The 132,097-nt window shown below is 50.9% G+C and overlaps 3 protein-coding genes, 1 non-coding gene and 2 pseudogenes across 14 annotated transcripts in view; 4 read left to right on the forward strand and 2 right to left on the reverse strand.

Moving 5' to 3' along the window:
• IQSEC1 (IQ motif and Sec7 domain ArfGEF 1) overlaps positions 1-14,438 on the forward strand; it is a 395,060-nt gene extending 380,622 nt beyond the window's left edge. For 5 of the 9 annotated variants that reach the window (XM_030802084.1, XM_030802088.1, XM_030802086.1 and 2 more), the window contains 5 exons: positions 1-14; positions 2,285-2,446; positions 3,176-3,352; positions 8,885-8,934; positions 10,173-14,438. The exon at positions 1-14 is cut by the window's left edge and continues 86 nt beyond it. In XM_030802084.1, coding sequence (XP_030657944.1) covers positions 1-14; positions 2,285-2,446; positions 3,176-3,352; positions 8,885-8,934; positions 10,173-10,715 — 946 coding nt within the window. In that variant the 3' untranslated portion in view covers positions 10,716-14,438. Of the gene's footprint in view, positions 15-2,284; positions 2,447-3,175; positions 3,353-8,884; positions 8,935-9,582; positions 10,119-10,172 lie in introns of those variants that run through there. The other 4 variants (XM_030802089.1, XM_030802092.1, XM_030802090.1 and 1 more) reach the window with 3 other exon arrangements.
• Positions 14,439-54,901: 40,463 nt separating this feature from the next.
• Positions 54,902-69,201, reverse strand: LOC100582161 (annotated as a pseudogene).
• On the forward strand, positions 69,060-74,596 carry RPL32 (ribosomal protein L32). Its single transcript, XM_012502153.2, has 4 exons — positions 69,060-69,148; positions 70,405-70,505; positions 71,116-71,297; positions 74,407-74,596. The coding sequence occupies exons 2-4, from the start codon at positions 70,410-70,412 to the stop codon at positions 74,534-74,536; spliced, it is 408 nt and encodes a 135-aa protein (XP_012357607.1). The 5' UTR covers positions 69,060-69,148; positions 70,405-70,409; the 3' UTR covers positions 74,537-74,596.
• LOC115832201 lies at positions 70,185-70,323 on the forward strand. The gene has a single exon (XR_004027637.1). It is a non-coding gene; the product is annotated as a small nucleolar RNA SNORA7 (small nucleolar RNA).
• A 1,126-nt stretch (positions 74,597-75,722) lies between the features above and the next one.
• On the reverse strand, positions 75,723-112,609 carry CAND2 (cullin associated and neddylation dissociated 2 (putative)). 3 transcript variants are annotated; one of them, XM_030801997.1, is made up of 15 exons: positions 112,476-112,609; positions 105,002-105,145; positions 100,864-101,018; positions 99,987-100,110; positions 97,995-98,260; positions 95,417-95,522; positions 95,124-95,266; positions 93,083-93,375; positions 92,583-92,724; positions 90,711-92,213; positions 88,428-88,523; positions 85,455-85,624; positions 83,488-83,652; positions 78,896-79,003; positions 75,723-76,772 (listed from the first exon to the last, which is right to left on the reverse strand). In XM_030801997.1, the coding sequence occupies exons 1-15, from the start codon at positions 112,541-112,543 to the stop codon at positions 76,545-76,547; spliced, it is 3,711 nt and encodes a 1,236-aa protein (XP_030657857.1). In that variant the 5' UTR covers positions 112,544-112,609; the 3' UTR covers positions 75,723-76,544. The 3 variants fall into 3 exon arrangements, with proteins under 3 accessions (XP_030657857.1, XP_030657858.1, XP_030657859.1); XM_030801998.1 differs by lacking the exons at positions 105,002-105,145; positions 112,476-112,609 and adding an exon at positions 101,825-102,019; XM_030801999.1 differs by lacking the exons at positions 99,987-100,110; positions 100,864-101,018; positions 105,002-105,145; positions 112,476-112,609 and adding an exon at positions 98,640-99,933.
• A 1,534-nt stretch (positions 112,610-114,143) lies between these two features.
• LOC100584830 lies at positions 114,144-115,429 on the forward strand (annotated as a pseudogene).
• The last annotated feature ends 16,668 nt before the right edge of the window (positions 115,430-132,097 follow it).

Consider the following 132,097-nt stretch of genomic DNA (forward strand, 5'->3'; position numbering starts at 1 on the left):
CTTCGAGAACCAGTGTAAGTCTGCCCCCAGGGCCTGCCTGGAAGAGCGCACGTCCCAGCTTACGCTCTTTCTCGTGGCTGCTTCGAGGACAGAATCCCAGGGGGCTTCGACGCTCACCCCTGTTTTATCCCCAGAGAGCAGATTGCAGCTAGGAGCTCCGGTGAGCAGTAGGCACAGACCCTCAAGAGGCCCATCAGTCAGCTGAGCCTCATGTAATAACATTGGACAGACACTCAGTTTGCATTTACTGGTACTTCGTTTCTTGCAAGTGATAAGATTTTTAAATTTATGGCAGAAATACATTTATTTAAATGTTGATAGAAAAACATTAAGTCATATAGGTGATATGCAAACATGGCCCAGAACACAAGCGACAGCAACCCACAAGTGTCCGCGGAAGTGAAGAACTGAGCCCCTCAGCCTGGGTCAGATCCCAGCTCTGGCTCAACTGCTGTGTGGCCTGGCTGTGCAACCCCTCTGGCCTCTGTTGCCTGGGTTGTAGAGTAGTGCCTGCCACAGGGCCTCCATCATAGCTGCCGGAACACAGTGCTTTGCAAGGGTTAATTTTGATGCCCTGCTACAAGGCCCTGGGTGAGGCCTTGGGGCCTGGGAGTTTGGGAGGCTCACACCTGCAGCACCCCACTGGCTTCCATTTTACCTTGCTCCTTTCACTCTCCACAGCTTCTAGATCCCCCTCCTTTGTCCCTTCCCTGTTGGAGGCTGAGCCAGTCCTCCTGGGCTGGGGAGCAGGGGGCCACCTGGAGTGTCCTAGGGAAAGAAGCTGAGTGTCCCTGCTTGAGCAGTAGGGGGTCCCTTATCCTCGCAGAACTAGGTGTCACTGTCTGTCTAATCAGCCTTCCATCTGCAGGTTAAAACAGTGTCAGGGACCCGCAACTGGACCATCCAAAACCACAGGCCTTGCGCCTGGATCTGGGGCTCTCTGTCCCCTTCTGTCTTCAATGGGACCAGGGACAGCCCGGCAGGAGACCCTGCACTCCCTGTATGCCCTGCTCCCCACATGCCCAACAAGGGGCACGGCGTGCCTGCCCTGGCTGCCTCCCCACCTCCTGCCATTCCTGTCCCATCGCAGGCTGCAAGTCATGCCTTGCCTTGGTCCCAGGGGAAGCCAGTGCCATGCCCACATTGTCCTGACCAGCAGTAGCCTGCTCTCTGAGATGGTGGCATTGACCCCTGACCCCCAGGGCTGGGGTGGGAACTTACTGAGATCCTGGCAGCAAAGCTCCCAGCAGGGGGCCAGGACCACTGTGGACCATCAGGGCAGAGGCTGCACCTGGATCATGTCTACGGTCCCAGGGCTTGGCCTTAGATCCTGGGTGCCGGGTGCTGGCAAGAGCCAAGCCTGCAGCTTCTATAGGACATGCCGTCATTCCAGGGGTCTCAAATTGGTAGCCTGGGAGGCAGGCCCAGCTCAGTTATCTTTTATATGGTTTGCATATTTTTTAAAAAAATTGCTGAGCCAGTCTCTACATCAAAATGTAGATATTTTGGGCCTCTCTGAAAATCAGAAGGTTTGGTGTCACTAGGCACATGTTCCCACGTGGCAGTAATGGGCTGCATATACATACATGTGCACACATATGCACACAGGAGCACTCTGCAGCTGCCCGCAGGCCCACCTGGTCTGAGCCAAAGTAGGATTGGTGCTTGGTCCAAGAACCTTCAAACATCCAGTGGCTGATGCTCTGCCAGTGACTCCTGCTGCAGGAGCAGCACTGCCAGGAGACCAAAGCCTCCAAGACCCTGAGAGCCCGGAGGTGGCACCAGGCAGGTCTGGGCACAGGGTTCCTTGGCTGTGGAGTGCCCATAGTGCACCCCATGGGAGCTGTGGGCCACAGGCCATTCAGGAGAATGTGGCGCTCACTGCTGTCCAGAACTGAGATGACTAGAGAAGACCTTTCTCAGGATGCAACCTTTGTCCTCCTCCAGGACTCGGCACCTGGCAGAGTGCCCAAGGACCTGGAAGTCAGGGGCTTGGTCTCCACAACCTTAAAGTTAGGCAAGAATGGCGGCCCCAGCAGCCTCCCCTGAGCTTGGCCACTTTTGTCCGTGAGTCACATGTGGAGCAACACAGACCATCTTTCCCAAGTCGGGAGATGAGGTTGCTCTGCACCCCTGCAGCCTGCCACTGCGGAGGCTGGACTCCCGGCATTCATCCCAGGCTCACGCACAGCTCAGCCCTACCATTGTTTCCTGACCAGAGAGGAGGTTGCAGATAACACACTGAGACCTGTGGGCCTCCCTCCCCTCTCCTTCCCTTTTGCAGACTACCCCAATGGCATCCGGCTCACCTCGTCTGTCCCCGGAGCAGACATCAAAGTGTTAATAAACTTCAACGCCCCCAACCCTCAAGACCGGAAGAAATTCACCGATGACCTGCGGGAGTCCATTGCAGAAGTCCAAGAGATGGAGAAGCACAGGATAGAGTGTGAGTACCAGGCCTCATGGACAGAAGGCCAAGACTTGCCAGACACTGGCACTTGCCTCCCCATGTCAGGGCAGTGACTTCACCTGAGCCCACAGAGACAAGCTGTCTCCCAGTCTTTTCTGGCCTTCCCTATGGCCACGTGATGGGGCAGTCTGTGTTCCCAGGCTGCAGGAGGCACAGGGGGAGTCCAATCCAGGACCCGCCCTACCTGTTGCCTGTCATATGTCCAACAAAAGACCCTGGCTCTTTGGTCACCCCGTGCACAAGAGCCTGCAGAGTTCCCAGCTGGCCTCTGCACCTCGTCGTCTTCTGCATCAGGCTTAACCGACTGATGGGTCACACAGCCAAGGCCATCCCTGGCTCCAGGTCTACTCCTTGGAGGCACATGGGGCTCCCTACCACTGCCCCCTCTGTGGAAGACCCTGGCTAATCTTTGCTCATCTCCCAGACGCAGGCAAGTCTGTGCCTCCCTGTCTACCCCAGAGCCTGGAAGGTGACTGTCCTTCCTGCAGGTCACAAGGCCCTCTGGTCTCTGTAGCCTCCCTCCTGGGATCTCCTTTCTGCTCTTTTGTCCAGGGTGGCCATCATACCCTCTTTCCCAGAAACAACCCTTCCCCATTCCAGGCAGATGGTGGCTCAGGACAGTGCTAGCTCCAAGCAGAAGGCCCCGTCCCCCTCCCACTCTGGGCTGTGCTCCTCTCACCAGGACCCTCACCCTCTCTGTTCCAGCGGAGCTCGAGAAGCAGAAAGGCGTCGTGCGGCCCAGCATGTCCCAGTGCTCCAGCCTCAAAAAGGAGTCGGGCAACGGAACACTGAGCCGGGCCTGCCTGGACGACAGCTACGCCAGCGGTGAGGGCCTCAAGCGCAGTGCCCTCAGCAGCTCCCTGCGGGACCTCTCGGAAGCCGGTAAGAGCTTGGCCTAGAACCACCTTGCTAGCCCAGCGCATGCAAGACCGAGGCAGGGCGTCTGCATTCGGGGCATGCATCACGCGGGGCGGGGCCTGTGGCAAGGCCAGTGCGGCATTTCCCCTGACCTCCCGCAAAGCAGAGCAGCGTGTGACGCACAGAAAGGGCGCCCCAAAAAGATGCAGGGAAACAGGACCCAATCGTCAAAAAGAAAGGCATTGCATACGAATTAGCTGGGGAAGTCACCCCCATTTTCCCTTTCTTCTTCCAAGGGTTTTATTTACTTCTTTATTGATTTGGGAAGTCGCTCTAGCCCAAGTGAGCCAGCGGCTGTGTCCCATGCTCTCTGTGCGGCCGCGTCCCTGTGCTTCATGCTGATGAATGAACTTGTGCGGAACCCTCTAATCTGTCTGGCGCCCCCTTGCCCACTGTCCCTGGTCTTGCTTTCCCTGCGGGGCCTCCTCTCCTGGGAAACCCGGGCCTCGTCCAGCCCAGAGGCCATTGAGCAGCGGCCAGGGCTGGCTGCGGGGTCCGGGAAAGCCCTGGTGGGAACTGTGATGTTGTGGTTGTTTCTTTGTTTCTGTGTGTGTTTAATTTGCTGCCAGCTGTTTAACCCCCAAGCAAGCAGCACCCCTGAAACTGCCTACATGGGGGTGGGGCACCGGGAGCAGCAAGGCTCAGGGGCTTTTGCCAGCAGCCGTGGCCCAGGCTCTCCCTCATGGGGCAGGAGAGACAAGAGGCACGGGCTGACCGGTGGGTGCCGGCTCGTGCTGCTGCAGCCTGTGTTGCTGCTCAAGGAGCGTACGGGAGGGTATCATAGCCACCCTCGGCCGAACAGTCTGTCCACCAGTCAGTGAGCTTCTCCTGGGAGAGGCCCCGGGCACTGCCTGGGGCTGCAGTGGCCCAGCTTGTCCCACGCAGGTCTGCCCCAGGAGCCTGGTGTGCCTGTTTTGGGAAGACCCCCCTCCTGGGGTTGCCTGCCCCACCTGCCCCGCCTCAGGACTCCCTCCCGCACCTGCCCGTCAGCAGCCTTGCCTCCCCTCAGCTTAGTCCCTCTCAGGCCGTTTGGAGTCTGCCCTTTTTTTAAGTTGGATTTTTTCCTTTGTTTTCGTTTTGTCATTATTATTATTATTATTTGCCATAGTAAAAAAAATCAGAAATTCATTGCCAGTTGCCAGCATGAGGGTTGAACCCAGGGCTTCTCAACCTCGGCTTGATTGACATTTTGGGCCAAGTGACTCCTTGCAGGGGGACCATCCCGGGCTTGGCAAGATGTTTACTCGCATTCCTGGCCTCTACTACTGGTTGCCAGTAATATCTTCCCTGTCATGACAGTTACTGATGTCTCCAGAAATTGCCAGGTGTCCCCTGGGGGACGGAATCACCCCTGGTTGAGAACCACTGGTTTTCCCAGTGGCCTTGTGAAACACAGCTAAATGTCACTGGACTGCTTTGGGCCTCTGCAGGCTGTGGGCCAGAGCCTCCGTTTGAGTTTGTGCAGTGTGGCGGGTCCTGCCCTCTCCCTCCCCTTAGCCCCTCTCAGTCAGCAGTGGTTCTGCCAGAACCCTTGAGCCCCATTCACCCCAGGGCCCAGCGGTCAGGACCTCAGCTGTCCACCCTCTGCCAGAGCTTGGGGGTTGGACAGCCATGTGCTGGGCCCACGTTTGTGTGAGGGGTGGGCCCAGGGCCAGCTGCTTTCATGTAGTGTGATGATTGCTGTTGTCATTTGGGAATTCTGAGCTCAGAAGGACAATAGGGACTGAGACCCCGCCCTGGGCCTGCCATTGAAACAAAAGGAACAGATCTCAGGGACCCCCCTGTACCCAGAGAGGGTTGGGGGTGAAGTGAGGTGGGGTTGGAGTCCAGGCAGCTGCCGAGGCCCCAGGCTGGGGAGAGGCCACCTGTGATCTCCCATCGGGACAGGCGGGTGCTGGCAGCCTTGCTGGGGAGGGGCAGGGCTGGCAGCAGGAGAGGTCAGATGTGCTCTGGACCAGATGGGGCTTGCTGCAGGCTCCCCAGCAGCAGCATGGCCCCACCTCACTCACCACGGCCCTCACAGCACTGAGCCTGAAACACCACGATGAGCCTGTGGAAGAGGTGAGCCCACGGGACAGTGTCCCCTCCATGTTTGACACGTCACTGCTTCTGGAGCAGGAGACCCTGAGAGCACCTGTCCCAGGTCTGCACTCGACATCCATCCAAGGGAGGACATACCACAGATATGAAGCCAGGGGACTGATGAAGTGGCCGTAGATGGTGCCTGAAGGAACCCATCCTCAGGAGCCTGCAGAAGCCTCTGTCGTGCCAAGAGTTAGAGGGAAGGGGGCTGGCACCGGCCCCACTGCAGTGCATTGCCTGGTATCTCAGCCCTGGTCTTCCTTGGGCCAAGACTCCCCACCCGGTGCTCATTCCAGCGGCACAAGAGCCCTGGTGACCCAAGACCAAGGACCCAGCAAGGACTGTGGAAACAGGGATCAGCTGAGTGGTGATGGACACTGACCAGTGGCCCCCAGCGGCCCTCCTGCCCCTCCCTGGCCAAGCTGCCCAGCTCTGAGTCCTTACGGAGAGGAACTGCCTGCAGTAGTCTCCATGTCCTGTTACAGGGGAGCAGTGGCAGGCACTGGTGGTGGGTGGACAGAGCAGCGGCCCTGCCACGTGTGAAGCGGGCCAGGGCCCAGAGAGGGTGGTGCTTCCTCTTGCCCTGGCCACATCCCTCCCCACCATGTCAGGCCCAGCAGAGGACATGGTGCAGCATGCAGATGTCAGAATCAGACAGCCTGAGCGCATCCCCCACCTCCGCCTGCCCTCTCTAGCTGTCAGACCCTGTGGGCCCGTTTCCCCAGCTGCAGCGAGGGAGTCGATGCATGGAAAGCCTTTCAGGCATGCCTGGCTCAGGCAGCGCCGGCCGAGTGTGCGTAGCTATCATTTCTGTTGTGGTCATTGACACTGAGCAAGGCCACCAGCCCGGCCACAGCATTGTTGAGGGTCACAGGACGAGGATCCTGGGTGGGCAGGAGAGCACTGCCACATGATGCCCTGCCCTGACTCTGAGGAAGCTGAAAAGGTTGTGAAGATCCATCCTGGGAGCCCTTCAAGAAAAATGGTTCCAAGTCCCTCCAGGCTCTGCCCAGGGCTGGCTTGACCTGGTCAGCACGCGTGTGGTGTGAGCCACTATTCTGGCCTGCCTGACTTCATCAGCCTGTGAACCGGGGCAGCTGTGGGAGGCTGCGTACACATGGGATATCTGCACAGCTGGCTGTGGACAGTTATGGTTGTGGGTGTACCTGTGAGCACAGGGCTCTAGGACTCAGCACAGAGGGAGCCCTGGGGTCACCTTGCATCTCTTGCTGACCTGAGACATTGAGAAAGTAGATTGTAAGACACTCAGCGTCACTCCAAAACAGCCAGGTAAAGAACTCCTAAGTGTTCGCCCAAGTTGGGCAGGGTAAGGAGGGCCATGTTCAACTCCAGGTGGGGACACTGTGTGGACCCCCAACCCCAGCCTTCAGGCCTGACCCAGGTCCTGTCAGAAGCTATAGGCCAGCCAGAAGGAGTTGCCAGATACAGACAGGGGAGGCCATCTCCCCTCTGGCCCTGGTTTTTAGTCAGCCAGAGGAGTCCCAGGCGTTAGGGGTAGGCTAGAGAGCTGATTTGAAAACCCTAGAGACAGTGGCGCTCTGTCCCTCCACATTTCCACATGGTGCCACAATGTCCTGAGTGTCTGATGGCTGTGGCCACCCAAGAGGGCGGTGGAGGAGGGAGGCCGTGTCCTGGGAGGCTGGACTCTACTTTGCTCCATGTCCCTGGACCACTGTGTTGGGCAGGAAGGGAAGGAAGGTCAGCCCTTCTTCCCACACTGGCTGAAAAATGAGGAAATGTGAGCCTCCTCTTCCTTCTGGCTGGGAATTAGGGCCAAGGTCCTACTTGGCTGTCCTAGTCTTCAGCAACTGGTGTCAAGCCCTCTTTCCCTGATGTGCCGTGTGGCCCTTTCCCAGTAGTGGTCTCTGAGGGCCACATCACACAAGCCCGAGCCACCCAAAGCCGTTTGCTAACCCCAACTCCCACCTGGACATCTGGTTTGGGGTTAGCAGGCAAGGCAGAGGGACTGGACTCTCCTGAGTCTGTGCTGTGATGCCCAGGCCGAAGCCATGCCAAGGCACAGCCCAGCACACTCAGATGGCACAGGGAGGCTCAAAGCCCACAGCACTTCCTCCACCTGCCACTGGCTGGTGGCCTTAGGCTAGCTGGGAGGTGCAGTAGCTTTCCCAGAGGCTGGGGACGGGGCACAGTGGGGAGGCCCAGCAGTTGCTTCCTTCTTCCAGGCTCCTGGGCCCAACCCGGCCTAGGGTCCAGCTCTGAAGGCAGCGTGGCCAAGTTATCCAGCGTTAGAGGCGGCTGGGTGAGCAGGTCTGGGTGTGAACCCTGCTGCCTGTGAGAACTGGGCCTCAGCGTCCCCCTCTCTGATATGGACACAGTGGCGCCTATAGGGTTGACATGTCCAGCGTGGTGCTCAATACATAGTGATGCTGCCCAGATGGAAGCTTCTAGAATGCCAAGTGGGGAGGGCTGTTTCTCCCTCCCTGTTCCCATCCCCACTCCCAGAGAGCTGGCCAGTGCCCAGGCCCCTAAGGCTGGGCCCGTCATGCTCCAGGCTTGGTGTTCCTCAAAAATCCACGGAGAAGTCCTCAGGAGGGACTGTGGAGGCTGGTGGGGGGGCCAGGCTGGGCCCTAGGTGCCAAGAGGAAGACCCGGCCTTGCTCTAACGGACCCCGCACACTGAGTGCTTGCTGTGTGCCCTGCACTGGGGCGTGATGAAGATGCTGGCAGAGACCTCCTGGCTTAGGGAAGGCTTTGTGGCCCCTTTGGGGGGTGGTGCCAAGCAGAGGAATCCCAAGCTGGAAGGTGGTTTCTGGCAGCCCCCAACCGTCTCCTGCCCCTGGCCAGGGCACTGCACAAACTAAAACTGAGCTCCTGCAGGCAGCCGGGAGGAAGCGGGGATGTGAAGTTGTTTCCTTTTCACCCTCAGTGCTCGTCCTGCCAAGAAGGTGGGGGCATATATGTGTGTGTGTGGATATACACATATATATGGCAGTCACTGAAGGTGGGCATGCAGGACCTGCCATGCTGTTTGCGGCTATGTGGAAGCTGCCCTCACCCCTCCCCATTCACCCGAGTCAGGGGTGAACACACTAGTTGGGGGTGTCGGGCCCACCTGTACACATGCCTCAGCCCCAGGGTCCCTCTCAACAGACTCCTGGTCCAGGAGTATAAAATTGGGGCTGGTTTTAAAAAAAATTTTTTTTTTGCTTTTCGAAAACTTCATTTTTAAAATTCATTCCTGCACTGCTGCTGGCTTCCCCACTGAGCCCCTCCTCCGACCTCTCACACCTGGCTCCTGCGGGCAGGTGGGCTCAGCACCTGTGCCTGCTCCCAGCAGGGGTGCAGGCTCCGTGGCAGCAGCGTGGCGCCAGGCAGGCAGCGCCCCCAGCCTCATGTCCGCGTCTAACTTCTGGTATTGCATGTTCTGGGCAGGGAAGCGAGGGCGTCGCAGCAGTGCGGGATCGCTAGAGAGCAATGTGGAAGTAAGTAGGAAGCGCCTCTGTCCAGCTGGCTGTCCTGTGTTGCCTTCCCCAGTCCTCGGTTCATATCTGTTGTCCTGTTTTTTTTTTTTTTGTTTGGTTTTTTTTTTTTTTTGCTCTTCCTTCCCCTACTGCACAGACGCAGACATCCACTCCCCGCCCCTGCCTGCCTGGGACCCTGTGCATGTCAGCTTCTCCTCTGTGCCTAGAAACACCCATGCCTCCCACCGCTTGTTTTGGACTGAACAGTGGGGGTGGTTCTGGATTTTGTGTTTTGGTTTCTGCTTAATCCCATCACCTGTGGTCCTTGAGCATGGTTGACCATCCCCAGCTTCCAGCACCCCCCCACCCCCCAACCGGCCATCTGGCTCCCACTCATCCTCCACACTTGCTGTTGGATGTTTTTGCTGAACCCTTGACTTCCACGTCCGCCCATCCTCATCGCTTTCTTCTTGGAGTTTGATTGCTGTGTGTCTGCGGCAGGACACCATGGAATTGCTTAGCTTGTGGGAGGAGGAATGTCTTGAGAGAGATTCAGTGTGGATTTCATGTTTCACTCATCCTCCGGCCATCTCTGTATTACTGTTCACATCTCTACCTCAGCTTGCAGATCTTTTTCTGTTACCTTCTTTTTCCTTGTTTGGTTTGCAGTAGGCAGCTGCAGTGAAATGCCTAGGCAGCCCGTTCTCCCAGAGGACAAGATTTCTGAGCCCCACCTGTCCCTGTCACCACCTCTCCCGAGACCTCAGGACCCACATGGGCGGAGCACATGCCCTCAGCCCAGTTGAGCAGTCCCAGGAGAGCTGAGGGCCCTGTTTTCAGCAGGAGCAGGGCTCCTCCTCCAGGCACATCAGCCCCTCTGCACTCGCCACACACAGAGCACAGACACCCCAACCTAGGGGTTCCAATTTGAAACCTCAGGCTGCTACTGCCAGGGCCAAAGTGCTTGTCAAAACGAGACTGGAAGTCCTTCTGCTGCGGCAGTCAGAGAGGCGGGCCCCTCCCCTGCCCTCACTCCCCACTTTGGTCAAGGCCAGTAACCCCCAGCTGCCCTGCACTGTAGTGAGAGGAGGTGGGGCCCAGTCCAGCCTCACTCAGCCCCACCCTCTGGCCAGTGAGTTGAACTAAAGCTTAGCAGTCAGTGGGTGAATTTTTACATTAAAAAAAAAAAAAAAAAAAATCATTCTGACCTAAGTGCTTGAAGATCTTTTAATTTTGATTTCTATGAATTTCCTTTTTAGGGGTCCATCATTAGCAGTCCTCACATGCGCCGGAGAGCTACATCAACACGAGAGTGTCCATCTCGCCCACACCAGACTATGCCCAACTCATCTTCCCTCCTGGGCTCCTTATTCGGGAGCAAGAGAGGGAAGCCCCCTCCCCAGGCCCACCTGCCCTCAGCCCCAGCCCCCCCACCCCCCCACCCACCGGTGGTCCTGCCTCACCTGCAGCACTCTGTGGCTGGCCACCACCTGGGGCCCCCAGAGGGGCTGCCGCAGGCCCCCATGCACGGGCATCACACCCAGTACTGCCACATGCAGCAGAACCCTCCGCCGTACCACCACCACCACCACCACCACCCGCCCCAGCACATCCAGCACGCACACCAGTACCACCACGGCCCCCACGGGGGCCACTCAGCCTACGGGGCCCACGCCCATGGCCACCCGCCGCTGCCCTCGGCCCATGTGGGGCACACAGCGCACCACCATGGGCAGCCCCCTGCCCCACCGCCCCCCACCAGCAGCAAGGCCAAACCCAGCGGCATCAGCACAATTGTGTAGACAGCCTGGGCAGGGGTCCCAGGCTCCCTGAAACAGCTGCACACCACACAGGGCACGCCCGGGGGTCGCCAGCCACACACCAAACCCGGGGCACTTCTGTTGCCATCTCTCCCCGCTGCCCCTCACGGCCCAACCGGAGCCCCAGGAGCCCACAGGGCTGGTGTTGTGTGGAACAAAGGCCCAGATTTCATTTAGCGTTGGCACCCTGGGCTCCACTCACCTCAGTCTGAGGGATGGGTGGGCCTCAGACACCATCAGCCTTGAAACGGTGCCACCAGCCAAGTAGATGTTGAACTGCCTCCCCCACTTCAGCTCTCAGCTCCGTGTGCCCTAATTTACATGCATATGAAAACCCAACCTAGAAAACGAAGAAATGAGATACAAAAACAGACAAAACAAACCCCAAAACTTGCTGCATTATTGCTCTTTTACTGACAATGGGCAAAAAATTAAGTAGACCTGATATGGTTGATGAAAATACGTAAGTAAACTTTATATAATATAAATATATAAATATATAAATATATATATATATACTGTATAGGTAGTACTTGTGTGTGAAAGGCAGGCGTTTCAGTCCACAACATTAGCAATACCCACCTACAAGGAGCTCCACTTACCTAATAGGAAGACAGTACCTTAGCTGGGTGTGTGAGACAATAGACCAAACCCTAAATGCTAGGAACAAATTCAGATACTTCATATTTTCATACAAAGAAGTCCCTCTAGGACTGGCTAAAATCTTTACACAATCATTACTAACTGTGCCAAGTAACATAGCATCTAACTGTTTAAAAAGTCCAGTATTGCTTTGTATAAATCCTTATTTTATTAACAGAATACTATCATAAATAGTATTATAATGCTCTGTTATTTCAGGTAAGCAAATAGCTAAACTGCAGTACACTCTACAGTAGCAACTCAGGACAGCTGGTTACGAGCTGGTTGTCTTAGGACATTGGTTACACAGATTCTTAGACACTTTAATGGCTGCGATAACTGTGAATCTCCATGATCCATGTTTCTTTTATGCGCATATGATTTAATGCACACTCATTCAGAGTCCTCCAAGAGGGGCCCATACACGGCAGAAGTGTTCATCTCCAACATGAAAGTGACCAGCTCTCATCCTCGTCTCCCCAACACCATAACTTCCTCATCCCGCCTCCAACCCACACCAGGCTGAAGCCCTCAGAGAGTGTTTTCATCAGGAACCACTCTCGAACCTGAAGGTTGACTTTAGCGTTTAGCAACCCAGGGCAGTGTGTGTGTTTCCTGTTTTGTTTTCTGAGTGGTAGCAGTGATCATCGTAATTCCATGTAGCCATGTGCTAGCAGAACCCCTGTGTCATCACCGTGGCCCGTGTGATCCCAGCCGACGAGTGCCCGGCGGAGCCCCCGCTGCCTTCCCATGGTCCAGTGAGCTGCCAGGGCATCACATGACTCTCAGCTGTGCTCTTGTCGCTTCTGTGTTGTGGTGACACCATGCGCTCCCCGGGGCCAGACCTGCACGCGGCGGGTCTGTGCCTGAGTCACCCACGGGCCATACTTTGTAGTTTCAGCCTTTCGAGCCACTGCAGCCGTCAGTGCTGTGCTCCTAAGCCATGGGACCCGAGGACTGCCCCCCGGCGCCTGCCCAGGCGGAGGCCCTTTCAGAAAGGGCGAAGCTCACGCCTGACTCTGCGGGCCACGGGGCCGCGTGCTCAGTGGACAGCGTGGTGAGCCGTGGCCGGACAGCAGGAGGAGAGGGGAGCCCCCTCTGGCTGTGTGTCACCTTGGCTGGCTGGCTGGCCGGGGTTTTGCCTATTTCCCTCCTCACATCCCTCCCCTCGGTCATATCATTGAGATCACCGTACCAGCAAATCTGCAAACCAAGCACTTTGTTAATCTCCACAGAGAGCAATCTAGAGTTTAGCCTTTTTAAAAATAAGTGTGACTTTTACCTGCCCACCTGTGTCCTCCCATTGGCGTGGCATTTCTTTCTTTGGTGTCTGCTCAGAAAGAAACAGCATGGGAGCCTGTGATTGGGTCCAGGCTGGGCTGTCGGGGAAGCGCCCTGGTGTCCCCGACTCCTCAATTCTTGGGTCTTTTAAAAGCCAGGCTCCCCAAAGCACTGTCTCACAATTTTGAGGAGGAGGTTCTGACCTGGAAGCGTTAGACTGCTGCATGTCATCTGGCGTCAGCTGTGAGGCTGCGCTCTGCGTATTGTGCATTTGCAAAATGTATTGGTGTGACTGTAAACACATCGTTGAAGTAAAGCGATCACATATTGAGTATGTCAGCTTCTCTCACCCTCTTCTGTGCCGAGAGGAGAGTCTAACTGTAACTTTTAGGTTGTTCCAGAAAAGATTCAGGCTGTTTGGCACAGAATTGCTCTTTCTGAAGGGTAGCACTAATAGGAACAGACAGTGAACCCCAGGAGGGGCTTTCAGAAAACTCTCCCTCTCCATCGCCATCCTGCAATCTCCACCGCCTCGGGCACTGTCCTCGGTGTGTCCTGGAGCTGTGCTGGGCAGCAGGCCTGGGCCCACTGAGCCCCTCCCGGGGTTTCCAGCCGCACTCAAGTCTGTTCCTTCAGGCTAGTAAGGTTTCATCCTGTTTCATTTGCAAGCTTATCAAAAGTTTGTGGAAGATACATTGTTGGGTTCCAGAGGCTGGAGTCATGCTGCCCACACTTTGTTTGGGAAGCAAAAGCTCCCAGTGAGCTGGTGTCCCCGTGTCTTTCATGGGACTGTCCCCTTTAGATCCCCCACCTGTCACAGCCATAGCTTTGGGGTCCTGTCATCACATCCTGCGGGAGGGGAGGCAGGAGGAGGCCGAGAGCCCCAGGATGTCTGCCTGGTCCCTTCTCACTGTGAGGACGCCCTTGGCATACCTTTCTCAAGTCACACAAATTATTGCAGTTACATACAGAATTGCTGACAGGAACAGGAGATGCTGAGGGAAACAGCTGGCAATGTGACAAAAGTCTTTTCTGGGACAACAGTCAAATCATGTATTTGTATTTTTTTAAGTTTACCAATGAATTGTACAACAATGTAAAAATAAAGTTCATCCTAATGTGATGTGCACATCTTGCTTAAAAATGTCTTCAGCATCCAGTGCAGAGTGATCTTTCCCTCACACGCTGCATGCGGCAGGAGCCTCTTGTTTTTCTTAATGAGCTGAAAAGACAGCAGATGTTCACAGCTGATGCTGGATGTTGACTCAGCTCCACGGGAAGCTCTGTGCCCACAGGTAAGCACGCACAGTCTTACAGTTCTCCTTGTAAAATATCATCACCCTTCCTGCCTGAGAAACGAGTGCATTTGTATTTTATATAACAACAATAGTCAAGGCAGCATTGCAACACTGAGCAGGGTGAGGTGGGGGTGCCGAGCACAGGACAAGGGGGAGGAGGCCTGCCCTCCATTCAGACGCATCTGCGTTGCCCTTCTATGTGCAGTCACATTGAGATGGCAGACAGCATGCGTCTCCTCTTGGGAGATATCTTTTGCCTCCAAATTGTTTGAAGCAATTAGAATCAGGTCCTGAATCCCCAGACTGTTCAGAGACTTCAAGGGACACTTCCCTCACAAGAAGCCTGGCACCCCCACTGTGTACCTCTGGGAGGAAAGGAGTGCGTTCGTTTTCACCTGCATTCTGTTTGTCAGTGGTAACAGACTATCAATGTAAAACCATGGTTGTGATCATGTGGGGAAATCAAATAAATCCTTTGAAACTCTCGGATTCTCACTTTTTCTGAAAAGTCCAGAAGTTGCCCTGTTAGCCAGACCCAGATCTCCAACTGATGAGTTTCCGCGTTCCTTGTGATTCTGGGCACTCACTTTCCTTGAAGACATTGGACTGACTTGACTTTGAGGACACTGATACAAAATTTAAAATAAAGGGACACATCAAAACCAATAGAAGGTTTCAAAGGTATTTGTAATTTCTAGCAACTTTCAACAAGTGGTGGTCCTTTCATGAAGTTAGAGGGGATGAATTCTATTAAGCGTTGAGGTACACTGGTTATGACTTAGGGAAAAACAAAATACCCAGTGGCCCAGTCTCCAGTAAAGATGGATGATGACATGAGGTCAGAGCAGCCTGCGTTTCCATGGCTAATGTCATGTGCAAAGGCCAAGATGGTAAAGTCATTCTCCTGGAAGGAAGAGGCCTGTGAAGATGTAATTGGCTTCTACGATTTCTCCTTTCCTGGCCAAACATAATTCCTGAGAACACCACCTTAAAGTTTCACTGCATGGGATAAAATGAACTGGCAGATCTAACTAGTGGACAACAAAAAAAGTTAATTTTGGTGACTAAAATGAGCTCTGGCCCTCCCTCCGTACAGCACATTCTGATTGAAAGATGTTCTCACATGGGCCCCCCTCTTCCAGTCTCATTCATAGCCGCTACTGGCTCATCCAGACTAAACCAGGAAACCAGCCATTTCAGTGCACACACACAAGTGCCTTGCACAATGCCTATTTCTGCAACTGGAAGTCCATCCCTTTTACAGACCAGGGGCCCTTCAAGAGAAGCTGGGTACAAAAATTCCCTTAAATACCCGGTTCTGCCTCAGGGTTTGATTTTACGATGCAGATCTATAGCCCAGGAGCTCCTGGAGGTAGGTGAGCTAGGCCAGGGCTCCAAGGAGGTGATCTTCTGGGGATTGTGTTTGTCTCCCCCTGCCCTGAGATTGTGAGCTGCATGATCCGCCTCTGTGTGTCCAGTGACAGCCCCAAGACTGGGCTTGTCAGCATGCATCTAGCTGAAAATGAATGGATGGTTGGAAGAGGCAGGGGTTCAGGTCACACCACCAGCAGCAGCTGGTCTTTGAGGGTACCGATCATTGACATAATTAAAAAATATATGGAAACTGGTTTGCTCATCCCCCCCACTTCCCTTGACACTGAGAAGTCTGACTGGGAGACACCTGACTCAGACCTTGAGATCATAGTTCTTCCTCCTCCCTGGCTGCACATGACTTCTGGGCCACCGAATCCCAGGAACATGTTTAGCTTCACCTGACCCCACGGCAGCTGTGACTCTGTTCGTGCCTGCCTCGAAATGCTGGTTCCCGGGCACCTCTGGGCCATGTGCCCTTTCTGCTCTCTGGAGACTCCTTCACAGTCTCCTGTGCAGGCCAGTCCTCCTCCATGGAGCTCGTGTGTGGCTTAGGTCAAAGCCAAGCCCTCTTCCTCCCTTTCCCCTCTCCTGAGGCACCCTCACGCAAGCCCCACGGTTTCAGTCCACCTTCTCCATGCCCCTGGCTTCCACATGTTCTCTCCAGCCCAGACCTCTACTCTGGGCACCCATGTCCCCTTAGTGTTTCTGACAGCCCAGCCCTGCAAGCCCTCCATGACCATGTTCTTCATTGTATAGCCCCATTCAGCGGAGACCTGGTCCTCTCCTCTGTTCCCTGTGTTGGCAAATGACATTACCATTGACTTGTTTAAACCGGGACCTGGGGTTGCTTGTGACCTTCTCCCTGGTGTCCCGTCCATCTTTCCCTGAACTCTCTTGATTTGTGCCTCCTGCTTCTTCTGGAATCCATCTGAGTCTCTTCACGTTTCACCCCACTGCAGGCCCTCATGTCTCTCTCCTGGACTAGAGCTCCCTTCCTTGGCACTGGCCTTCCTGGGGGGACCCCTGTCTATTCCCCACAGGGGTCTTGCTCTGTTGCCAAAGCTGGAGTGTGGTGGTGCAATCACGACTCACTGCAGGCCTGACCTCCTGTGATCCTCCCACTTCAGCCTCCGGAGTAGCTGTGACTACAGGGGCGTACCACCATACCTGACTAGTGTTGTTTGTAGAGACGGGGGTCTCACTATGTTGCCCAGGCTGATCTCGAACTCCTGAGCTCAAGCCATCCTCCCACCTTGGCCTCCCAGAGTGCTGACATTACAGCCATGAGCCACTACACCCAGCTGCCTAGCCATGGAGTCATTTTTTTAAGGTGCTCCTGCTTAAAGCCCTATCGGTGATTTCCTGTTGCCCTTAGGAGGAAAGAAATCCCATCCTTCACGTGGCCCCTGCCTGCCCCTCAACAGTCACATTCCCCTCACATTCCAGCCATACCAGCCTTGACTGTTTTGTTACTGTTCATGCCTGTCCTTTGACAGTAAAGGTCAAAAAGTCAAGACAGTGTCTGTCTTTGTACACGCTGTAATTCCAACATGGAGAACAGTGGATTTCCTAAGTGAATGCCTTAGGGAGCACAGCAGGAAATGTGCTACAATGCATGAACACCATGTGGCGGCAACATGAGATCAGGGCCCAGGAACGTGGGCTGGGGCCCGCTGGCATATGCCTTGTTAAGTAAAAATTGGGGCAGTGGTCGGAGGCTTTTAAACATTGTGTTTTAACTTATGTCGAGTGTCTTTTAACATGTAGTAAATCTAGTGAGAATAGATTGATGAAAAACAGGAAAAAAAATGTCCCCACAATCTCACTACCTCAAATCACATATAATTGAGTATGTGGCCAACTGTTCTTCCATCGTCCCTCCATACATATTTCTCAGTCACCTAGTTTACATCTCTGAAGTGCTTCCCAAACAGTACTGTCAGTGTTGCTTGGTGCCCCACATGGAAAGTGTCATTGGTCACACACCTCTAGGGAACGATGCATTGCATGCAGTTCAATGCGTTTCTTTCTGCTGGACCTTTTAGAGCCTTTGGAAAAGATGGTGTGCATATATGAATAAATCCCTGAACGATAGCCTGTGCATTCTACAGAATACAGTTTAGTAACAGTGTGTGCGTAAATGCTATTCTTTTTCCCTTAATCCACTGTGATGAGGCAGTGGAAGACTCAACAATTTATAATGTCTGCATAACATTCCACCTTACAGATGTCCCATAAGGTGTTGCCATGCAGATAGTGTTGTGTTGGTGAACAAGGAACAAACGGAAAGAAATAATCGAGTTTCTGACAGAGTTGGTGATTCTGGCAAGGACTGGAGCCCGGAGAGGGGGACACCATGGTTCGACCACAGTGCTGAGTTCCTGAAATGACCATGGACCCTCTTTTGGTGCTGCTGGAGGCCAGGTGTCCCCTGAGATGCCTCTTAGCTCAGTGCATTCAGTTCAGTGCCCACTTTTCAAGAGACCCCATCTCACCGCTCAGCCCAGAACAGGCCTGTGATAAAGACCTGAGGGCTGCTGCTTGCAGGCATGGGGTGAAGGTCGCCCACCCTCATTTCTAACATGGAGCTTCAGGACTTTCAAGGCCCTCAGGGAAAGCTTTTCTTCCTTGTCTATTATTCCTAACCACACCCCACCCCCACCTCCACATTAAAGTGTTCCAATTAAATCTGACAGGTAGGACCTGAAGCACTTTGTCATTTTCTATGTAAACAGGGAAGAACACATTCTAAAATAAAAATACCAGAGGATAATACCTGAATTGGAATCTCTTCTCACATCCTCTGAGTACTTTTCAAAGAACAAGAAGGAGGGGCCAGATGCTGTGACTCACCCCTGTAATCCCAGCCTGGGCAACATAGTGAGACCTAACATCAAAACATTAACCAGGCATGGTGGTGCCTGCCTGTGTTCCCAGCTACTCTGGAGGCTGAGGTAGGAGGATTGCTTTAGCCGGTGAGGTCAAGGTTATGTGAGCCATGATCACCCCACTGCACTCTAGCCTGGGCCACAGAGCAAGACCATGTCTCCAAAACAAAGGAACAGAGTCACCTACAGCTGTCAGACCTACACTGTGGGAAAGAGCGAAAACCACAAAATTCACTTAAAGGTCAGTGGGAAAATAAACATTTTAGAGCAGCAGAGTTGACGTAGAATCACTTGCCGGTGGCGTGCAGGGGCAGGGGGTGCACAGTGGGAGAGGGTGGGAGTCCTGTGGAGGTGGGGGGGGCAGGGGGGGGTGCACAGGAGAGGGTGGGGAGTCCCTGTGGAGGTGGTGGGTGGGGTGCAGGGGTAGGGGGATGCACAGCAGGAGAGGGTGGGGAGTCCCTGTGGAGGTTGTGGGGGGTTCAGGGGTGGGGGGTGCACAGCGGGAGAGGTGGGGAGTCCCTGTGGAGGTTGTGGGGGGTGCAGGGGTGGGGGGGTGCACAGCGGGAAAGAGTGGGGAGTCCCTGTGGAGGTTGTGGGGGGTGCAGGGGTGGGGGGTGCACAGCGGGAAGAGTGGGGAGTCCCTGTGGAGGTTGTGGGGGGTGCAGGGGTTGGGGGTTGCACAGCGGGAGAGGGTGGGGAGTCCCTGTGGAGGTTGTGGGGGGGTGCAGGGGTGGGGGGTGCACAGCGGGAAAGAGTGGGGAGTCCCTGTGGAGGTTGTGGGGGTGCAGGAGTTGGGGTTGCACAGCGGGAGAGGGTGGGGAGTCCCTGTGGAGGTTGTGGGGTGCAGGGGGGGTGCACAGCGGAGAGGTGGGGAGTCCCTGTGGAGGCTGTGGGGGGGTGCACAGCGGAAGAGGGTGGGGAGTCCCTGTGGAGGTTGGGGGGGGGTGCAGGGGTGGGGGGGGTGCACAGCGGGAGAGGGTGGGGAGTCCCGGTGGAGGTTGTGGGGGGGGGTGCAGGGGTTGGGGGGTGCACAGCGGGAGAGGGCGGGGAGTCCCTGTGAAGGTTTTGGGGGGGGGTGTAGGGGTGGGGGAGGTGCACAGCGGGGAGAGGGTGGGGAGTCCCTGTGGAGGTGGTGGGTGGGGTGCAGGGGTGGGGGGTGCACAATGGCAGGGTGGAGAGTCCCTGTGGAAGTTGCAGGGGGGGTGTAGGGGTGGGGGGTGCACAGCGGGAGAGGGTGGCAAGTCCCTGTGGAGGTTGTGGTGGGGGTGCAGGGGCAGGGGAGGTTGCACGGCGGGAGGGGATTGAGGGAGTCCTCATGGAGGTTCTGGGTAGGGTGCAAGGGCAGGGGGGTGCACAGCTGGATGGGGTGGGGAGTGCCCATGGAGGTCCTGGGTGGGATGCAGGGGCAGAGGGGCATGTGCAGCTGGAGGAGGTGGGGGTCCCCTTGGAGGTCCTGGGTGGGGTGCAGGGGTGGGGGGATGCACAGCTGGAGGGGGTGGAAGGTCCCTGTGGAGGTCCTGGGGGTGCAGGGGTGGGGAGTGCACAGCGGAAAGGAGCGAGGGGGTCCCCATGGAGGTCCTGGGTGGTTGCCAGGGGCAGACGTTGGGGGCGGGTACACGGCTGGAGAAAATGGGGTAGTCCCTGTAGAGGTGCAATGCACGGAGCAGGAGGAGGGAGCTGCCCTGAGAGAAAGGCGACCTGCTAAGCAACAGCTACAGGAAGCACCTGGACAGGCCATCCGTCCAGAAGCCAGAAGCACTTCGGAAGGGTGTTTGGGAGCTTTGGTGATGAAGGGCAAGAAGGAAGCAGTTAAGAGGGGGGCCTCATCACAGAGATGCTGTCAAAGATTCACCAGGCCCACCTAAAAGTATCTTTTATTACGGGAACTGCAATTTACCTTAGCAGCGCAAGAGGGCACGATTGCACTACCAAACCCAGAAAAGCACCCGCATCTTTAAAAAACGGGAAGACAGCCGGGCGCGGTGGCTCACGCCTGTAATCCCAGCACTTTGGGAGGCCGAGGCGGGCGGATCACGAGGTCAGGAGATCGAGACCATCCTGGCTAACACAGTGAAACCCCATCTCTACTAAAAATACAAAAAATTAGCCGGGCGTGGTGGCGGGCGCCTGTAGTCCCAGCTACTCGGGAGGCTGAGGCAGAATGGCGTGAACCCCGGCAGGCGGAGCCTGCAGTGAGCCGAGATCGCGCCACTGCACTCTAGCCTGGGTGACAGACTCTGTCTCAAAAAAAAAAAAAAAAAACAAGGGAAGAGAAGGAAGAGAAAAGGAAAAGCAGTCAGCCTATCCACTGCTGCACTGTTAGCAGGTGAGAGTTGGGTGATTTTATTGCAGCTGACAGTGCTCAATAATCACACAAGGCCAGTTAGGAAAAGCGGGTACCATGGGCATTAGCAGAAGGCGCTATTACCAAGGCAGCCCTTGTGATGGCTCATTTTAGCAGTCAGCTTGACTAGGCTAAGGGATGTCCAGGGAGCAGGGAGAGCGTGACTTCCCGTGTTTCTGTGGGGGGGAGTCTGGAAGAGATGAGCACTTGACCCAGTGGACTGACTGAGGGCCACCCACGCCAGTGTGAGCAGGCCTGCTCCAATCTGCTGAGGCCCAAATGCAATCAACGGGCAGAAAGAGGGGAAATTTGTTCTCTGCTTGACCTGGGACATCCATCCACACCTTCTCCTGCCCTTGCGTATGAGAACTCCAGGTTCTTGGGCCTCTGGACCCCATGTCTTAAACCAGGAGCCCCCAGGTTCTCAGGCCTGTGGCCTGGGACTGAGAAGGACACCACTAGCTCTTCTGGTTCTTAGGCCTTTGGACTCGAACTGAATTGCACCATGGGCTCTCCGGGTTTCCAGCTTGCCGCTGGCATATCCTGGGGCTTCCTGGCCTCCAGAAGGGCATGAACAAATCAATTCCCACAATAAATCCCCTCATGAGTGTGTGAGTGTGTGTGTTTGTCCTATTTGTTCAGTTTTCTCTGGAGAACACTAATGCAGCTCCAGATCAAAAATAAAGCCTTCCTAAATACAGAAAAAAAAATAACCAAGCCGAAAAGGGAGAGTGGAACAGACCAGTCTTCAGAATGAAAGCCACATGAGGACGCCATACTCCACACAGTGAATTCACAACGGCAAACAACCTTCCAGAACAAACCAAAGACACCAGCTACATCAAAACGCAAGTGTGCTTAGCTCCCCTGCTAAGAGAAAGGTCTTTGAAGACCTTGTATCCATAAGCTACCGCCACCCTAGTTCTGTGTGGCAACCCCAAAGTGTGCAGGAAACAACCACTGATTTCTCAGCCCCCATCTGCAGATGCACGGGGTTCCCCTGGTCTAGAACTGGGTCAGTCTGAGCCGTAGGGGGTCTAGGACTGCTCCACGTATCCCTCATTCTCCTGACCCCATCGGTCGAGGCCTGTCCTGGTCATGGCAATAGGCTGGAGTGCAGGAGCATGAGCCTGGCCCCAAGCACATTGCACACCTTTGCTCACGCCAGGCGCACCACAACCCCACTGACCACTTTGCTCCATGCCCAGCCCAGCATCAGAGGGTGGAGAAGTGTTCCCTGCCATAAAGGGAGTCATAGCTAGGGTATAGACTAGAAATACATTCCATCTACCCCAGACCACAAAGCAAAACCCGCCAACTCTCTGCCAATACTCTAGAGGGACACCTAAGACAAAAATTCAGAAAGGCTAAAGGCTACCCATAAAGACGTGCATGGAGGGGTACAAGCTATGAAGCCCAATAAAGGGAGGAAGCAAGTTACAGTCTTGATGTGTGACAGGGTAGAAATCAGCCTTAAAAACAACGTGCAAGAGAAAGTGACTTGATAATGCTAGAAGCTGCAATTCCCAATGTAGACATGACAGGAGTATCTACGCGCCACATAAGACAACAGCAGTCTTCAAAAAACCAAAACTACAGGATAGGTAGGAAGAAATAAAAACACATTCGTAAAGGTTAACATTGCCACTCTGAATCCAAGACAGGTTAAGAGGCCAAAATGAAATTATCTAGAAGCCTTCAGTTTCTTATGGATATGATACCAAGCATGGCGCTGCAGTAACAGAGAAAACACCTTTCCAAGCTCCCTTGGAACGTTTATGGAAACTTGCCACATATTAAGGCACAAAGGAAACTTCAATAATTCCACAAGGCAGAGAGAATCTAAACATATTCTCTAATCACAGTACAGTAAAACTAGAAATTAATTAAAGACTCAAAAATTCCCTACTGGAAATGTTATTAACTGTATTAAATTACTCTTGGGTCAGAGGACAAATACAAACCACAACCATAGAATTTGTTCAAAATGGTAACACCCTGTATCAGAATCCATGATGCAATTAAAGCAATGACGCAAAGAAAATTACACCCAAAACGAAAAAGAAACATCAAATGCAAAATTAGGAAAAGATTAAAGTAAACAAAGGAGAAACAGTTGCAAAAATAACAAGCAAGGCTGGGTGTGGCAGCTAATGCCTGTAATCTCAGCACTTTGAGAGGCCGAGGCAGGCACATTGCTTTGAGACCAGGAGTTCGAGACCAGCTTGGCGAACATGGTGAAACGGCATGTCTGCTAAAACTACAAAAATTAGCCGGGTGTGGTGGCTCACACCTGTGATCCCAGCTACTTGGGAAGCTGAGGCAGGAGAATCGCTTGAACCTGGGAGGTGGAGGTTGCAGTGAGCTGAGATAGCGCCACTGCACTCCAGCCTGGGAGAGAGTGAGACTCCTCAAAAAAAAAACAAAAAAACAAAAAAAATCAGAACAAAGAAATAGTAGTAAATAGTAAAGCTTATGAACAAAAAGCTGGTCCTTGGAAAAGAAAAAAGAAAGTAGACAAACCTCTAGCTAACCAAATCACGGTGACAAGAAAACGAAACACCAAAAATGAGAAACCAACACAGGACTGAATATTGAAGTGGAAAACATTTTTAGAGTGATGATACTTTGAACGACTTTATGCAAATAAATTTGAAATGAATAATTAGCCAAAAATGACTCAAGAGGAAAAGAAATCTTAAATTCCCATGAGAGAAATAGAAAATGTAATTAACGGCTTAACTGGCCCATTTTGTTTCACAGGGAATTCTTCTGACCTTCACAACCAGATAATCTCACTGTTACATAAACTGATTCTGATCACAGCAAAGGAAGGAAAACTTTCCAATGCTTTTTCTTTTCTTTTCTTTTTTGAGACGGAGATTCGCTCGTCACCCAGGCTGGAGTGCAATTGTGCCATCTCAGCTCACTGCAACCTCCGCCTCCCGGGTTCAAGTGATTCTCCTGCCTCAGCCTCCCGAGTAGCTGGGATTACAGGCATGCGCCACCATGCCCAGCTAATTTTGTATTTTTAGTAGAGACGAGTTTTCTCCATGTTGGTCAGGCTGATCTCAAACTCGCAACCTCAGGTGATCTGCCCGCCTCGGCCTCCCAAAGTGCTGGGATTACAAAGGTGAGCCACTGTGCCTGCCTCCCAATGCTTTTTATGCAGTGATTTTGGCACTGTTTTCTAGACCTGATAAAAGTTACATAAATACAAAGCTGCATGTCACCAACAGAAAATTGTGAATCAAATAATATCAAACATCTAGTGGCATATTCCATATAAACTAATATACCTCATGACCAAATAGCACTTTACATCAGTAATGCAAGAACTATTCAATATTAGGAAATCCATCATCTTAACTAAAATGAGAAGAAAAACCACGTGATCATTTCCCTGGATGACAAAAGGCTTCAACAAAATCCAGAACGAATTCCTGGTATATAAAACACTTACATAAGTGGATTCTTTTTTGGGAATGATAGAGTATACCTGAGTTCAAAAGCCAGAATTTAACTGAATGGAGAAACAGTGAATGCATTCTGTGCAAATCAGGGAAAAGACATGGTAAGCATGTTCACTTCTCTGTGACACTGTGTTGAAGGGTTCAGCCAATGCAATCAGATGCAGTTAGAGGCATCTGAATCAGAAAGGAAGGGGTGAATTTTTTCTTCTTTTTTTTTTTTTTTTTTTTTTTTGAGACAGAGTCTTGCCCTCTCACCCAGGCTGGAGTTCAGTGGTACAGTCACAGCTCACTGCAGCTTCAACCTCCTGGGCTCAAGTGTTTCTCCCGCCTCAGTCACCCCAGTAGCTGGGACTGCAGATGTGCACCACCACTCCCGGCTAATTTTTTTTATTTTTAAATAAAAATAGAGATGAGGTCTCGCTATGTTGCCCAGGCTGGTCTCAAACTCCTGAGCTCAAGTGATCCTCCCACCTCAGCCTCCCAAAGTGCTAGGATTACAGGCATAAGCTACTGTGCCCCACCAAAGAGGCAAATTATTTCTATTTGCAGATGATATAACAGCATTTCTGGAAATCCCAAGAAATCAATGAAAAAGTTAAGCCACAATGAGGAAACTCAGCAAGATGATGGAAAAGCAAATTAATATATATGAATCAATAGACATTAATAAGTTTAAAAGAATAATAAACGGAAAAAAGAATGCATATACAAGATAAAATTTTTACAAAAGATACATAGGAGCTGGGCATGGCAATGCACACCATAATCCTAGCACTTTGGGAGGCTGAGGCAGGAGCATCACTTGAGTCTAGGAATTTGGGGCCAGCCTGGGCAACATAGGGAGACCTCATCTCTCCTAAAAATAAAAAAAAAATTAGCTGGGCATGGTGGCTCACGCCTGTAGTCCCAGCTACTTGGGACTTGCTGAGGCAAGAGGACAGCTCGAGGCCAGGAGGTTGAGACTGCAGTGAACCATGATTGCACCACTGCACTCCAGCCTGGGTGACAGAGAGACCACGTCTCAAAAAAAGGAAAAAGATAACTAGGAATAACTTCAAAAAATAATGACAAGTGAGGAAAAGATTAAAACGCTGCGAAAAATACCGAGTTTTAAGATAACACAATATAACATACAGATGTCAATACTTCTCAGTTTTTTAAAAAAATGGAGCTAGTCAAGATCATTTTAAATTCCTATTTTGACAAGGCAAGACTCCAGAAAAATCATTCTTTTTTGTGTGTGTTTTTAGCGTTAGTGGTACATCCAGACATCACTGCAGCACACTAGAAAGCTTCTGTCATTAAACCTGCAGTATTGGTATGTGCGGAATCAGACGAGCTGAACAGAATGGAAAATCCAGAAACAGACTCCATAAAATGGAAACTTAGGATGCAGTAAAGATGGCATGACAAATCACTGGAAAAAGGACAGACCCCTAAATAAAAGGGGTGTCAGTTATCTTTTGCTACAAAGCCAAACACCGCAAAACTTCCTGGCTTAGAACCACAGTAACAATTGTTTCTCATCAGACTCAGGGTTGCTTGGGCCATTCCTCTGGTCCCAAGACTCGGTCTCACTGGAGAAGGAGTGGAAGCAGCCCTTGGAATGGCGGAGAACGTGTCAGATGCCCCAGATGGCAGTTGCTGCAGCCAGCAGGCTGGGGCTGGCAGGCATGGGAGTGTGAGACAGGACTGGCAAGCAGGATGTCCCTCGGGTGCTGGCAGACAGGGCACTGCATGTGGGAAGTCACCCCCATGGAACCCTGCCTGCCCATGGCAGCTGCAGATGGGAAGAGAGCACTGCCCAGTGCAACCAGTAGGGATGCCCCTTCTGCCCACAGCACCCCCAGTGTCACCTCTGCTAACTGGCAGAGGAGAACATTGACAAAGTCCAATGCCATGATCACAGAGCAAGGCGGTGAGCAGTGGCTTTGGAGCTGAAAGACAAAAAGGCTCTAACCCAGCTACCATATGACACTCAGCTTCCACATGCACCTTCCACGCACATGTGAAATTCAGAACAAGCCAGCAACCTTGTGTTTCCACCTCCCAAGATACAGCCACACTTCAGACCACGAAGGGTTTTTCTCACCCCTTGCCCACAATGAGGCACAGTCCCTCAGTCACTGTGTACAGGGGGGGCTCTGAGTGACTCCTCAGATTCCATCACAGCACTGCTGAATATTCTGTCCCCTGAAGACTAAATTGTAACGTTACCTATCGACAGCTGTATAGAAAGTGAAAAATGGAAAGAAGGAAATAGCACAAACCAACTAACACGTGTGTAACCGGGAAAGGGAATAAAGCTACTGCAGCCCTCCCTTTGCTAATGGAGGGCACAGCTGTAGGTAATGTCTGTGGCTTCCTTCTTCCCAAACCCATTCCATTGTTCCCTGCCCTCATACAGACCTGAGCTGGTCAAGTTTCTTTTTTAAAATTGGTTTTATAGAGACAAAACTCTGTCACCCAGGCTGAAGTGCAGTGGCAAACTCATGGCTCACTGTAACCTTGAACTCCTGGGCTCAACTGATCCGCCCACCTTGGCCTCCTAAAGTGCTGGGATTACGGGCATGAAGCCACTGTGCCTGGCCTCAAGTTTCTCCTATGTGGGGTCTGACTCAAACCATCATTCCTAAGGACTCTGATTCTTCAACTGTCCTTTTTTGGTTACTAGAATTTCCCACGAGCCATTACCACTGGGTATGGAAATACCAGAGAAGCCCCCGGGTTCTTGTCCCCATTGTGTAACAAAGCCTTGGTGACTGGGATCAATCTCTCCAGCTTTTTGCCTCCCATTGCTTCAGTGGCCTGGGGAGCCCCACATGGCCAGGGGAAAGTCTCATCTTCCAATGCACTGGAACCATTGCCAGTTTCCCTCGTGGAAACTAAGACCTCCAAACAAGCAGAACTCAAAGTTTCTGGGGCAGAAAGCAAACATTCCGTGCAAGGGTTACTAGGTGTGAGCATGAGAGGAGCCCCTGCCACCTGCACCCCCAGCTACAGACCCCTGCTGGGGAGGAGACAGCACCACGTGGTGGTCTGTGGCTCACAGCATGCACCGCTCCCTGTAAGACAGAGCCCTGGCCTTCCAAGGCCGTGTCCCCAGGTGGCTGTGTGCTGCAGCTGCACTGACCCATTTCACCTCTACATTAGGCTGCTGCTGTCTGGTGATGGTAGATGGATAGGAAGACAAGTTAGAGTTTGGGTTTTTTTTCTCCTTGGGGGCTTAATTGTAGGTTTTGAACATGTAAAATACTTGTATGGCTCAAAAGTCAAAACCCCATGCAAAGGTATTTTCATCCCCTCCCCACTTCTTACCGCAACCCGCAGAGCTCTATGCTCATCATTTTTGTGAGTTCCCAGGTTCATCGTGCCCTGTTGCCGTTTGCAAAATTAAGGATGTTCAGACATCATCGCCTGGCTGTTCATACACAAAACAGCTCGCGCTGTGTGTGCTGCCCCACTTCCTGCCACTTCACTAATGGCCACCCATTACCCATTTGTTGACTGTCAGCTCCAAACCTCCCCGTCCTTCCCTCACTGTGTGAGGACAAGGCTGAACTCCGTGTCATTTGCCAGCTGGCCAGAGGTGCCCTTCAGCCCAGGTCTCTATGCCAACCAGGCTGAAATCCTTTTGAGCAAACACCAGCTCCGAGGTCAGGGTCTTTGGTGCCCCGGAGGTTCCGGAGAACTTGGAGGTGAGTGGCATCTGCATGCCTCAGGCCAGGCCGGAGTCAGGGGTGTCAGGAAGGTCCTGGAGGGAGAGGGAATGTGGCATGGATGTCCTGGGCCAGCTCTCTTTAAAATTTATTTTTACAATTAGAATTTTTAAATTGAAATACTCTTTTCTTTTTCCGTAGCACACTGCTGTCTCTCAGGCTGCGTGATTGTATTAATTGTTCCCACCTCTTCTGGTCTTCCCCAGCTACAAGTTAAGTTTGTGGGGGCAGCACTGAGAACCCAGAAAAGGTGCCAGCGAGCGTGTGGTGCGTGGCATGGCAGAATTCAGTGCAGAAGCATCTGCCACAGAGCAGGGAGGAAAGCCCTAATCCCTGCTGGGACAAGTCCCCTCTCTCCAGGCCTCACTTACCCCATGACTAAGCCGCGGGATGCGAGAGAACCAAGGAGTTCCTCGGTATTTCCTCCCGCTCCTCCTCCTGCCTTACTGCAGCCAGCGTGACCGCGTGCTTTCCCACAAAGGAAGGAAATGCTCAGCATGGCTGATGAGGGAGGAGGGCCGGCCCGCTGGCAGCTGCTGGAGACCAGCCATGAGCAGAGCTCGGGCTGCTGCCTTAAGAGAGCTGGTGCTTGGTGATACTTCATGTTGGTCTAGCTTTTTTTAAAGCAGCACTTGATTAGAATTGAATGAGCTTGAATTTAATTCTGACATTCATACCGATTTGCCCTTCCCTCAAAAAGCACCCTAAGTATAGACAGAGCTTCCTGACTCTGCAGACTACATGCCGTCCATGAGCAGTGCCCAGGTGTCATTCATTACCTGCCCGTGACGTGTTGTTGAGGTGTTGTGTCCAGAATTGGTGGGTTCTTGATCTCACTGGTTTCCAGAATGAAGCCGCGGACCCTCGTGGTGAGTGTTACAGTTCTTAAAGGCAGCGTGTCTGGAGTTTGTTCCTTCTGAGGTTTGGATGCCTTAGGAGTTTCTTTCTTCTGGTGGGTTCTTGGTCTCGCTGGCTCAGGAGTAAAGCTGCAGACGTTCGTGATGCGTGTTATAGCTCATGAAAACAGTGTGGACCCAAACAGTGAGCAGCAGCAAGATTTAAGTGCAAAAACACCAAAAGAATAACACACATCCACAGCCTGGAAGGCGACTCAAGCGGGTTGCCACTGCTGCTCGGGCAGCGTGCTTTTACTCTTATCTGGCCCCACCCACATCCTACTGATTGGTCCGTTTTACAGAGAGCCGATTGGTCTGTTTTACAGAGAGCTGATTGGTCCATTTTGACAGGGTGCTGATTGGTGCATTTACAAACCTTGAGCTAGCTACAGAGTGCCGATTGGTGCATTCACAATTCGTTAACTAGACATAAAGATTCTCCAAGTCCCCACCAGATTAACTAGATACAGAGTGCCAGTTGATGCATTCACAAACCCTGAGCTAGACACAGGGTGCTGATTGGTGTGTTTACAAACCTTGAGCTAGATACAGAGTGCTGATGGGTGTATTTACAATCCCTTAGCTAGGCATAAAGATTCTCCAAGTCCCCACCAGACTCAGGAGCCCAGCTGGCTTCACCCAGTGGATCTTGCACCGGGGCTGCAGGTGGAGGTGCCTGCCAGTCCCACGCCATGTGCCCGCACTCCTCAGCCCTTGGGCGGTCGATGGGACTGGGCACCATGGAGCAGGGAGCAGCGCTCGTCAGGGAGGCTCGGGCCACGCAGGAGCCCACGGCGGGGGGCGTGGAGGCTCAGGCATGGTGGGCTGCAGGTCCCAAGCCCTGCCCCGCGGGGAGGCAGCTAAGACTCGGCGAGAAATCAAGCACAGCAGCTGCTGGTCCAGGTGCTAAGCCGCTCACTGTCCGGGGCTTGCGGGCCAGCCAGCAGCTCTGAGTGCGGGGCCACCAAGCCCACGCCCACCCGGAACTCTAGCTGGCCCCCAAGCACCGTGCGCAGCCCCGGTTCCCGCCTGTGCCTCTCCCTCCATACCTCCCCGCAAGCCGAGGGAGCCGGCTCCGGCCTTGGCCAGCCCAGAAAGGGGCTCCCACAGTGCAGCGGTGGGCTGAAGGGCTCCTCGAGCGCGGGCAGAGTGGGCGCCAAGGCTGAGGAGGCGCCGAGAGCGAGCAAGGGCTGCAAGGGCTGTGAGCACGCTGTCACCCTCTCAGTGTGACCTGGGCAGGGGTCCCCACCTGTACTCCTTAAGGGAAGGGAAGCCCAGCATGTAAGGCTGAAGCAGGAGTGCTTCCAGAGATGGGCCACTCAGCGGTCCTTCTACTCTGCAGAATGTGCACCTCCAGCTCTGATGTCTCTCCCAGGTGAAATCCGGGTCCCCGGCCGTGCTGGCCTTGGTGAAGAAGTCTCTTGGCTGGCCCAGCTTCATCACACATACACGGTCGGCGTCTTGGAACCCGCGGCGGCAGCCGGGGGCCTCTGTCCACTACCCTGACCTCCTCCAGCCCCGAGACTAACCGAGCCTTTTACCTCTCTTTTCCCACCTGTTTCCTCTCTCATCTCACCTCCCAAATAAAACTGTTGAGATTTTGACTGGAATTTATTTTTTTCTTCAAGCCCACTGTTTTTTTCTCATCGATTGCAGTTTTGTTGAGGCTGTTGCATTAGTCTGCTCAGGCTGCCTTACCAAAACCCCACAGCCTGGGCGGCTCCAAAACAGACGTTTTGTTTCCTCACAGTTCCGTAGGCTGGAAGTCCGTGAGCAAGGTGCTGGCACAGTTGGTTTCTGGTGAGGGCGCTCTTCCGGGCTCTCAGACTGCTGTCTTCTCACTGTGTTCTCCCATGCGCTTTCCGCTGTGTGCACAGAGAAAGGACACATGAACAAGGTGTCTCTGGTGTCACCTCTTCTTTTCTTTTTTTTTTTTTTTTTTTTTGAGATGGAGTCTCACTCTGTTGCCCAGGCGGGAGTGCAGTGGCGCCATCTTGGCTCACTGCAACCTCCGCCCCCACGGTTCTAACAATTCTCCTACCTCAGCCTCCCGAGTAGCTGGGATTACAGACACCCACCACCACGCCCAGCTATTTTTGTATTTGTAGGAGAGACGGGGTTTCCCCATGTTGGCCAGGCTGGTCTCGAATTCTTGACCTCAGGTGATCCACCCACCTTGGCCTCCCAAAGTGTTGGGATTACAGGCGTGAACCACCGCACCCGCCCTGGTGTCACCTCTTCTTACAAGGCCCTCTCCTTATAAGGACACAAATTATCTCAGATCAGGGCCACACCTTGTAACATCACTTAACATTTCTGCCTTCCTTATTCCAAACACAGCCACCCGAAGGTTAGGGCTTCAGCACAGGAATTTTGGAGGAACATAAACATTCTGCCCATTATACTATTTTAGGTCTTGTTACAGTTCCTTCAGTAAGATGAATTGGTTTATTTTTTACAGACAGGGTCTTGCTCTGTCACTCAGGCTGATATGCAGTGGTGCAGTCATCACTCACTGCAGCCTCGAACTTCTGGGCTCAAGCAATTTTACCACGATAGCCTCTTAAGTAGCTGGGGCTACAGGCACACCCAGGCTATAATTGATTTATATAGAATCCTTTGCCTTTCATATTAAACATATTCCTAGGTACTGGTGGGAATGTAAAACATTGCTATTTATGACAGCTAAAAAGCAGGAACAACTCAAATGTCCATCCACTGATAAATGAATAAACAAAATGTAATTTATCCATGTATTAGAATATTATTCAGCTATAAGAAGGAATAAATTAGTGACACATGCTGCAACATAGGTGCTAGGTGAAGGAGGCCAGTTGCAAAAGACTGCATGTTGTATGATTCCATTTCAATGAAATGTCCAGGCTGGGTGCAGTGGCTGATGCCTAAAACTGCAGAACTTTGGGAGGCTGAGGCAGGAGGATCACTTGAAGCCAGGAGTTTGAGACCAGCTTGGGCAACATAGCAAGGCCCTGTCTCTATGAAAAGTTAAAAATTAGCTGGGCATGGTGGCGTGAGCCTATAGTCCCAGCTACTTGGGAGGATCCTGTGAGCCCAGGAGTTAGAGGCTACAGTGAGCTGTGATCACACCACTACACTCCAGCCTGGGCAACAAAGAGAATCTATCTCAAAAGAAAAAAGAAAACGTTATTCTTAGGGAAATAAGCCTGACACAGGACAAATATTTTATCACTCCACTCTTAGGAAGTACCTAGAATAGGAAAATTCATAGAGACAAAAATAGAACAGAGTGGGGTCAGGGGGAATGGAGAATTACTCTTTAAGAGGCACACAATTTCTGTTTGGGATGATGGAAAAGCTCTGGAAATAAATAGTGGTGATGTTTGCACAACATTGTGAATATATTTAATGATGATGAGATGGACACATAAAATGGTAAATTTTAGGCCGGGCGCAGTGGCTCAAGCCTGTAATCCCAGCACTTTGGGAGGCCGAGGCGGGCAGATCACAAGGTCAGGAGATCGAGACCATCCTGGCTAACACGGTGAAACCCCATCTCTACTAAAAATACAAAAAATTAGCCGGGCATGGTGGTGGGCGCCTGTAGTCCCAGCTGCTCAGGAGGCTGAGGCAGGAGAATGGCAAGAACCTGGGAGGCGGAGCTTACAGTGAGCTGAGATCACGCCACTGCACTCCAGCCTGGGCGACAGAGCAAGAATCCGTCTCAAAAAAAAAAAGGTAAATTTTATGTATGTTTGATACTTTTTTAATAAATAAAAAATAGGAAACTGCTGAGTGAAAAAAAGTAAAAAATCAATGAGTGCCTAACGCCCATGAACTTGAAAATGAGGCTTTGCCTCACAAAAACCCCAGCTACCTCTGCATCTGCCCCCTTCCCATGTGTCTCTGAGCCCCAAACTGGTGGCCCTTTTGCTGTCAGCCCTCCCAGTGGCCGCACTGGCCTTGGGGGCTCACCCAGCATAGGGGGCAAGAGGATAGAAACCCAGGGCTCCAGGCCGGGCACGGTGGCTCACACCTGTAATCTCAGCACTTTGGGAGGCTGAGGCAGGTGGATCACCTGAGGTCAGGGTTCGAGACCAGCCTGGCCAACATGACAAAACCCTGTCTCTACTAAAAATACAAAAATTACCCAGGCATGGTGGCACGCACCTATAATCCCACCTACTTAGGAGGCTGAGGCAGGAGAATTGCTTGAACCTGGGAGACGGAGGTTGCAGTGAGATGAGATCACGCCCCTGCAGTCCAGCTTGGGTGGGTGACAAAGCGAGACTCTGTCTCAAAAGAAAAAAAAAAAAAAGAAAAGAAACCCAGGGCTCCACCCAGGCTGAGAGCTCCTGAGTTCTGGTGCTGAGCCTCCTGAGTTTCTGGAACTTCAGGCTCTGAATCATGGTGGGGGCCAGAGATTTTTACTCAGTATGGGAGGACACGTGAGTTAGGACTCGTTTCTTGGCCCATAAGGCTGTGCAAGCATCCCCTGGCAACTCCAGCCAGCTTTGCTGCTGAAGGAAGCTGTAGACAGAGAGTGCAGAGAAGCCCCCCAGGCACCCTCTCTCCCCAGTGGAGCAGGGCCTGGAAAGTCAGTGGCCTTCCTTTCTTCACAACCTCAGTCGCTCTCACCCCTGTGGCCAGTGTGGAAACTGGGATGCTGGGAACCTTGCCCAGGCACCTTTGACCCCGCAAGTCCCTGGAGCTCTGCCGTGGGTAGGGCTGCAGGCCCCTGAGCTGCCCAGGCAATGCCTCCAGGAGTGCCAAGGCAGGAAACTCACTAGAGAGCTGGAGCTTTAAGAAAACTTCATGCCTAGGCCCCATCTTCAGCACCATGGATTTCCTTGGACTGGGAGAACCACTGGTGTGTTGAAGGCTTACCCAGTGATTTGAGTGTGTGGCCAGGATGGAGAAGCACCCACTTCTGGATGCTCTCAGTGGAGGCCTTTGACCCAGGGCTTCTGCAGAACCAGGCAAGAAGCAGTGGCTCCTCCACTACCCACAGCCCTGGACAATGACAGGCTGGGCAAGAGAGACACATATTGGTGGGCACAAAAGATCTGTTTCTGTTCCTGCTTGGGGTGTTTCTGTGTAGGAAAAGAAATCCCTTCTTTCTTCATCTGGAACAGGAATTAAAAGAAATTAAAGAATGTGTAAGCAGAAACTCAGTTGTATGTAAGAAAGCCCAATTCCCTCTGAGAAAGAGAAAGAGCTGGAGTCCTTTAAAATTAACTGCCTGTTTTTCTGTGGCTGTTGAGCCTTATCTCTCCTCCTTTCCCAGGCATTGTGAAGGCCCTGTTTCCCTGGCTGTGCAGCTGCAAAGTCACTAGACAGATAAACTCAAGTTGCAAAACACGTTTTCCTAGAAAAGAAATTATGTAATGCATGTTTCAATTGAATAACTGTCTTTGTTTCTCACTTCTGTAGTATTTCCCCTGCACAAATCTCCCCCAACCCACAAAATGCTTAAAAGTTAACTTGACTCTTCGTTTGGGGCTCAGTCCTTTGGATGTTAATCTGACTGGGCCAGTGCACCTAAGTAATTAATAAATATCCTCCTGAGCCCCATTGGTCTCTCTGATTCCTTAAAAATCCCGCAACACATCAAGGCCCAAAGCCAGCAGAACTGCTCTTCCACCTGGCCCTTCTAGTATGTTTGTGAATATGTTTCCTGGAGGAAGTTGTAATTCTACTATCCCCTCTGGAGGCAGGCAGGACTGGGGTCTGGAGGAGGCAGGGGCTCCCAGGAACATTGAGACCCCTGAGCCGCTGTGTCTACATGGGGTGCTGGGTTGTGGACAGAGGCAGGTTGCTAAGTTAGCACATAGACCAGTCAGAGGAGGCCCAAGAAGGAGTTGCAGCTGTTCTGGGCTGCGTTTGGGAACCTACGGCTGAGTGTGGCAGGCCTGTGGCAGTTGCCAGAAGCTGGCCCTGCAAGCCAGGGTGTGACCCTGCTGCTCTGTTATCTTGCTCTCTGGGTCCTGTGGTGCTAGGAGGAGACTTCTGGATGCTTCCTTCCAGGCCTGGGACAGAAAGTCAAGGGAAAAAGACCATGCCCTGGTGGCCAGCCTGCCAATGACAAGTAGCTCCAGTAGGGAGAGGCCTAGGGACCAGGGCTGGGTTCCAGGATCCGTTCGGCAAAGGATCTCTGGCCAGCCACTACCCTCAGAGAGCAGTTATGAAGGAAAACCAGGTCAAGAAGCTGACGCCTGCCCCACAGGAGCTCACGGACTCAGGGTCAGACAGCCCTGGCAATGGGGAGGGACCTCTGTGACACTCGGGGCTGCAGCCACAGACTGAGACTGTGTCCGTGGGGTGTGCAGTGGAGACTTAGCGTGGTCATGGGCAGCACAGGCGGGAAATTGCACTGGTCACAGGCAGCCTGCAGGCCAGCCCTGAGCTGCAGGTGGGTTTTGTTTTATGTTCTGCAGTTTTTCTTTTAATCTGAAGTTTTATGACTCCAGTGTTTAACACACACACACACACACACACACCCAAGATCATGTACAAAAATGCTGATTCCTGTGTCTCTTCAAAACGTCTTGCAGCCCCAGGCCTCCATTCTGCTTGCTGCAGCAGCTGGAACCACAGGTGCTCCCTGGCAGGGCCACAGTACCCTCCAGCACCAGCCCCTCACCTCATGCCTCTCAGGCAGATTTGAATCATCTGCCTGGCCAGGTAGGCCTGCAAGCCTATGGCCCCTGGGAAAGACATAATAAATGCTGTTGGCTTTTGATTTGCTTTTCTGTTTGCAGAAGGGGTTTTCTTGGGACAAAATTTGAGTGGAAAAGCATCCCAGACAGAGGTACGGATGCATGGACAATAAAGGCCCCTGAGGTGTGGAGAGTATTGGTTCCACAGAATGGGTCCCCAGTGGTTTTATGATCAGGCAAGTTGGAAACACCGATCCCAGCGTGCACATCACCACAGGGGCTGCACAAATGGATTCCAGCAATGGGGAGGCCAGCAGGTGCCCATGGCACAGGTCCTGAAGGCACATCAGGAACAGAGGTCTTGAAGGCACATCTTGAAGGCCTGCATCCTGTGGTCAGTGGGGACCCACCGAAAGGTTCCTCTGGAAGCCAACTCTGCTAGGTGGTGTCAGGTGTGTGCAGCTTCCACCATTCTAGGGCACCCTAGAAGTCAGCCTTCAGCTCCGCCTGCTTCAGTTTAGAGACAGTTTTTAACCCTTTGTTGTTCCATTGGGACTCTGGACATTTAGATATCTGTGCAGGGGGGCTCATGAACAGACCAACTTCCCTGATAGGCCTAGATATGGCCTAGCCTGAGGCAAAAAGGGAACACAATTGGGGCTGGATGTTCCTTCAGCCTCCCTTGCAGAGATCACTGACAGAGTGGTCAGCTTGGCCAAGCTTCTGCAAGGGCTGGCTGTGATGTCTGGGAGGGAGGCAATCCCCAGAGCAGGAATGCCTTCCCTGGGGCTCATATCCTTGCAGAGGTGGAGGCGGCCATCCTCCCCTCAAAGCCTCCTTCACTGCAGCCCGTGGGAGGCGAGTGACCTGGGGGATCCGTGCCCAGGGCAAACCTCTGGGCTCTAGCTTAGCCCCACCTCGGAGAAACATTCACAGCCTTTCGGGAGGAGAGCCCTGCTGCAGGAAGACTCTAGGGGAGGGCCCAGCTGCGGGGTCCTGGGCTGTTGGTGACAGTACCCCAGGCTCCAAACTCTCTTTGCCTGGGGGCAATTCCCTTCCCTGGTTGCAGCAGATTCCCACCTCGCCCTGCCCCACTGCCCGCCCCACGGGGAAGTGGCCCGGGAGTGGAGGCGTGGACAGGCATCCCGGTGTCTCGAGTCAGGCTGTTGGCCCAGCCTGGACAGCACGGCCCGCGGAGGGTAGACAGGGAGCACGGAGCAGGCCCCAGGCTCCAGAGCAGCCGCTGACAGGCTGTCCAGCGGCGTCGGGTCTCCATGGAGGTGGAAGCGGGGGCCACAAGGTGGTGAGCGGCGGGGGCGGGGCTTCCAACGGCCATCAGCCCCGCCCAGCCTGGGCAAAGAGACGGAGGGCCTGGGAGGCGGAGCCAGGGACCCCCGGGCTGAGCCTGATTTCTGAGGGCTGCTGGGGCCACCTCCCTCCAGACGCTGCTGCCCTCACGTGGACGGGCGCCCTCTGCGGGTCCCGCGGCTCCCGGGCCCCGCTCAGCCCCTCCAGAGGCCTCACCCGGGCCCTCTCCGCTGGGTCCACAGGGGCCTCAAAGCGCTGGCCCAGACGCGGGGTCACTCTCCTGAGCCTCCCGACCTTCCCATGGGTCCTTTGGAGCCCTGGGTTTTGGAGTTTGTCCTTCCTAAGTGCCGCTAGCCCGGACGCGGCTGCTCCAGGACCACAGCGGACAGAGTGCGGCCGCGTCCCCTGCAGGCCACCAGTCAAGGGCACAGGGGAGAGGCGCCTCAAGCCACAAGCCACGAGCTGCCAGGAGCTGACCCCCTGGGTGGGGAGAAGATACTAACTCGGGTCCTCTCCACTTCCTCAAGGCTCCTTCTCACCTGCAGTGAACGGCTCCCAGCACCTCAGGGGCCTTCCTGTTTCACTAATGTCAACAACTGATCATTGATCATCTCTGGTGTGCAGGGACAGAGAAGACAGACACGCTGGCCCCCCAGGTGGGCGAGGGAGTCTAGTCTATCTGCAGAAAACTCCCATAGAGATAGGGGCCAGGAAGGAGACACCAGGAAAAGTGAAGGTGAAAGATGGGGATGACCCTACTGCAGATGGGGTGCTCAGGGAGGGTTTCTTTGAGGGGGTGACATTCACTAGATCGACCAAGGGACGGTCAGGGCCTGTGAAAGTCTTTTAAGAGAGGGAATGGCAGTGTCCAGTGGACTGTTTCAGGGATGGAAATAGGGCAGCAGGGTGAGGGGTGTGAGCCAGGCATGCAGGGCCCAGACACCATGTGATGGGTACAGGGGTGGGACCCATGGAGGCTCTGAGAAAGGCCTGGGCCTCAGAAGACAGGGAAACAGGAAGACCCACTTCGAGGCCTCACAAGCTTCTAGGGCACAGACGGTGACAATGGCTCAGGCCAGAATTTGGTTTAGGTTTCAGAAGGGTGCTGGGTGCCTCATGCTCTTCTTGAGGCTAAAGGGCTCCAGCTCCTTGGGCCCTTTCCATGCAGACATGGTTCTGGGGCCCCGGCTACATGGACACCCTTCTGATGTTGTCTGCAGCCAGGCAGGCGTGGTGGGCCAACGTGCCCCTTCCTTGGCCAAGTGGACAGATTAAGGGAGCCTCTGAGGGCAGGATTGCTAGACTGGGAATTAGACTTGGAGTGTAATCAAAATGCCCCACAGGCCCCGCCTCTTCTCTGGAGCTCGACTTCTTCAAGAAAACTGGAGACAAAGGGATGGCAAGGCCAACTCTCAGGACCCTTGCCCTTCTACCCTGTGATGCTTTTAGACAGTTCTCAGGGGCCACCTTTTTCAGGAAGAATTCTCAGGATATAGGAAAGTAAAGGGAGGAAACGTGTTTTGAGTGGCACTTAGATCAGGCTCTAGACTGGGTGTTGGTTTGGTGGGGTTTGCTTTTTCTCCTGCCCCATACCCCTTCACAAAACCTGGGTCCTGGCTAGGCCGAGAGTGAGATTCCTGTGTCTAGATTTTCATCATTCCGTGTTGCACAGGAAGTCTAGGGGAAAGGAGACAGATATTAGCAAGTGTATAAAAGATAATTTAGCCAGAGAAAACCTCGAAGAGGAATGAAGATGGGGGGATTATGAATGGCAAAGGAGGAGCTGGGGGAGAGGGAGTTGGGGGTGGGGCTGGGACAAACAGAAAGGAGGTGGGGGAGGGGCCAAGGAAATAAAGTCCAAGAGGTCAGCGGGCACCAGAAGCCACAGCCTTAGTGGGGGCATCAGGAGAGTAGCAAGCTGCATCTACCTTGGAAAGATGGAGAGAAGACTGCAGTGAGCGGGGTGGGGAGGAAGGGGGAAGTGGCAGGGCAGAGGAAGCAGGGGACAGCCAGGAGAAAAGAGATGGTGCCCTGGGCCAGGTGGCTGCCACCGCTACCATCGCCAGAAGTGGAAAACTCTTTGCCTTCTCCTTACCCCTGTCACTATGACACCCCCATTCTTTCTGCTCCCCCTTCTTTAGTAATAGGTGCTGGCAAGTAAGGAGCAGTCTGATTTGAGTTTGCCCAGGAAACCTTTGGAGGTAGCTGTGAACCCACCAGGCTTGCCAAGTAGGGAGCTCAGGATCCCCAAGATTGGATGACGAAATAAGCTTAGCGAGTGACAGTTCCACCAACCTTCCCCAGAGTCACAGTAGGCGTCCACTGCCCCTGTGGGTCCCCAGGCCTGCTCTACTGGGTGGCCTCTCGGACCCAGGGCTGCACTTCCAATGCCCTGCAGACACATCTCGGGCTTGAATCCCATCTCACTGATTCCACAAATATTGATTGAGGGCCTACTGGGTGCGAGGCCTGTGTGGCTGTGGGAGGGGCAAGGTCCCTGCTTCAGTGGGAGTGACAGGTGTAAAGCAGGATGATTTCAGAACCTGAGAAGGGGGACAAAGCAGAGAAATGGGAAGTGGCTGGGCAGGTGCGGTGCAGCCTGGGATGGGGTAAACAGCAGATCTTAGACATCCGTTCCTGTCCAGATATCATGGGAAATGCTACCTGATCTCTGTTTGGCCTCAGTGTCCTCAGCTGGATGGTGGAGTTTGAGCCTCCCTGCTCTCTGGGCTGTCTCTAGGGAGTCTGCCCTCCTCAGGCCTGCTCCCCACCCTCTATGGCTCTCAATTCCTCCTGAGAAGAATGTCCCTCTAAAAGGAGGCCACTGGCCACAAAGGGAGATGAATAAGCCAAGGTAGCCTGGCCTGCACTTGGGGCCACATGGCTCCTTAGGCCAGGTCTGGGTGGACACTGGAAGGAGATTTGTCTGTGGGTTTTGCCCTGTTGCCTGGAGCCCCTTCCCTATGGTGTCTTGACTCAGCCCAGCTCGCTGAGCCTGGAGCCCAGGCTTCTGGAGAAGAGATGTCAAGGTCTACCATAGGGCACAGGCCAGAAACAACTTGTCCGATGCCAGTGAAAGCCAGGCCTGGGGAAGACTCCTCTTCTTCAGAGGGGGCACGGCAGCAAGTTGGAGGCACAGACTCTGAGGGGCCCTTGGTGGGGAGCTCAAACAGGACCCACAGGGACCCTGTCTCTGGGGTTGCAAACTGGCACTGGGTGGAGGGAGATTCAATATTGACACCCGGGGAACCCTCAACCCCAAAGTGGATTTAAAGGACAGCGGCACACTGGGGAGACAAGGGGCTCCACAACACTCCCATGCTTGCCCCAGCCCACTTCTTGTTTCCCGTTCCTGCTCTTTGTTGGGGAAGGAGAATCTTATATGACTGGTTGAACTCCAGGATAGTCCCTGACCACCATCAGTAGTGGGCAGGGTCACCGTATGTTCAAGGCTGTGCACACCAAGCCACTGGCCATGCACACGGGCGGGGCCTTCTGGACCTTCATCAGGCCCCTTAGGAACCCATGAGGAAGCTCCCTGATAGGTGCTGATGGGCATCTGCACCCATAGATTCACTGCCTGACATGGAAACACTGGGTTCCTGGGAAACTGGAACCTGCCTTATGAAAGCACCCATTCCTATCACCCCCTCCATCCCTCGGGGCTGCTGCTGTGTTTTGCCATTAACCGTCCCCAGACCCCCAAGACGCCTGCCTCACCCAGAAGCACCCCTTCAACCTGGGCCTGGATGAAGGCTCACTCCTCCATCAGGCCTCTGAGGGGGATGGCTCCGCGCCACTTTTAGCAAAAGGGGAAACCATCGCAGCAGAAAGGCCAATGCCACACTAGATAGCCAGGAGCCCAGCAGCACAAGTGGCCACCTAAGGCGCTTTGGGGACCACACCCCTGTCACTCTGACCCTAGTACAGCCTGGTTCCCAGGGCTTCGGGATCCTCCTGGGAACCTCTCAGCATGATTAACACAGGCAGACGGGACCTGAAGGGGCCACTGGTCCTTCTGAAAATGTTCACCAGGCAGTGTGAGTGTGGAGAGGCCATGCGCAATGTGTGGGACTCTGCCCTGCACCCGCTCAGAGCCTCAGCCCTTCAGAGCCACTGGTAATGATTTGCTGTGGGTGGGGTCATCCTGATACTTCCCTGAGGTCTCTTTTTCTTTCAATTTTTCTGAGTAACTGAGAGGATCATGTGACTGCATGCCGCCTAAACTGGGGTTTGCACAGCCCCCATTCTGTGCAGGGAGGGCGCAAAGCAGCAGAGTGTCTGTGACCCACCTGCCACCTTTCCAATGCTACTACAAGATTTGCAGGAAACGGTCATTTATCAGGAACCATCTTTATTAAAAAAGATAAAATAGAGCAGGGCAGGGGAGAAGTGCTGCAGGCTCCAATGTTGCTGGGCACGTGGCAGCGTGGACGTCTCACCAGGCTCCTCCCCGCAGCTGTTGCCATCCACTGTCAGGTTTCAATGTTCTTGGACCTCAGGGCCTTCATCCTCTCCAATCTAAATGCAGGGAGACATTTGACACGGACTCTCTCAGGTGTTTGGCAAAATGCAACACATTCTCATTGATCTGGTCACCCTGCTGTGCACTACGTGTCAAAACTTCTTCCTCCTGTCCAGACTTTGGTCCTTTAACCGACAACCGCCCATTCCCTCCCTCTGTCACTCCCCGGCCCCAGTTCAACATCGACCTACTTGCTACTTCTATGGGGTCAACTTTTTCAGATCAACACTTCCGGGACATCATGTGGAATTGACCTCTCTGAGGTGGTGGAGATGCTAAGTAGCAGGATTTCCTCATTCCACGGTGCACACATCTATCGAATCCTCACATTGTATCCCATAAATGGACAAGCATGACTTGCCAGTTAAAATAATACTAATAAAGGCATAATAAATGCCATAAAACGCAGAAAGTGTGGTTTGACTACCCCACCTACTTGATTTTTGTCTTCACTACTGCCATCCAACTACTTCTTTGGGGCGATTTTATTGGTTGGAATGTTCTGCGCTGGGCTCAAGTGACAGAATCTTAGCAGAAATGAAAGTCATCTTCTGGCAGCCCTGCGGCAGCCCTGGTTTCTTGGTGAGCCCTGGTTTCTTGGAGCTGGCTTCCTGCGATGGTTCTCGTTGGGCCAGGGACGTTTCTGGGTCTCTGCCACTGCTTCTGGTGCTCTGGGTGGAGGGGGAGGCCACAGGGTCATGCTGGGGGCTTCACTAAAACTGTCTGGCTTCCTCTGCAGGCCAGCAGGTGCACTGGCAGGAATGGTGGTCTTCTGCCCTGACTTCTGGCTCTCCTTGGGCAGCTGAATGTTAAAAGTGTGACAAGCTGGCTCGCTGTGAGTCCATTTCAGTGGGAGCGGGAAGGTGGAAACTTCGGTGGAAAGGGAAAGACAGGTGGGAACCCCAGGAGGAAGGGACAGTTCTCTGATGGTAGAGTGCTTCCTCTTTTGTTTTGGATGCTTTAAAATGAGGTAGGGGGCCATGGGATAGTTGAATTTTCTTTCTACTATTGACACAGAGATATTCTCAGCCTGGAATCCCATGACCATCATGAGCTGAGTTGTTTGTGGCTCGCGTGGTCCAGGAGTGGCTCTTCATATGGTATCAGTGGCATCTCCTGACCACTGTTCTCCCATGGGTCCCTCATCAGTTGTTCCAGTGGGGGGCCTCTCCCTGGGGTCTATTGTTAGTAACTTTTTAATCAGTCTTTCAAGTTGAAGGGGAAAAATGGTGAGGCATGGTATTTTCTTGTGATAGTTTTATTGAGGTCTGTAGGGTTCCCTGAGTAGAAGCGCAGGGCCGGGCCACCATGGAATAGAGAATGACTTGGAAGCTCCATATGTCCATGGCGGGGCACTGGCACCCCCAGGCCCAGGAAGAGTTCTGGGGAAGGAATGGTGGTCTTCTGCCCTGACTTCTGGCCCTCCTCAGGCAGCTGAAAATTAAAAAGTGTGAACAGCCGGCTCCCTTTGAGCCCTCTTTGGTTCCACGGGGAAGGTGGACTTTGTCAGATGGGGAAGAACAGGTGGGACCCCCAGGAGGAAGAGACTGTGCTCCAATGACGGAGCCCTTCTTCCTCTGCACTTTTCCTGTACCCCAGGATTAGGTACGTGGCCATGGGATAATTACATGTGTATTTTTGTGTGGGGGAAATACTGATTCGGAGATGTATGGGGCCTGAAATCCCATTGACACCATGACGAGGCTTGTAGGGGGCCCAGGTGCCCAGGCTCTCTGTATGGTGTCAGCAGCATCTTCTGGCCAAAATTGACCCAGGGGTCACAAGTCAGCTGGTTTAGTGGGGGGTTGCTCCCTGGGGTAGAGGGTGAAAAATTGTTTTACTAGTGTTTCCAGTGAAAACGAAAAAAAATAGGTGGGGTGTCATACTGTCATATAGCCTGAGGTGGGAAGGGGCCACAGGTGGGGCTGGATTTTCTTTCAGCATCTCTGGCAGAGATCACAGACAGTGGTCAGCTTGGCCAAGCTTTTGAGGGCTGGCTCTGATATAGGGGAGGGAGGCAGTCCCCAGAGCAGAAATGCCTTCCCTGGGACTCATATCCTTGCAGGGGAAAAGCCGACCATCCTCCCCTCAGAGCCTCCTTCACTGCAGCCCGTGGGAGACGAATGACCTGGGGAATCCGTGCCCCAGGGGCAAACCTCTGGGTTCTGGCTTCAGCCCCACCCCGGGGAAACATTCACAGCCCCTTGGGAGGAGAGCCCTGCTGTAGGAACACTCTAGGGGAGGGCCCAGCTGCGGGAGTCCTGGTCTGTTGCTGACAGTACCCCAGGCTCCAAACTCTCTGGGCCTGGGGGCAGTTCCCTTCTCTGGTTACAAGATTCCCACCCCTCACTGCCCTACTGCCCGCCCCACGGGGAAGTGGCCCGGGAGTGGAGGTGTGGACCGGCAACCCGGTGTCTTGAGTTGGGGGACAGCCTGGTCAAGCCCCCAGGCTCCAGAGCAGCAGCTAACAGGCGGTCCGGAGGCGTCTCCATGGAGACGGGGGCGGGGCCAGAAGGCGGTGAGCGGCGGGGGGAGGGGCTTCCAACGGCCATCAGCCCCGCCCAGGGAGGCCGAGCTAGGGGCCCCCCGGCTGAGCCTGATTTCTGAGGGCGGCCGGGGCCACCTCCCTCCAGGAGCTGCTGCGCCCACAGGGACCGGCGCCCTCTGTGGGTCCCGCGGCTCCTGGCCCCGTTCAGCGCCTCCAGAGGCCTCACCCGGGCCCTCTCCATTGGGTCCACAGGGGCCTCAAAGCGCTGGCCCAGACGCGGGGTCACTCCCCTGAGCCTCCCGACCTTCCCATGCACTGGTCCTTTGGAGCCCTGGGCTTTGGAGTTTGTCCTTCCTAAGTGCCGCCCGCCAGGACGTGGCTGCTCCAGGACCACAGCGGACCGAGTGCGGTCGCGTCCCCTGCGGGCCACCCGTCAAGGGCACAGGGGGAGAGGCGTCGTGTAGGGTCCAGCCCTACTGGATCTGTGGGTTTTTCTCCTCGTTTGCGGAGACGAGAGATTGTAGAAATAAAGATACAGGACAAAGAGACAGAAGAAAAAAACAGCTGGGCCGGGGGAACCACTACCACCTAGATGCGGAGACCCGTCGTGGCCCCGAATGCCTGGCTGCACTGTTATTTATTGGATACAAGGCAAAAGGGGCAGGGTAAGGAGTGTGAGTCATCTCCAGTGATTGATAAGGTCATGTGAGTCACGTGTCCACCGGACATGGGGGCCCTTCCCTGTTTGGCAGCCGAGGCAGAGAGAGAGAGAGGGGACAGCTTATGCCATTATTTCTTCTATGCATTTCAAAGACTTTTAGTACTTTCACTAATTCTGCTACTGCTATCTAAAAGGCGGAGCCAGGTGTACAGAGTGGAACATGAAAGCGGACCAGGAGCGTGACCGCTGAAGCACAGCATCACAGGGAGATGGTTAGGCCTCCGGATGGCTGCGGGCGGGACTGACTGATGTCAGGCGTTCCACAAGGAGTGGAAGTCCTCCTGCAGAATTGTGGAAGTCAGCGCTTCCACAAGCATTGGCGTTACCGCTAGACCAGGGAGCCCTCTAGTGGTCGTGGCCGGGCGTAACAGAGGGCTCACATTTGCCTTCTGGTCACTTCTCACTGTGTCCCTTCAGCTCCTATCTCTGTATGGCCTGGTTTTTCCTAGGTTATAATTGTAGAACAAAGATTATAATATTGGGATAAAGAGTAATGTTACAAACTAATGATTAATGATATTCATATATAATCATATCTATAATCTATTTCTAGTATAACTATTCTTATTCTATATATTTTATTATACTGGAACAGCTTGTGCCCTTGGTCTCTTGCCTTGGCACCTGGGTGGCTTGCTGCCCACAACGTCCCAAGGTGCAGTGACCAGCCCTGCCCGGGGCTGACCCTCGGGGTAGGGAGAGGGCACTAACTCGGGTCCTCTTCCCTTCCTCAAGGCTCCTTCCTCACCTGGGGTGAAGGGCTCCCAATCCCAGCCCGCAGGGGACTTCCTGTTTCATTGATGCCAACAAGTGAACATTGATGCCAACAAGTGAACATTGACCATCTCCTGTGTGCATGGACAGAGAAGACAGACACGCTGGCCCTCGGGTGGGTGAGAGAGACTATCAGTGCAGAAAACTCTCCATAGAGATAGGGGATAGGAAACAAACACCAGGAAAAGTGAGGGTGGGAGATGCAGGTGACCCTACTGCAGATAGGGTGCTCAGGGAGGGCTTCCTTGAGGAGGTGACATTCACTTGATTGGCAAGAGGGATAGTCAGGGCCTGTGATAGTTTTCTAAGGGAGGGAAGAGCAGTGCCCAGCGGGGTGGGACCCGCGGAGTCTGAGAAAGGCTTGAGCCTCAGAAGATGAAGAAGCAGAAAGACCCATTTCAAGGCCTTCACAATCTTCTAGGGCACAGACGGTGAAAATGGCTCAGTCCAGAATTCGGTTTAGGTTTCAGGAGAATGCTGGGTCCCTCACACTCTTCTTGAGGCTAAAGGGCTCCAGCTCCTTGGGCCCTTTCCATGCAGACATGATTCTGGGGCCCTGGCTACATGGACACCCTTCTGATGGTTGTCTTCTGCAGCCAAGCAGGGGATGTGGGGCGACCCGCCCCTTCCTTGGCCAAGTGGACAGATGAAGGGAGCCTCTGGGGGCAGGATTGCTGGACTGGGAATTAGACCTGGAGTGTAACTCAAACGCCCCACGGGCCCTACCTCTTCTCTGGAGCTCTGCTTCTTCAAGAAAACTGGGAAGAAGGGACAGCAAGACCAGCTCTCAGGACCCTTGCCCTTCCACCCCGTGATGCTTCTAGATGGCTCTCAGGGGCCACCTTTTTCAGGAAGAATTCTCAGGATATAGGAAAGTAAAGGGAGGAAACGTGTTTTGAGTGGCACTTAGATCAGTCTCTAGACTGGGTGTTGGTTTGGTGAGGTTTGCTTTTTCTACTGCCTGACACCCCTTCACAAAACCCGAGTCCTGGCTAGGCCAGGAGTGAGATTCCTGTTTGTAGATGTTCATCATTCCATGTTGCACAGGAGGAGGTCTGGGGGAAAAGGGAACAGATACTAGCAAGTGTATAAAAAGATAACTCAGAGAAAACCTAGAAGAGGAATCAGGATGGGGGGATTAGGAATGGTAAAGGAAGAACTGGGGGAGAGGGAGTTGGGGGTGGGGCTGGGACAAACAGAAAGGAGGTGGGGGAGGGGCCAGGGAAATAAAGTCCAAGAAGTCAGCGGGGACCAGAAGCCACAGCCTTAGTGGGGGCATCAGGAGAGCAGCAAGCTGCATCTACCTTGGAAAGGTGGAGGAGAGGACTGCAGCGAGCTGGGTGGGGAGGAAGGGAGAGGTGGCAGGGCAGAGGAAGCAGGGGACAGACAGGAGGAAGAGATGGTGCCCTGGGCCATGTGTCCGCCACCACTACCATCACTGAAAATGGAAAACTCTTTGCCTTCTCCTTACCCCTGTCACCATAACTACCCCATTCTCTCTGCCCCCCGTTCTTTAGTAATAGGTGCTGGCAAGTAAGGAGCAGTCTTCTTTGAGGTTGCTGAGGAAACCCTCGGAGGCAGCTGTGAACCCACCAATCTTGCCCTGTAGGGAGCTCAGGATCCCCAAGACTGGATGAGCAAATAAGCTTAGTCAGTGACAGTCCCACCAGCCTTGCTGAGAGTCACAGTAGGCATCCACTCCCACTGTGGGTCCCCAAGCCTGCTCTGCTGGGCAGCCTCAGGGACCCAGAGCTGTACTTCCAATGCTCTGCAGACACACCTCGGGCTTGAATCCCATCTCACCAATTCCACATGTTGGATATAAAATACTCCAGGAATAAACGCTTGGTGCCACGACTAAAAACAGCACTCAGGCAAAAGTTTAATACCCTCAGCAAGGCAATTTACTTCTGCAGAAGGGTGTCACTGGTGTCAATCAAGATCGCAAGTGCACACAGAACAAAGGAGACCAGGGGGTTTTTATCCTTAAAGCAGTCCCTATCTCTGTGCCACTCCCCCATGAGCTGGGATCAGACTGCACAATCTGAGCTGACCCAATTGGCTACTTGTACATATTTTCCTAAATATAGCAGGGGAGGGGGACGTGAGGTACGGAGGTGAATTGTGTGAGATGTGCAGTTTCGGGGGAACAATGGGTGCAGGTAACCAAGGGAACAGATGTGAGTTATTGATTAGAGCTGATGGGAAGTGGTAGGCTGTTTACGGTAACTAGGGGCAAGGGAGAACAAGAAAGTTGAGTTTCAGAACAAAGGATAAGGAAGTTTTTTTTTTTTTTTTTTTGAGATGGAATCTCACTCTGTCGCCCAGGCTGGAGTGCAGTGGCACAATCTCGGCTCACTGCAAGCTCCGCCTCCCAGGTTCAGGCCATTCTCCTGCCTCAGCCTCCCAAGTAGCTGGGACTACAGATGCCTGCCATCATACCTGGCTAACTTTTTGTATTTTTAATAGAGACGTGGTTTCACTGTGTTAGCCAGGATGGTCTTGATCTCCTGACCTCGTGATCCGCCCACCTCAGCCTCCCAAAGTGCTGGGATTACAGGCGTGAGCCACCGTGCCCGGCCAGGATAAGGAAGTTAACAGGCTAAACCCTTTGAAGAGAAACTCAGAAAGCTTTATTGTATCTTACAAACAAATATTGATTGAGGGCCTACTGGGTGTGAGGACTGTGTGGCTGTTGCGGAGGCAAGGTCCCTGTTGCAGTGGTAGTGACAGGTATAAAACAGGATAACTTCAGAACCTAAGAAGCAGACAAAGCAGAAAACTGGGAAGTGGCTGGGTGTGTGGGGGGCAGCCTGGGATGGGGTAAACAGCAAATCTTTGCCATCCATTCCTCTCCAGATATCATTGGGGATGCTACTCAATCTCTTTGCAGCCTCAGTGGCCTAACCTGGACAGTGGAGCTGGAAAGCCCCCCACTGCCTGTTCCTCCTCTCTGGGCTGCCACTAAAAAGCCTACCCTGCTCAGGCCTGCTACCCACCCTCCATGGCTGTCATTCCATGCGAAGAAGAATATTCTCCCAAAAGGAGGCCACTGACTGCAAAGGGAGATGAACAAGCCAAGGTTGCCCGGCCTGCACCTAGGGCTGCATGGCTCCTGAGGCCCGGCCTAGGTGGACACAGGAGGGAGCTTTCTTTGTGAGTTTTCCTTGGTACCTGGAACCCCTTCTCTATGGTCCCTTGACCCAGCCCATCTCGCTGAGCCTTGGAGCCCTGGCTTCTAGATTAGAGATGTCAAGCTCTACTGCAGGACATGAGCCAGAAATAATTCTGGCCTTCTCCGAGGCCAGTGGAAGCCAGGCATGGGGAAGGCGTCTACACTCACAGGGCTAGCACTTCCAGAGAGTGGATGGCAGCAAGGTGGGGAAGACAGACTCTGAAGGAGCACAAGCAGGGCCCACAGGGACCCTCTCTCTGGGGTTGCAAACTGGCATTAAGTGGAAGGAGATTCAGTATTGACACCTGGGGGAACCTCATCCCCAAAGTGGATTTAAAAACGGCAGCAAACTGAAGAGACAAGGGGCCCACAACATTTCCATCCTGTCCCTAGCCCACTTCTTACTTCCTGGTCCTGCTATCTTGGGGGAAAGGAGAATCTTAACTGCTTTTCTCTGACTTCTGGCCCTGCTTGGGTAGCTGAAAATGACAAGAAGGAAATACTGGTTTGCTTGGAGGCCTCTTTGGTTTTGCTGGGAAGGTGGAAACTTTGGCAGAGGGGAGAGATAGGTGGGAACGTCAGGAGGAAGGGACGGTGCTCTGATGGTGGAGAGCTTCCTATTCTGTTATTTCTTGTGTTCTCAAATGACGTAGGTGCCATGGGATAGGTGATTTCTTTTCCATTGTTCACACTGAGATGTTCTCAGCCTGGAATCCCATGGCCACAATGAGCCAGGTTGTTTAGGGTTTGGGTGGTCCAGGAATGGCTCTCGGTGTGGTGTGAGTGACATCTTCCTGCCACCGTTCACCCACGGGTCCCAAATGAGCTTGTCCAGTGGGAGTTGCTCCATGGGGTCCAGTATTATAAGTTTTTATTTATTTATTTTTTGAGATGGAGTCTTGCTCTGTTGCCCAGGCTGGAGTGCAGTGGCGTGATATCGGCTCACTACAAGCTCCGCCTCCCAGGTTCACGCCATTCTCCTGCCTCAGCCTCCCGAGTAGCTGGGACTACAGGTGCCCGCCACCACGCCTGGCTAATATTTTGTATTTTTAGTAGAGGGTTTCACCGTGTTAGCCAGGATGGTCTCGATCTCTTGACCTCATAATCCACCTGCCTCAGCTTCCCAACGTGCTGGGATTACAGGCATGAGCTACCGCGCCCGGCCAGGTTTTCATTTTTTTAATTTGAAATGAAAAAAATGGTAGCAAGCAGTGCTTTTCTGTTCTATTTTGTTCTTGAGGTCCATAGAGTTAAAGGGCAGGGACCCGGCCATTGTGGAATAGAGAATAATGCTGAGGTGTTGTATGTCCCATGGTGGGTCACTGGCATCCTGGAACCAGGAAGAGTTCTGTGACCATGTAGGGGTACATGCCACAAAAAGGGTTTCCGAATCTGCTTTCCCCGAATGTCATGCTAAAGCCGAAGTCCACGATTTTCATATTGCACTCTTCAGGAAGTAGGATGATTTGTAAACTTACGTCTGCGTGTGCGATGTTTTTATAGAGGCAGCACTACACTGCTAACAGAACTTGCCTGAACATGGTCTGGGCCTCCTCCTCCTCCTTGATGTGCCCTTGGTGGCATATCTGGTGCGGCAGCTCTCCTCTGGCTTATAACATCGCCAGGCAGATGGTTTCTGCCTTGTCAAAGACCCGATAAACCTGATTTATATTTGGGTGGTTGAGTCTTCATGATACTGATCTCTCTCTGGAGAGCAAGGCCAGTCTTCTTAGAGATGATTTGGAGGACAACCTGGGTCCCAGTTAACCTACGCTGGGCCAGTTCCCTGGGGAATGATGTTTATGATCTGCTAATTTAGTATTTCCTTGTGAAGTGAGGTGGAGACCCATCCCTGCTTTATGGTACCTCTTCCCTATACTGCCCCAAAGGGAGATGAACAAATCAAGTTTGCCCAGACTGCACCTAGGGCTGCACAGCTCCTGAGGCCCGGCCTGGGTTGATGCTGGTAGGGGCTCTCTCTGTTCCTTGATGTGGTAGTGGTGGTGTATCAGGTGATACAGCTCTCCTCCTCCGGCATACTCCTTTACCACCTAAATGGTTTCTGCCTTGTCAATCACCTGGTACAGTTGAATGATATTTGGGTGATGGAGAATTTTTATGATGCTCATCTCTATCTGGAGAGCAAGGTCAGCCTTTTAAGAGATGATTTGGAGGACAACCTGGATCTCAGCCTATGCTGGGCCAGATCCCTGGTGGGATGGTGCCTATGATCTTATAGTTTTGTATTTCTTTGTCAAATGAGGTGGAGGCTGATTCCTGCTCCATGGTACCTCCTAACTACGCTGTTTACAAGTCCTAACTCTGCAAACTAGGCTAAGATGCACAGCACCACTGTTGCTAACTAGGCTAAGGTCACTAACTGCTGCTGACAATACCTCAGCTGCCAAACTTTCTGGGTCTGGAGGCCCTTCCCTTTCATGGTTATAACAGACTGGATCCCTGACCTATTGCCCACTTCACAGGGAAAAAGCAGAAATGTGGACACATAGACAGACTCGTGGTGTCTCCTGGTGGGGCAAGCCTGGGCACCATGGCTGCAGGCACAGACAGGGCAGAGACTGGGGCAGGGCCAGGTGCTGGGGGTGGGTCTGAAACAGAACTCCCATGGGCAAAGGCCCTGTCCAGCTTGGTCTCCCTAGGCACAGCCTGACCCCTGTGGGCTGCTATGGCCACATTTCTCCAGGCAACGCTGTCCCCACACTGTGGGGCACCCTCAGCAGGTTCTGCGGCTCCCAGAGGTGCTCAGCACTTCCAGATACCTATCAGGGGGTCCTCTCTGCTGTGTCCCCAGTGGCCTCAAAGCACTGGGCCCAGTACAGGTTCACTCCCCTGAGCCTCCCGACCTTCCCATGGGTCCTTTCGAGCCCTGGGTTTTGGAGTTTGTCCTTCCTAAGTACTGCCTACCCAGACGTGGCTGTCCCAGGACCACAGCTGACCGAGTGTGGCTGGGCCCCCTGGGGGCCACCCATCAAGGGCACATGCAACAGGCACCCAAAGGCACAGTGGCCTGGCCTGCCCGGGGCTGACCCTTGGGGTGGGAAGAGGGCACTAACTGGGCAAGAGAGACTAGTCAATCAGTGCAAAAAACTCCCAATAGGGATAGGAACTAGGAAGGAAATACCAAGAAAAGTGATGATGGAAGATGGGGGTAACCATACTGCAGATGGGGTGCTCAGGGAGGACACTTTAACATGCTTCCCAGTGGACAGAAATCATTTTTTAAAATCCTGCACATAGCTCAGGCTCACCAGACAGACTAACTCCTAGTACCTGGAAATCAATTAAAATCTGGCAGTGAGTTAAAAAAAAAAAAAAAAAGTTTTTGGCTGGGCATAGGAGCTCACATTTGCAAATCCTGCACTTTGGGAAGCCAAGGCAGGAGGATCGCTTGAGCCCAGGAGTTCCAGACCAGCCTGGTCAATATAACAAGACCCTATCGCTACAAAGTATATATTTACAATAAGAATTTACCAGACATGAAATTCAGACCATATCCATTCTAGGCCCCAGAATATCACTATGACCAGTAAAAACGATCTATGGCCTGGCACTCAGCAGGTGCAGGTCAGTGTGGACAGATTCTTTCCCCCCGTCAGCAGGACAGGAACATCTTGCCTCTCCAAAAGGCACCTGCTGAGGATCCGCGGTTCTCTGGAATTATGCTGGGCACCCAGATGTGTGCACCTAAGGCCATAGGACAGTCAACATGGAGTACACTCGAAGGCACTTTGCTTTTTTTCAAGAAACACTCTTAGGAGTTTACTTTAACCCATTTCCCACCTCATAGCACATAAGGAGAGGCAGACATTTTGACCTCAGTAAGACGTGACAAATGACAATAGTTGGACCCCACAGCAACCAGTTACTTTTGTAGCGAGGAAAATTATGCTCCTTGGCTTCAGGTGAAGACCCCTAGATCCAGGCCAGTGGATTTACAAGTGAGAGTCAGCAGCACTGGGCATTTCAGGCAATGGCTCTGAACAAGCCCTTTACCATGTGGGTAGGTAAACCCCAGAACATACAGATGCCCCTTACGATGAGCAGGTGGGTAGGGTACATGGCCGAGACAGCAGGAGCTTAGGAAACAGACTGGGCTTGAATTTCACTGAGCTTTTGGCTGTGGACCCATGGGAATGTGGCATAGCCTCGCTGAGCCTTAGTTTCCTTCTGCATGGAATAGGGAGAGCAACAGTACCTGCCTCATTCAGTTGGCGTGAGGATCTAGAACAGTGCCCACATGGATTGTCCCAGTCGAAATGGACTGACCTGCACCTAGAGGAAGCGGCAGCTCTGGAGCCCTTTGAATTGAAAGTGCGGAGCAACCTTGCTTGCCACTGGCAGCCTCTGCTCAGCTGTATGGTATCCTCCCTCCTAAAAAGACCTAGGAAGATGAGCGAGACCCTGGCCCCTGGCTGCCTTGAAGATGAGCACAATGTGACTTCATCTTTTCATCCTGCAGGGCCAGGCTTCTGGTCAGAGGCTGCTCTGCAGGCATCTGTAATTCAATTGTTGCACAGCTGGACAAAGCTGTGAGGATTGAGTGGGAAGATGCCTGTAAAGCCTGACCCAGGAGCAGCATCTCAGATTCTGGCTGTCACTAGCTGTTCTCTATGGGAAGCACCTGGCTAGTAGTCTGGCACATCATAGGCACTCCATAAATGGTAGCTTTTATTATCAGTATAATCACTGGCCATGTATTACACAATGCTGCTTTTCTTAGCATCTGTCAACTAGAGTGGAAAAGATGGTCAAGGTCTCTGATTCTGACAGTAATGTGGGCACTTCCCACATACCTTCATGGCGGGATTCATGGACTTGATTCATTGTGTCCTTTCCTAGCCTAGTCTGTGAAAGCTAGAGAGATGGCTGAAAACATCTGACTCCTTTCTGCACATAAGGAAAAGCCCAGGTATGTTCCTGAGCTGTGTTTCCATCTAGAACCCGAGATGGAGGAAGGAATGGCTTCCAACCCCCTCTCCCCTGCCCCTTCCCTCTTTATCTCCCCACAGTCAATTAACGAGCTGCTCATTTTGTCCCTACTCCTGGGCTGATATTGAAGGAATGACAAAGAGGGATGTGATGCCCTCCTTGGGTTAGGTCAAGACTTGTAGGCATGAAGAGAGGAGACTGGACCAGATCAGGACTAAGAAACCTGGCTGAGAACGAGTTGTGCCACATAAGGGGGTCTGGGACCTCAGACCAGCCACATTCCTCAGAGCCCCAGTCCTCCCAGTTCTGAAATGGGGGTGGTGAGAACGCCCGCTGCAGTCATGAGGCTTAACTGAGATGTTGTAAAGGGGAATTTAAATCAGGGATGGTTGTGCAGATGCTAGCCATTACTAAACAAGGGAAGTGATCGTTGTATAACAATGATCTAGATTATATTTTTAGATGTCCTCAGTGTAGGGAAGTGGAGATGGAGGAGGCTGTAAGAGTCAGAGGAGGGAAGAGGCATCTCCATGGAGGGAGCTTCCCTCTCCTGCCCCACCCAGAAATGCCAGCAGGGAGGAAGACAACAAATCCCCAGAATAGATGTTGTTTGCTTTGGGCACAGAATGAAATTTAAAGTCTTCCCTCTAGATTGTCACCTCCTTACACCCAGGAACTAAACACATACCTCCTCTTAGCATCACCCCACACTACCTAGCACAGTGCCTTCGACGGGTCCTTTGCTCAGCAAATGTTTGAATGGCAGAGTCAGGACTGAAAGCCGGTGCTCCTTCCCCGAACCGCACAACTCCTTGCCACGCTAACTGCCCCGTGAGTGGGGCGGGCACTCAGGCATATCACAGCTGAGCATATGATGGATGGCTCACACTTGGACTTGCTGGGAGGCACAATTTGAGTGGAGTTTTAGAAATAGACTCACTCACCCTCTGAGACTCACTCACCCTCACTCACCCTCTGAGCTATACTTTATCTTGCTGTTGCATTCCAAACATGAAGTCACCACCACCTGGAGAAGGCCTCCTAGGGCTCGCTGTCCTACTTGGCAGCCCTGACAAACCAGTTCTTGCACAAGATTATATAAATTTTGAAAGGAAACCAAAAATTCCAAGACTGTATCTGATGCTTTATACCTCCTCCCCGGGCCAAAACCACAGGATGGCCAGAGGCAGAGGCGACAGATATTGCCTTTGTCTTGGTCTTTCCTAACTTTTGACAGTCCTGACCTGCTGTGACAGCAGGATGGCCTTGGTGCAGTCAGCAAGACTTTGCTGCTGAATCTTAAGGTCCTGGCAGAGGAAGCCCCAGGCCACCCCTTTGGCTCCTCTTGGCTGGCCACAGTCAGGGAGCAGCAAACTGCATTTATTTTTGAGGTCAGGATGGCAATCTTGGGAGAGAACCTTTTTAATAAGCAGAGCTGGTTTGCTGCAATTGAGGGAGAGCGAGTTCCTGGTGGATGTGGGGCGTGGGTTTGTGACAGGGCAGACAAAGATGACGAGGACACAGTCTAGGAGAAGCTGTTCGTGCCCCTCGTCCTGCTGCCACTTCCACCCACCTCATTCCCTTCTTCCTCTTGCTTTCTGGTCTTTTTCCTCAGATCTGAATTCCACTAACATTTCTGAATTCCACTAACATTTCTTGAATAGCTGCTCTGTGTCAGGCATGGATGATGGGCATTTCCCCAGTAAGTCTTGCAGTCATGAGTTTTGAGGGTATCATCAGCTTAGAAGAAGTGGGCTCTAGCCTGAAGCTGAGTTCTGGGGGGAAAACACAGACTGACAGAGCCTAGTGGAAGGGAAACCTAGAAATTTCCCTAAAAATATTTCAAAGGTACACATGCTTTGACCCAGCAATTTCATTTCTAGGAATTTATGCCAAGGCGCCAAGTTGGGACAGATGCAAGGACTTAGCTAGAAAGATGCCTGCTATTTACAATACAAAAAAGCTGGCTGGGCACGGTGGCTCATGCCTGTAATCCCAGTACTTTGGGAGGCTGAGGCGGGCAGATCACCTGTGGTCAGGAGTTTGAGACCAGCCTGGGTAACATGGTGAAACCCCATTTCTACTAAAAATACAAAAAATTAGCCAGGCGTGGTGGCACATGCCTGTAATCCCAGCTACTTGGGAGGCTGAGGCAGGAGAATCACTTGAACCTGGGAGGCAGAGGTTGCAGTGAGCCAAGATTGCAACATTGCACTCTAGCTTGGGCAACAAGAGCAAAACTCTTGTCTCAAAAAAAAAAAAAAAAAAAAAAAGCCATAAGCAGCAAACATGTCCAGTAGAACTGGTCAAAGAAGCTGTGGACTATCCACAAGACAGGATAAAATCCAGTGGTAAATACAACGCAGGGGGTGCCGGGCAGAAGGGAGGCATGCGGGCTGTAAAAGGGTAGTGCAACACTCTTATGCCCTTTGCCCAGTTTCCCCCAATGGTAACAGTGTACAAAGCTCTAGGGTGATCTTTCCTTCTATGTCAACATGTGTAACCACCCCTGACAGTCATGACTAGATGACTGTGTATATTATGTTGTATATTATGTATATATTATATATACACAAAGAAAGGCTCTAAGCAAATGTATTCCAATATGTTTAAGAGTGATTCTGTCTTGAGGATGGGATGCTGAGGGCTAAAGTTTCTCGCTAGTGCGCGTCTCTGTTTTATGGCAATCTTACGGTAAGCGCCATCTGCGTGGGGTGCAGAAGGCGGAGGGGAGACAACCCCACATTCGGGAGGTCAATCTCAGTCACCTGTCTGTGGTTCTGCCCTCCCTCATTCTGTGGCTCCACACTTCAGGGCCCCATTTCTGTTGTGGCCTCCTCCTAGTTCAGGGGGCTTGTGCAGAGTCCCATGCTCCCTTATCGGCTCACAGACCTCAGCCCACACCCCCCACCCACTCATTCTCTCTCTCCCCTCTCTCTCACACACACATCACCACCATCACACACATGCTCACACACACACCCTGCCGGACTCCCGGCTTTGCTGCTCACTCCACTTGGCCTCATGCTTGGCTCTCCATGAAACACACTCTGCTGACGACACTGCATACCCCTCCCATCCCTACAGAAAGGAGACCAGGAAGAAACTGATGCTCAGGGAGGTTGAGCTGTTTGCCCCCAGTCACACAGGTTGCAAGGAGTGGAGACAGGGCTGCAGGTTCCAGGCCCAGACTGCCTCCTATGACATCACAGCTGCCATTCTTCTCTCCTTGCTACTCTCTCCCCAAAGCAGCAGCAAGGGGCCCAGCTTCCCTGGTCTTATTGGCCTTGCCAGCGCTGAGAGTGGACAGGCGCTCCCAGTTACCTGCGGTACCTCCACAGCAGAAATGGAGAAGACGTGGAGGCAGAAGATCTTGGAGCCATTGTAGCCAACCACAAAGCCCTGCAGCTTCTGCCGGTGCACAGGGAAGGTGCTGGCTTTGATGTTGAGGTAGCCTCCTCTCGAGAAGCAGAGCATGTCCTCATACTTGGTGTTCCAGGCCACACCGTTGGCGTTTGGTTCCTGGGGGACAGGGACAGTGGGGATCCTGTGAGAACCACCCTGGGCTTGGGCAGCGCTCACACATTTCAGCCCAATACCCTCTTAAAGACTGAATCCCACTAAATTGCTTACAGTGGGATGGAGGGAAAAGGAGGAAAGGGGACCACAAAGAAATGAACAGAGGCAAGAGAAATGAACAGAGGCAAGACCCTCCATGCCCCTGTGTGTTGTTGGAATTTTTCAGTAAGCAAGTATTACTTTTGGAAAATGTTCTCCTGAAATATGAATCCCTATATAGAAAGTGGAGAGTGAGCAAAGTGGGATTCCACTTCTATTACAGAAGAAATATACATCTCTCTACCCAGAAGAACGTTTACAAGAATATGCTCCAAACGATTAACAGCGTTTCTGGGTAGGTGGAATGGCATAATTAGAAAATCTTTTTTGTTTGCCTGGATTTGTTTTGTCATGAACATCTATTGTGGTTTTTTTTTTTTTTTTTTTTTTTTGAGATGGAGTTTCACTATGGTGGCCCAGGCTAGAGTGCAATGGCACAATTTCGGCTCACTGCAACCTCTGCCTCCAGGGTTCAAGTGATTCTCTTGCCTCAGCCTCCTAAGTAACTGGGATCACAGGCAGACACCATCACGCCTGGCTAATTTTGTATTTTCAGTAGAGACGGGGTTTCTCCATGTTGGTCAGGCTGGTCTCAAACTCCTGACTTCTGTTGATCCACCCGTCTCGGCCTCCCAAAGTGCTGGGATTACAGGCATGAGCCACCGCACCCAGCCCATCTATTGTGTTTCATAAGAAAAAAAAAAGTGAGTTATTTGTAAGATTTGAAAAGAGTATCTTGTATTTGCATTTACAGTTCACACCTTGTGAAAATAGAGTTTTCCTGGGAGGCACCCCAGGTACCTGTTTTCTACTCTGCCCTGGAGTCCTGGGGACCAGCAGATGCTCACGGCTTTCTACCTAGGATATTTTATAATGTCTGACTCTTTTCTAATGAGCATGGATTGCTTTTATAATGAGAAAAAAAAGCAATATAGCTGTTTTATGTATAGGGGGAGGGGCCGTGGAGAAGAGGAAAAGCCAGCAGGCAATGTCGCAGCTGGGAATGCTGATGTCTCCTGGCAGGGCTGAGAATCACCTCCCCTAGCCCGCTACAGAGCCAGCAGTGGGGACAGGGAGGAGCACACACCCTTCCACACTTGTATGGTTCTAGGCTCACACAGATTCACATTTGGGGCCAGCTACCCACCCTCACCATAGGTGGAAGTTGAGGCTGGGGAGAGAAGAAGTAACATTTTGGGCCCTGTTTTGTGCCCAGCACTGAGCTAGGCACTATGGTATCTTGTTTATTCCTGTAGCAATTCTGTGAGGGTCAATTACTAATTTCATTTTAGAGAAAAGAAATCAAGGCTCAGAGAGGCTCACTAACTTGCTTAAGATCACACAGTAAGGGATGCGGGCAGGACCCAAGCCCAGGTCAGCCTGAAGGCCATGCCCTCTCTTTCCCCTGAACCATTCTACTTCCTCAGGGACTGAGTGAGTTGAGATTGACAGGGAGTCACCTCTGGGCTAGTGGTGGCCAAGTGTATCAGTCTGTTCTCACACTGCTAATAAAGACACACCTGAGACTGGGTAACTTATAATGAATAAAGGTTTAATCGACTGAGAGTGCCACATGGCTGGCCTCACAATCATGGTGGAAGGCGAATGAGGAGCAAAGTCACGTCTTACATGGTGGCAGGCAAGAGAGTTTTTGCCGGGGAACTCCCATTTATAAAAGCATCAGATCTCATGAGACTTACTCACCACCACGAGAACAGTATGGGGAAAATCACCCCCATAATTCAATTACCTCCACCTGGCCCCACCCTTGACACATGGGGATTATTATAATTCAAGGTGATATTTGGGTGGAGACACAGCCAAACCATATCATTCCACCCCTGGACCTTCCAAAATCTCCTGTCCTCACATTTCAAAACCAATCATGCCTTCCCAACAGTCCCCCAAAATCTTAACTCATTTCAGCATTAACTCAAAAATCCACAGTCCAAAGTCTCATCTGAGACAAGGTAAGTCCCTTCTGCCTATGGGCCTGCAAAATCAAAAGCAAGTTAGTTACTTCCTAGATAAAATGGGGTACAGGCGTTGGATAAATACACCTGTTCCAAGTGGCAGAAATTGTCCAGAATAAAAGGACAACAGGCCCCATGCAAGTCTGAAATCCAGTGGGACAGCCAAATCTTAAAGCTCCAAAATGATCTCCTTTGACTCCATGTCTCATATCTAGGTCATGCTGATGCAAGAGGTGGATTCCCATGGCCTTAGGCAGCTATGCTCCTGTGGCTTTGCAAGGTACATCTCCCCCACCCCCACCCCATCCTGCCTGCTTTCACAGGCTGACATTGAATATCTGTGGCTTTTCCAGATGCACGGTGCAAGCTATCAGTGGATCTACCATTCTAGGGTCTGGAGGACAGTGACCCTTTTCTCACAGCTCTACTAGGCAGTTCCGCAGTGGGAACTCTGTATGGGGCTCTAACCCCACATTTCCCTTCTGCACTGCCCTAGCAGAGGTTCTCCATGAGGCCTCTGCCCCTACAGCACAACTCTGCCTGGACATCCAGGCATTTCCATACATCCTCTGAAATCTAGGCGGAGGTTTCCAACCTCAATTCTTGACTACCATGTAACCACAGGCTCAACACCACGTGGAAGCTGCCAAGGTTTGGTGCTTGCACCCTCTGAAGCCATAGCCCAAGCTGTACCTTGGCCCCTTTTAGCCACTGGAGCAGCTGGGATGCAGGGCACTAAGTTCCTAGGCTGCACACTGCAGGGAGGCCCTGGGCCTAGCCCACAAAACCATTTTTTCCTGCTAGGCCTCTAGACCTGTAATGGGAGGGGCTGCCTTGAAGGTCTCTGACATGCCCTGGAGACATTTTCCCCATTGTCTTGGTGATTAACATTTGCCTCCTCCTTACTTATGCAAATTTCTGCAGCCAGCTTGAATTTCTTCCCAGAAAATGGATATTTTTTCTATTGCATCATCAGGCTGCAAATTTTCCAAACTTTTATGTTCTTGTTCCTCTTGAACACTTTGCTGCCTAAAAATTTCTTCCCCTAGATAACCTAAATCATCTCAAATTCAAAGTTCCACAGATCTCTAGGGCAGGGGCAAAATGCCAACATTCTCTTTGCATAGCAAGAGTGACCTTTACTCCGGTTCCCATTAAGTTCCTCATCACCATCTGGGACCACCTCAGCCTGGACTTTATTGTCCATGTCACTATCAACATTTTCGTTAAAGCCATTCAACTCTCTAGGAAGTTCCAAACTTGCCCACATCTTCCTGTCTTCTGAGCCCTCCAAGTCTCTAGGAAGTTCCAAACTTTCCCACTTTTTTCTCTCTTCTTCTGAGCCCTTCAAACTGTTCCAGTGAGGCAGAAGAATAGGGCCTGGAGGCAGGGACATAAGGCCAATCCATGCTGACTTCTTAGAACTAAATCAAATGGAAGCACTTCAGCAATGACAGAAATGTGAATGGCTTTGTAACTTCACTTCCTCCTCTCCATTTACACCATTTACACTTTGTAACTTCACATTCATCTTCTCCATTTACATAGCCCACACACTCCAAGTAACATCCTCTCCATTTACACTTTGTAACTTCACCTTCATCCTCACTATTTACATAGATCACACACGCCAAGTAACATCCTCTTCATTTATATAGGATGCATTCTGAGTAAATGACTTTGTAACTTCACTCCATTCTCATTAACACAGAGGTACACCAAGTAACCAAAGGGAAACCTCCAGAGTATTGAAACCCCAGAAAACTCTGTAATGGGGGCTCTTGAGCCCTGATGCTCAGGCCCGCTTCTAACACTGTGGAGTGTACACACCCGAGACAGGATAATTTATAAAGGAAAGAGGCTATTGACTCACAGTTCCACATGGCTGTTTACAATTCACAATCATGGCGGAAGGCAAAGGAGGAGCAAAGTCGTGTCTTACACAGCAGCAGGCAAAAAGAGTGTGCGCAGAGGAACTCCTCTTTATAAAACCATCAGATGTTGTGAGACTTATTTACTACCAAGAGAACAGTATGGGGAAAACTGCCCCCATGATTGGATTATCTCCACCTGGCCCTGCCCTTGACACTTGGGGTTTATTACAATTCATAATGAGATTTAGGTGGGGACACAGCCAAACCATATCACCAGGTAACCCTTTCTAATGACTGAGGCTGGTCCCTACTCCAGGCCCCTCCCACTATCGATTTTGCTGCTGAGAACAAGGAGGAGCCTAGTAAGGGGACCGAATCTGCCTGTAACATTGGGAAACCCTGCAGTGGCCGAGGTAACCAGTCAGGAGGGGCTCCAGCTTTGGGGGGAACTTCATTCCAGAAAACCAGCCCTGACCACCGACAAAGCCCTAAAGAGGCAAAGAATGGCACAAGCCCAGCAGAAAGACAGCCAGGCCCTGGGCATGGAGCCTTCGAGCTGTCTTCTCTGGTGACATGCTTCCTCAGGCCACAAGGCTGAATGATACGTATACGTTCATGCCCCCAAAGATCCAAGCACTTCCCGTTCTGCTGGCTCTTCCGGCATTCCTGTGAAGTGAGCAGAAGGCCAGCTTGCCCATCTCTTTTCCTCTTTCAGATGACAAAACTGATCGTTTCCTTCCCGCTCTTTAAGTGCACATAGACACAGGCAGGTCTGCAGCAGGTGAAACTTACTCAAGCTAGAGTGCAGTGGTGCCATCACAGCTCACTGAAGCCTCCAATTCCTGGCTCAAGCAATCCTCCTGCCCCGGCCTCCCAAGTAACTGGGACTGCAAGTGAGTGCCACCAAATCCAGCTTTTTTTTAATGTATAAATGGGGTCTTGGTTTGTTTTCCAGGCTGCTCTTGAATGCCTGGCCTCAAGCAATCCTCCTGCCTTGGCCTCCCAGAGTGCTGGGATTACAGGTGTGAGCCACTACATCCAGCCCAGCTCTAGACTTTTAGAGAAATTTTAATAGTATTTTACACCACAGTGATTCCTTTTTTAAAAAAAAGTATGTCCCTAGCATGTAAACACTACAGTGATTCCTAAAGAATTCTTCCCTTTTATCACTTCCAGTAGGCCTATGTGAAACCAAATCTACCTCCGCTTCCAAGAAAGATGCTGGGCTGGCCTTCTCTCAAAGTCTTTCCAAACTTTTCTTGGCATTGACTTAGACACCCTAGGAATCTAAGTGAGAAAATGTTTTCACTAAAAAAAAAAATCTCAGGAAGTAAAACCTCCTGAATGATTACTGAGTTGACGTAAATCTTATGTGTATATTCTTATCAGAAAAAAAGTGTCTTCATTTTGTGGGACACCAATTTATGTATTATTATTATTATTATTTTGAGACAAAGTTTCGCTCTTGTTGCCCAGGCTGGAGTGCAATGGCACGCTCTCGGCTTACTGCAACCTCCACCTCCCGAGTTCAAGTAATTCTCGTGCCTCAGCCTCCCTAGTAGCTGGAACTACAGGCATGTGCCACCACACCCAGCTAATTTTTTGTAACATTAGTAGAGATGGGGTTTCACCATGTTGGCCAGGTTGGACTCGAACTCCTGACCACAGGTGATCTGCCTGCCTCAGCTTCCCAAAGTGCTGGGATTACAGGCATGAGCTACCGTGCCCAGCCGTGGGACACCAATTTATGTTTTTTTTTTTTTTTTTTTTTTTTTGAGACGGAGTCTTGCTCTGTGCCCCAGGCTGGAGTGCAGTGGCGCGCTCTCGGTCACTGCAAGCTCCGCCTCCCAGGTTCACGCCATTCTCCTGCCTCAGCCTCCCGAGTAGCTGGGACTACAGGCGCCCGCCAACACACCTGGCTAATTTTTTGTATTTTTAGTAGAGACGGGGTTTCACTGTGTTAGCCAGGATGGTCTCGATCTCCTGACCTTGTGATCCGCCCGCCTCGGCCTCCCAAAGTGCTGGGATTACAGGCTTGAGCCACCGCGCCCGGCCACCAATTTATGTTTTAAGTCACTAAAATTATATAAGCTGGCCAGGCATGGTGTCTCACATCTGTAATCCCAGTACTTTGAGAGGCCAAGGAAGGCAGATTGCTTGAGTTTAGGAGTTCAAGACCAGCCTGGACAACATGGCCAGACCCCATCTCTAGAAAATATTATATATAATATATATATTCAGAGGATATATTATATTATATATCTATTCAGAGGATATATTATATTATATATATATTCAGAGGATATATTATATATATTCAGAGGATATATTATATATATTCAGAGGATATATTTTATATATATATATATATGTTCAGAGGATATAGTACGTTTTATATATATATTCAGAGGATTTGCCAGACATGCATTCGTGGGTAAAGGAGAAGATCAATGTCAAGAACAGGGGTCCCCAACCCCCATGCCAAGGACCAGTACCTGTCTGTGGCCTGTTAGAAACTGGGCCACACAGCAGGAGGTGGGTGGCGGGTGGGCATTACCACCTGAGCTCTGCCTCCTGTCAGATCAGCACCAGCATTAGATTCTCATAGCTCTGAGAACCCTATTGTGAACTGCACATGTGAGGGATCTAGCTTGCATGAGAATCTAATGCCTGATGATCTGAGGTGGAATAGTGTCATCCTGAAACCATCCCCCCTCATCTGTGGAGAAATTGTCTTCTACTCGTCCCTGGTTCCAAAAAGGTTGGGGGACCACCAGTCAAGAAGTTAAGAGTGCAACCTCCTGGTGGTGTGTGCCAATCACATTATCCTCCTCTGCCAGGTGGGCAGCAGCATGTTGGAAAAGTTGGGGTGAATTCCATTTGTGCTTCCCACAACCATAGGGTGCCCACCTCACGGTTTTAACAGTGGTCACTAGAAAACAAGTCTGTTTCCTCAAACTAAGTGGTTGCTCATTGGCTTTCATTTTCCTGACATCTAGAGGAATCAGACTCTATTAGCAAGTCATGAGCCATAAACTGGAGAATACTTTTTTGTATTGCAGAGCACTTTGTCATACTGGGACTATAGATATAGCATATATATATATATATGCACAGCCACCTGGCACAGGATGATGTAATTGGCACACATCACCAGGAGGCTGCACTCAAACTTCTTGACAATGTTTTCTTTTACCTGGTAATGCATGTCTAATGAGTCCTCTGAATACAATTATAGCAGAGGATTAGTTGGATAGCTAATCAATTTCTGTAGATGGCAATCTTCTTGATGGTCTCTTTGCATTTAATCTGAACTGTCAAAGAAAAAAATTATCTAGTTTTAGCGAGAGGTTGTTAAGTAAAGTGGAAGGCAGAGAAATTAAAAAGCTATCACTTAAAACTACCGGCAATTAAAAGTGAGACACTCATTGAAAAATCTTTAGGCCGGGCACGGTGGCTCATGCCTGTAATCCCAGCACTTTGGGAGGCCAAGGCAGGCAGATCACCTGAGGTCAGGAGTTTGAGACCAGCCTGGCCAACACGGTGAAACCCCATCTCTACTAAAAAATACAAAAATTAGCTGGGCATGGTGACGGGTGCCTGTAATCCCATCTACTTGGGAGGCTGAGGCACGAGAATCACTTGAACCCAGGAGGCGGGGTTTGCAGTCAGCCGAGATTGTACCACTACACTCCAGCCTGGGCAACAGAGCAAAACGCCATCAAAAAAAAAAAAAAGAAAGAAAGGAAGGAAGGGAGGGAGAGAGAGAGATAGACGAGAAAGAAAGAAAGAAAGAAAGAAAGAAAGAAAGAAAGAAAGAAAGAAGAAAGAAAGAGAAAGAAAGAAGAAAGAGAAAGAAAGAAAGAAAGAAAGAGAAAGAAAGAAGGAAAGAACTCACTGTTACCATCACTTGCTGGATACAAGTATAAACCCCTCTGCACAGCACTAGTGGCCCTTGGCAATTGAGAGCCTGCCTAAGTGACTGACCTCACCTCTGGCCACTCCCTGCCCACCTCCTTGACAAACGGGAAAGACACGTAATTTCTGGTACACACCAGGCTCTACACTCCCACTACAGGGCAGGTGGAGAAAATGTCACTGAGGGGACACTGTGGAGCTGCCCAAGGGGCTCTGCCCTAACCACCACGGCCAGAATCTTCAAAAAGATAGGGTCCCCCAGGGGGACCAAAGGACACTTATCTGAATCTACAAGACAACCCCCCACCTGGATCCCTTGCAAAGGCACCCAGCAGTGCACTAAGGCCAGCACATCCAGATATGAATACACCTGAAGTAAGTGGATTCTGAGTCTATTTAACCAGCATGGCAACTTAAGTGGACAGAGGGAGAGACTGCCATCTTAGGGCTTGGAATGACTATGCTAGGCCTGGAAACCTGATCTTCTGACTAAGCCTGTGCCAATCCAATTCCGCTGCTCATCTCTGGCAGAAGGACCCACCAGGAGGCAAGTGGAGACGGGGCTGAGGGAGAAGCACCCCAGAGTGACTCTGACCAGAAAGGATAAAGGTCCATGAAGACCCATGCAGGTCAACCACCTGGCTCCAACCTGTCATAAATCATCCTCCCTCACTCAGGAGATTCATGTACTCCTTGAAATTATGTGCAAAATTCTGAGTTGGTACATTTTTCAGAGAGGGTTTATTGCTTTGATGAGATCCTCAAGGGGATTGGCAACACTACTTCTCCCACCAAAACAAACAAACAAACAAACAAAAAAACCCGACACAGACCCAGTGGCTAACATGTTTGCGAAAGGCCAAGGAGAACCTTTCCTGTCATTTCAAGTGCCCTGTCACCAGCCCTTTCCACCTGCTTCCACCTGTCCCTCTTCCCAAGGTCTGGACCTGCCTCTTACCTTTCTGCTCAGTGATCAGGTGCTGCACAATGACGTCAGTCATGCTATCCCTGTAGGCATAGCGGTCCTTGTAGAGCCCATGGACTGTGCTGAAAATAAGCTGGTAGAAGGAAATGGTGCCGTCCTGGCAGCCGACCACCTGCAGGGTGAGAGAACTGTCAATTCCCAGCTCTCTGGAGAAAGTCTGCACTCCCATTTGTCAGACACAAACCCCAGTGATGGGACTCTCGAAACACGGCGGCTGCTCAGTGCCTCTTCAAGCCATGGCCCCACAGAACAAACTTCCTCTTAATCCGGTTTCGCTTGACACGTCCACACCCAGGAGTTCTGCTCCCCAACAGTCCCAAGCCGCACTCCATCCTTGGTGAAAAGACATACTTGCTTGTCTGAACCCCCCAGCAAAATGTACTCCCCTTTAGTAAAGTAGCTGATGCAACGGGGGTCAAAGTTCAGTGCCCTATCCTTTCCAATCTGAGGAAAAAGAACACACACCAAGGGAAAAACCATTTCCGAATCCATAACCATTGCAATATACAATTAAGGGCTTTTCTCACCAACTTTAGCGGGAGTTGGGAAGACAGGGAGACCTGGCCAACCTTTTCTCCTGTGTCATCCCATGGTGAACACAGGCCTCTCTGCCTCTGCATCTCCCTACTCCTCCTCCACACAGCCCAATCCTCAGCTCCTAGAGTCAGTGGCACCTCCCCTAGTCCCACCCAAGCGCTCCAGGAGTGCAGGAGTGTGTCAGGGCTCCTCAGCCAAGGTGGAGACTGTAGGTGGTTTTGCTCCCAAAGGCCCCCTCCTGGGCACGTATAGTCATTGCTGTGGTTCAATGGGTCCCCTTGGCTTCTTTTTTCCATCTTTTTTTAAAAAGTATTTTACAGGCCAGGCGCAGTGGCTCATGCCTGTAATCCCAGCACTTTGGGAAGCCGAGGTGGGCAGATCACGAGGTCAGGAGATTGAGACCATTCTGGCTAACACAGTGAAACCCCGTCTCTACTAAAAACTATAAAAAAATTAACCGGGCATGGTGGCGGGCGCCTGTAGTCCCAGCTGCTCGGGAGGCTGAGGCAGGAGAATGGCGTGAACCCGGGAGGCAGAGCATGTAGTGAGCCGAGATCACACCACTGCACTCCAGCCTGGGCGACAGAATGAGACTCTGTCTCAAAAAAAAAAAAAAAGTCTTTTACAAAGCTGAATTTATTCAGTTGCAAGATTGTCCTTTTTTCTGCAACTATGCCCATATTATCACTCTTTATAACAACTTTTTTAAGATGTAGTTCACATACTGTATACAATTCACCCATTTAAAGTGTATGATGGCCAGGCGCGGTGGCTCATGCCTGTAATCCCAGCACTTTGGGAGGCCGAGGCAGGTGGATCACCCGAGGTCAGGAGTTCCAGACCAGCCTGGCCAACATGGTGAAACCCCGTCTCTACTAAAAATACAAAAATTAGCTGGGTGTGGTGGTGGGCTCCTGTAATCCCAGCTACTTGGCAGGCTGAGGCAGGACAATCGCTTGAACCCAGGAGGCGGAGGTTGCAGTGAGCCGAGATCGCGCCATTGCACTGCAGCCTGGGTGACAAGAGTGAAACTCTGTTTGAAAAAAAAAAAAGTGTACGATTAAGTGTCTTTCAGTATACTCACCGAATTGGGCAATCATCATCACCATCTAATTCTAGAACTTTTCCATCACCCCAAAGTAAACCCCGTTAGTAGTCTACCCCAATTCCTCCTTCTCTTCAGCCCTGGCAACAACTAACATACTTTCTGTCTCTATGGATTTGCCTATTCTGGATAATTCATATAAATGGAGACATACAATATATGGCCTTTTGTGTCTGGTTCATTCATGTTGTAGCATGTACTGGTACTTCATTGTTTTTCATTGCTGAATAATATTCCATTGAATGATGGGATGACATTTTATTTCTCCATTCACCAGTTGATGGACATTTGGGTTGTCTCTACATTTTGGTTATTATGAATAAGGCTGCTGTGATTATTTACGTACAAGTTTTTGTGTGGACATATGTTTTCATTTCTCTTGAGCATATACCTGAAAGTGGAATTGCTGGGTCTTATAGTAACTTTATGTTTAACATTTTGAGGAACTGCTATTCTTTTCCAAAGTGACTGCACCATTTCATATTTGCACTAGCACTGTACGGAGATTCCCATTTCTGTGTCCTAGTGAGTGTGAAATGGTATCTCACTGCAGTTCCAGTTTGTATTTCCCTGATGGCTAATGATGTGGATCATCATTTCATGTGTTCATTGGCCACAGAGAAATGTCTATTTGGATTCTTTACCCATTTTTCAATTGGGTTATTTGTCTTTATAGGTTTGTTGTTGTTGTTGAGACAGAGTCTTGCTCTGTCACTCAGGCTGGAGTGCAGTGGCATTATCACAGCTAACTGCAGTCTAGAACTCCTGGGCTCACGTGATCATCCCAGCTCAGCCTCTCGAGTAGCTGGAATTACAGGCATGCGCCACCAGCCCCAGCTAATTATTTTATTTTTTGTAGAGACAGGGTCTTACTATGTTGCCTAGGCTGGTCTTGAACTCCTGGGCTCAAGCAAATCTTCCACCTCAGACCCCCAAAGTATTGGAATTATAGGTGTGAACCATAGTGCTCAGCCAATTTTCACAATAATCTTAAATACAAAAGCTAAGCAAAACAAATCAAGAGCATCTTTAAAAACTAGGCAGTCTGGGAGGCAGTGGCTGCAGTGAGCTGTGAGATGGCACCTTTGCATTCCAGCCTAGGTGACAGAGGGAGACCCTGTCTAAAAAAAAACCAAAAAACCAAAAACAAAACAAAACAAAAAACAACTAGGCAGTAGCTCGTGCCTGTAATCCCAGCTACTCAGGAGGCTGAGGCGAGAGGATCGTTTGAGCCCAGGAGTTCAAGACCAGCCTGGGCAACAGAGTGAGACCCCCGTTTCTAAAAACTGAACAAACAAAAACTGGGCAGTTTCGCCCAGTGGTTAGAAGCGTGGAGTTTGGAGTCAAGTCTCCAAATTTCATCTTCCACATATGCAAAATGGAGACAATAATAGTGGTACGTTATAGAATTGTGGTAGGCATAGTGAACTCCATCGCATGTTAGCTGTTTTCGTTAATATTTACCGTCTGAATTCGGTGAGGAAATTATTAGGAAGTCTCTGTCTTGTTCTCATCTGACCACTATGAGGCGCACTTCGGAGTAGAAGAAACGCGGGCGGAAATAGCCCAAAAGCGGATTGGCTTCAACTTCTGGCGGAAGTAAATTCCTCCCTCCACCAGGTCTTATTAGCTCAGAAAGAATTCCAAATTTCTACGTAGTCCCAAGGGTAGGTAGAATACATTTTTCAGTCCTATTCCTAGTTATTATGGTCTATTAAAACAGGTATACTGAGAATTTTTGCGGCATTATTTTTTGACCTGTCTTTATTTTATTTAAAAGAGCCGGAGCCGGAAGTGCTTGCCTTTTTCCCTGCCAGGACCCAGGGGTTACGTCCCATCAGCCCTTGCGCGCCACCGTCCCTTCTCTCTTCCTCGGCGCTGCCTACGAAGGTGGCAGCCATCTCCTCCTCGGTAAGTGTTAATCCATGGCAATCCGCATTCCTGTGGGATTCATCTGGCCCCATCGCTCAGTGGTGCAGAGGCCTCCCCTTCAGCGCGGTAGTGTCTGTGGGTATTGTTATTGTCAGCTTACTGGAGCGTGTACAGGAACAGAACGAAGCAGCTGAGTTGATAGGGCTTTGCGTCCCAGAGCCTGCTGCCCTCCGCCTGTAGTCAGAGCTGCGGGCTGCTTGTTTGTTCCTTGGCGGTGGAGGGTGCTAGTTGCGGCCAGACTGCGGGGTCTCCTGGGGGCCGTGGGACGACCAGGGGTGGCCCAGCTTGACAGCTTTCAGCTGGGATCTGTGGATCCTAGCGCTCACCGATGTCGGCCCACGTGTATTCGTTCATTGCCATGGCCCGCTTCTTCCGCTGCAGTCTCTGGCCCGAGGGCTGCTGCTTCGGGACCGCCAAGGAAAGACGAGCTGTAGGTCGGCTGGTTCAGTTCTAGGCAGAAATTCTGGTAGTATCTCTGGGACTATGAAGACGCAACTGCCCCCACCTTGCCTTCGAGGATAGTGTGGGCCAGAAGGCAAAGTCGTTTTGAATACGTGATTCATTGAGTACCCACTCTGTGCCAGTTGATGGCTGCGAAGAGAACAGAAGGGGTGCTGCTGTAGGAAATCAGTGGCTCGGAAGACCACACTGAGGAAGGTGTGAGTTGCTACTGGAAGATCTCCAGGTTTGAGGTATATGGTGGTTTTGTGTGTGTTGAGGGTGTGGTAGCGCAGCAGCCCCCTAGGGAATTAGAAGGTTTTCTTTATTGAACATTTACCCTGTGACAGGCACTGCAGGCATTCAGCGCGCAGTGTCATCTTCATTTTACAGGTGAGGAAGAGACTCAGGTTCAAGTAGATGGTCAAGGCCAGTACTACCGGAAGGACCATCTGGGGGTTCGGACACTGGTGGGGTGGGATTTGCTGCCCCTTGCAAATTGAGAGTGTCTTGGGGTCAGTTTTGGTTTGCTCAGCTGTTGGCATTCTTTGGGCTCTGAGTGGGTGAGGTGACCCTTGACCTCCTGGGATCGCGTCTGGAGAGTGCCTAGTATTCTGCCAGCTTCGGAAAGGGAGGGAAAGCAAGCCTGGCAGAGGCACCCATTCCATTCCCAGCTTGCTCCGTAGCTGGCGATTGGAAGACACTCTGCGACAGTGTTCAGTCCCTGGGCGGGAAAGCCTCCTTCCAAGCCTTCTTCCAGGATTCTTTCTCACCTGGGGCTGCTTCTTCCCCAAAAGGCATCATGGCCGCCCTCAGACCCCTTGTGAAGCCCAAGATCGTCAAAAAGAGAACCAAGAAGTTCATCCGGCACCAGTCAGACCGATATGTCAAAATTAAGGTATGTGGTGCTGGGATGGAAATGGGTGTGGGGTGAAGAAGGGAGTTTCCAACAGGCCGCCAGTTTCTGACATCACCTAGTCAGGATTACCTTTGACCGATGAACTGGTTTGTGGAAGAGCTTTCTGTAGAAATACAGGTCTCCCCTGGTGTGCCCTAGTGCTGGTACTTATGTCTCTTGATATGTGAAGTGAAACTTTAATGAAAAGGGACACTTGGCCGTTTTGATGTGTTTAGAGGGCCTTGCATTTGTGTCATGTATTTTGGGTTGCCTTATGATAGCAGGATCCCTATTTTATAAACAAGAAAACTCAGGTGCTGAGAGCAGTGTCTGCAGCTGTGCTCGCCATCTCTTATCTACACAGTCCCCTCGCATCCCTTTGGTGTCTCCATTTTTTGGGAGTGAGAATGGCAGGGGTGCCTGCATTCCTAGTGGCTAAAGCCACGAGCTCCTGGTTTTTCCCACCAAAAAGGTAAGAAAATAGTGAAGTCCTGTTACCAAAGGCAACTACTGTGTGGCATACTTTTCATTTGGTCCTTTTTTCCCTCCCCAAAAGGAAGAGTTGGCACTCTGCACAGACGCTAACCCACCTGTGTATTATTTCCTTTAGCGTAACTGGCGGAAACCCAGAGGCATTGACAACAGGGTTCGTAGAAGATTCAAGGGCCAGATCTTGATGCCCAACATTGGTTATGGAAGCAACAAAAAAACAAAGCACATGCTGCCCAGTGGCTTCCGGAAGTTCCTGGTCCACAACGTCAAGGAGCTGGAAGTGCTGCTGATGTGCAACAAGTGAGTTGGGTCCCACCTCTAGTTTTCAGGGATCAGAAGTTAGCATCTGTGTGAGCACTTCTGGCAGGAACTCTAGAAACTCTTGGGATGCATTTTCGGGGTGGAGGGTGCATTGTACATTCTCTGAAGGAATCAGAAGTTGTTCCTTGCAGGATTTTAGAGAATGCTTGTTGGGGAGTTCAAGGTGTTTCCTTTGCTGAAAGGAGGAGACTTGGTCTTCTAAGTGTAGAGACCCAAGACCAGGAAAAGACTGCTTTGTGAACACTGCAATAATAGCCACTTTCCACTACTACAATATCCTTTGGCTGTTGTTTCCAAAACGTTGCTTTCTTTATGAAGGTGTCAGCCAAAAGAGTTGAACTCTGAAATATTCGAAGAGATTTATTCTGAGCCAAATATGAGTTGACCATGGCCCGTGACACAGCCCTTGGGAGACCCTAAGAATATGTGTCGAAGGTGGGCGGGGAGCAGCTTGGTTTTACATATTTTAGGGAGACATGAGACATCAATCAAATACACTTAAGGGCATACATTGGTTTGGTCCAGAAAGGCAGCACTTCGAGGTTTTGGATAGATTTTCTGTTTCTCGTCGGGAATTGGTTATCACTAGAAAGGAATGTCTTGGCTACAGTAAGAGGTTGTGGAAACCAAGAGTGCCCTATTCAAGGAGGGAGTGCATTCAGATGGTTGCTGGGGGCCTTTGAATTTTATTTTTGGCTTACAAGCAGGAGATCAAACATGGACCTCAGACCTTAAGGGGCTCTTTAGTCTCTGCTGTGGTAAGGGGTATCTTCAGGGGCAGGAGGACTTTAGAAAGTTTGGATTAGATGGAGAACAGGAGGAAACTCGGCAGGCAGAGAGTGCTTACACAAAGGTGTAGAGGTGAAAGCGCATGGAGGGTTTGCAGGGCATTGGTTCCAGGTGGGTTTTATTGGTTTTTGTTTTTTTAAGATGAAGTCTTGCTCTCTTGCCAGGGCTGGAGTGCAGTGGCATGACCTTGGCTCACTGCAACCTCCACTGCCCAGTTTCAAGCGTTTCTCCTGCCTCAACCTCCCAAGAGCTGGGATTACAGGCGTGCACCACCATGCCTGGCTAATTTTTGTATTTTTAGTAGAGATGAGGTTTCACATGTTGGCCAGGCTGGTTTTGAACTCATGACCTTAAGTGGTCTGCCTGCCTTAGCCTCCCAAAATGCTGGGATTACAGGCATGAGCTACTGTGCCTGGCCTGGTTTGATTTTAGAGATAGACAGGCTCTGGGTTGCCCTGGCTACAGTGCAGTGGCTGTTCACAACTGTGATCATGGCACGCTGCCACCCAAAACTCAAGGTGGGCTCAAGCTGTCTTCCCATCTCAGTCTTCCTGGTAGCTAGGACCACAGGCACATTCCACCACACCCAGCTAGTTCTAGGTGTTTTGAGTAAGTTAGAAACTTGGTGAGCTTTGTGTATAAGAGACTCAGTGACCTGCTTAGACCAAAACTAGGGCAGTGGAATGAAAAATTCTCATGGGAAGTGACAGTTAATTTTCTTATTGGTAAATGGAAGCCAAAAAGCTGAATTTTCCTAAGTAAACTAGAAAGAACATGGAGTGTGTGTGACTAACTAGGATGTTTGTGTTTACATTTACAAAGATAACTTTCATCTACAGTGGTTGTAGATATAAGTAATAAAAATGAACAAGACCAGTATTCTAATGTGGTTACCTTCCAAGATTGGAAATTTAACCAGGCGTTGAAATGCTGAAAATTTCTGTTAGAAAAGTTGGGCGAAGGAATTAATGGTGGACGCTGAAACCACAGTTGGCTGTATGAGTTGAACTATAACAGGCAATACCTCTCGTATGGCCAACATGATTACTCAGTTGCAGTGCACATGTTGGCTGGTTGGCATATGCTCTGTAAGTGCAGCTTGGCAGTCTTTAAGATCCATAGAAATACTCTTTGACCTTTGATCTCTAAGTTCCATTTCTGGGCATTTGTCCTTAAGGAATGGAAAAGCAGGCAAACTAAAGCTAGTCATTGCAGCAATAACCCACTGGAAACAACTGAAAATATAGTGAGAATTGGTAGAGTGCCGGATAGAATGCTGTGGGTCCATTGAAAATGATTGGAGTGTTGTACTATGGAAAATGCCCAAGCTAGGGGGGACACATTTAAAATGGTGGGTACACTCTGATTGTGATTATCAAATATGTAGATGGACAAGGACAGGAGGGTTTTTTGAAAAGTAAAGACAGATGAGAAGTGTAATATAACCTAAGTCTTTAAAACATAGAAACATTTAAAAATATAGTTGCTTTGAATTTGAGTGGACTCATATAAAACAAGAATTGTCTGGATTTGCTGTCTTGCTGTTAAGGCAGGGTTCTTGAAAAGAGCTGTGTGTCCACTGCCTCAATCACTCCTCACAGTCCTGCTGCTTCTCTCTTTGCTGAAGATGCTTCAGGGGTGGAATGTCGGTTCTTAACCACTGTGGGTGGCTTCATAAATCATCTCCTTACTGAAGTGTGCTTGTTAGGCCAATTGGTTATCAAATGGGGCACAGTGTAGCTGCCTCTTAAAAAGTTGTGAGGAATGAGTTAGAACTGGATCTGAAGTCCTCAGGTATTAGGCATGGCTGTGACTGGGCGACTTTAAGCATTGTTGCTTCTCAACTTGCTTTGTCTCCTCAGCAGTCAAACCAGGTGCTCTTGGCCCCATTCAGACTCTTGGGTTCTGCTCTTGACCACTTTGCAAAGAGTTCTGAACCTTCATGGGCAAGGTCAAGCACCCTGCGACTGGGAGAGAACCTTTGAACCTGGAGCATGGGCCTGGGTTCACCCTGGATCCCTGTCTTGCTTGCCGTGGGCCTTGGTTTCCTTATCTGTAAAATGGAGGTAATGCCTGGATTACAAGGCTGCTGTAAGGTTGAGGGTACTTTGTAAATGAAAGAATTCTTGTCACCACCAGGGAACCATAGTCAGGATTTGGGGGCATGTAAGTGTCATTCCACAGCCACTTACCAAGCAGCCCTCTCTTAGCTTGGTGCTGGGACTCATTGCCTCCCCAATGGAATTTTCCAAGTGTGTTCAGGGCTGTCTTGCTCCTTACCTACTTGATTCTCTTACAGATCTTACTGTGCCGAGATCGCTCACAATGTTTCCTCCAAGAACCGCAAAGCCATCGTGGAAAGAGCTGCCCAATTGGCCATCAGAGTCACCAACCCCAATGCCAGGCTGCGCAGTGAAGAAAATGAGTAGGCAGCTTGTGTGCACATTTTCTGTTTAAATAAATGTAAAAACCGCCATCTGGCATCTTCCTTCCTTGGTTTTAAGTCTTCAGCTTCTTGGCTAACTTAGTTTGTCACAGAGATCATTCTTTTGCTTAAGCCCCTTTGGAATCTCCCATTTGGAGGGGATTTGTAAAGGACACTTGGTCCTTGAACAGGGGAACGTGACCTCAAGTGCACAGACTAGCCTTAGTCATCTCCAGTTGAGGCTGGGAATGAGGGGCACAGACTTGGCCCTCCCACCAGGTAGGTTCTGAGACACTTTGAAGAAGCTTGTGGCTCCCAAGCCACAAGTAGTCATTCTTAGCCTTGCTTTTGTAAAGTTAGGTGACAAGTTATTCCATGTGATGCTTGTGAGAATTGAGAAAATATGCATGGAAATATTCAGATGAGTTTCTTACACAGATTGTTATGGGATGCCTAAATTGCATCCTGTAACTTCTGTCCAAAAAGAACAGGATGATGTACAAATTGCTCTTCCAGGTAATCCACCACAGTTACTGGAAAAGCACTTTCAGTCTCCTATAACCTTCCCATCAGCTGCTGCTTCAGATATAATGTTACAGCAGTTTGCCAAGGCGGGGACCTAACTGGTGACAATTGAGCCTCTTGACTGGTACTCAGAATTTAGTGACACGTGGCCCTGATTTTTTTTGGAGACGGGGTCTTGCTCTCACCCAGGCTGGGAGTGCAGTGGTACACTCACTACAGCCTTGACCTCCCCAGACTCGGGTGATCTTCCCACCTCAGCCTTCCAAGTAGCTGGGAATCCTGCTTCAGCCTCCCAAAGTACTGGGATTACAGGCATCTTATGTGGTGTAGTATATAGGTCGTGAGGGATATGGGATGTGGTACTTATGAGATAGAAATGCTTACAAGATGTTTTTCTGTAGCCATCCTGGTCAACTTAGCAGAAATGCTGCGCTTTTCTAGGTCTAGTCTCATTCTAGTAGACAGGCATCTTACAGATTGTCTCCTGTTCAAAACCTAGTCATAAATATAAACTGGTCACTTTTGGGATTTTTTTTGTTTTGTTTTTGAGACTGTCATGCTGTCACCCCGGCTGGAGTGCAGTGGCTTGGCTCACTGCAACTTCTGACTCCTGGGTTCAGGTGATTCGATTAAAAATTGGAGACGAATTGTGTAGAGAAAAGAAGTAATTTAGAATCTAATCTTTATTAACCTGGGATATCACAGAAAATACTTGGGCCTGCCACTTGTATTTCTTTGTCCTCAATACTAAACACTAGACACATTTGAAACCTTCCTCAGAAGGAAACAAACCAACTGGTTATGCCTGGGTGGTGGTGGCGTGGAAGATGTGTACTTCCTTGTTGCCCAATTTGCTAGTAAGTATTTTGAAATTAGAAATGAAATATGAGGTCCAAGCCTGTCCAGTTCCCTAACCAACCCATTCCTCCTCCCTGGAAAAAAACCTGTATCATCTTCCAAATTTCTGATTCATCACTGCCACTTAAAAATGAACCGTTTTGAATTTTAAAATGTGAATAACTCAAGTATCTCTTCTTTTGATGCCCGGCCTGAGCACTAACCTCAGGCATTGCTGAATGCAGTGAAGAAACCAGAGTGGTGTCTGCTGCCTCCTGACCTTTTACAGCTGACAGCACAGCCTATTTCTAAATACTACTAGTTTTGAGGCAGAGACACCCTCTGAAGGAACCAGACAGACTATGGAGGGGTACAGTGTGAAGTCACTGAAAACTTCCTCACCCTATTTCTTTGGATGACTGTCCTGAGTTAAGGAAGGGGCCCAACTCTTGGCAGCCTCACAGCTTGGGCTGGGGGCCTTTGAGTTGGGTCCCTGGAGAAGGCACTGTAAGCCCTGACCAGGAGCGGCAGGGCCCCCAGTGAAATGGTGGAAGGGCAACAGTAGAGACCTGTGGTGGTGGCATGGGGAGGCCTCGGGCTTGGGTGGGCTCCTTTCTCTTAAGCGAGGGCCCACCTTGGTGCTGAGGGGACTAGCTGAGCTCCATTGAGTCTGTGCTGGGGGCTGAAGCGGAATCCTTCTGGATGCTTTCAAAGAGGGCAGCAAGTTCAGGGTTGGATCTGATTTGGGAAGAGAAGTCGGCCATGATGGGGCTTTTCCCCACCTCGGGGATGGTCAGCAGGGCAGCCACTGCCCTCATTGCAGAGCGCTTCAGTTCATCTTGCTTTTCAAACTCCTGCTTCACAGAACCAGCTTTGACCTAAAGTAGGAAACAGCAGAAGCAGCCATCCTTTATTGAGCCTGGCCCACACCACTGCCTCCTCACTGGTCTTTGGCTTCCTCTTTGCCCTGTCATCTTCCCCAACATAAATCCCTGCTGCAAGATCTCCTGAGGCTTCTGTCTCACCAGCTATTTCCTAACTCCACCTCTGGGCTTTTGCACAGGCTAGTTACCCCACAGAGGTTCTTTGCCATTCAAATCAGCTTGAGTACAGCCTGAGGGGCCTCTGAGCAGCCAATCTAAAGTTCTCACTTTTTCTTAATTGACAGTGGCAAGTACTGTGTTCCCATACTTAATCTACAGACTGCAGGGATCCAGCGTATATTTGGCTGTGCTTAAAACCAGCTCTTAGCGCCATATGACTAGGCTGAATGAATGGATCACTGCGATGGTCTTCTAGCAGCCTCCCTGCACTCAAGTCCCTGCCCCGCAATCTGTTTTACAGATGCAGCTGGAGAGTAAGCACCCCAAACTACCTCCTGCAGTTTCTGTTTCCTCTTCCCCACCATCTCCCACTTAGGCAGAGGAGCTCAGTAATTCCTCCACTGCTTATGGACTAAAGTTCAAATTCCTTGTTATGCTGGGCTCTTCCTAAAGAATTCAATGCAGTGGGTAACAGCTTGGCAATGGAGTTGCAGAGTCCTGTGTTCAAATGGCTCTGCTCCCAAGAGCTGTGACTTCAGGTAACTACATAAGAGTTGCCAAGAGGATTAAACAACTTGACACAAGTCCACACTCCCTTCTCTGAAACCCCTGGAGCCAGATGTGCTTTGGAATCCAGGACATTTTGGGTTTTAGAAAGGTAATACTGTGCAGATAACATTCCCAGGGGGTCTTGTACAATGCCCTGTAATCAAATACATGAATACTCTACTACATGTATGAGTAATGTGAGTAGTACAGGTATCCCTCAGTATCCATGGGAGTTTGGTTCCAGGATCTCAGGGGATGCCAAAATCCTCAGATGCTTAAGTCCCTTATATAAAAGTGGTACATTGGTGAGAATTAAAGATCATAGCCTCATGCCACTTCAAGTTTTGTGACAATTTCCTAAAAAGCTTTTGGTTGTCAGAGCTTGGTAGATTTCAGAGTCATGGGTAAGGACTGTGGGTGTGGATGTATCCATGCTCAGCCCAATGCCCAGTAGACAGCATCCTCTGCGTGGCCATATGAGTGGCTCTTGTGGAAACTCAGAGCAGAGCTTCTCTTGCCACCTCGGCTTACTGCAAGAATGTTCTGGCACTGCAGTGCCATATATACCTCCCCTCTTAAGAACTGGGACTTTTCTTGGTGCCATAGAGCTCAGAGAAAACTAGAAATGAGAGACTGTCAAAACTGGCCTGGCCCTGTAGAAGTGTTTTTTTGGATGGACTCAATAGTAAGCATATGTTAAAAATGTAAACTTACAAGGCAGGTTTCTATGAATACCAATTTTAGTGTTTTGTCCACAGAAGATAGCATTTTTGAAAATCACCACTCTGTGGGTATCTCTCCTCTTTAAGTGCCAATCTAAAACACTCCTCTCCTTTTGGTAATGATTCCCATCCTTAAAAAACCCAAATGTATTCTTTCATTCAGCAGGTATTTACTAGGTACCACCCAGGTGCGCCAGGCTCTGCTCCCAACACCAGCTTTCCATGAGAGCTTCCATCCCAAATCCCTCCTCCAGACCCTTCAGGCACTCCAGTCTAGCAGCAGCTTTGCCCTAGACCAATCATCTGACCCAGCTTCCCAACAAGGAGGTGAGAGATTGACAGCAGGGAACCTCTCAGGCTCAATGTTGTATCTTTAGTATCTCCCATGAGGCTCAGCACCCAGGAAGTGTTTAATGAATGGAAGAAGAGACAGAGGTGGGTCTGAATCCAGCTCTGCAATTTACTAGCTGTGTAGCCTTGGCCAATAACAACCTCTCAAAGCCTCTGTTCCCCTGTGTATACAATGATAATAAGAGGTACTTTATAGGGCAATGATAATGATTAAATGAAGCACTCTCACAATATCACCTGCACTGCAGGAAGTGCTCAGTAAGGGGTAACTGAACAACTGGCTGAGGACTCAGTAGGTGCTCCAGGGCCTGGGCTAGGGCTGGGCCAGGGACTTACCTTGGCAGTGCAAGTGGCCCTTAGTGGCTCAATGAGTCGGTCCACCCTCTGCAGGACAGGTGCAGGACACAGGGTGGCCAGCCGGGCAAGCATAATGAAGGTCAGCATCTGCCCAGAGGAAGGAGACAGGAGATAGTTCTTAGTGAAATGGTGCAGGAGCAAGAGCAGCAGTCAGCCCCGGGAAAGAGCAGAGGCCCCACACCGGAAACCTGAAGCCCAAGTTCAGACCACCATGAAGTCCTGCCAGAGTCTCTCCCTCTCTGGGTCTGTTTCCTCAAATGGTGACACTTTCTTTGCCAACTACCCTTGGCTGACCCAAGGAGGATCAGATAAGCACCAGGGAGGGAGTCGTTCTGAAACTCAGATGCCCACCGGTCAGGCAGATGCTGGGGATGAGTGAAGGGGGCTGATGGGGCAGCTCTGGCTGACTGTGGCCAGGTGGGAATGCAGACATGCGGCTCGGGGCCACTGGATTGTTTTCAAAAGAAATCCCAATTTTCATGTAAAAAAAAAGTCTCGATTTTTAAATGTTGACACCTGATTTCAAAACCAAACAAAAACTCTGACACCAACTAAACATGGCTGCAGGCCTAGATTCAGCCTGTAGGAGAATGTCATGTCTTTTGAAAATGGTCAAGTCCTCACAAAGAAGCCTTGCACAGCATAAAGACTGGTTGTCTGAAATCCCCACGCTCTACCCATCTCCACACCCTGACCCCTAAGCCCTACAGCAAAGGAGGAGGCCCAGCTCATGGCAGCGAGGAGCAGCGGTGCTGGACTTCAGGAGCTATGACTTTTGGCTCCTCCAGGACCCTGTGCCCTCGAACTAGACAAGATTTCCTGTCTCCACTGTGAACTGGGCGGGGTTCACTCCCTCTCTAAAGGCTCACTTGAAGACTTGATGACGCAAAGCTGTGGGCTCTATAGCTGTCACACCCACCCTCCTCACCCCAGGGAGTGGCAGCAGAGCGGGCTCCAAGGCTGCACTGGTGCCTTGGCCCTGTCCTGCACTCCTGGAGGGCAGGCATGAGAGGATATGGCCAGACTGGATAGAAGGAACAGACTTGCTCGATCCTGGGAAAAATCCCCATGAGCTGGAGCTTTGGGCCGGCCCAGAACTCCTCACTCTGTGTCCTGGGGTCAGTAGCCCCACAAGAGGCCTAATACCAAGCACACCCAAATGACGGAAGCTGAGTACACCCCTCCCCACCTGGAGCCTCCCGGAACCCTGTGGTGGAAAGTCCTGTTCAGCTTTGTGTGCCCCATCATTTTCCACTAGTTCTCGTGGCATACACTGGAAAACCCAACCCCTTTTCTCAACCAAGACCTTGGGGCTGGAACCCCAGAGAACTTATGTTTTTTCTTCTTTTCTCTTTCTTGGGGGTTGGCATGAAGCAATAGTTTAAAGTGATAATAAAGCCAAGGAGGAGACAGGCAGACAGGAAGTGCAGGAAGGAGCATCCCGGGAGCTCAAGTTCAGAGGCACCCCCGCTGCAGGAGGCGCAGCCTCACCACGCGCATCAGATGCTTTAGCAGGAACACGCACTCCATCCTGGAAGCCCACTGATCACACCATGGGTCACAGTAATGCACCAGGGTGTTCACAGCAGCATTATCTGTAATTGTGAAAATGTGCAAATAACATACATGTGTAGCGGTGAGTGCAACAGAAATGGGAACTCCTGCAGCTGTTGACAGGACTGATACATATTGAAAAGGAAAGCAAACAACATACAGTAAATGTAAGTTAAAAGGTTGAGGAAAAAACAGCATGTGTGTGTGATCCCGTTTCTAGAAAACAGGTCTCATACACTCAACTCCACAGCTTTGAGAGCAGGGACCCCGCCTCTCACACTGACCTCGGCGTGTTGGCATTCACTTAATACTGGCTGACTAATGAATGAGGGTCTATGTGCATCATCCCAAGAAACACACTCAGACTTACAGCAGGCCTCTCTGGGTGTGGGGAAGCTTTTGGGTGATTATTACTCGCTTCTTTGCTTTCATCTTGTGTGTATATCTTTTAAAACAAGTGGCCGGGCGTGGTGGCTCAAGCCTGTAATCCTAGCACTTAGGGAGGCAGAGGCGGGCGGATCACGAGGTCAGGAGATCGAGACCATCCTGGCTAACACGGTGAAACCCCGTCTCTACTAAAAATACAAAAAATTAGCCAGGCGTGTTGGCAGGTGCCTGTAGTCCCAGCTGCTCGGGAGGCTGAGGCAGGAGAATGGCGTGAACCTGGGAGGCGGAGCTTGCAGTGAGCCGAGATCACGCCACTGCACTCCAGCCTGGGGGACAGAGAAAGACTCCGTCTCAAAAAAAAAAAAAAAAAAAAAAAAAAAAAAAAAAAAACAAGTATGGGTTACTTTTGATTACTTTGTATTAATTTTTCATTATAAAAAGTGACTCATGCTTACAGTACATATTTTTTAAAGTTGTAATATGGGGCCAGGAGTGGTGGCTCACGCCTGTAATCCCAACACTTTGGGAGGCTGAGGTGGGTGGATCACCTGAGGTCAGGAGTTCAAGACCAGCCTAGCCAACATGGTGAAACCCTGTCTCTACTAAAAAATATAAAAATTAGCCAGGCGTGCTGGTGCACATCTGTAATCCCAGCTACTCAAGAGGCCGAGGCAGGAGAATCACTTGAACCCGGGAGGTGGAGGTTGCAGTGAGCCAAGATTGCACCAATGCACTCCAGCCTGGGCAATAAGGTGAGACTCTATCTCAAACAAATAAATAAATAAAAACTTAAAGTTGTAGTATGGCAGTTCCTTAAGACATTAAACACAGAATTGCCATATGATCCAGCAATTTCATTTCTGGGTAAAGTGAAAAGAACTGAAGGCAGGATTCCAAAGGATATCGGAACACCTAGGTTCACAGTTGCATTACTCATAATAGCCAGAAGCTGGGAACACCCAAATATTTGTCCAGCTATGGATGAATGGGTAAACAAACTAGTGGTCTGTACATACAACACTGGGAAATTCTGACATGCTGCAACATGGATGAACCTTGAGGACATCAGACTAAGTGAAACAAGTTGGTCACAAACGGACAAATACTGTATGATTCCACTTACAAGGGCAGAATCCTAGAGTAGTCAAATTCATAGAGAATAGTGTTTAATGGGTGCAGATTTCAGTTTGGGAAGGAGAAAAGAGTTCTGAGATGGACAGTGGTGACGGCTGCACAGCAATGTGAATGTGCTTACTGCCACTGTGCTGTGCACTTAAAAATAGTGAAGATGGGGCCTGGCGCAGTGGCTCACACCTGTAATCCCAGCACTTTGGGAGGCCAAGGCAGGCAGATTACTTGAGGTCAGGAGTTCGAGACCAGCCTGGCCAACATGGTGAAACCCCGTCTCTACTAAAAATACAAAAAGAATTTAGCTGAGTGTGGTGGTGGGCACCTGTAGTCCCAGCTACTGGGAGGCTGAGGCAGGAGAATCACTTGAACCTGGGAGGCAGAGGTTGCAGTTAGCTGAGATCAAGCCACTGCACTCCAGCCTGGTTGACAGTGCAAGACCCTGTCTCAAAAAAAAAAAAAAAAGGCTGGATGCGGTGGCTCAAGCCTGTAATCCCAGCACTTTGGGAGGCCGAGGTGGGCGGATCATGAGGTCAGGAGATTGTGACCATTCTGGCTAACACGGTGAAACCCCGTCTCTACTAAAAATACAAAAAATTAGCCGGGCATGGTGGCGGGCGCCTGTAGTCCCAGCTACTCAGGAGGCTGAGGCAGGAGAATGGCGTGAACCCCAGAGGCGGAGCTTGCAGTGAGCCGAGATCGCGCCACTGCACTGCAGCCTGGACAAGAGAGCGAGACTCCATCTTGAAAAAAAAAAAAAAAATCTTCACCTGCAGATAGTAAGTTACTGAAGATAGTAACTTGTATTATTAATATTTCACCACAATTAAATGATTTCTGTTATATATGTGAATAAACTTTAACATTTAAAAAAATGATAGAGAAAGATATAAATTGAAGAAACCAAAGTCTCCCCACTGCTCCACCAACCCCAGACTCACTCCATCTGGTAAGAAAATGGCCCTAACTTCTGGAACTAGCTCTTGCCACTCAACACTGGGGCTTGGAGCTCTTTCAGGTCACAATATGAAGAGATGTAGCTCGCTCCTCAATGCTGCTAGTGTTGCACAGCTGAAAGTGCCCTGCTGGGTCAAAAATTTCGTCTGGGAATTTTTTTTTTTTTTGAGACAGGGTCTCGCTCTCTTGTCCAGGTTGGAGTGCAGTGGTGCGATCATGTTTCACTGCAGCCTCAACCTCCTGGGCTCAAGCCATCCTCCTACCTCAGCCTCCCAAAGTGCTGGGATTACAGGGATGAGCCACCACACCTGGACAATTTTTTTTTTCTGGTTGCTGCGAAACCATCCTCCAAAGAGCCTGCCCAGTGTAGACTCCCACCAAAGGTGTTTGAGACACAGGTTCCTTTTCTTATCAGAAAACAACAATGCAGCTATTTTCATTGGGTGCCTGGAGTAGGGAGCAAGGACAAACAAGCATGGCCCCAGTGGTGCCCGACTATCCCTTTGTACAGGGGCACACAGATCTGGCAGGGGGCTTGGTTTTACCCGGATGTCGTAGTGGTCCTTCAGCCCGTCCTCCACATGGTTCAGGAACTCACAGATATCCAGCTGGCCCAGGCAGCTCTCAAGCAGTGAATACATGCACTCAAAGGCCGCCTTCCGCACGTCCAGCCCATCGTCCACTGTATGTTTAAAGGGCCCCATCTCCACCTGCAGGAGGGATGAAGGTTGGTGATATGGCCCCAGGGTGTAAGGACACCTCTTCTAGTTTCTGCTACAAACCCCACATCTCTATTCCACACTCCATGCCGGCCCCAAATCATGCCTTATACTCTGAGGTCTCCATGCCTTTGCTCAGCCTGCAGTGTCCTTTCCCCCAAGTGATAACAGTGGCAATAAGAACAATTATTCTTACAATCTACTGAGCAGGCACTGTCTGAGTGTCAGGCACTGTGCTGAGTGCTTGACAGATGACGTTTATTCAAGCATCACAAATGCCATCAGAAGTAAATGTTACTGGCCGGGCACGGTGATTCACGCCTGTAATCCCAGCACTTTGGGAGGCCAAGGCGGGCAGATCATGAAGTCAGGAGATTGAGGCCATCCTGGCTAACACGGTGAAACTTCACCTCTACTAAAAATACAAAAAAGTAGCCGGGCGTGGTGGCACGTGCCTGTAGTCCCCGCTACTTGGGTGGCTGAGGCAGGAGAATCGCTTGAACCAGGGAGGCGGAGGTTGCAGTGAGCTGAGATCGCGCCACTGCACTCCAGCCTAGGTGACACAGCGAGACTCCATCTCAAAAAAAAAAAAAAAAAAAAGTAAATATTACTGATCCCATTTAACAGATGAGGAAACTGAGTTGGGCAGGTTAATTAACTGAGCTGGACAGGTTAATTAAGGATACACTGCTTGTAACTGGCTGAACTGGAATTTAAAACCCAGGTAGGCTGGGCATGATGGCTGTCCTCCCAGCACTTTGAGAGGCCGAGGCAGGAGGAATTTGAGACCAATCTGGGCAACATGGCAAAACCCCATCTCTACAAAAAATTACAAAAAATTAGCTGGGTGTGGTGGTACACGCCTGTAGTCCCAGCTACTCAGGAGGCTGAGGTGGGAGGATCGCTTGAGCCCAGGAGGTCGAGGCTGCAGTGAGCTGTGATTGTGCCACTGCACTCCAGCCTACGTGACACAGCAAGACCCTGTCTCAAAAAAACAACAAAAAAGACACCCAGGTCTTTCTGAAGCTTTCAACTATGAAGCCCTGTTTTAATGGTAAACACCTTTTCACCCTTCAAAGCCCAGCTTAAAAGGCCTCAATGCTGCTAGTATTCCACAGCTGAAACTTATTAAATCACCTTTAACCTCTGCCCCTTGAATCCTTACTTTACCAGGTGGGCTCTAAGTTCAACGCAGCTGCTCCTTGGTGTATGATGGGATTACATCACAATAGGTCCATCGTAAGTTGGTTTCCAGAGGCAATCCCATCATAAGGTGAGGAGCCTGCTGAACGTTACTGCTTTTGCACCATTGTAAAGTTGAACCATTGTAAGAATGGGACTGTCTGTAATCAGCAGAGTGGGCATCTCTGTCCTTTAGGGGGCCATGATGAGCTCCTTGGTGGCAGAAACCCAATCAGGTCCAACTCTGAGTCCTGGCACTTGGGCTCAGTGCAGATGCTCAGTCAACACCTGCCAAACATCAACATTTACTGAGCGCTGGCTATGTGCCTGCGGTGGTTCTAAACACTTACAGGACCTCACTCACTGAATTGTTGGCAGCAACCCCACGACGCAGACACAATTAGCACCCTCATGTGCTCACGAGGAGCAACTGAGGCTCACAGAGGATCAGGTTGCCCTGGCTGGGGTCCCACAGCTTGGAGTCAGGGCAGGACTTGACCCAGGCCATGTGTCCCCAGCACCTGCTCTGATGAGATAATAATGCCCTAACAGTGAGGCATGAGAGGTGGCATCACCCCAGCTTCCCCTGGGTCCCCAGCTCTGCCCCACACCTCTCGGATGAGGTCCCGCCGGATCTTTGTCTCCTGGTAGAGGAGGGGCAGGATGTCATCCAGCAGGTCCCGGACTAGCGAGGGCTTGTTGTGCACAGCTGAGTTGAAGAAAGCCAGAGTCGCACGGCGCACGTTCAGGTCTGGGTCCTGCAGGCTCTCCATGAACTCTCCTGGCAGAAGAACATGAGGGGTGTGGGGGATGCACAGCCAAAGCACAAAGTCACCACCCTCACCACCCCGGCCATCTGGTTACTGTGCATGTGCAGAACTGGCTGAATGGGGGTAAGCTGGGTGTGGTGAGCATCTACTTCGTGCCAGGCACAAATAACCCTTCAAAGGCCAGATAAGAATGTGGGCTCGAGGCTGACATGGCTTCCATTCCAGCTCTACCAATTAACTGTGGGACCTTGGAGAGCCTCAATGTCCTCATCTGTAAAATGGGAGTCATAACAGAACCTATGCTATAGGACTGTTTTTAGAATTTTAAAATATGGTGCCTCAGCATTATCTTGAAAAAAAAAAGAATTTTTTTAATGTGGTAATGCATTAAAAGCACATAGCAGAGAGCCTGGCACACAGCATGGACTCTGTGAATGTTAACTTGATATAACAGGTGAGGCTCTTAAAGATCAGAGAGGTCAAGAAACTTATATAGAGTCGCCAGCACTTCTCAGGATACTCCTTTTTGTACAGTGCCATGATTTTTGTTTTGTTTTGTTGTTGAGATAGTCTCACTCTGTTGCCCAGGCTGGAGTGCAGTGGCGTGATCTCGGCACACTGCAACCTCCACCTCTCAGGTTCAAGCAATTCTCCTGCCTCAGCCTCCCAAGTACCTGGGATTACAGGCACACACCACCATGCCCGGCTAATTTTTGTATTTTTAGTAGAGACAGGGTTTCACCATGTTGGCCAGGCTGGTCTCAAACTCCTGACCTCAAGTGATCCACCCACCTTGGCCACCCAAAGTGCTGAGATTATAGGCATGAGCCACTGCACCCAGACTTGTACAGTGCTATGATTTGAATGTCCCCGCCAAAACTCATGTTGAAACTTAATTGCCATGGTAATAGTATTGAGAGGTGATTAGGTCATGAGGGTGAAACCCTGATGCATGGATTAATGCCATCACTACAGCAGTGGGTCAGTGATCATGGGAGGGAGCTCCTGTTAAAGGAGAAGCTCAGCCTCCCTCTCGTCTCTCTGCCTCCCATGCTCACTTCTGCCCTTCTTTCCACCATGGGATGGCCCTCACCAGATGCTGGTGCCATGTTCTTGAACCTCCCAGTCTCCACAACTGTGAGGAATAAATTTCTCTTCTTTATAAATTACCCAATCTGTAGTATTCTGTTATAGTAGCAGAAAATGGACTATGATATAGAGTTTAAACTTAAAAAATATTTTTTTATTAAAGTTCTAGGGTATATGTGCACAACGTGCTGGTTTGTTACATGGGTATACATGTGCCATGTTGGTTTGGAAAAAGAAATTTTTTTTAGAGATGGGGGTTTCACTATGTTGCCCAGGCTAGTCTTGAACTCCTGGACTCAAGTGATCCTCCTGCCTCAGCCTCCCAAAGTGCTGGGATTACAGGCATGAGCCACTACGCCCAGCCATTATAGTTTAAACATTTTAGAATTGTTAATATTTTATATACTTAATAAAGAAATAAAATCAAGGATGGGGGAATCCCTAAAAATAAAACCAAAATGCAAAAAACTGCATTTATGTATTATTTTTTTGAGTCAAAAGACAGTCTCGCTCTGTCGCCCAGGATGGAGTACAGTGGCATGATCTCAGCTCATTGCAACCTCCATCTCCCGGGTTCAAGTGATTCTCATGCCTCAGCCTCCCAGGTAGCTGGGATCATAGGCATGTGCCACCACACCCGGCTTTTATTTATTTATTTTTTATTTTTGAGATGGAGTCTCGCTCTGTGGCCCAGGCTGGAGTGCAGTGGCGCAATCTCGGCTCACTGCAAGCTCCGCCTCCCAGGTTCACACCATTCTCCTGCCTCAGCCTCCTGAGTAGCTGGGACTACAGGCGCCCATCAGCATGCCCGGCCAATTTTTTTGTATTTTTAGCAGAGACGAGGTTTCACCGTGTTAGCCAGGATGATCTTGATCTCCTGACCTTGTGATCCGCCTGCCTCGGCCTCCCAAAGTGCTGGGATTACAGGTGTGAGCCACTGCACTTGGCCCAGTACCCCCATTTTATAGCTGAGGATGAGAAGAGTTGTCCACACTCACACAGCCAAGGAATGGCAGGGCCAGGATTCAAACCTGAGGCAGGTGAGCTCCAAAACCTCTCTCTACTGAGCTGCCCTGCCTAGATGTGGGCTGAGACTCCAGTGTGGCCCAGTGAGAGGCTGCAGGCTCCAAGTTCTGAAGGGGTGAGGGCTCTGCCTTCCTAGGAAAAACCCAGTGGTCCTGCCGAGCCCCACAGGGAGGTCTCAGTTCCTCTCCTCCCAGTGAAGGCTGCTTGGGCTCCTCAGGCCAGAAGGCCCCTCAGACAGAGGGTGATCTAGTGGGCGGGCGGGGCAGTGGGGCAGTGGGGGAACGCTCTTCCCTGCCCCACTTTGGGGCCCACAAAAGCTAAGGCATGTGAGAGGCTGGTGGTTTTCCATTCCCAAGAGTCTGTGTGTTTATGAAGCATCTTTTCCCTCAGTTGCCTATGGGCCTCCAGGACAACTCTAGAAGATGCAGATAAGAGTTTCTCACGCCCATTTGACAGATGAGGAAAGCGAGGCTCAGAGGTGTGATGGGCATGCCAGGCCCACCCATGATTGAGTGGCAGTAGGAAGGCAGGGATGTGAACCCAGGCCTTTTAACTGGAGGGTCAGGCCCTGCTGCCCATCATGGGCACACCTCCCGGGTCTCCCACTGCCCTTGGCTATTGGGTAGGAAACATCAGCCCAAGCTCAGGGACTGGGTGGGGGCACTGAACAAGGCTGGGGGGCAGGACGGGGGTGCTCACCGATGAAGCTCTTTAGGAGGGGGTCAATGGGATGGGGCTGGTCCGAGATGAGGAACTTGACCGCTGTGATGACGGTGCTCCGGGTGTGTGGCCGACCTGCAGGACAAGAAGAGGTGAGTTAGTGAGGGGCAGGGGCCAATCCTGTATGCTCACAGATCAGAAGGTGCTGAGGCTCCTCCCCCTGCTTCCCTGGAAGACAGAGCTGTACCCCCTCCCCATCTCTAGGAAAGTGGATTCTACCATTTCCCTTGGCAGCCTTGAATCTCCCCTCAATTCTTCCTGCTGCAGCTGAAACAGTAGGACTGCCAGTGCTCAGGTAACCACACCACAGGCTGCAAACAGGGAACCAATAACCAAGACAGGAACTGCTCCAACAAAGACCTTCCCTCAGGCCTTGGGATTTTTCAGACATGTTATCTCAATTAGTTCTAACAATGATCCTATTAATAATAAAATAGTATTAAAAGAACCAATAAAATCACCAATAAAAATAAACTCTTTGACACAAGGAGAGACTCAGAGAGGTTAAGTTCATGTCTAAGGCCACACAGCAGATCCAGAATTCCTGGCTGGGCCCCTCTTCCTGGGCCTGCGTTCTGGCTGGCGGTCAGAGGGGCCTAACAGAACTCGGATCACCTCCAGGCTCGGTCACGGAGAGCTCGCTTACTTGTGCTTTGCTGCTTGCTTTCTGAGTACAGAAGCCCAATAAAGAGGGGAAGTACATTCCCTTAATGAAGGAAACAAATGGGTGGATGCTCCACCTGCCTCTGAATCTCTCCTCAGTGGCTCGCCCCCTTTGTCCCCCGCCCAACCCCCAGCACAATGCAGTGAATGGGCTAAGGTGTTTCCAAACCCACATGCTTTACATTCGGACTTGAGGAAAAGTTTACCATTTGGTGCTAAGGCATGAATGAATGGAAGAGTTACTGAATTCAGACTTTCAGCTTTTACCTCTTCTCTTGCCAGCCTGACTGGCTCCCAGGAAGATTTAGGGTGGCTGATGAAGACAGGCACAAGAGAGTAAGATTAAGTGAACTGAAAACAAGAACAACAAGGTCAAGGACGACTGAACGCAGGGAGGTGAGAAGGAGACTAGCAGGAAGATGTACAGAGAGCATCGGTGAGGAAGTCCCAGGCCACTCATCTGGCTCTAAGCTTCCCAGCAGTTGGTGGTAAAAAGGAAATGTGACCGGGTGGCTGGTTCAACAGTGCACGTGGGACAGAAACAAATAGGTGTTTAGGCAAAGCAGGGCTCCTCCGCATCTTAAGAGACTCGTCTCTCAAGGTTCTTTGTGTGATGTGATAGACAGTGTCCTCAACAGTGTTCTTCCATCCACAGTCATATGAGGCCAGACAACTGCTTCTTATGAACCCAGCAACCCAAGGCGGCCTTAACTGAAATCACTTACATAGTAACAACAGCAGCTCTCGATTTACTCAGTATTAATTACTGTAGGTACCACATAGCTTACCAAACACTGTACCTGCATTCTGTCAACCAGAGCATCCACTGGTTCTGTAAGGGGCCAGCTGGCCAGCTCGAAGCCCATTGGCCTTTCATTCTGGGGACTCTGACTTTCCTAGGAGCCCGACAACCCTACCTGCCTGCTTTCCACCTCCTGAAGCTAAGATACCTGGTGTACCAAAACATGACAAGCCAAAACACCTGCCCCTCCTGGTTCTTGCCCAGCCCTCTCCAAGCCTCAGGGGCATGTCATCCTGTCCCCGTCTATACTGACATCTGCTCTTGGCTCAGGCTAGCCGAAAAGAGCTGACCCTCTGCAGGCTGCAGTCTACGGCTACTGAGAAAACTGTTTTTGTTGACCTCTGTGTGGAGCACTAAGCTACTGTCCACATCAAGGATTATGAAGTTGGCATCATGAGGTTTTTTTTTTTTTTTTTGGTAGAGGCAGGGTCTCACCATGTTGCCCAGGCTGGTCTCAAACTCCTAGGCTCAAGTGATCCACCCACCTCAGCCTCCCAAAGTGCTGAGATTACAGACAAGTGCCACCATGCCTAGCCAACATCATGAGATTTTTAAGTGTATTTGTTGTAGGGACCTATCAAGGACTCTGTCCCTTCTATCCCACAGTCCCATAGGAGGAAGCCTTTAAGTCTCAGGTGTCACCGTGTGTTCCTCTGTAGCTTCCTTGCCTCTGTCGCATACCGTGATTCTTGTACCCAGTGACCTGTAATAGCTCACTCTGCCCCAGCTGCCTGGATGCTCAGTGGCAAACTGCCCACCTCCGAGGTGGGCTGCCTTGCCCACACCTGTGTGCCTACCTGCAGCAAGCTGCTTCCGCAAGCGGGGCAGAAGGAACGAAGGGTTCACAAGGACCAGCTTCCCAATACACTCGGCCACCACCCCCCGGGTGCCCTCCTCAGCGCCCTCGCAGCGCTGGAACAGCAGGGCCCAGATGTCCTCGGCGTAGGGCTTCAGGCTGTCAGGCTGGGCGGCCCCCAGGGCCTCCCTGAGTGAGTGCAGCAGCAGGTACTGTCGTCGGGGCTCAGCCTCGATCTGCTCCAGCAGGAAGGGCAGGAAGTCGGGCAGGCTGCCAGCACCCACGCGGCCCAGTGCATACGAGGCTGCAGCCCTCACATCCTCACTGGGTGACCCCAAAGCTTCCAGGAGCACTGCCTTTAGCTCCCGCTGGGGGCCTGGCCCAGCCACCTGACCCACCTCAGCCAGCGACAAGAATGCCAGGACCTTGACCCCCGTGCTGGAGTGGGGCGACCTGGCATCGCAGACCAGGCGGTTGGCTGTGCTTGCCGCCTCTTGGGGACAGGCAGTTGAGAGGGCTGCCACACACCGGGCCAATGAGTGGAACACCTGCTTGTGCAGGCCAGGCCCACCATCCACAGCCTGCTCATAAACAGGCGCAGTGAGCAGGCTGATGAGTTTGGCATAGTCCACACACGGGGGACGGGTCCCCACCAGGGCCTGCAAGAAGCCTTCAGCAGCTGCCAGAACCCCGGCTGGCAACAGGGGCGAACGTAGCAGCCGCAGCAGCTCTGAGAGCACAGGGCCACTGACCTCCACCAAAGAGGCTGGCTGGGCCTGGGTCACTGTGGCAAGGAAGTCCACAGCCAGGTGGGCCACATGCATGTCACTCTCGTTGACCAGGGCAGGCAGCTCAGCCAGCACAGCCTGCAAGGCAGATGGTGGGAGGCTGAGGCCCTGGCTCTGGGCCAGGGCGTCCAGGGCTGCCAGTGTGGCCAGTCGCAAAGCCCGCTGGTTCTTCCGCAGGAATGAGGCCAGAATGGGCAGTGCCTCGGCCAGGATGGGCTGTAGGTCAAGCTGTAGTGGGGATACGGCCACCAGCGTAAGCGCCTTGACGGCAGGCAGCCGGGTGATCTCATTCCGCAGGCGGTCCAGGAGGAGCAGTAACGTGGGCTCCAGGTCATCCCCAAGCCGGTCACCCAGGTGGCCTACAAGGTGGCCCATGCAGGAAATGGCCCGCTCCTTCACCTCCTGGTCCAGGTCAGTGGCACGGAGTCGCGCCAGGGTGACCGCAGACATCTCTCCAACATATGGCTGAGGATCCAGCATCCGAGGCCTGTCCAGCGGCCACAGGGCCCGCACCAGCTCCTGCAGCACCACCAGGGCCTCGGCTGCAATCTTGTAGAAAGGGTCAGCCACACAGGCCATCACAGATGGCAGGAGGGTAGGCAAATGTGGGTGGAAGGCCTCAGCTGGTTCGGTGCCCAGCAGCCCCTGCAAGAAGGCCAGGGCATCCATCCGGATGGTGGAGGAGCTGGAGCGGTCGGCCAGCGAGAAGATGATGCCTGCAGGGTGAATGCAAAGATTATGAGGCCACCCACTGCCTCTGATGTAACACGGCCCTCCCTGGAAGCAAGGCTGGGGTACCTACAGGTGCCTGAGCTGGACTGAAGCACCTAAACTCTTCTGCAGAAGTTTCCAAGAAGTCAGCACTAACCAGTGGCCAGGGCTGAGGGAAACATGTCCAGGGAACTCACTGGAACCAGCCTTGTTCTCACTGCTGGTAGTGGGAGGCCACTGAAGACTCTTGACCAGGGACTGAGCCTGGGACTGGGTCCCAGACTCTCTCAGGAATTGGGGGCTCAACCTAGGGGTGGGGTCTGGGTTCTGGAAGTGGCCCAGAACAGCAGATACCTGCTTGCAGTCCAGCCTACCTGATACCAGCACAGGCATATGCTCGGCCAGGCTGCCGGGGAGGACACCCGCCAGCTCAGTGAGGAGGCTGAAGCATCCCTGGCGGGCTCTGACGCTCCGATCTTTAAGCTGCCGCTGCAGGGCCTTGACCACAAGGGGCACCTGTGGGCAGGAGGGGGAAGTCAAGGTCAGGGACCACCCAAGAAACCTCCCCACCTGCCCACTACCAGGAGGCTTTGCCAGACACATCCCCAGGGAGGATGTCGGCATCAAGGTATCTCCCAAGCACTCGTCCTTCACTCTGTGCCAGGCTTTTGGTGACCGCACACAGACCCTTGGAGTGTAGGCAAATTTCCTGCATCCATTTTACAGGTACAGAGAGACCAAGCAACTTGCTCAAGTTCCCTTCCCTTCCACGGCTGGATGTTCTCCCCAGGTGAGTTTCCAAGTCCAGGGACACTAACGGTGAGTGGCTGGGTAGGCAAATCGGGGGTAGGGGTGGAGGTGAAGGCACGCCCACCTGTCCACGTAGCATATGGAGGTTGCTGCCGGTCTGGGTGGGTTCCTCCATGGCCTCCAGCCATCCCTTCGGGGGCCGTGTTTGCCGCAGCAGCACGATGTAAGCAGTGAAGACGTCAGCCTTGACGTTCTCCTCGCGTTCTTTGAAGCGGCGGATGAGCACAGGTGCCAGGGTGCAGTGGAAATCGGGCAGCAGGTCAGGCCGCGAGCTGATCAAGGCTGCGATGCACTTGGCAGCTGCCCGGCGCACCTTCCAGCTCATGTCATCATCATCGCTGTACTCGTCTTCACTCTCTGGGGCAGGAACAAGACACACGTGGAACCCTCATCTCTCAGGACAGGTCTGTGGCTCGGGGGAGAAGGGATGGGGAGGAGAGAGAGCCGGGCACTGTGCTTCACCTTTTGATGATCAGCATTTATAGATACCCTATAGGGAACATTCCCTACCTTTTAATGGGCATCTGCTGTGTGCTACGGATGGGGCTAAGCATGTCAAACCCATAATCTTATTTTAGCTTCATGATGACCTTTTGAGATAGGGATTATTTCCCCATTATAGAGATGAGGAAACTGGGGTTTAGAGAGAGGAAGTGGCTTGCCCCAAGTTAAGGAAATACTTGGAGTTAAACTAGGGTCCTCCCTCTGCCTCCAGACCCTTAATTGTCTGGACTGTACCAGGGCAAAAACAGACTTCCAAGTCTTCATGTAGACTTGGAGAATCAGTTTGGGGCACAAAACTCATCTTTTGGCATCAGGTTTGGCTATGTGATGTTTCGTTTACTGGGACTCCAGAAGGGAGAAGGGACAGAGCCTCCCTTTGGCCTCTTCTCTCCCCTGATCTCTGCCTCTCAAGGGTCCTTATTCCAAAGGCTTCCAGGCAGGACTAATAAAGAGGAAATGCTGGGTTTTTGTGGCTTTCTACCTGACAGTCTCCCTGAAAGTCAAAGACTTGTGCAGTCTTTACCATCACCTCAAAAGTGAAGGTACTGCCAAGCCCCATTTTACAGATGACAAGACTAAGGCTCAGAGGAGGTGAGACTCTCAGGGCACACAGCGAGGAACAGCAGAGCTGAGATTCAGGCCCACAAGGCCCAGCCCTATCACCTGCAGAGGCACATAGGAGGCTCAGAGGGGAACAGTCTTGCCTGGGAGTGCCCCAAGGCACAGGCTCAGAGCCCAGCATGGCCTTGCCCATACTACTCTGTGGACCACTTGGACCCACAGGGTGGTGTCTGGACAGCCACAGTGGGCCACGGCCACCGGGCAGCTCAGCAGCCATCCCCTCTAATGGACCACTGTCATCCCCACAGTAGGCCACCCGCGAACACACATCCTTAGCTCTCGATTACTGACAAGTGTCCCACCTCCCTGGCTTGGCATTCAAGGCCCCCACATGCCTGTCCAATCTCATTTACCATCCCATCTTGTTCCAAGTACCCCATCAGGCTCTAAATCCATCGTCTCCATCTATGCCCTGCCTTCAGGCCTAGGGGCATCTCTGCCCTGGAAATCTGTCTGAATGACAGACAGGACCACAGGCATAGGAGGAAAGAAGCTATGAAGTCCACCCCCATTAAGACGTCTTGCTCCCCTGCCAGTGCCTGCCATTCCACCATCGAAGCTTCCCTCTGCTGGGTTAAAGACATTATCTCCTGAAAGCCATTCATAAAAGGGTACACGGTGGCAGTGCAGAGGTGGGGGAGTCTGACAGACCTGGCTCTAAGGCCCAGCTATGCCAGTTCCTAGTTGTGTTATCTCAAGCCACTGTCTTCTCAGTATGTGTCCTTGTCTGAAACATGGGGGTAATAATATGTTTTTTAGGGTTATTGTGAGGAATACGACCAGTAGATGCTCAATAAATGACAGCAATGACTACTATGATTACTGTGGTCTGTGCAGTCACAGCAGGTGGGACTGGAGCTTGAGGAAGAGCTGGCATCAGGACAGGGGCACCAAATGTGACCGCTGTCTTTGGTTGGGGGATCCCAGGAAGGCTGTGCTCACCTCCACCCTCCAACCCCAACGATGGGCTGTCCACCAACCTTGCTCACTGAATTCACTATCCTCTGTCTCCATCTGCTCCTCATCCTCATCACTGCCGTAGTTGTAGTTGGGGTCGTGTTTTATGTACTGGAGGCAGAGGCTGGTCACGTTGGGCACGTGAGGGCCCATTTCCTTGGGGCACCTGTGGGGCAGGATGAGGAATGCTTTGCTGGATCCAGCCAGGACAAGAGTTGGGGGCAGGGCCCAATGGGAGTCCTGACATTTTACTGCTTTGGGCCAGCATCCCCACCAACTTCCCAAAGGAATCCCCAGGCAACCCCACCATACATACTTCCTCAAGAAGGCCTCAAAAGCCTGGAGGCAGGACTCCCGGAGCTCATCATCATCCAGGTTGCAGAAATCCTCCACCAGGGGCACCAGGCGGTCCAGGTGAGCCCCTGCAGGGCCAGGTGGGTCACTGAACCCAAGCCAGACACTCTCCCGGAGTTCCCCCAACCCACAGCACTCAGCCTATCTCTACACCTGCAGCCCTGACCACTGCAGATTCAACTCAGAGGTTTCATAGTCAAGCAAATGTGGGTTCTAGCCCTGACTCTGCCACCCAACTGCTATGGGACCTTGGGCAGGTCACAACATTTCTTTGACCTTAGTCAGCTGATCTTCATAACAAGGGTAACAATGCCTCCTGGGCAGAGATTTTGTGAAGATAAATTATATAAAGATAAATAGCTTAGGCCAGGCGCGGTGGCTCACGCCTGTAATCCCAGCATTTTGGGAGTCCAAGGAAAGAGGATCACAAGGTCAGGAGATCGAAACCATCCTGGCTAACATGACGAAACCCCGTCTCTACTAAAAATACAAAAATTAGCCGGGCACAGTGGCACACACCTGTAGTCCCAGCTATTCAGGAGGCTGAGGCAGGAGAATTGCTTGAACCTAGAAGGTGGAGGTTGCAGTGAGACAAGAGAGCATCACTGTACTCCAGCCTGGGGGACAGAGCGAGACTCTATCTCAAAAAAAAAAAAAAAAGATAAACAGCTTAGGCCGGGCATGGTGGCTCACACCTGTAATCCCAGCACTTTGGGAGGCCCAGGCAGACGGATCATCTGAGGTCAGGAGTTCAAGACCAGCTTGGCCAACATGGTGAAACTCCATCTCTACTAAAGATACAAAAATTAGCTGCGCATGACGGTGCACCCCTGTAATCCCAGCTACTTGGGAGGCTGAGGCAGAACTGCCTGAACCTGGGAGGTGAAGGTTACAGTGAGCAGAGATCATGCCACTGCACTCCAGCCTGGGCAACAGAGCGAGACACAAGACTCAGTCTTAAAAAAAAAAAAAGACGTTAAAAAAACTTAGTCCAAGGCTGGGTACAGTGGCTCACCCCTGTAATCCCAGAACTTTGGGAGGCCAAGGCGGGCAGATCATGGGATCACAAGGCCAGGGGTTCAAGACCAACCTGGCCAACCAACATAGTGAAACCCCGTCTCTACTAAAAATACAAAAATTAGCTGGGTATGGTAGCGTGCGCCTGTAGTGCCAGCTACTCAGGAGGCTGAGACAGGAGAATCGCTTGAATCCGGGAGGCAGAGGTTGCGGTGAGCCGAGACTGCACCATTGCACTCCAGCCTGGGCAACGAGTGAGACTCCGTCTCAAAAAAATAAATAAATAAAAAAGCTTAGTCCAGATTCTGCACGAGCAGGCACTCGATAAGTAGCATCTGTTATCAAAACCATTATTCATGTCCTGGCCTAATTTCCTTCACTAGGTTTAAGTCCCTGGATAGGAGAAAGGGAGGCAGGTACTGCCCTAATAGACCAGGCAAGAGGGGTTCCTGCCTGGTCTCCAGGCTTTAGAGCACTCCACTCATGCCCTTCTCCAGCCATACCCTTCCCCACAGCATAAGAAGAGACATGCTGACCTAGAGACCCCCAACACTCCTAGACTCCATTCTGTCTGGGTATCTGGGGACCCGAGTTTCCTGCCCAATGGATCCTGACCCCTTGTCTGAGCCTGCACAGGCCTCTTTCCTAGGTCCATGCAACCAAGGATGGCTGAGGGCTGGCTGCTGTTTGGGAGAAATGGGACAGGGTGTGGCCATGTCAGCTGGGGTTGTCCAGCCCCCCGTGTGCCTGCAAGGCCCTTTGCAGTGAGAGAGCCAGGGGTTGGGAGGGGCTGACCATAGGCCAATTCTATCCAAACTGTCTTGGTATAGTCAGAACTCCAAGGTGTCTGAGGATACATTCAAACCTGATTGCAGCTTTCCATTTCTAAAAAACTAATCTATAGTGACAGAAAGCAGATCAGTGGCTTCCTGGACAAGGCAGAGAGCTGGACTGCAAACGGACACAAGGAAGCTTTTGGGGGTGATGGAGAGGCTTCACGGATATACACAAAGGTCAAAACACACTGAATTGCACACTTTAAATAGTGCGGTTTATTGTATGCACGTTGTTTCTTAAAAATTCAAACTTGGCTCACGAGCTGTTACTAAGGTATCTTTGTCAAAGTGGGAGAAGAGAACATAGTCTAACAGTTTAGTGGCATGACTTAAAATTGTAATTACCAGCCAGCCTCCAGGTCTCAGAAGTGATTGATCCAATCCCCTTCTCTGAACCATCTGCACTCAGCAGGGGCTCAGGCCGGGTGGTTTGTCGAGCTCAGGGCCCGCCCTGCGCCTCTCAAGCCCTGTCCGGCCCCAACCTCTGCGTTTCAGGGGCTTCAGCCGCACCGGCTGAGGCGGCGGCCCGCCTCAGGCCCCACCCCATCCTCCCTACCAAGGAAGACATCCCACCCTCAGGCCCCGGCTGCACGGTGGCCCAAGCTCCACCCCTTTACCGAGTCATTGGCTCACCCTAAGCTCCGCCCACAATGCCAGCCCAGGCCCCGCCCCTCCCCGCCCCCTTACCGAGGCGGTGGCCGGCCTGGCGGCCGACGCTGCCCAAACATTGGATCAGGGTGCGGATGGCAGCCGGGCTGGTGGGCATCCGCGGGCCGGGCAGCCGGTCCAGTAGGTGGTCAGCGAGCTCGACGAAGAGGTCGGTGCTGCAGGCGGCCGCCAGGTGGCCAAGCGCTCCGACCGCCCGCTTGCGCACCGCCAGGCGCGGGCTGCTCAGCTGTGGCAGCAGACAGTGCAGGAGACTGGCGTGGAAGGCGCCCAGCGGGGCACCCAGCCTGGGGAGCACGAGGGGGCATCAGGCCGGTCGCACTCCGCGGGCAGCCTGGGCCAGGCTCCGCCCCTCTCCCCATTCTCTCCCGGCCTCCTTCCCAGGATTATGGCAACTCAATGGCCCTTGCAAAAGAGGTGCCCTGCAACTGTGAGGAGGAATTATTTTAATTACTTTTGTTACATGAGAGAAAGCGGAGACAGAAAGGGACTTCCCAGCAGTGCAAAGCCTGGCTCCCAGCCTAGGGAGAAGACCTGATAGGGGAAAGCATGGGGGATCTAGTAAGGCTGTCCCTATTTCTTGGAAGTCTAGGCCTTGCCTCAATACCATCCCCTTCTGTCCATCCTCCTCGCTGAGACCAAAGCAGTATAAAATCTACTTCTCACCTGGTCACTCCTCTGCTTAACTCCTTCTATGGCTCCCTAGTGCCTTTGGAGACGCTGAACTCTGGGCTCAAGACAAGAGGCAACACCAGAGAATGGTTTCTGCGCACACAGCACAGCCCCTGCCTGCCTCAGCAGCTTCTATCCACACCTTCAAACGAGGCCCGTGCATTTTCTGTCCTGTAAACATCCTGAGACCTTTTCTTTCTCACTTTACAGAAACACACTGACCTTACCCTCCCTTATTTCTATGTCCTACCCAACCCCCTCTCCTAGGTTTCATTTGTTCGTCTGTTCACCTGCTAAGTGACAGGGACTGTGCTGGAAGCCAGGGTGAACAAGACAGACTGATCCCGGGACCTGCCCTCATGGAGTGTGTGGTTGAGTGAGTGCCTCCCAGGAGACTCAAGTTCAACATGCCCCAGCTTGAATCCATCACCTTCCTCCCCACGCACCTGCTCCTGGTTCCCGGAGTGCACCCCATCACAGCACCTCCATCTGCCCCCGCCAATTACTAAAAGCAGAACCCTAGGGGTCAGACTCCAGTCCCTGCCTCCCCTGCCCACTCCAAGTCCTGTGGAGTCTACCTCCTGAATACAACCCGAATTGCTTTCCCTATAGCAGCCTCTTAACCAGTCCCCTGCCCGTTCAATCCCCTCCCACCTACTCTCCACTGCAGAAAGATCAGAGTAGAACACACAAATACTCACCCCCGCCCCATGGCTCCTGACCAGCCCTCCACCTTATCTCTCCATACCCACCTCTCCACATTACAGGCTGCCCCACGACCCCTGGCAGACTCTGGGACCCCAAGTCTTCCCCTGTCTCTGCCTTCTGGACTGGGGGCAGTCTCCCCTCCAGCATCTTCTTTATACCTGCCCAAACTCAGCTAAGTCCTGCCCCTCCTTGAAGGCTCAGCTCTAGCAGCACCCTCTTTTAGAAGGCTCCTCACTCCCAGCTGGGCTGGGGGCTCCTCTGAGCTCCTATCAGCCCTGCTCTTATCCTTACTGTTGTGCTTACTCCATTCACAGTTTTATACATGTCTGTGAACTCCTCCCTAGAACAACCAGGACTGATCTAGCCCCATGTTCCCAACACGAGGCCAGCACCTGACATTTTTCTGGCCAGAGCAGGTGTTCAAGTCATGGGAGGTTTTACTGACCGTGACCACATCACCTCTCAGAGCCTGTAAAATTGTGACAATTGAGTTATCCTTTACGAGGCTGCTGGGATGATTAAGGAGCCCTGAGCACAGGGCCTGGTGTGCAGTAGATGCTAGCTCTGTGATTTGAGTCCCTCCCTGTCCCCTTTTACCCGCTCTTCCTCAATACCCAGGGTGGCCTCCCACACCTGCTCAGCATGTCAGAGAGGATGTCCAGGGCTTCCAGCTGCACAGCCACATCCTCCTGCTGGGCAATGGCACTGGTGAGCTGGCCTGTGATCTTCCGGCACACGTTGGTGGCCAGCCCAGAGCCTGCACAGGGCACAAGGTGGGCACAGTGAGGCCCTGGCCTGGGGGAAAAGCAGCCTCCACCACTAGTCTACCTCTACTCTGGCTGTGTTCCTAAGCCCACATCCTCGGGAATCTTACCAGGGCTCCAGAGGTCCCAGGTTTGACCCAGAGTCTAGCCAAAGTAAAGGAGACAGCTAGGGGAGCTGCAGAGCCGATGGCCGAGCTTCTGGGTGACTTACACACACCGAAGCCCTTCTTCCTTTCCCCAGTCCACTAGGGAAGCAGGGAAAGTTAAACACTTCCTTTCCTGCCTCCCTTGCTGCTGGGAGTGGCTGGGTGATCCAGCTCTTGCCAGTGAGATGTAAGTGGAAGTCTTCTGGGGGCTTCTGGGAAAACGTGTGCTTTCCCTATAAAGGGAGGGGACATGGGGCAAGACCTGAACCCTATCAGTATTGAGCCACTAAATGAACTGCTACAAAAATGGAGTGGCTGATTCCTCCAGGATTGCCATGTGAGGAAAAACCACCCCTGATTTCTTTAAACTGCCGTTAGTTAGATTTCATCACTTGAGCTAAAAGCATTCCTAACTGACACAGAACCATGAACTTAAAATGAGCTGGGCCTGAATTCTCTGCCCTGCTTACTAGCTGAGTGACCTCAGGTATGTCTCCTCAACTCTCTGAGCCTCGGTGTTTTTTTTGTATTTTTTTTGTTTGTTTTTTACCATAAACTAGAACAAATACTAACAGTATCTAGTCCTGGGGACCTGGGTACCTGTGGCTGCAGGGGGGAGCTCCGAGAGGACGGTCTTGAGGCCAATGCCGGCGATGTCTCGCAGCTGCTCCTTGTCTGACCGCATGTTGGTGCACAGGGTGTCCACGATGGTCTCCACCTGGTACTCCTTCACTTTGCCCACCAGAGGACCCAGGCTGAGCAGGGGGTGGGAAGGTGAGTCCAAGGGCACAAGGTTCAGCCTGAGTCAGGCTGCCCCTTTATGTCCCCTCATGCTCCTGGGGCCACACGTACTGAGGAAAAGGCCTCAGATCATCAGGGGAGCCCCTGTTTGGCCAGAAAGAGGTACTCTCTGGCTATGCCAACATCGTTCCTGGGACCTCCCAAACCTACATTTCTTCTTGTGTTTTACGTCTCAGGAAATGGCCAAATAGTGCTCCTGAACAAGGGTTCTCAAACTTGAGGGTGCATCTGAATCCCCTGGAGGGCTTATTAAAACAGATTGCTGGGCCCCACCCCCAGAGTTTCAGAGTAAGGAGGGCTATCTAGGTGTGGCCTGACAGTGTGCATTTCTAGCAAGCTCCCACTTGAGGCTGATACTGTAGGTGGTCCAGGGAGCACACTTGGAGAACCTCTGCCTTAGAGGCTTTCTTCTCAAAGTTTCGTGGTGGGTTAGCATTGGCAACGCCATTCGGGAGCTTGTTCAGGATGTGGAATCTCAGGCCCTACCCTACCCTAGATCTACTGAGCCAGGATCTGTAGCGCCACAAGGTCTCCAGGTGATTCCAATGCACAGGAAAGTGTAAAAACAGCGGCACTAGACGCCCTGATTCTCAGCCTTAGTCGCCATCACCTGGGCCTCTGAAAAATGCCTACCTGGGCACTGCCCTCAGAGAGTCTGAGTTAATTGGTTTCAGGTGTGGCCTGGAGGGGGTTGGGGAGGGCTTTTAAAATTCCCCAGGTGATTCTAACATGCAGTCGAGGCTGACAACCTCTGCCCTACCTGAGTGGTTCTCAGACATTGGTGTGCATCAGAATGCAGATTCCAGGGTGCTATAGTCTCATCCTCTGCCCCAGCTCCCTTCCTGCTCCATCCCCTGAATCTGAATCCCTGGGCAGGGAATACAGGGTTTCAACAAGGGCTTCAGGTGACTGCAATGCACAATGGTTTTCTTTTTTCTTGATTTTTTTTTAGATGAGGTCTCGCTCTGTTGCCCAGGCTGGAATACAGTGGCATAAATACAGTGGCATAATCATAGCCCACTGCAGCCTCAAACTCTTAGGCTCAAGTGATCCTCCTACACAGATGAGATTACATATTGAAGTCACCATGCTTGGCTAATTTCTTTTTTTTTTTTTTTGAGACGGAGTCTCGCTCTGTCGCCCAGGCTGGAGTGCAGTGGCGCAATCTCGGCTCACTGCAAGCTCCGCCTCCCGGGTTCACGCCATTCTCCTGCCTCAGCCTCTCCGAGTAGCTGGGACTACAGGCGCCCGCCACCACGCCTGGCTAATTTTTTGTATTTTTTAGTAGAGACGGGGTTTCACCGTGGTCTCGATCTCCTGACCTCGTGATCCACCCGCCTCGGCCTCCCAAAGTGCTGGGATTACAAGCGTGAGCTGCCACGCCCGGCCGCCTAATTTCTTTTTTTTAGTGTCTCGCTATGTTGCCCAGGCTGGTCTTGAACTGCTGGCCTCAAGTGATCCTCTTGCCTCAGCCTCCAGAATAGCTAGGACTACAGGCATGTGCACCATGGTTTTCAAACCTTGGCTCTCTCAACTTCCTTCTCCACAGCTCCTCTATCTATGTAGTCATAGAGTCCTCCATCCTACCTCCTATATCATTGGTTCCCACTAGGAATAATACCGCCTTGGCAATTTATGGGGGTCCTTGGTCATCAAAACTATTGAGTTAGTACTTCTAGCCTTTAAGGGGGTGGGGAGCAGGAACGGCAGAAAGACAATAATGCAAAACAAAGCATTGTCCATGCCCCGCAAGAGATTCTAACATCCCAATGGGCATTTGTATAGGTAAAAGGCCTTTCTATAATTATCTGAGTCTAAAATTTCATTTTATATATAGACACAAAATACTTTTTACATTGTTTTAATATACCACATTCTAGATTTTCTAAGAATGCAATTTTCAGGTAAATTGAAGGAAAATTCTACTTTGTTTTCTGGGAAACTTTATTGGGAGACGGTCACTCTACAAAATCCTGGCTGGGCGTGGTGGCTCATGCCTGTAATCCCAGCACTTTGGGAGGCCAAGGCAGGCAGATCACTTGAGGTCAGGAGTTCAAGACCAGCCTGGCCAACATGGTGAAACCCCGCCTCTACTAAAAATACAAAAATTAGCCAGGTGTGGTGGTGCATGCCTGTAATGTCAGCTACTCAGGAGGCTGAGACACGGGAATCACTTGAACCTGGGAGGGGGAGGTCACAGTGAGCTGAGATTGCACCACTGTACTCCAGCCTGAGTGACAAAGTGAGACTCTGTCTCAAAAAAAGAAAAAAGAAAAAAAAGAAAATCTTGTCACTAAGAGCAATGCCTCCAATTCTGAAACCTGAGTCCCCAAAACCCCCTGTCTGTATCTGGACTCACGATGAGTTCACATGTAGATGCAGGCTTCTCGTGACTTCATCACTTCTACCATCACAGTGCCCAAGCACGCATACATGGAAACACACACTACTTTACTATAAACTACATTCCTTCTAGTTTGCCTTTATGATTATGGTTAGGGCATTATGTGTAAAGGTAGGTTTTATAATGTATGAATTTCATTTCCTAATAGGAAAACGGTATTACAAACTATTTGTTATAAAAAGGTATTGGTTCTGCTGGTGGGAAATCCATCCTAAGTCTACTCCACGACCGAAAGACATTCCCAGCTCATAAGCTTGTCCATGTCACCTTCCTACATAAAACCCTTTACTGAATTCCCTCGGCTCTTGGGATCACATTGCAATTCATTAACATGCCCCAGAAGAATGCCTGGACCCAGCTCACAGACAGTGGTTTGAGAGACAGTGCCCAATTCTCTCACCCTGTTGTCCCTTGATCCCTGGCATTCTATTTAAAATTACCCAGGTGATGCTAACCTGCAGTCAAGGTTGACAACCTCTGCCTTACACTAGTGGTTCTCAGGTGTGGGTGTGAGAATGACCCTATCACACAAGCATCCCCACGTGCTCTGCACATACCCTTGTCTTGTCTTTTTCTACTCGAGATAACTGGCCAAGTCTCAGGATCACAGCCTCACAGTGATCTAAGGCTGGGGCTTTTAGGACCTCTCCCAGTCCCATGTGCCCTAAGCCTTTTTTGTTTGTTTGTTTTTTGTTTCTGAGATGGAGTTTTTGCTCTTGTTGCCCAGGCTGGAGTGCAATGGCTCAATCTTGGCTCACTGCAATCTCTGCCTCCTGGGTTCAAGCGATTCACCTGCCTCAGCCTCCCAAGTAGCTGAGATTACAGGCATGCACCACCATGCCTGGCAACTTTTTTTTTTAATTATTATTTAGTAGAGACAGGGTTTCACCATGTTGGTCAGGGTGGTCTCAAACTCCTGACCTCAGGTGATCCACCCACCTTGGCCTCTCAAAGTGCTGGGATTACAGGCATGAGCCACCGCACCCAGCCTTTAAGCCTTTACCACCTTGATGTGTGTCAGCTTGACCTTCCCAGCATTTACATCTGTCTGAGGGCTTCCTCTGGCTGGAGGTGGCAGGAAGTGGACAACCCTCCATCCTACCCCAGAAGCAGCCCTTAACCAATGACTACCAGGGAGCTGGTGGATTAATACCTCAGCTCCCTTACCCTTTGAGTGGGAAAAGTCCAAGGGGCATGTCCTATACTGTGTCCCAGAGGTCCCCATGGGATTAAGCTCATCAGGCTCACTGTGGTCACTTGCTTCGTACCATGCCCTTGATTGGTCCTCTTCCCTTTCCTGCCTCACTTCCCTACTCCTCCACCATGTTTCCTGGGATCACCTCCCAAATAAACTTAGATTTGAATCCTTGTCTCAGCATCTTCTTCTGGGAAAACTCAGACTAACGTACCATTCAACAAGAGCTGCTCAGCAGGTCTTCTCTGCGAAGCTGTACCCCAAACGGACAGGGGTCCCCAGGATGCTCCCACACCAGGTAGGGCCCCTTCTCCTGCTCCACCGAGGCTGACACTCACCACTTGACAGCCAGGTTCTGCACCTCACCATTCTTGTCCTCCAGGAGCCGGAGCAGCATCTTCACCACCTTGCGCTCGCTATCCTCGTCCAGCTGAATGGAGTCCTTCTGCAACTCCGACATCAGGTCACTGGTGGCCATGAACCTGCAGAGGGAGGGCGGAGGAAGATTGCTGAGCAGCTCCTGGGCCCTAGTGGATTTGGGCAGTACCTCAGGGTTCCCCTAGAAGTAGACCTTAATACAAAGATTCGAGGTCAAATGCAGTCCTGTGTCACATAATGATGTTTTGGTAAGTGACAGGCAACATATACAATGGCTGTCCCATAAGATTATAATGAAGCTGGCCGGGCGCAGTGGCTCACACCTGTAATCCCAGCACTTTGGGAGGCCGGGCGCAGTGGCTCACACCTGTAATCCCAGCACTTTGGGAGGCCGAGGTGGGCAGATCACGAGGTCAGGAGATCGGGACCATCCTGGCTAACACGGTGAAACTGTCTCTACTAAACAAAATACAAAAAATTAGCCAGGCGTGGTGGCGGGCACCTGTAGTCCCAGCTGCTCGGGAGGCTGAGGCAGAAGAATGGCGTGAACCCGGGAGGCGGAGCTTGCAGTGAGCCAAGATCATGCCACTGCACTCCAGCCTGGGCGACAGAGCAAGACTCCGTCTCAAAAAAAAAAAAAAGATTATAATGGAGCTGCCCTATACAGGCATGCCATTTTAATCTTTTCTACCTTATTTTTACTGTACCTTTTCTATGTTTAGACACACAAATACCACTCTGTTACAACTGCCTACAGTACTCAATACAGGTTTGTAGCCCAGGAGCAACAGGCCACAACATATAGCCTGGGAGTGTAGTAGGCTCTACCATCTAGATTGTGTAAGCACACTCTATGAGGTTCACACAAGGACAAAATCGCCTAAGGATGCACTTCTCAGAATGTCTCCCCGTCGTTAAGTGCCACATGACGGTGGATTATTTGGGCAGTGGGCATGGTTGGGCTACAAGGAGACCCACATATATGTGACACCAACTGCCACATGGTGGCAGACTAGGAACGGCTCAGTGTGCTGGCTAAATGCGTAATGTTTCAGGGTCGGTGGCTCCCACCTCAGCCATTTATGCAGTGTGAACTTGGGCAAGTCATTTCACCTCTCCAAGCATTAGTTTACCTGTCTGAAAACGGGGATGAGACTAGTATCTGCCTCATGGGGTTTTAAGTGCACATGGTGAGCGCTCAGTAAATGGCACTGCCATTATTATAATGGCACAGGACATCATCCACATCTCACAATAGCTGAGAAAGGGACGCCAGAAGAGTCTTGCTCTTGAGACAGAGTCTTGCTCTGTTGCCCAGGCTGGAGTGCAGTGGCACAATCTCGGCTCACTGCAAGCTCCGTTTCCCGGGTTCACGCCATTCTCCTGCCTCAGCCTCCCGAGTAGCTGGGACTACAGGCGCCCGCCACCACACCCGGCTAATTTTTTGTATTTTTAGTAGAGATGGGGTTTCACCGTGTTAGCCAGAATGGTCTTGATCTCCTGACCTCATGATCCGCCCACCTCGGCCTCCCAAAATGCTAGGATTACAGGTGTGAGCCACCGCGCCCAGCCGAGGGATACCAGAAGGTTGAACAGACACCTTGTGTCCAAGTCAGAGCTAGAGGCCTGTCTACCAAACAGATGGAGGAGGGCGAGCCCTGTCCACTCCCATCTCAGAGAACTGGCTCAGTCCCTGCCCTTACAGCAGTGGATCTCCAGCTATAGCCAGCATCAGAATCACCAGCAGGGCTTGTTAAATAATACTAGGCCCCATTCCCAGAGTTTCTGAATCAGCAGGTCTGAGGTGGGGCCCAGGAACCCGCATTTCTAACACATTCCTGGATGACACTGAGAGTCAGGGACCACACTTTGAAAACCACTGCCCTACACCATGCTGATGGGCATGGTCATATTTTGGAGACCAGCGCCAATAGTTGACTGGCTCACTGACCTAGGGTGGGCACCAGAGGCAAGGGCTACCCACCCAGAGGTGGAGGATTCGTGGGGCCTGACACCAAAAGCCTGATGCTGTCCCAGGCATTTGAAACTGCAGTGGGAGGCCGGGCGCGGTGGCTCACGCTTGTAATCCCAGCACTTTGGGAGGCCGAGGTGGGTGGATCACGAGGTCAGGAGATAAAGACCACGGTGAAACCCCGTCTCTACTAAAAATACAAAAAAATTAGCCGGGCGTGGTGGCAGGCGCCTGTAGTCCCAGCTACTCGGAGAGGCTGAGGCAGGAGAATGGCGTGAACCCCGGAGGCGGAGCTTGCAGTGAGCCGAGATTGCGCCACTGCACTCCAGCCTGGGCAACAGAGCGAGACTCCGTCTCAAAAAAAAAAAAAGAAAAGAAACTGCAGTGGGAGTCTAAGCTGGAAGCCATGGAAAGTTGAGGCTGGGGGCATTATTGGGCACCATTCCTGCCAAAATTAAGAGGGTAGGAGCAGAGGTCTGAAACTAGTAGCCCTCAGCTGTGTCCAGCTTGCAAACATGTTTTCAAAAATTTAAATTACTTGTCAACATTTGAACATTGGGAGAGTTGACATAAAAATACTGACTTTGGCCTGGCATGGCAGCTCACGCCTGTAATTCCAGCACTTCAGGAGCCTGAGGCGGGTGGATCACCTGAGGTCAAAAGTTCTAGATCAGCCTGGCCAATATGGTGAAACCCTGTCTCTATTAAAAATACAAAAATTAGCCGAGCACGATGGCAGACACCTGTAATCCTAGCTACTGGGAAGGCTGAGGCAGGTGAATCACTTGAACTCGGGAGGCAAAGCTTGCAGTGAGCTGAGATCGCGCCACTGCACTCCAGCCTGGGTGACAGTGCAAGTCTCCATCTCAAAAAAAAAAAAAAAAAAAATACTGATTTCCAGGCTGGGCGCAGCAGCTCACGCCTGTAATCCCAGCACTTTGGGAGGCCAAGGTCGCCGGATCTCTTAAGGTCAGGAACTAGAGACCAGCCTGGCCAACATGGGGAAACCCCATCTCTACTAAAAATACGAAAATTAGCCAGGTGTGGTGTACGCCTGTAGTCCCAGCTACTTGGGAGGCTGAGGCAGGAGAATCACTTGAACCCAGGAGGCAGAGGTTGCAGTAAGCCAAGATTGTGCCACAGCACTCCAGCCTGGGTGACAGAGTGAGACTCAAAACAAAAACAAAAACAAAAACAAAAACACTGACTTCCAGATTATCTTTTTTTTTTTTTGAGACGGAGTCTCGCTCTGTCGCCCAGGCTGGAGTGCAGTGGCGCAATCTCGGCTCACTGCAAGCTCCACCTCCCGGGTTCACGCCATTCTCCTGCCTCAGCCTCTCCGAGTAGCTGGGACTACAGGCGCCCGCCACCACGCCCGGCTAATTTTTTGTATTTTTAGTAGAGACGGGGTTTCACCGTGGTCTCGATCTCCTGACCTCGTGATCCGCCCGCCTCGGCCTCCCAAAGTGCTGGGATTACAAGCGTGAGCCACCGCGCCCGGCCCAGATTATCTTGAAAACAGAATATTTGAATACAACAGGGCCTACAATCCCTGGTGACAATACCTGACTAGAATCAGGTTGTGGCTGCCCTCTCCCCAATTCACCTGGTCCCCACTAAGCCCACTTCACCCACTGACTGGCTCCTGCAGGCATGTGAGAGCGGAGTCTCAGGAGAAAACAGGACAGAGCAGCGAGGAGATACTGTAAGGCTGCCTCGGAGAAAGCCTCCAGTTTTTACTGACCCTGCTGGGCCACTCCACCACCCCACACTGGCCCTGCTTTCCAGCATGGTTGAGCAAATCAACCAAGAGCCCTGACCCCCACCTCCTGTGGCAGAATCGATCACAGTTGGGATTCTGGCTCTCATCTGTGCAGACTCAGACCTGCTCCTAGATGTCACTGCAGCCCATAGTGCCCTGTTACCAGGGATGGACTGGTCCATGTCCTGTTTATTTTTAACACATAGATTAGCCACAAGTTGCTGGGAGAGAGAAGGAGGCTGGGCTGGCAGCATGGGAAGGATGGCAGGACTGACTGTGCCCACCTCTGGGCAAAGGTAAAGTGAAGGAGGAGGTTTGGATTTGAGCCAGGCCAAGGCCTGAGGTGGGCACATGCACCCCTACGTCTGCTCAGCTGAGGGGACATTCTGAGATGGCATGCAGGGTCTCCAAGTTGTGTTTCTGCTGCAGTCCATGGGGGCCCAGCTCAGCCTGGCAACCCAAGCGATGTGCCTCTTTGCCCAAGATAGGCCTCCTATCCCCGTGCTTCTTCTCCATCTGTTGAGCTCCTATTCACCCATCAAGAGCCCAGCTCAAATGTCCCAGCTCAAGGATGACTGACCTCCCTGCCCTACCCCCGCATCCACAGCCCCTAAAGCACAATGGTTCCCTGGACAGGATCCTTTCAGAGCACTCTGCACCCCTCCTTTATAGCACTTCTCACACTACAAGTCTGGCCACCAGAGCATCTTCTCCATTGGACTGTACACTCACTGAAGGCAGAGGCTCATCAGGTTTATCTCTGGGACTCCAGGCTCAACAAAGAACAGGTCTGCAGAGGGCTTTGTCGGGGAGGGTGAGAGCAGGAGGAGAGGTAGTGAGAGAGCTAGCCCTTAACAGAACTTACAGCCAAATAGTCCGAACTCAGAAACCAACTCTTCTGAAGATGCCTCAGCATTTCAGACACCTTGGTTCCTGCAGACACTAGGTCCCGGAGAAAGCAAGCCATGTTTTATACGTGTATGTGTGCAGGGATGGGAGAGGGAAGGAAAAGTATATAATTTGAGCACCAAAGTTTGGCTTTAAGTGAGTATACCGGTCTTGCCGTGTATCAACTAGGTGACATTGGGTAACTACCTCCTTTTCTCTGGGCTTCAGATTTTCTGTATATAAAATTGGAACTTTTCTTTGCCCTACCTCATAGTATGCTTGGGAGGTTTCAACAGGACAATCTAGCTCTTCGCATGAGGTAGTAAGAAAACTAGGCTCAGGCAGGCTGCACAAACTACCTAAGGTAACAGCAAACTGGGCGGAAAACCAGCCCACCACACAGGTCTCCTGGCTTTTCAACCAATACTACTGTGTTTTCAAGAAATGACTTGGTAATTCCTGCAAGACCCACAAGTGTACTCGTTTTAACTGCTGGAGCCTCCGTGGTAATGGGGCACCTCCTGCCCATAAAGCCAGGGCCCAGGAAGAACAGGAAACAAAGATCTCCTCCACCCAACCTGGGACCCCCATTTGCAGTCAACTGCCCCGCTCCAGGAACTAGAGGACACAGTCTCAGTTTCATTACAGAGAAACCCTAGAGGCAACTCGGCTGAAACCCTTGGCCACACAGGCGCCTGGACAGCTGGTCTGCAGGACCCAGCACCCTGGTATTTGGACTTTAAAAATAGACACCATTCTCACATGCTTGGGGTGGTTTTAAGTGTTCTTCAGGCCACTGGCAGAGACAGGCTGAAAGGGCTTCTCGGGCTCTAGCTGGCAGGGCCAACTTCCTCTCCCAGGGACTGGACCAGAGGCCTGAGAGACACTAGCGCAAATCCCCTAGGCCACTAGCCAGCTCTGTGACCTTGGGCAAGTCACTGCACTCCTCCAAGCCTCCGGAAAACAGGAAGAACAATCACTACCACCCATGGGTGGACTGAGATTACACGTTGAGTGCACAGTAGGGAGCCTGGGACCCAGCGAACATTCACTAAGCACCTACTGTGTACCCAGCACAGGTGTTGGGGCACTAAGAGGAAGTGCATAGTCCCGGTGGCCCAGGAGCTCAGGGTCTCCCAGGGCTGAAAAGTGATCTAGCAGAAACATGAGGGGAGGCATGATGGGAGCTGAAAGGAGGTACCTAATCCTGCCTGGGGTCAAGAGTTATAGGAGCTGTCAGATGAAGGGAGGAGGTCAAGGGAGAGCAAAGAATCCCCCTAGTGAAGGTCTAGAGAGGGGACAGGGCGTGGCAGATTTTGGATGTGCACAGAATCGTAACAGTGTTCATTTATTAAGCACCAACCTAGTGCCTGCCATGAACCTGAGCATTTCACATGTACTATCTTATCTCATCCTTACCCCAATCCTCAGAGACGGATTCTGTTATCCCCATTTTATAGAAACAGAAGCACAGGGAGACTCATGGAGGTTAAGTTACTTGTCCATGGTCACACAGCCAGTGAGCAATGGCAGCTGGGATCTGAAGTCAAGACCTTGGATCCCAGGCTCTATTAATGTGGGGGGCTCTTGAGGGGTACTGAGGAATGGGCTGCAGGAGAAGAGTAGGAGTCAGACTACCAGAGCAGGTCTCAGTCTCCTCACCTGTCAGGGGGCTGGAATCAGAGGACCTCGCTAAGATCTTGGCCTCTGTATTAGACTGGCCTGGATTTGGACTAAGTCTCCCACTTCCTGGCTTTGTGACTGAACCTATGCCCTTCATGCCTCTGAGACTCAGTTTCCCTATCTGTAAAATGGGGACAAAGTGAAAAAATGTTCATTGAGTCTCCAAGGTCTTCTTTCAGATGGAGGGGCCAGAACTGGCCATGAGACCACGGGCCAATCCCTTTTCCTCCCTGGGCCTCAGTTTCCTCAGAGAATGCAGGTGGAAACTCATTGGACCAGATGTTTCCACCGTTCTTTTCAGCTCTATTCCTGTGGTTCTGTGATGCTGTGAGAGGGGGGAAGAAGGAAAAAGGGAGTGGGGAAGGGGAGTGGCACACAAAACCTAGAAGGTCCCACCCCAACCATCACCTAGCTGTGACTGGAAAGCCAGACTCAGCCCAACTCCCTCCTTTAGGCTGGGTCTGAACAATCCCAGGAGGAGAGGGAGAGGGGGAGGGAAAGGGGGGGGGAGGGGGAGGGGGAGGGGGAGGGGGAGGGAGAGGAAGAGGGGGAGCGAGAGGGGGAGGGAGGGGTCCGGGTGATGTTGAGAAGGAGGCATCACTGTGGGTGCCAGTGAGAAAGTCAGCTGGGGGTTGCGGTTCCGGGAAGGGTCCGGGTTCAATGCGGAGAGGCAGGTGCTGGGGTCCCCAAGGAGAGGCGTAGGGCTTCACTGTGGGCTAGCTGAAGGTGGCGGGGGCGGCAGGGAGGGGACGCTGGGGCATCAGTTGCGGGGGAAGAAGGGGGCCGGACACACACGAGGGAGGAGAGGCCGAGGCAGGGTGCAAAGGGGTGGAGCTGGGGCTCTGATCGGGGGTGAGAGGTAGGGCTGAAGCCTGCACGGTGGGAGACGAAGCAGGGACTGGAGTCACGGAGGCGCAGGACAGCCACTAGGAGAGAACCGCAGGAGCTTCAGTGGGGACCATGAGGCAGGAGTGGGTCTGTGGGGAGGGGGCGCAGCTTAATGCAGGGAGAAGAGAGAAGAGGCAGGGGGGCTGCATGGTCATGGGGGATGGGCTGGCGCTTCGGGAGGGGAAGAAGGCCCCCGGCTTCAGAGCGGGAAGGAGAGGCGGGGGCCGGCGGCGGGGTGCACCTGAAGTCCTTGTCGCTGGACGTCATCTTCTCCAGGAGGCTGGAGATGTGGAAGGCGGCGGTGCTCATGGTGGCTGCGCGCCGCGGGGCCGGCCGGCGGGAGTGAATATGGCGGCGCGGGCGCCCCCTCCCTCGCCAGCTGCGCGGGCTGCGGTCACCAGACAGAAATAGCAGCTCCCGCCCCGCCCCGTGCTCACGCCTTGGCCATGGCGGCCGCGGGAGGCGGCCAGGCCTGGGCCTGGCTTGGTGGTCTTGGCCCTGGCCCCAGCCCCTGCCCTGCTGACAGCGCAGCGCCGGCTTGCACACTCCCCCAGAGACGGGGAGCTCACTACCCGGCCACCACCTCCTTGTTATTCCCGTAGGTGCCAGCTCTGTCTTGCGGGATGGACATGATATCAGAGAGTTTCCGGTTCGAATCCCAGTTCTGCCTCTTCTGTGTGTAGCCTTGGCCAAGTTACTTTACCTCTCTTGAGCCTCCGCTTTCTCATCTGTAGGCATTCAAGAAACAGGAGCTATCAACCAAAGCTGGTCAGGCCAACCAAAGGACCCCTCACCCAATCCCCTCGCCCACGGTGCTTGCCCGCCCCTGAGCCAGACAGGATCTGGGGAATGAACTGAGTCACACAAGGCCCCCTGCCTGCCATCCCCAACCCTCAGGACGGCAGGGTCAGTTTCTTCATTTTTTTTTTGAGATGGGGTCTCGCTCTTTCGCCCAGCCCGGAGTGCATTGGCGCAATCTCGGCTCGCTGCAAGCTCCGCCTCCCGGGTTCACGCCATTCTCCTGCCTCAGCCCCTCCGAGTAGCTGGGACTACAGGCGCCCGCCACTGCGCCTGGCTAATTTTTTTTGTATTTTTAGTAGAGACAGGGTTTCACCGTGTTAGCCAGGATGGTCTCCATCTCCTGACCTCGTGATCCGCCCGCCTAGGCCTCCCAAAGTGCTGGGATTACAGGCGTGAGCCACCGCGCCCGACCAGTTTCTTCATGTTTTTTACCAATGCAACTGAGGCCGAGAAGCAAAGGGATTTGCTGAGGGTCACACAGCCAATGAATCTGGGAAGGAGTCAGGATTGACTGCAGATCCCTTAATATCCCGGGCAACAATCCTTCCATAAACAGCCAGGAGGCTGCTGGATGGGAAAGGGAGTAGTGTGTGCTTCAGAGCCAGACGAGCCTGGCTTCAAATCTCTGCTAGGCTCCTTCCTGGCTGTGTGACCTTGGGATAATGAAACAACCTCTCTGGTCTATGTTTTTCTCACTCATAAGGATAAAAAATCTTTATTCACTTTGGGAGGCCGAGGCGGGCGGATTACGAGGTCAGGAGATCAAGACCATCCTGGCTAACACGGTGAAACCCTGTCTTTACTAAAAATACAAAAAATTAGCCGGGCGTGGTGGCAGGTGCCTGTAGTCCCAGCTACTCGGGAGGCTGAGGCAGGAGAATGGTGCAAACCCAGGAGGTGCAGCTTGCAGTGAGTCGAGACTGTGCCACTGCACTCCAGCCTGGGCGACAGAGCGAGACTCCGTCTCAAAAACAAAAAAAAAAAAAAAAAAAAAAAAAGAGTTCAAGAACAGCCTGGGCAACATGACAAAACCGCATCTCTTTTAAAAAATAATAATAGGTCGTCAGCAAAGCTGAGTCCTGTCCTCTCGCCCTCCTCCCCAGACAGCATGAGCTTCACCACTCGCTCCACCTTCTCCACTAACTACCGGTCCCTGGGCTCTGTCCAGGTGCCAGCTATGGCGCCTGGCTGGTCAGCAGCATGGCCAGCGTCTCTGCAGGCTCTGGGGGCTCTGGTTCCCGGATCTCCGTGTCCCGATCCACCAGCTTCCGGGGTGGCATGGGGTCCAGGGGCCTGGCCTCGGGGATGGCTGGGGGTCTGGCAGGAATGGGAGGCATCCAGAACAAGAAGGAGACCATGCAAAGCTTGAACAACCACCTGGCCTCCTACCTGGACAGAGTGAGGAGCCTGGAGACGGAGAACCAGAGGCTGGAGAGCAAAATCCGGGAGCACCTGGAGAAGAAGGGACCCCAGGTCAGAGACTGGAGCCATTACTTCAAGACCATCGAGGACCTGAGGGCTCAGATCTTCACAAATACTGTGGACAATGCCCACATCGTTCTGCAGATCAACAATGCCCATTTTGCTGCTGATGACTTTAGAGTCAAATAAGAGACAGAGCTGGCCATGCGCCAGTCTGTGGAGAACGACATCCATGGGCTCTGCAAGGTCACTGATGACACCAATATCACTCAGCTGCAGCTGGAGACAGAGATTGAGGCTCTCAAGGAGGAGCTGCTCTTCATGAAGAAGAACCATGAAGAGGAAGTAAAAGGCCTACAAGCCCAGATTGCCAGCTCTGGGTTGACTGTGGAGGTAGATGCCCCCAAATCTCAGGACCTCACGAAGATCATGGCGGATATCCAAGCCCAATATGACAAGCTGGCTCAGAAGAACCAAGAGGAGCTGGACAAGTACTGGTCTCAGCAGATTGAGAGCACCACAGTGGTCACCACGCAGTCCGCCGAGGGTGGAGCTGCTGAGATGATGCTCACAGAGCTGAGATGTACATTCCAGTCCTTGGAGATCAAGCTGGACTTCATGAGAAATCTGAAGCCCAGCTTGGAGAACAGCCTGAGGGAGGTGGAGGCCCGCTACACCCTGCAGATAGAGCAGCTCAGCAGGATCCTACTGCACCTGGAGTCAGAGCTGGCACTGACTCGGGCAGAGGGACAGCCAGGCCCAGGAGTACCAGACCCTGCTGAACATCAAGGTCAAGCTGGAGGCCGAGATTGCCACCTACTGCCGCCTGCTGGAAGATGGCGAGGACTTCAATCTTGGTGATGCCCTGGACAGCAGCAACTCCACGCAAACCATCCAAAAACCACCACCCGCCAGATAGTGGATGGCAAAGTGGTGTCTGAGACCAATGACACCAAAGTTCTGAGACATTAAGCCACCAGAAGCAGGGTACCTTTTGGGGAGCAGGCGGCCAATAAAAAGTTCAGAGGTATAATAATAATAAATTAAAAATCAATAAATAAACATGTGGTCCCCTGTATACTCATTCTGTACTTTGGGTTACAATCCAATAGCATTACTATTTATTTTGTTGCTCAAATTGCTCTTGGTTTGCCCATTGAGAGCTCCTTCAAGTTGGCTCCTATGTTCCTTTGACAAGCCCCCATTCTTTTTGGAGCATTTTCTTTCTTTTCTTTCTTTCTTTCTTTCTTTCTTTTTTTTTTTTTTTATAACAAAAGATGTTCTAGGCTTATCTTATATTTTCCCTGTTCCAACCCTATAATCACCATCCACTTTTCTAAGGAGCACTGGTTCCTTTTATTGGAAAGTGGCACTTAGAAGCCAAGATCTGGGTTCTGGCTATGCTCATTGCTACTGAGACGTCATTTCTTCTAGGCCCTCTCAGAGGACAAAGCTATGAAATATGTATGTGTATACTAACTCTCACACACATACATCTCTATCTATAAAAAAAACCCACAAGTTCATACTGATATCTCTGATTTCAACCCAACACCAAAGGTTCATTCTGTCCTTCTATCTTTCCTTATTTGTAACTATTTTCTTTTTTTTTTTTTTCTTTTGAGACGGAGTCTCACTCTGTTGCCCAAGCTGGAGTGCAGTGGCACGATCTTGGCTCACTGCAACCTCCGCCTCCCAAGTTCAAGCGATCCTCCTGCCTCAGCCCCCCAGTAGCTGGGATTACAGGCACACGCCACCACACCCAGCTAATTTTTGTATTTTTAGTAGAGGCAGGGTTTCGCTATATTGGCCAGGCTGGTCTTGAACTCCTGACCTCAGGTGATCCACCCACCTCGGCCTCCCAAAGTGCTGGGATTACAGGCGTGAGCCACCACACGCAGCCATTTGTAACTATTTTCTTTGACAGTGATAAATCTTGTTCTCATTATCTATATTTATTTATTTGTTCAGTCCTAGTATACATATACACTACTTGCAGAATTGCTAACCCATACCTCAGTGAGAAACAAATTTGCTAGAGTACAGTATTTATATGCAGTTCTTTTTATCTGTAGCCTTACAGAATCCAGTTCAAATTCTATATTCCACAGTTACTTAAGTTAGGTCTTTTTTTTTTCTGTCCCTTTGGTATGGTCTGTTATTCATTTGGAATACAGTTAGGTTTATTTGCTAGTGTTTGTATTCCAGCTTGGGTTTCCCCAACATTCTGGTTGGTTTTAATTGTTTCTTTATTTGAGGAGTATGTGAAATACTACTCTTGTTCCTGGAGTCAAAGCTAAGCAAAAAGGTATACTCAGTAAAGTGTCGCTTCCATACCTTCCTTCTTGTCACCCCAGTCCTACATACCCCCTGTAGGTAGCCAATCTCTTTAATTTCTGGTTTACCTTTGCTAGATTTCTTTTGCACAAATAAGCAGAAATGTGTATCTTCCTATAACCTCTTCTTTCTTACACGACCAGTGGCATGCCATGGATACTTTTTGCACTTTGATTTATTTCCCCCTTAACTGTATATATGGAAATCACCCCATAACAACTCATAGAGATCTCATCCATTTTTACAGCTATATGGTACACCATTGCTGGAGATGTCATAGTTTATTCAACCATTCTCCTATCTATGGACATTTAAGTTTTTTCCAATATTTTGTAATTATAAATACTGCTGCAACGAATAACCTTATAAATATGCATTTTCTTTCTTTTATTCTGAGACAGGGTCTCATTTTGTCACCCAGGCTGGAGTACAGTGACACGATCATAGCTCACTGAACACTTGACCTCCCAAGCAATTCTCCCGCCTCAGCCTCCCAAAGTGCTGGGATTACAGGCGTGAGCCACCGCGCCCAGCCACATTTGTAGCTTTCTTAGCTACTGTCAAATTCTCCTCCACAAGAGATGCACCAGTTTGCATTCTCACCAGCAATGTGGGAAAATGTCTGTTGCCCCACAGCCTATGTGTTATGCAAATGCATGTGTTGTCATGCATTTTAGTCTTTGCCAATCTTATGGGTGAGAAACTGTATCTCAGTGTTGTTTTAATTTGCATTTCTCTAATTATGAGTTTGATTTTTTTCAAATGTATGGAGGCCCTTTTTATATCTTTTTGTGAATTATCTATTCATATCTTTCTCCCATTTTTCTATCCAGTTTTTAGTTCTTTGTTCCTCACATTTCTTAAAATAATCTTTTAATTTTAGAACAGTTTTAGAATTATGGAAAAATTGTGAACACGGTAGAAAGATTCCCGTATCTCCACATCCAGTTCCCCATATTATTAACAATTTTACATTGACATGGTGTATTTGTCACAATTAATGAACCACTGTTGATACATTATTATTAACTAAAAGACTATATTTCTTTCAGGTTGCCTTGGTTTTTACCTAATGTCCTTTTTTTGTTTGTTTGTTTTTTGGTTTTGGGTTTTTTTTTTTTTTTTTGAGACAGAGTCTCACTCTGTCACCCAGGCTGGAGTGCAGTGGCACGATCTCGGCTCACTGCAACCTCTGCCTCGCAGGTTCAAGTGATTCTTCTGCCTCAGTCTCCCAAGTAGCTGGGAATACAGGCGTGCGCCACAATGCCTGGCTAATTTTTCTATTTTTAGTAGAGATGGGGTTTTGCCATGTTGGCCAGGCTGGTCTCTAACTCCTGACCTCAAGTGATCCGCCCTCCTCAGCCTCCCAAAATGCTGGGATTACGGGCATGAACAACCACGCCCGGCTACCTAATGTACTTTTTTGGTTCCAGGATACCACCTTTAGTTGTCATGTCTCCTTAGGCTCATCTTGGTTATGACAGTTTGTATTAGACTGTTCTCACACAGTTATGAAGAAATACCCGAGACTGAGTAATTTATAAAGGAAACAGGCTTAGTTGACTCAAGTTCTGCATTGCTGGGGAGGCCTCAGGAAACTTACAATCATGGTAGAAGGCAAAAGAGCAGCAGGCACCTTCTTCACAGGGTGGCAGGATGGAGTGAGGGCAAGAAGTGGAAATGCCAGACACTTATAAAACCATCAGATCTTGTGAGAACTCACTCAATATCACGAGAATAGCATAAGGGAAACCACCTCCATGATCCAATTACCTCCACCTGGTCCCACCCTTGACACATGAGGATTATGGGAATTACAATTCAGGATGAGATTTGGGTGGGGACACAAAACCAAACCGTATCACAGTTTCTCAGACTCTCCCCGTTCTTGATGATGCTGACAGTTTTGAGGAGTACTGTTCAAGTATTTTATAGAACGACCTTCAGCTTGGATTTGTCTGATGTTTTTATTATAGTTAGACTGGGGTAATGAGCTCCTGCAAGGAAGACCACAGAGGTAAAGTGTCATTCTCATCACATATCTGGGGTGCATACTATCAGCATGAATTATCACTGTTGATGTTAATCTTCACCAAGTAGCTTGAGGTATTGTTTGTCTGGTTTCTTCACTATAAAATTATTCCTTTCCCCCACCTCCCTTTCCATACTCTACTTTTCAAAAGAAAGTCACTACGTGCAGCCCACATTTAAGGAGTGGGGTGTTACTCACCACTTCCTTAAGGGAGGATTATCTACATAAATTATTTGAAATTGTTCTGCACTAGATATTCATTTTTCTGCCGCATTTATTTATTTAATCATCTATTTATATAAGTATGGACTTATGGATATTTTATTCTTTGAGTTCTAATCCAATACTGCTTTACTTTTTTTTTTTTTTTTTCTCAAATTGTTCCAGCTTTGGCCATTGGGAACTCTTTCAGTTGGTTCCTGTGTTCCTTTGACATACCCTCTGATCATGTGTGTGTGTGTGTGTGTGTGTGTGTGTGTGTGTGTGTGTGTTTGAGCACTTCCTTATTTACTGGCATTAGAAGATGCTTCAGGCTCATCTTGCGTATTTCCTGAAAATCAGCCATTTCTCCAAGTATCCCTGGTTCCTCTTACTGGAGAATGGTATCAGATATCAAGTTTTGGGGCCAGGCGCGGTGGCTCACGCTTGTAATCCCAGCACTTTGGTAGGCCGAGGCGGGCAGATCACGAGGTCAGGAGATCAAGACCACGGTGAAACCCCGTCTCTACTAAAAATACAAAAAAATTAGCCGGGCGTGGTCACGGGCGCCTGTAGTCCCAGCTACTCGGAGAGGCTGAGGCAGGAGAATGGCGTGAACCCGGGAGGCGGAGCTTGCAGTGAGCCGAGATCGCGCCACTGCACTCCAGCCTGGGCGGCAGAGCGAGACTCCGTCACAAAAAAAAAAAAAAAAGGAAATCAAGTTTTGGCTGCTAGATATAATTGTTCCTACTGGGGTGTCATTGCTTGTAGACTCTCTCAGCTGATAGACAAGGAGATAGATGTATGTATACTAATCCGTGCATATCCACATATCTATATATATTTCTATACGTAACCATTTGTGTCTCTATTAAGCTAAACACAAATTTATACTGATGTGTCCAACTTGAATCCATTATCCAATGGATAATTCTAGCTTCCTCCCCTTGTTTCACTATAACTCCTACTCCAACAGTGAGAATCCTGGCCACTCATTTACCCAATTCTTCAATTCCAGTATATATGTATAGTGATATCACAATGGTTAACCTGTACCCCATGGGAAACAACTTCACAGACTAGAGGATAGTGCTTGTGTATATCTTCCTGTGCCTTTAGTTTTGCAGATTCCATTGATTTCCAAAGTTACTTATGAGGTAGGAGATCAACAAGACTTTTCACAACCCTCCTTATCTAAACAGGATTTACAAAGAAGCCAGCTCAAACCAATTAGTACCAAGATGGCCACGAAAGCAACCTCTAGTTACCCTCACTGCTTATTTGCATTGGCATGTCACTCCCACCAGTGCCATGACAATTTACAAATGCTGCCATGGCAGTTTATAAATGCTGCCATGGCAACGACCCAGAAGTTACCTTATATGATTCTGGGAACTCCCTGCCCCTTTTTCAGAAAGTTTGTGAATAACCCACCCCTTATTTAGCATATAATTGAGTGTGGGTATAAATAGAGCTAGCCAGCAATCCAGGAGTGCCACTCTGGGCCACTCTGCCTATAAGACAGCCCTATTCTGTCTATGGAGCAGCCATTTTGCTGTACAACGTTGCTCTAATAAACTTGCTTTCTTCACTGTTGGCTCCCTCTTGAAATCTTTCCTAAGTGAAGCCAAGAACCCTCCCAGGCTGAGCCCCAATTTTTGGGTCTGCCTGCATTACTTAGGTCAGCACTTTTCTCCCACCCTGCATTCAGTGAGGTTGTTTGCATACATTTATAATATAGTTGCATTGTTTCATCACATTCTGCTTTCCACCCTGAATCCCCTGGCCTCCTAAATGACTTTAGAAACTTTGCACGTTAGGATTCCTCTGTGCTGTAAAGTTCTATAGGTTTTGATAAATGCATAGAGTTGTGAATTCACCATTAGAGTATTATATATAGTTGCTGTATACACCTTCATCTTCCTAAAAAAATTGCCTCTGCTTTACCTAGTTACCTCTCCCTCCTTCTTCTGGCGCCTCTGGCAACAACTGATCTTTTTACTGTCTCTATAATTTTGCCTTTTATAAAATGTCATATAGTTGGAAGCATACAGGATATAGCCTTTTCTTTTTTTTTTTTTTGAGACGGAGTCTTGCTCTGTCACCCAGGCTGGAGTGCAGTGGCACGATCTCGGCTCACTGCAAGCTCCGCCTCCCAGGTTCACGCCATTCTCCTACCTCAGCCTCTCCGAGTAGCTGGGACTACAGGCGCCCGCCACCACGCCCGGCTAATTTTTTGTATTTTTAGTAGAGACAGGGTTTCACCATGGTCTCGATCTCCTGACCTCGTGATCCGCCTGCCTCGGCCTCCCAAAGTGCTGGGATTACAAGCGTGAGCCACTGCGCCTGGCTTGTATATAGCATTTTCAGACTGACATCTTTTACTTAGTAATATGCATTTAAGATTCATCTATGTCGGCTGGGCACGGTGGCTGACGCCTGTAATCCCAACACTTTGGGAGGCCGAGGCAGGTGGATCATGAGGTCAGGAGATCGAGACCATCCTGGCTAACATGGTGAAACCCAGTCTCTACTAAAAATACAAAAAAATTAGCCAGGCGTGGTGGCGGGTGCCTGTCTGTAGTCCCAGCTACTCGGGAGGTTTAGTCAGGAGAATGGCCAGAACCCAGGAGGCAGAGCTTGCAGTGAAGCAAGATCGTGCCACTGCACTCCAGCCTGGGCAACAGAGCGAGACTCCATGTCAAAAAAAAAAAAAAAAAAAAAAGATTCATCTATGTCTTTCCATGAGAACTGCAGAACTCAGCCAGGCACAGTGGCTCATGCTTATAATCCCAGCACTTTGGGAGGCTGAGGTGGGCAGATCACCTGATATCAGGAGTTCGATCCAGCCTGACCGACATGGTGAAACCCCGTCTCTACTAAACTACAAAAATTAGCTGAGCGTGGTGGAGGACACCTATAATCCCAGCTACTCAGGAGGCTGAGGCGAAAGAATCGCTTGAACCCTGAAGGTGGAGGTTGCAGTGAGCCAAGATCATGCCATTGCACTCCAGCCTGGGCAACAGAGCAAGACTCCATCTGAAAAGAAAAGAAAAGAGAAGAAAAGAAAGAAAAGAAAAGAAAAGAAAAGAAAAGAAAAGAAAAGAAAAGAAAAGAAAAGAGGTAAGGGGAGGGGAGGGGAGGGGAAGGGAGGGGAGGGGATTGCAGAACTCTTGGCATGTAACAACCCATCTAAACACCTGCACTAAGAGATTTGACCATAAGAACATATCCTTAAAGTGACCCCAGACCTTGTTAAAATGCCTGTCTGAGAAAGCTCAGGCTGCCTGGAGAACTTAACTGTCTATTCTAGCCAGTATCTCATGATAAGCCTCTGACCTCCCTTTCTTAAAGCATTTACTAGAAACAGCTTACAATTGCGAATATGTATCTCTTATAACTCAGAAACGTTTCTCTCAAGGACCTGAGAGCCATTCCTTTGAAATGTAATCATCAGGAACATTTCATGTTAGGGCCTCTGTCTCCCACTCTCTGAGGGAGGACAGAACAAACACAGCTGGCCTAATTGCACTGACCAACCCTTTGTAATTTTTCACTTCTCTGATTCTACAGAGGCCCGCCTTCCTGGCTCCCTCATTCTCCCTTTAAAACATCCAAATCACCTCTGCACAGATTGGAATGGAGCTCAGCTCTTTCCCCTGCTGTCAGTAGTTACTGAATAAAATGTTTTCACTTCTCTAACTAATGTCTGGTTTTGTTTATCATCAACAATAGTGCATTTCCTTTTATTGCTGAAGAATATTCCATTTTATGAATGTACCGTAGTTTACCCATTCACCAATCAAAGGACATCTTGGTTGCTTCCAGTGTTTAGCTATTATGAATAAAGCTGCTATAAACATTCATGTGCAGGCTTTGGTGTGGAGGTAAGTTTCAGATCAGTTGCATAATTACCTATGAGTGTGATTGTTGGCTGGAAGGTATGGTAAGCCATATATATGGTAAGCTTATAAGAAACTGCCAAAACTGTATTCCAAAGTGACTGTACCATTTTGCATTCCCGCTAACAATGAATCAGTTGCTTACTTAGCGTTTGGTGGTGTCGGTTTTTTGGATTTTAGCTATTAGAATAAGTGTGTAGTGATTGCTCATTGTTAGTTTTAATTTGTGATTCCCTAAAAACAGATGAGGTTGGCCGGGCACGGTGGCTCACACCTGTAATCCCAGTACTTTGGAAGGCCGAGGTGGGTGGATCACCTGAGGTCAGGAGTTCATGACCAGCCTGACCAATATGGTGAAACCCCATCTCTACTAAAAATACAAAAATTAGATGGGTGTGGTGGCGGGTGCCTGCAGTCCCAGCTGAGGCTGAGACAGGAGAATTGCTTGAACCCAGGAGGCAGAGGTTCCAGTGAGCCGAGATCGCGCCACTGCACTCCAGCCTAGGGGGCAAAGCAAGACTCCATCTCAAAAACAAAAAAAAAAAAAAAATGAGGTTAAGAATTATAATGTGCCTATTTGCTATCTGTATATCTTCTTTGGTGAGGTATCGGTTCAGATCTTTGTCCATTATTAAATGGGTTGTTTGTTTTCTTACTGTTGAATTTTAAGAGTTATTTGTATATTTTTTGATATAAGTCCTTTACCAGAAATGTAATTTGCAATTATTTCTTCTCAGTCTGTGGCTTCTCTTTTTATTCTCTTAGTAGTGTCTTTGGTATAGCAGTAGGTGTTACTTTTAATAGAGTCCAACTCGGGCAGGGCCCAGTGGCTCACGCCTGTAATTCCAGCACTTTAGGAGGCCAAGGCAGGCGGATCACGAGGTCAAGAGGTCGAGACCATCCTGGCCAACATGGTGAAACCTCGTCTCTACTAAAAATACAAAAATTAGCTGGGCATGATGGCTCATGCCTGTAGTCCCAACTACTCGGGAGGCTGAGGCAGGAGAATCACTTGAACCCAGGAGGCAGAGGTTGCAGTGAGTCAAGCTCATGCCACTGCACTCCAGCCTGTCAACAGAGTGAGACTCCGTCTCAATAAATAAAAAATAAATAAATAAATGAATAAAGGAAATAAAGTCCAACTTATTTTTTCTTTCATGAATCATGCTTTTAACGTTGTATCTAAAAACTCATCGCCAAACCCAAGCTCACGTTGATTTTCTCTTATAATTTCCTCTACACATTTTATAGTTTTATGTTTCACATTTAGGTCCATGATTTTTTTTTTTTTTTTTTTGAGATAGGGTCTCACTCTGTCGCCCAGGCTGGAGTGCAGTGGTGCGATCTCAGCTCACTGCAACGTCCGCCTTCCAGAGTCCAGCAAGCCTCCCACCTCAGCCTCCTGAGTAGCTGGGATCAGAGGTGCATGCATTTTTGTATTTTTAGTAGAGGTGGGGTTTCACCATATTGGCCAGGCTGGTCTCGAACTCCTGGACTCAAGCGATCCACCTGCCTTAGCCTTCTCAAAATGCTGGGATTATGGGCATTAGCCACTGTGCCAGGCCCTGTGATTCATTTTGAGTTAATTTTTTGGAAGGTGTAAGGTCTGTGTGTAGGTTTTTTGTTGTTGTTGTTTTCATATAAAGTATAATTTTTCTTTTTTTTTTCTTTTTTTTTTTTTTGAGACAGAGTCTCACATTGTCGCCCAGGCTGGAGTGCAGTGGCACGATCTCAGCTCACTGCAAGCTCAGCCTCCCAGGTTCGTGCTATTCTCCTGCCTGAGCCTCCCTAGTAGCTGGGACTACAGGCACCTGCCACCGCGCCCAGCTAATTTTTTGTATTTTTTAGTAGAGACGGGGTTTCACCATGTTAGCCAGGATGGTCTCCATCTCCTGACCTCGTGATCCGCCCACCTCGGCCTCCCAAAATGCTGGGATTACAGGTGTGAGCCACCGTGCTTGGCCAGCAGACTATATTTTTTTCTAATATTTTTAGAAATTAGAGGAGCTCATTTTGTTGCCCAGGCTGGTCTTGAACTCCTGACCTCAAGCAATCCTCCTGCCTTGGCCTCCCAAAGTGCTGGGATTACAGAAGTGAGCCACCATGCCCAGTCTTGACTATATTTTTGTAGATCTGTTTCTGGGCTCTGTATTCTTTCCCATTGATCTATTCATTTCTTATGTCAATACCACACTGTCTTGATTACTATAACTTTATAGCAAGCCTTGAAATCAGCTAGTGTAAGTTCTCTGACTTTGCTCTTCTTCAGTATTGTGCTAGCTACTCTAGGTTTTTTGCCTTTCCATGAAAGTTTTAGAATCAGTGTGTTAGTATCTACAAAATACCTTGCTGGGATTTTATTAGCATTGTGTTGAACCAATAGATCAAACTGGGAAGAACTGACATCTTAACAATATTGAAGTCTTACAACCTATGAAGACAGAATATCTCCCCATTTATCTAGATCTTCTTTGATTTCTTTCTCAGGGTGTTTTCCATATACATATCTTTTTTTTTTTAATTTTTTTTGCACGCAAAAACAATAAACATTTTCTAAAAATACATACAAACAAAAAGATGCGTATCAAACATATTAGGAAGGTTACACATGGGAAGTCGGGGAATAGAAATGGGGGGTGGGAGTTAAATGAGAGAGGGACTTTATATGGATCAGTGATAATAACTCAATCCTCTATTTGACAAAGAAGAGGGAGAAGGAAGAGGAAGAAAAAGAAAGTGGGATAAAGGATCAGAAAGGGAGGAAAATAGAAAAAATCAGAGTATGACTCCAGGTAGACCTGTTTTGTTGTCACTGAGTTGGTTGGTTGGTTTGTCTGTTGTATTTTTCATGTTTCGCCAAGTTGGCCAGACTGGTCTCGAACTCCTAGCCCAAAGTGATCAACCCGCCTCGGCCTCCCCAGAGTGCCGGGACCACAGGCGTGAGCCACCACGTCCAGCCCCCACATTGCTTCTGGCCTCCGTGGCAGACCTCCCAGACGGAGCGGCCGGGCAGAGGCGCTCCTCACTTCTTCCCAGACACGGGGCGGCCGGGCAGAGGCGCTCCTCACTTCCCAGACGGGGCGGCCAGGCAGAGACGCTCCTCACTTCTTCCCAGATGATAGGTGGCCGGGCAGAGGCGCTCCTCACTTCCCAGACGATGGGTGGCCGGGCAGAGGTGCTCCTCACTTCCCAGACGATGGGTGGCCGGGCAGAGGCTCTCCTCATTTCCCAGATGGGGCGGCCGGGCAGAGGCGCTCCTCACTTCTTCCCGGATGGGGCGGCCGGGCAGAGGCACTCCTCACTTCCCAGACGGTGGGTGGCCGGGCAGAGGCGCTCCTCACTTCCCGGACGGTGGGTGGTCGGGCAGAGGTGCTCCTCACTTCCCAGACGGGGCGGCCGGGCAGAGGCGCTCCTCACTTCCTCCCGGACGGGGCGGCCGGGCAGAGGCGCTCCTCACTTCCTCCCGGACGGGGCGGCCGGGCAGAGGCGCTCCTCACTTCCTCCCGGACGGGGCGGCCGGGCAGAGGCGCTCCTCACTTCCTCCCGGACGGGGCGGCCGGGCAGAGGCGCTCCTCACCTCCCAGACGATAGGTGGCCGGGCAGAGGCACTCCTCACCTCCCAGACGATGGGTGGCTGGGCAGAGGCGCTCCTCACCTCCCAGACGATGGGTGGCCGGGCAGAGGCGCTCCTCACTTCCCAGATGGGGAGGCCGGGCAGAGGGGCGGCCGGGCAGAGACGCTCCCCACCTCCCAGACGGGGCGGCGGCCGGGCAGGGGCTGCAATCCCAGCACCCTGGTAGGCCAAGGCAGGCGGCTGGGAGGCGGAGGCTGCCGCGAGCCCAGACCACGCCACCGCACTCCAGCCCGGGCAACACCGAGCACCGGGTGAGCGAGACTCCGTCTGCAGTCCCAGTACCTCGGGAGGCTGAGGCGGGCAGAGCACTCGGCGTCAGGAGCTGGCGACCAGCGTGGCCAACATGGCGAACACGCGCCTGCAGCCAAAGGAGAAAAAGCAGGCAGCGGTGGCGCGCGCCGGCAGTCCCAGGCAGTCCGCAGCGCGGGCAGCAGCGAGCCGAGTAGATTGCAGCCTGGGCCACAGAGGGAAAGAAGAAAAGGAAGGGAGGGAAGAGGGAGGGAGGGAGGGAGGGAGGGAGGGAGGGAAGGAAGGAAGGAAGGAAGGAAGGAAGGAAGGAAGGAAGGAAGGAAGGAAGGAAGGAAGGAAGGAAGGAAGGAAGGAAGGGCCATATACATATCTTATACATATTTTGTTAGGCTTATTTCTAAGTATTTATTTTTAAAGGTGATGTTATATTATATATATATATATATATATATATATATATATATGCTGGGCACAGTGGCTTACACCTGTAATCCCAGCACTTTGGCAGGCCGAGGCAGGCAGGTCACTTGAGGTCAGGAGTTCAAGGCCAGCCTGGCCAACATGGTGAAACCCTGTCTCTACCAAAAATACAAAAACTAGCCAGGCGTAGTGACAGGCGCCTGTAATCCCAGCTATGTGAGAGGCTGAGGCAGGAGAATCGCTTGAACCTGGAAGGTAGAGGCTGCAGTAAGCCGAGATTGCACTACTGCACTCCAGCCTGGGCAACAGAGCAAGACTCTGTCTCAAATAAATAAATAAATAACATATATATACATATATACTCTATAATTGTACACTATTGGCATATAAGAATGCAACTGGCTGGGCGTGATGGCTCACACCTGTAATCCCAGCACTTGGGGAGGCCGAGGCGGATGTATCATGAGGTCAAGAGTTCACAACCAGCCTGGCTAACATGGTGAAACCCTGTCTCTACTAAAAATAACAAAAGTTAGCTGTGCATGGTGGCGGGCGCCTATAATCCCAGCTACTTGGGAGGCTGAGGCAGAAGAGTCTCTTGAACCCAGAAGGCGGAGGTTGCAATGAGCTGAGATCGCGCGACTGCACTCCAGCCTGGGGGACACAGAGACACTTCGTCTCAAAAAAAAGAAGAATGTGGGCCAAGCATGGTGGCTCACGCCTGTAATCCCAGCACTTTGGGAGGCTGAGGTGGGCAGATCATGAGGTCAGGAGATCGAGACCATCCTGGCCAACGCCGTGAAACCCCGTCTCTACTAAAAATGCAAAAAAATTAGCTGGACGTGGTGGCAGGCGCCTGTAGTCCCAGGCACTCAGGAGGCTGAGGCAGGAGAATGGGGTGAAGCCGGGAGGTGGCGCTTGCAGTGAACCGAGATCGCGCCGCTGCACTCCAGCCTGGGCAACAGAGCAAGACTCCATTTCAAAAAAAAAAAAAGGGAAGAATGCAACTGACTTTCATATATTAACCTTGCATTCTGTGACCTTTCTATTCTGGCTTCCAGCTAGTTGGACTGAGGAAAAGAAAAAAGGGACAAAGATCATATGCCAGATGTGTTTTAAGCAACATTCTCAGAAGCTGCCACTAGATACTTTAACTTACAACCCATTGGCCACACTGGAAAATGTAGTGTATATTCAGGCCCTGGAAAATGTAGTCTATGTAGCCAAGTGCCCAGCTATTACTATGGAAAAGGGGAAACAGATAGTCAGTTTCTGTCACAAGGAGTTAATGCTACCTAGTTCTTTAGTGGGCATCCATGGGTCTCTCTTTGCTTCCTGTTCTGCATACCATACTGCAGAGTATATTTGTGTACTTTCTCATGTTTTATTCCCCAACACATCCTGCACTTTCCCACCTTTGCTGTAGTTCAGGGTTTGGCAAACTGTGACCCACAGCTCAAACTTAGCCTGCCACCTGTTTTTGGAATACAGCCACACTCATTCATTTAGAATTCGCTATTAATGTTGTCAAAGTCAAAATAAAAATGCAGAAACAAATATCTGAAATTGAACTGTTTTATTTGTGAAGAAAGAACTGCAATTTGGGGCATACACACAGCCTGGGTGGTCTTTGGTATGTCCAAAGAACAGAGAGGAGGTTGGAGTTTTTTTTTTTAAAGGAGAAATGTATTGCTCTTTGAGAAAGTTCATTGACACCAGTAAGGTTCTGGGGAACTGCTGGCAAGCTCTGGTTGGTGAGCAACAGTGGTGGGTAAAGTTAGTCCTAGAGTTAAGGCAAGTTAGTTCAGTAGTTACAGATACAACTGTTATCAAGTTACAACAGGCAGTTTCTGACTTGCAGAAAATTACATTTCTGGAACAATGTTATGTGTCCAGAATGCTTCCCCACCACCACCACCACCATGCTGCTATAGACACTGCCTAGCCTACAAAACTCAAAGCCCTTTATCTCTGGCCACTTACACAAAGGGTTTGCCAAGCCTTGAGCCTAGCTGCTCCCCACAGCCCTTCTAACTCCATCTTTCACACAGATTAACAGGATTAATTTTATTTCAAAAGACAGAGGAGAAAGCCTGGATGTCCACACTAGGGAATGGTCAAGTAAACTATGATGCAGCTATATAAAGCTGCCATTTAAAAAGTTGTTAAGAAAAACATTGGCTAAAATTTCAAATTCTTCATACTATTTGGTGATTTCTATTTAGGGTGTTAATAAACAACAGCCCCTTTCCCTTTCACAATGTGGAATGAATTCAGAAACAGAGACAGGCAGACAGATGGAGAGGAGGGTGATTAGAGAAAGTGGTTTTAGACACCCACCCCACTAGTCTTACTAATTCAGCACTCCTGGATTAAAGAACATGTCTAGTCTACCAGATATCTGAGGGCAGAAAGCAATCCCCACCCAAGTGAATGGTCTGAGTATGCATGGTTCCTTTACATCCCCGCCCTCCATCAGATGCTCCCTCCTTCTCTCTCAGGAGGACACTGCAAGAAGGATCAGCCTCCCATCTTTCCGGGGGAAACCTGCATTAGAACCTCATAAAGCAGCCTGTACAGGCTGAGCTCACATTCGTAACAAAGTAAGTATTTGTGGATAGAAAAAAGATGAAGGATATATACACCTATATCAACAGTGGTTATTTCTGGATGGTGGGAATTCCAGGAGATTTTTGTTTCGATTTGTTTACCAGTATTTTACTCAAGTTGCTGTAAGGAATTGATGCTGCTTCTGTCAGGGGGTGGGAGAAGTTATTAAAAAAAAAAAAAAAAAAACAACCAAACAACCCCCAACCAACCTTCAAAACCAACTGTCACAGCCTCCTGGAGGCCTTCGTGGATTTCTCCTCTCACTCCCTGTATTAGTCTGTTTTCACACTGCTGATAAAGACATACCTGAGACTGGGCAATTTACAAAAGAAAGAGTTTTATTGGACTTACAGTTCCATGTGGCTGGGGAGGCCTCATAATCATGGTGGAAGGTGAAAGGCATGTCTCACATGGCGGCAGACAAGAGAAAGAATGACAGCCAAGTGAAACAGCTTTCCCCTTACCATCAGATCTTGTGAGACTTATTCACCACCAGGAGAACAGTATGGGGGAAACTGCCCTCGTGATTCAATTATCTCCTACCAGGTCCCTCCACAACATGTGGGAATTATGGGAGTACAATTCATGATGAGATTTGGGTGGGGACACAGACCCAAAACATATCACTCCCTTTTCCTATGTCTCCTCTGTCTCACCCTCAATTTCCCTTCCTGCTGTTTTTTCTGTCTCCATGGCTGACTGAGAAATCTCTTTTGGCTGTAAGAGAGTTAGTAATAGGAAGAAGTGGGGTTTTAAGAGCAGAGTCCCTGCATTCAAGTTCTGGCCTCACTACTTGGCCCTTTGCTGTTAAATGCAATAGCACTTACCCTCCCTGCCACCTAGCACCTGGTACAGTGCCTGGCACAGTGTGGATGCTCGAGCAATGGACTGAACTGAGAGAAGTGGTGAGGAGCAAGGAAGACAAGAAAGCTATGGCTGTGACAGTGTTTTGTAGACTTTGGGAATAAAGATTCATTTCTATCATCTCCCACCCCTACAGTGAGGGGCAGGGCTGGCTCACTCCTGGAGCCTCCAGCTGGTAGGTATCCTGCAGGTGTCTGAAGGTGGGTTTGGCTAACAAACTATCCTCCTCATTTATACTGGCCCATGGTCAGGGCTTCAGGTGTTGCCGGCAGAGAAGCCCCCCAGATGCAGCACCTTGCTCCAGAAGTCAATCTGCTTGGCCCTGTGGGGGGACCAGGCTGCTCCCTCTGGGCCCCACTTCTTCTGCCTGGGTCTTGGCAGAGGCTTCTGTCCATGGCCTGGTGCTCTGTGTGTGACACCCCAGCCCACCTCAGCAGGATGCTGGAAGAATTCTTTAACCCCTCCCGGAAAACTGAAAAGAACATTTGCTGAGCACTGTCAGATGCCTTCCCCTAAGGGACAGGGGGTTTCTCCATTTGCCCTACAAAGAAACCGAAGCTCATGGAGGTTATGTGATTTTGTGAAGGTCACACAGCCAGAGCCAGAGCTCAAAATGGGGTCTCTCAGCTCCCAGCTTAGGGCTATTTATAAGACTGAGACACTTCTCTTTGGGATGGAGAAAGATGTTTGTAGCTTGAAGTGAACAAGGTGGAACTCTCATTCCATCACACCTTTTGGGAGTGAATGAGGCAGGCAAGTTGCTGGGGGAGGGTGGCAGGCTCCCCAGACTGGGAGGGAAGTCAAGAGTCAGAGTGGTGAGTGTTTCTTCAAGCATTTACCAAAGAGCCAGCCATTCGCTAGGCACAGGGGGAGCTAGAGGCAAGCCAGTTAGAAATGTGGTTAAGAACAACTGCTTTGTGAGAAGACAGAGCTGAGTTTCAGTCCCCTCTCACTGTGTGATTTTGGGCAAGTGACTCAATCTCTCTGAGCCTCAGTTTTCACCTCTATAGAGTAGAAGTTATAGCACCCACCTCATGAGGTAAAGCTCTTGGGAGAAAAGCTGGCACAGGGCAAGCCTGCTGTGAATGGTAGCTGTTATTTTCATTACTGTTATGCCCAGTAGGGGAGACATTAACTGACCGATAATTACCACACAGTGCAATGTGTGCCACGGCTGAGGGAAGAATCATGGAGACGGTGATGGCTAATTTGATGTGTCAACTTGACTAGGCTAAGAGATGCCCAGATTGCTGGTAAAACATTATTTCTGGTGTGTCTGTTTCCAGAAGAGATCAGCATTTAAAGCAGTAAACTGAGTAAAGAAATCTGCCCTCACCAGTGCAGGTAAGTATCTTTCAATCTGCTGAGGGCCTAATAGAACCAAAAGGCGGAGG

The sequence above is a fragment of the Nomascus leucogenys genome, chromosome 21 (genome assembly GCF_006542625.1).
Source record: "Nomascus leucogenys isolate Asia chromosome 21, Asia_NLE_v1, whole genome shotgun sequence".
Taxonomy (NCBI): Eukaryota; Metazoa; Chordata; class Mammalia; order Primates; family Hylobatidae; genus Nomascus; species Nomascus leucogenys.

What these genes read in the sequence shown, in the direction of transcription:
- RPL32 (XM_012502153.2), top strand. Translation starts at nt 70,410, where the DNA reads ATGGCCGCCCTCAGACCCCTTGTGAAGCCCAAGATCGTCAAAAAGAGA. An exon ending in ACCGATATGTCAAAATTAAG is followed by an intron (nt 70,506 to 71,115) that starts GTATGTGGTGCT and finishes TATTTCCTTTAG; the next exon opens with CGTAACTGGCGGAAACCCAG. An exon ending in GTGCTGCTGATGTGCAACAA is followed by an intron (nt 71,298 to 74,406) that starts GTGAGTTGGGTC and finishes ATTCTCTTACAG; the next exon opens with ATCTTACTGTGCCGAGATCG.
- CAND2 (XM_030801997.1), bottom strand. Translation starts at nt 112,543, where the DNA reads ATGAGCACCGCCGCCTTCCACATCTCCAGCCTCCTGGAGAAGATGACG. An exon ending in TAGTGAATTCAGTGAGCAAG is followed by an intron (nt 93,376 to 95,123) that starts GTTGGTGGACAG and finishes TTCCTGCCCCAG; the next exon opens with AGAGTGAAGACGAGTACAGC. An exon ending in CCTCCTAAAGAGCTTCATCG is followed by an intron (nt 85,625 to 88,427) that starts GTGAGCACCCCC and finishes TTCTTCTGCCAG; the next exon opens with GAGAGTTCATGGAGAGCCTG.